Here is a 137,259-nt window from a genome sequence, read left to right on the forward strand (position 1 = left end):
GCTTATGGTAGCCAAAAGCAACACTGCATTTGACTGCAGTCAAACTGGGTGGTGACCGGTCAACCGACTGGTGATGTGCCTGCCCTTAATGTTTCCAGGGTCCTGCTCTGCTCACACTGAGACGTGGGTAAAAGCAGAGTGGCCGTAACACACTCTGCGGTGGGTTCCTTGGGAAGTCTAGTGCCTGCACAGCACAGTTCCCAGAGGTTTCTTAAAAACAAAATAAAAGCCTACCAGCTACCTAAAATAAATTCTTTGTTCTATGGTGCATATGGTGGAGGCTTTTCTCCAGGCAAGAAGTAAGTCGGTGTATAGAGGGCTGGAGCATTGGGAGGAAGACCATAGCTGGAGCTGGACTGAGATGGAGGCTGAGTTTCTTCTGATAAAGAAATGTCAGTAGATGATGTTCCTGGAAAATTGCTGGCAGGCTGTATACAGACAAAGAAAAATATCTTCTTCAGTAAAGGCTTACAACCCCATTTGCAGCTCTGCGTTGTTTGCCATGTAAGTGTTATATAATAAGCCCCATGATTAAATGTCTCATGCATTGCAGCACAACACTCACTTCGGTTCTAAAGCACCTGCTTAAGTACAGCAATGATGGTGTCTAGTGAAACACAACAGATTCCATCTGTAACTCAAGTCATTTTTAATAGACATTGCACATACAGCTAGGCAACAGAGCAGAACAGGAATTTCTGGAGGAAAAGATGCTCTGGCTTCCTGGGAGAGGCACTGCACCTGCCTGCCTGATTAGGTTACGTGTAGCTGCTGTCTCCAGGCATCACTGTGAAATTTAAATTATCTCAGATGTAATTAATCTCAGTTATAATACTTGCATAAATGCAAGGTCTTATTCCTGTGCCAAATGCAGACTGCTCTTAAGAGAAAACTTTACAGGTAGGCATGTGTCTCCCTGTAGGTCTTTCACTTTGGCTGTCTCAGCTATAATGGGGCTTTGGCTGAAAGAGACACAAAAAATAGAGCTTAGGAAGCAGCCCATGTCCAGGAACAAGCAGAGTTTGTTAAAAGAATGCATGTAGGGACTAATGTTCTGGATAAAATCCTACCACTACTTTAAACCAAGTTTTGCCATTGATTTCAAGAGGGTCAGGATTTCATTCCTCCCCTCATATGCCAACACATGCCGGTCCATGGGCTTCATCAGAAGAGCTGTGCTCAGCTCCCCTTAGGCTCAGGCCTGAAGTGCTGGGAATTTAAAAAACAAAACAAAACCACACACCCCAAAAATAGTAATCATGGATCTTTTTCAAGGGAAATGAACAATCTAGGCAATAAACTGCTCCCTGCTGCTAAAAAATACTAATAGTCACCATATAGAAGGCCAGTACCAGGGCTGGCACTTGGACAACAGCATCTCAGAGCTGCCCACAGCTGGCAGACTCTATGTCACAGTGCCTGGCTTCTCCGTGGCGCTCCAGGTCAGCAGGGGCTGCTGCCCTGGGTCAAACTGCCATGGCAAGGAGAATATTGTCCTGCATTTGTACCACAGGGAAACTTAGTGAGTGAGAATGAGGATGCCCTGACAGTAAGGTTGCTTACACCCAGGAGGCAGTGCAGGTACACTGACAGACCTGATAGCTAGATCAGCTCCAAATGTAGTTGTTGGGGTTTTGGGTGGGTTTTTTTTCAGTTTATTTTGGAGTTGTTGCTTTCCTCCCCCCTCAAACTGCAGCAACTGTTTCCATCTCTCTGCCTGGAATTGCTTCTGTAATGAGTTCTCCTCTGGCAGGAATGACTGGCACAACCCTTACTGCTGTCAACACCACCAGCCCCTGCATAGCTAATCACTCACCTGACCAGCTGGCAGCCCTGTTACCAAGACTAGTTGTGACTGAACCGTACCAGTAAGAGATGAATGATTTTGTTAGCACATGCCACAGTAAACAAAAGAAATGCTGGTTACGCTCTTGTCAAAATGCATTCCTGTTATCACCCTTTCTTTTTTGCATTTGGCTGATTTCTGCTTGTGGACAAGGAAGCATGAGGTGAATTGAGGAGCGTTTACCACCAGCTCAGGTTGTGGAGGTTTTTTTAAAGACTTTGTTTGCCCCTCCAGCAAGCAGTTATTCAGTGAGCTACTGGATTCAGCACATGACCAGGAATGAATCTGCTCAATGGTGGGAGCCACAGGGGAACTCAGGTTCATAGCCTTTGAGCTATTGGAGCTTCGGTCCACACAAATGTGGGCAGCGCTCAGGCTCCTAAGTGTGTAGCATGCCAGACTAACTCAAGGTGGGATATGTTCCCAGGAGGAGGAACAATGGCTGTGGATTTCCTCTGGTTGAGGTGAGGGTTCAAACTAGAGGTATCGGTAATTGATTGCTAACTGCTTTACTCATTAACTTGCATCGAGTTACTTTTTTTCCCTAACTCTTAGCTGAAGAAGGTCTTGCTCCTTTTGTTGTTCTGAAGCACCATGTGTGTGGCCTTGCCCCAACTGTGGGCAAGTGCAGGGCAATGTGAAACACAGGGGCTTAGGAAAAGCGTTTAGCCAAAGCTTTGGCGAGTCAAGGGGAATGCTAAGCAGAGAGGTGCATCTCAGGGCCCTCATGTGGATCTTGGTCTACATGGAAGTGAAAACGTTACACCTTTTGAGATGCCCAAGGACACCTGCCAGCAGCTCCAGAAATATGTGCAAGTCCCGTGTAGACCTTGGCCCAAATCAGCCAGCCCTGTATCTACATCTTGTGAACATCAGGCTGTCTCAGATGCCATATGTTTAGGCAACTGCACCCCTAAGATACAGGGTTCAGTCTCAGATTTTGATGCCTCAGTTGAAGGCTCAAGAACATAGATATCTAAGCACAGAGCATAATGACATGTAGTAACTGAATCCCACCCCTAGTCAGTGGCAAGGCCTTTGGGGTGCATTTGTAGCTCTCTCATTGTACATCTTTAGCTTGAGACAATCCACATGTGGCTGTCTGTGGAGTCAGCTCAGGCAGAGCCTCCTACACTGTGGACAGCTAGAACTCAATTCCGCTGCTCGCATGTAAGTGTCCAGCCTTTTTGGGATGCCATGGGATAGCCCAGACAACCACAGAGATGTGACACAGGGACTACAGGACCTAGACCCTCCTGGAGGGGCAGCAAGCGCCAGGAGGCTACCTGATCTCATTATCAGGCAGCACTAGATCCCTACATGCCAACAGCCCCTGCTTCTAGCCAGATGAATCCCAGCCCGAGGGCCTGTAGTTGCCTTGAGGACCACGACCTGAATCCAGCTGCTGTGCACTGTTTGAAGCACTTAGATGGGTCATGAAGACTTACCTACCTCCAGCCCCATAGATTCAGCCCACAGCTCTCAAGAAATGGTAGTGGATGAGGGTTAAGCTTCTGGCTGTTTCTAATCAATCAGGCCTGCTTCTAACATTCACTCTTGTGTAGCTTTGAGTAAGTTTATCATATACCGATGCAGAAATAAATTCTCTCCAAACTACAACATAATGAGCTCATACATGCACGAAAGTGGCTTGCTTTTTTTTTTTTTTCCCACCCCAGGAAAAGGATTGAGCACTTTCCCTTTCAGAGCCTAGTGCTTCTCATTAACCTCTCCTGGCTTGAGGCCGGCTGGTGGTGTCTGCCTCTGAATGCTACGAAGGATAGAGAAGGCAAATGAACACACTCCTTAGAAAAAGTAGAAATCTAGGAAAAGAACTGTGTTTATTTTGGAATGCAGTTAAGAATTCGGGGTGAATATGATGTGTTTCTGTTTCTCAGGTAACACAGGACTGAACAATTAAAATTGATCCTCATGACTACTTACATGCCTCTTTTCAGCTTTCTTTCATCTGTTTTTATCCCCTTCTCTCTCTACTCTTGGCTACGTGCTAACTGAACTCTGCAGAACAGCACAGCTTTTCAGCTAAAAGCAAACAAAAAAAGATCTCCAAATATGCCCTTTTTTTTCCTCTCATCCCGTGGTCTCCAAAAGTGCCTGGCCCCATTTATGTTAATAAATAAGACATGCCAAGGACTGTTCTCTGGCCGTGAAGCCAACTGGCACAGCACACATCGCATGGCTACAGCTGAACTCCTAACCACCAACCAGTATGACTGTATGCACACTACCTACTGGGAATGGTTCATTGCCATTGCCATCTCCTGACCTCTTCCTGGGCGCTATTGGGAGACTGTTAGGTGGTCTGGGCCAAACCCGTACCAGGAGCATGTAACAATTCGCTGGTCTGGATGATGATCATGTCCCATTACTTGTGCCCAGTAGCTTATTGGTCCTGAACAGATGTAGCCCAGGAGGCTGTGGGGAGCTGGGCCGCAGCTAGCTCATGCTAAACATGCAGTGTTTTCAATTAAGTATTGCAAAACTTGTGGTACCCACTGGTCTAGCACTACACAGCTGAAGAATAACAAGCCTGAACAACTGAACAAGACTGAACAAAACAGTCTTGCTAAGGTTTAAAAAAAAAATCTAAAAACTCCTATGATTGCTCCAGGGTCTCATTACATTCGATTATTTACCAGCTCACCCTACGTTCTTCACCTCACTCTGGGGAAAAAAAAAATCCCCAAACACCATCCTCAGCACCACTCCCTGCATTTTCCAGGCTGGCTCTGGGCTGGATGCAGCAAAGGCTTGGAGCATGACTTGCACCTCATCCTTCTGAAGGAGGCGAAGCAGTGTTGGCTCAGCTCTTGTTGTATTCCCTTCCACAAGGGAAGAAAGCTGCACCTCTGGCAGCTTTCCCTCCTGCCTTCAGGACAGCTGCCTCTGGTCCGTGAGGCTCACCAGCCTCCACTAACTGCCACAGCAGCTCTGTACCTGTCTCCCAGTGGTGGGCCATAGCAGATGCTTATTCAAAGACTAAAAGAAAAAGGGCTCCATCTTCTGATGAGCCCTCGTTAGTTCTTGTGGCAGGCAGCCATCTGGGGACTTGCTGGGCTGCGAGTGACACCTGAATCCCTGTGATTAATAGTAGCTGATGGACTAATCCTGTAATCCCTCATTTACACTCTTCCACAACATCCTGTGGTGTTTGAATCTTCACTGGTGTGTAAAAACACTTCCTATTTCTGGCTTATCTTGCCACCTGATAGATTTACTGGGGCGACCAAAACTTTATGTGATGAGAAGCTATCACTAATATCCAGCCACAATGCTTTCTTTATCACTTGATTTCACAGACCTCTCATTTCCTCCCCTTTCTTGTCTCCTTTCCATCTGATGAGTCCTAATCTACTTATCTCCATATTAAGAGTATTTGGGCTAAGGTGCGTAAATTCTTCTGCCAAATCCTGTGTGTATCAGATGCTTCCTTTGGCTTCCCCTCATGCCTCTGCTGCTGCTTTATCCTGCCCAACACGGGGGCTGTGTTCACCTTCATGACTACCTTAGGGCAGCTCTAATCCCACATTGGGATTTCTGGTCAACCAACAGAGTCCAAAGGATGACCAGAGAAAGCCTGAGATCTGAGAACAGACCTGAGAACTAGCCCTAGACTAAGTCATCCCAGAGACGAGTCTGAGTTGGTATCCAACTTCCTTGCCACTTTTTGAACCCCCAGGAGCCAAGATCTATCACTGCAGAGCTTGTACTGAGGAGCAGCTTGTGCTTTTCTGATGGAGTAAGAACGGTGCTGTTTTGTACTGTACCTGAAGAGGCAACGGGTAGGATGGATATGTAGAAATAGTTGCTGCAGAAGGACAGAACCCAGCGTACGTCAGGATCTGCTGGGCAGGATTGTACAGGATCTGAGGAGGAGATGCAGCACTGAAAGCAATTTGGGACAGAGGTACCTGTTGAGCACAAAAGACAACAATATGTCAGCACAGCGCAGAAGGGGCTGGAGCAGGAACTGGTCCAAACACATGCAACTAGACAATTTAACAACTTTCAATTTTCCAACACAATACCAGTACTACAGAAACACAAGGAGCAGACAGAATGAGAGGAGGGTGTAACTGGAGTGAATTTTCTGGCCAGAATTACACAGTTATTTTAATCTTCTTTCCTTGGAAGAAGACTGCTGGTGCTTGCCTAGCACCAGTTACAGAAGCACGGGCAGGACTCCAGACCCGAGACACCCTGAAGAGCACAGCACGCAGCTTTGACCACCTCTTCTTATCTGCTCCAGCACCAAACACCCAGTCCTTCACAATTTGCTGCAGCCTCTTTCCAATAGCAACTACCTGATGCCCTCATGTCTTTTCTCTATATTTTCCTACAGAGATCTACAAAGATCTCCTTTTCCAGACCACTTGCTCATCTTTCACAGCTCCCTCTCACTTGTGAAATGGAGTTTGCTGCTGGCTGTCCAATACCACCCGCCATGTGCACATCTCATCCCTACTGCATAAAATCCTTTATCATATCCTGTGGCTTTATTGTTATGTCCCTTAATTGCAACGTGAGATGAAGTTTGCAGGAAGAAGTAATAGCTCATATTAAACTAGCTGATACAACTAAGGGAGAAAAAAAAAGAAAAAAAAAAGCAGTAAAAGCTCAATGTGAAAGGGAGCTTGTGTTAAACTCTAAACCCCTGTGCTATATAACCATTTGTGAAGGACAATAGAGCTCTGTGAAAGATTTTCATGTCCCTCTGCTTGGCAAAGTGACACAAATCTAGTAGTTTCTTTTCTCTCCTTTGTTTTTATTAGCAGATTCCACTACATGAGAGCATGGAATTTTCTTTTTACTGAAATAATAAAATACAGTGGTTGCCAGACAAATGCTGAAAGCAGCAGCCAGGATTTTTTTTTTCTTTTTTTTTTTGGCATTTCCTTTCAGATATATCAGTGAGAGACATAAACCACTGCATCCTCTGGAGATAGTGCAAGATCTCAGTGTGATTGAGAAAGATCTTGGTATATTAATTGTGTTTGTCTATGGAAAACATCGTCTCGGTCACTGATGTACCACATGAGGTTAGATGACAATCTAGGCTGTAGCTCTCTGGAAGAACTCGGCACTTCGGGAGGTGGCGCGGGGAAAGGCTGGGCCCAAAACCAGAGAGCCTGTTTCATGGAAAAAGGCAAGTGTTTCATCTTCAAGGCACTCTCCTCCAAACACCTCCTTTCTCCCCGCCCTGCTGGGTGGATGTGGTGGGAAGAAATGGAGCAATGCTGCCTTTCGGACAGGAGCAGTGAGAAGCAGCTCTGGAGCCTGCCTCAGTCCCGGAGGTCTTGCCCTTCCTCGCAGGAGGGCGGCCCTGGCGCAGTCAGGTCCCTCTGCCTATGGGTGGAAATGTGGCAAGAAACACTGATTTTGCCCAACACGAAACACAGATGCCTGTTTTGCATCAGTCACCAGCTTTCTGGTGTGGGTCCCTTTGGGTGCTGCTGTCCTTCTCCCTGGCACCTCTCTCAGTTCTTTTACGTTCTCTCCACCTGCAGCAGCAACGCTCTCCAATTGCTGAGGATGAACATCACAACAGTCCTAGAAGACAGGTTTGGGGAGTCACCCACCTCAAATCCACTGATCAAAGCACCTTATTATCAGGCTATCTGGTCTCAGCCTGGAGCCATCAACGATTTGCAGGTATTGAAGCTGGTTAGATGCTTTTATCAAACATTCCAGCGATGGCACCATGTTCAATTAGTCACATAAAATACAAGGGCAGGTAGAGACATTTTAAACTGAAACACCACCCAAGGCAAAGAGATAAGGAGCTGTGAACTGGCCAGGGAGCGTTGCCGGGGTCATGCAGGCACCTGGGGTCAGGGAGGGTGAGGAAACCAGGTGGTGGCTGCCGCTCACTGCGCGCGGCTGCACGCTGGGCTGCGCGGCTGCAGAGCGGGGCTGGGCAGCTCACCGATCTGCCGCATACCTGCCAACGCGTTTATTCCTGAGCCACGACTACTTTTAATGTCAGACTGCACCTGTAGTTGCAGGAGTGCTAAGACATGAACACGTGGCAAGTAGCTCAGTAATTAGGGGTTCATTTTTGGTTTCTTTGCGAAGAGGAGGGGGGGATAAGGGAATGATATTTAATCTGTTCAGATTCCCTTGAGGACTCCAAGAAGGAGACTAACTTTTCAGTTAGTAAAGTAAAAAAAGCCAGCAACCTCTCCCCCAGGACCAAGGGTAGTTCTGATTGATGCAACCCTAAACTCAGGGCAGGCAGATTCCTTGGCAAGGTGCGTCAGGAAAACATCTACAAGTCATCAGATGAATACTGGGACAGGGAAGGGAGTTTCTAGATTAACTCCTAGTGCCAGCAAGTAAAGTTTTCCCTGTATTTCTTTACCTCTTGTCTTCTGTAAGAAATAGTACAAGTTTTTTACCATGTTGGACATTCCAAGTAGATACTATTCCAATAGATACTTCTATTTACATTATATCTTAACCTGCTTTTTGCTAAAGGTGACTTGGAGGTAACTGCCTAGCCGGTGTCCTATATCCAAGCACATGGTAGATCTGAAAAGGGGGATATCATCGTAACCACTGCAGCTCCTCCAGCAGCTCCCAGAGGACAGCCCCACGGGTGACACAGGGGCCACTGAGAGCTGACACCTTGGGGGTCAGGAGAGGATGAAACTTTTCCCACTGAGCCAGCACGGCCTTCTCGAAGGCAGCAAAAACACGGGGAGCGTGCCAGGGTCTGCAGAGAATTTGTCACAAGAAAGAAAACCCGCAACAACCAAAACACCACTTCTTTTTTTTTTTTTTTTCTGTCCAGGAAACGTGATGGGTTTAGAGGCAACAGCACTGTTTTGCAAACTCTCCCCTTTGTAACATGTTTTGGCTGCCAGAGTTCCCCAGAGACAAACATGCTGGTTTTTGTTTGACTAGTCAGCCTGGCCCTGTGTTTTCTGGAAGTCAACCTCGGAGCAATGCCTTGAGGCGTTTCAGTGGGCTTTGCAGCTCTCCCTGCAAAATGCCAGTGAGCATTTCTGTGGGAAAGTGACATCCTGAAAGAAAGTTGTTCTCCCACACATTTTGGTGGTTCCTTCTTATTTCAGTCCCGTTCCCCTTTCTCTCTCTTTTCTGCTTGAGGTTTTCTTGGCCCCCATCTTTCCCCAAGAGCTACTCCTTTCGTAAGGAAAGCAAGCAGCAGATGAGCACACCAGCTCTGGTGCGTCACTCCGAAGGCCCCTGACAAAGCACAGGCAGAAGCAAGGAGCGGCCATTGCATTTTGGAGCACTGCTTTAGCAACGCTTCCACGAGCATCGCATGGCTCCTGTGCTGAGGTAACTGACACAACTCATCCTTCCCTTAAGCTAGCGAGTTGTTGTTTTTTTTTTTCCATTCTCACTGCAGAGGAGGCATTAAACAGCATATTCTGATCAGGATTTCAGCTGGAGCCCTGACAGACTCGCTCCAGCTGAGCCCAGGGGGAAGCTGCACGTTCACTGCTGCTGCCATTTCCTTGCACGGCGTTATGCTGCTCAGTCAGAGGACCCAGACCTTGACCCAGGCTCTGCCTCCCAGCAAGAGAACGTGCCAGGTCATGGAGACTCCAGTTCTCTCAAGAATGTCTCCTCGGCTTGGTGTTCCCTGTGAGCAGTGCAGCGATGGCCTGGGTCGACCCAGCACAGAGATGTGCCTGGGTCGGAGCTTGCCTTACTACAAAGCATCACCCCAAATCCCAGTTTGGGGGAGACAGATTAGGTGGAATCAAGCTGGCTCTCTCCACCCTTCCCCATCGTAGGGGAGCACTAGCAACTCCCACAGCTGCCCTTGGTGGAGGCACTCACACCCGTCTACCACGCAGGGGAAAATACTTAGCCGCGCTGGAAAGCTGCAGTGCTCTACCAAGGACTTACTGTAGATGATGCCCACCTTTCTCTCCTCATTTAGCTGCTCCCCTCATTTCCCACTGCAGTTGTTTCTGCTCCCCTCTTCCATTGCTCCTCTCACAGGGAGAGATGAATTAAGCTGGGAAAGGTGCTTCCACTCCCTTCCGTCAGGCAGCCACAACTCTTTACTGTCTGGCTGCAATTTGTTATCAACTCCTTGCAAGTGTCCCCTCACACAAAGGACAGCTCAGCTGCACATTTCTTACATGAGAAGGCTCAGTATGCTTGTTTGCCTTAAGCTAGAGAGAGGAATATTTCCAGCAAACATTTTACAACTCTTAACAAAGGTGAGTTTCAAATAATTCACATGGCACTGCTCTGGCACATGGTTTTAAGCACCCAACACATGTCGCACCTGGACATGCTTGCTAAGGGACGCTGGGTGGCCAGAGCAGGTCCTGGATGGCCTCCAGTCTGACTGGGTCCTTAGCTCACCACTCTGAGGAGCCCCTTTCCTCTAGTCTGCACCACTGCTATACATCTCACTCTTCACTCTTGCTTTCTCTTCCCTGCTCCATCTCACTCTTCTTTCCTTTCACCTGTCTTTCTATTTAGTTTTCTCCTCCATCCCCATGCTACTGCCTGTTTAGTTTGGAAGTAATTTGGGCAGGGGCCACCTACTCTTCTGAGTGCCTAGTAAAGTGGGAGCCACTTGGTTGGTCTTTAGGCACTGCTGTAGCAAACATGACCACTGACAGTGATAATCTCAGGTACAAGGATTAACCCTTTTAACGTGTCAGAAAACCTAGGCAGATGAGGTGCTGTATTACAGAATCCCTCCTACCACACAGCCTGTTCTGAATGCAATGGAGCACGTCAGTACAACGTGGTTGTGTGGCACAGGGAGCACTTAGAAGAGGTTAATGTGACCTGAATACAACTGGTTAAATAAAAACTTGACTGGTATTCAGAGTTAATCCCCATTCTTGGGAAAAGAACTACTTAGGGTTAAATAGTCACACCTAGGACTCGAGTTTTACACATTAGCTACAAACTAGCATCCTTGAACTCTATGCTGGCCCACATGATCAGTGCTGAATTAGAAGAAAAAAAAGATGCCGCCAAGTGAATCACCAGCATCTGTTCACACAGACGCCTAATTTTCCCTCCCATTCATGTATTGACCAGGCTTGACCTACTTAGCTGTGAGCAGCTGGTAGTAGCTTAGCCTAAAGTTGTGACTCCAGACTCCCAGATCACACAGGAAACATATTCGAAGTGCCTCCTTCGTACACTTATGCTTCCTTGGTTTTAACTCACTTGATAATGTCAACAAGCACAGAAGTCCTCACAGAAGGCAAAAGACTGTGAGCCTTACCATGTCTTTAAATGCCCCAAGAATGGCTGCCGTAATAATTCCCAGAAACAACCCGATGATGTTGAGGACCGTGGAGGACCACAGCAGCCTATACAGGTGAACCACGTCCTGACAGCTGCTCACACCAAGAAATTCATAGTAGCTGGCGGACTGCTCTGCACTGAAAGGGAATGCAGACAATGTCACTGCTGTAGGAATGGTTTTGAACATAATACACCAGAGGATCTGAATCCCTCCTGCTTACTTTCCTCTTTGGCAAAATATTTCATCCATGCTCCCACCAAACACTGCTCAGATGAATGGGGAAAAGCTCTACTGCAGACAAAAATTGGCCCTGCTCATGCCAGCATTAAACACGTAGTCCAACTAATACCAACCCAAGTTTGGCTGATTGGTGGCGTGCACCAGCAGGGACTTTTTTTTTGCTGAGGGTCTCTGAACACGGGCATAGTCCTGACATACGGATGGTGCCCTTGCCATTTAGCTACCAGTTAAAGCATGCTTAGCACTGCTTTTTTTCCCAGCTCACCTAGAAATCTGCTGGCATCTCTGACACTGGGGAAGGCGAGTTGCTTAGGCATTAATTCAACCACAGGAAGGGAGATTTTGCCAGCTGGCTACATTGGTTTATGGTGTCTGCGGTTCCAAATTAATAGATGCAACACAGTACAGTATACAGTACATACTGCCTTTACACTATGGATTGTACTATCCAGAAATGTTTGTTTATACTTCTACACTGCACTGGTTATTGTATATCAGGTACGCTGTGAAGACAATCCTCATCGTCTTGCTGAAAGTCAGAAATATCCTACTGCATAATTTGAAACCACAGTTTCCTGCAGTTCTTTCCAGTACCTGCCTTAAGGCTAGCCCAATAACGAGGTCCTAGAGCAGCTATTCGAGTTGGAAGGATTTTATAAATGCCAAGTCTGGTTTTGCACTGTTAGGAAGTTGCCATCAGCTTATGGTGGAAACCAGAAGTGAGCACTTTGTGCTCATTCTCCTGTTCCTTCATCCCCAGCGCATGGGGCAGCAGTGGAGATGGTTGTTAGGGAAAGCTCTGCAGAGGAAGGTAACAGCATGGAGAAATTCACATTTCTGGGAAAAACCAAGCCAAGCACAGTAATTTCTGGAAATGTCTGATCATTTGTTGTGGGGCACGGTTCTGGCACTGCAGATCTGCTACTGTTGAGTTCGCTCAGGCCCTAGTATATGAGCCCAGACATTGCTTAACTAAATAAACTTATAGCTTCAGCTGCCGTGAGGCTGAGGAAATTCAACTTGCGATCCTGTCCGTGTACCAGTCTGTTGCATAGCTGACACCAAGTCACTTCATGTCACTGTGTCTCCTCCTACTTCTCTCTAGCCATCCTTTGAACTGGAATTGCCAAGTCTGTAGAGCAGCAAGACTGCTTCTTTACTCTGGATTTGTCCATGCCAGTGCCATAAGATCTTGCTGTCCTCTGGATTGCTAACAATGGCAGAATACACGTTTAATTATATCATTGAATACTGTCATAGCAGTGATCAGTCCCAGATGTTTCAGACAAACCCAATGTCTTAGAAAAATGACGCTGAGGATCTCCATCTGGAAGGGGGAGTATTCCGGATCTCTCCTTGTTGTTACTTTATGCTTTAAGCAGCAGAGTTTCAGTCACTTTACTTGATAACTCTGAATGCTTTCACGCCTTTAAGAACCTTGCTCTTTTCTGTATTGGATTGAGCTGTTTGACTCAGTCTTAACGCGCAGCAGTTAGTTGTGTACCATGGAAGAAAGCATTCTTCTTGTAAACAGACTGCATGGCAACTATGATGTCCCCTCATTTGTCTATCATACAGAGGAACGAAAGTTGTGCTTGCTCTACTTTTCCCATGTCACTTGTCCTATATACCGCCATTGTGTCCAGATTTAACACTTCTTACACAAGCAGAAGACTCTTAACATTTACAGGGGATTTTAATCCATTCCACAGACCTGCACTCTCTTTGTGTCTCTTGTGTGCATAAGAAATATGTATGCATAGATGACTTCCCTCTAGTCACAAATTTCATTTTGTTTCTCTAGTTGAGTTAGGATCTGAGCAAGAGCTACTTTTTTATGCAGAAGCCTCATGCATTTGCCTCATTTTGCCAGCCTTGTTCCGCTACACCTAAAATGTTCATGTCTGGCAGCACGCTAGCCAAGGCTTATGGAGAATTGGGGTTATTCAGGGCTGCTGGCATGTGAAAAGGAGGGACAACCAAAACAAAACAGAAGACATAGGAAGGAGGAAATATGGAGGGAAAAAAAAGAAGAGTGACTGTGGGTGAACTGTAGAGGGTCGCAGAGGTTGCATGAAAGTGGATGGTAAGATGATCATGAGGTGTACAGAGCATAAGTCAGACAGAGGCTCCGCTCTGGGAAATTCTCCAGAGTTTCTTGGATGTGGCAAGACATGATGCTGCTTGCAGTTGAAATCTCTATGTGCCAGGTGGCTGGTCAGTTGTGCGAGTTTATTTCATCTGTCTTCCACATTATGAACCCTTGGACTTGGCTGTGATGCAGTTTTCCTAACCACCTCTTTTACTCCTGTTAAATCACTGCATGGCAACCCAATGCTAAACTTCAGTTGATCTCCGTAAGCATACCCAAACATTTCTTCTCTTATCTGCTGACATCTCATGTTTTGGTGATGATGAAGTCAAATGGACAGCTTCAAAAAATACTCTCAAGACCCTCTGTATCTATCCTATGGCAATTTCGCAAAATCCCATGCCTACAGAGGCTATTGCTAACAAAAGAGCTCTGCATATGCCTACAATGTGATCTCTGCACATGGACACCTATGTTCTTATTAATTTTGTTTCCCTCAGTTTAGTAGAAAAAAAAAAAGGATTAATTAAATGCAATGGGAAAATTGTGTTGCAAGATCAACAGTAAATCTTGACAGAGTTATGACTGACTGGCCGATTTTGATCACACAGCAAAGCACTTATGGACATATTTAAAGAAAAAGAAGCTGAAATAATGCCAACACTAATACGCAAGCTCTGACCTCTTGTCTGCTGGCATCAGGACTTCAGTTGCAGAGGAACTGGATTGCTGGGCATACAAACCCCTTGTGTTGCTTCTCCAGGCCTAAGGGCATTTAAGAGGAGGGACAAACAACCAAGGCTTTCTCAGAGGCCATTGACTGCACACAGGTACTTACTTCTCACAGTTGTACAGGTCACAGCAATAGCACGTGTTACTCTTTACTTTCAGCTGGCACTTGCTGTTTAAGGTATAACATGTCACCTGCCAGAAAAGAAGAGATTGACGTTTATTCTCAGTGTTTCAGTGCAATGCGTGAATCATCCTATGGACTCCAAAGCAGTAGCTACTGCAGTGTCAGGTTTTATTTGCTGTTGTGAGGAACGATTCTGAGATTCCAAAGTCCACAACAGGGCAGAAAGACACCCCTGAGCTCCCAGGAGTTTCATCAGCCCCTGAGTCTTAGGGCATTTGCACTACGGAGCCCAGAGCCCCCAGCACCAGCTTGCAGCCAGGGCTGCCAGAGTTTTCAAGCACTTTGCTGCACTGGCTCGTGCTATTTTGCTGAGACCCAGGGTCTGCAGCTGCAAGATGTGGATCCCTACAACTAAAATGCAGGGACAATGGGTCCTGAGAGATACACCACAGCAAGCCACTGAAGTGAGTAAGAATATCACTCCATTATGGTGGGGAAATAGGCAAGGAAGCCAATTTAGCTGAACAGCTTCAAATAAATGGGAGCTCTCTCTTTTCAGTAACACTCTCCTGAAGAAGGAAATAATTGGCAACAATAACAAGAAGAACAATCTCCAAACCAACAAACAAAACTGCTCAGAAAAGATCCGAGCGCTTCAGCAAATAAGCCTTACTACAGGCTCTTGAATAGAAATCTGAAAAGGTTTATTTGGGTGAGTAGGGATTGCACGAATGGACAGATGTTAGAACAATAAAGGCAGGCACATGTAAGCCACTCTCCATCCAGACAAGAAGGCATTTTAATGACTCCTTAAGTGTGGTAAGCATTAATCACTTCTATTTGGCACTACAGACCAACTGAAATATTTTATACATAAGGCTTTTCTTTAATCAGATTTTTAGCTTATTAAATTTGAAATCCTGGAGAATTGTCAGGTTTTAAAAGCTAGCAGGTCAGAAAATACATTCCTTCTATAGTTTTTACTTTGATAGAAAAAATATACTGTAACCACTGAGAAGTATTTTGTTTGCAAAATGCTAAGAAAATGTATTATTGAATGGAAAATTCCTCATAATGAGAAAGTAAAAAGACCATACTTAGGAATACATGCCTGCTTTTGGAAAGCTTCTGTCAGACAGTTCTGCTTAGCCATGAATGTGTTATCTGTGGGATAGTCTCCACAGGAGATGTTAAACCATGTTTCTCAGCTCCTGAGTTCTGGAGCTGTGCATTCTTTTTAGTGTGAAAATGGCCACTGTTGATGGGTCTGTACTCGTCACGTGTGTGTTTCCAGTGAAAAGGAAAGCCTTACACATACATACTCAGCACCAGAGAAAGTTCATCTTGCAGCTGGTCTCAGACTTGCCACACTTGTCCTAAGCAGGATTTGTCTGAGCAGTGGAAGTTGCAAGGGTGATAAAGCTAAAAGTTAAAAGGAAGTTTAAATAATGCCTTGGGATTGCTTTGCTGCCAAGGACAAGGCTGTACCTGTACTTAGTGTCTCATACAAATCAGCTCTTCCAACCCACAACAGAAGTTAGGTTATAAAAGGACGTAACCTCAGTCTAGGTTGCAATCCGGAAATGGAGCTCACATATCGATACAGACACATCCCACTTGTCACAAGAACCTCTCAACCTGAGACAAGACATTGTCCCAGCAACCTCGTGTCTGAACTTGCTGGAACTTCACATAAGGGCTTTGTTGGCCTGAAGTCACATCAGCTGCAGCTGTCCTCAGCCTAAACTGAAATTTACTGCAGAAGAGGAGCATGATACCATCAATGACTGTGTCAGCTTAATCAAGATGCAGCTCAGAAGTGACTGAAACATCACGCCTGGCTACTTCTCAAAGCAGTTTGAAAACCAATCCTGGAGCAGAGCGTGCCAATGGGTCTGTCACCACAGCCATTTTGTTGGGACACCCTAGTGCTTTTGCACTGAGTAGAACTTGAGACTTTGGTTTTGACCCCCTGTATGTGGTCAAAACGGCCTAGGACCTGCTTTGTTAAAACACCCTTTTCCATTACACATGCATGATTGGGATCAGGGGGCTTCGTAAGATGGAGTGGGGCAGCTAAAAAGGTGGTTCATTCTAATGCACAGCTTTGGGGATGCTTCTGATAGGAAATAAAAGTAGTTTTCCTCTCTCCCAGCATCAATAAGGCCAATTTGCTCCTTTTTACTGTAGAAGGCTAGAAGTACAAAAGAGGCAGATCGGCAAGATCTTAAACATGTTTTTAGTTGCTTCTAGCCTACAAAACATATTAAATCATTGGCCAAGGGAGTTGCTGTATTTGTCTGTTTTTATCACTGCATTTTTAAAAGATGCAAAGAGCAAGACACTCCTTTTTAGGAGAACAGTGAATAAACCAAAATAAACAAATTACTGTGTGGTGTGAGCAAGGGTGGTGGAAACAGGCCATCTGTAGGTACTCTGCATGTCAAGACCTATTATTTCATTTCAGTCACCAGATATTTAGCTTTTTCATGTTCTGGCTGTTGGTCCCTGTCTACCCCCTCAGCACCAATTGAAGAGATGTTCTTACCTCAAGGTAATTGCAAGAAAATCAAATTCTTTCTGCTTTGAGCAAAGAGAAGAACTGCAACAGGCAAACTACATGAGCTGGAGACCACTCACAGACTAGAGAGAGCAATCAAAAGGAAACTTGCACCAGGTAGACAACCTGCCTTCCTAGTTAGGTGTTCACCTGGCATGCAGAGCATGTCCCCTGCTCACCAGCTGGCTAACTTTGGAAAAGCAAAAGTCAAGCTCAAATGCCACGGATCATTAACTCTGAATTAGCACATGCTGACTCTAGATGAGTGGACAGCCAGACAAGAATGTTATTACAAACTAACTATGCTTTTAAAAGATATGGGAGTTTTGCCAGAATAGAGCAAGGAACTCTGGGTGGCCCAACTTTAGACATTCCCAGAATCTGCAGAGCTGAGGAAACCTTTCTGGCCGGAAGCCCCAGACTGGAGTCACCTGCAGGGAGTTGTGGTAAGCGTGACACCAGCTACACGCTTATTACCTGCAATAATCAAAAGCATTTCTTGGGCCAAGTCTGTGTCTGAGTGTGCACACACACTTTAGAAGAGGATGGAGTAAAACTTACAGGAAATCGGGTATTGTCACAAATCATAAGTTTGTCTGGGTAAGTCTTTAGGCAAGGAGGTAAATTAAATATTTTTGTCATATATTTTCTGGAAACGACGACAGGGTGCCCTAGCAGCAAGATTTAAGGAATATTAGCTGCTTAACCTGGTAATATACTTTGCTAAGTTGTCTGGAATTATTAGTAGTAACATTCCCCATACACTTTTTCTTAGCCATGGGAGGAATGGTGATGAAGGACATCTGGTTTCTTGTAAGTTATACCACTGTTTAGCTGTTCTTAATCCCGCTCTGCTTGATTTTCTTTTCACTTCCACCAATTTACCACAATAATAAAATGAAAAATAGGAAGGAAAAAACCTAAATTTGGACTTCTAAGGAGGCTAGCCATTTGTGTATAGGCACTTTTCCGACCATGTTAATGTTATTGAGATAATAAAAAAGCTGCATTCAAACCACTGACATTCTTGGCCTGTGCTGGAAAAACACAGAGAAGATTTGAACTCTTCTGGACAATGCAAATGGATTCATTTAGATATTTCCTATTCTACTTGAAGCCTACAAAAACCTCCTTAGAGATAGATGCCAGTGTGACAAATACATCCCAGACAGCTATTATACAGTATAGATGGACTAGGAATCATTCCAGTCCCAGAGTAATGTACTGGATAGAAGCACTGGTGATGACTCAAAACCTCACTGGTTGTAATGATTTGCAATCATCAGGGGCTTGGACAGGCAGGGAGTCACTTGTGTGAGAAAAAACAGTAGGGTTTCTATCAACTCATGACCTACATGCACAGACATACTCTCAAACACCTGCCTCCCTCCTCCCCAGCCCCTCAAAGCACAGCAGAAACGAACATATGATGAGGTGAGTTTGTTTACCTCTGTTTGGTAGGCATCATATAGGAATCCTATTCCACTCGAATAAAACTGGCACCTTTTGTTATACAAAGGTCTGGGTTCCTGTAAAGAGAAAAACAACCAAAAAAGTACTCAGTCTGGAGGAAGTGTGAAGGCACCATGTCCCATGTCCCCATGGCAGATGCTTACAGCTCTATGGAGCTGAAGCCAATGCAGACGCGTGGGTAAGCGGCTCACACACCCCCATGTTGGCTTTCTTTCCAGAATGGCTCTCCTCAGGGTTACATTTTCCTTCCTCACTCTGCCACTAAGATGTGTGAATATCATTTGTTTTTCTCTGTACCAGTCAATTCTTTCTTCTTTTAAGAAGACATCACCTCTGGCATTTAACCATTTCCTTCCCTGATGTCAAATAGTACTGCCCTATGAGAACGGTCCAGTCACTCTTTCTCCTGGTACAGTTTCCTACCTAGCACAAAGAATTACTTTGCTATTTGTCTTCAAGATACGGAACTATCTTTTTATAGGATTTCAACAATGTCCACAGTGAAAATAATTTAAAATAGATGATACTTTAAGCATTCCACTTACTACACACACTTCAAACCCCAAAAGCAAAACAAAGAATAATGAAGAAATGAAGGCATAAAGGGGAAGTAATTTGAACCAAGTTTGTTTTCATCTTAATTTGCTATGCTTATTGCAAAAGATGCATTCACTGCTCATATTTCATATTTTGCTTGTAACAGTTCCAACAAGTCGATATAAAGGAAAAACACAATGAAATATCCTTGGCCAGATGGAAGATGTGTTTCTGAACTTGGCAAATGGCCACTTGAAGGCTAGAGGGTGCACACCTCAGCCACTTTCAGGACTAGACCATATTTGCCTAGGGAGGATTTGACAACTGAAGAGTTCTCTGTGATCAGATGTCTATCCCAAATCAAAGTGTGGAAATTACTTATGTCGGCAAAAAAAATCTTTGTCAACTTTCTGTCACTGATCTAGTCCTAGGTCATGATCTGTGCCCTAAAAAGCACTCAGGTGTGTCAGTCAGACCACTTCCAAGAGAAAAGATGGAAAACTATTATGTGCCATCCCCTCTTTCCATGCCAACTTACAAGCAAAAGACTACTTAAGTTGTTAGTAGAAATTTGTGCTGATTAACTTTCGCTGCATTTTAAAGCTTTATGACCCATCCAGGAATAATCCAGACATTGCAGAAAGAACTGTACTACTTAAAATCACTTCTGAGTATTTTATGCTTGTTGGATAATGAAGTGTGAACTGTGTGAATCTGCTGATCCAAAATACATACTCAGTAAAAACGCAGAGCTAGGCAGGAATGCAGACAGGTCAATGAATAAAGCTCATCCATCAGCTTATTTGCCTTTCTGATTACTCTGGCAAACCCAAGAAAGTCTGGACACCAACTCCTAAGGGTTAGGGAAAGGTTAGCCTCCTGCATCCAAAAATATTTATTTATATCACACAAGTGTAAGAAAAAATGCTTCAGTAACTCTTTTTGTCTAGAGGAAAAGGAAATACCACACAAACAGCATGCTGTGTCTTGAACTAGGACAACATTCTTCCACAGGCCTGGGAAAGCATTAGCCTTTAGCCATGACTTCCAGGGACAGATGCGGTTGGGAGAACTAACAGGATTGTAGTTTCTCTGCTAGCACAGCAAGCATAGGATCAGCCAAAGACTGTGCTGCCCTTCTTTCACAGAGTTATCACACGCCAACCCTGATTTCATCTATTGCATGAGAATGAAATGAGAGAGAAGGGGAACGAGCAGTAGAAATGGCTTTTCTACCATGAGGAGCAAATCCATGAAAACTGCTGTCCGTCATATACACAACGATAAAAAGTTTCAGTTTGATCCTGGAAGAGCCCCGAAGGGGGAGATAGTCAAAGACATGGAGCCAAAGTGGTGTTCTCAATCCTGCTGGTGAGGAGAAATGGCTTGAGGAGGGCTGGATGGATCCCCCAGGTCAACAACTGGCTGTACCTCTGGTGTCAGCAACAGGAATTTGGCTTTTATGACCATGACAGCATCTTTCACAATCAAAGACTTCTTGGAAGAGATGGGATCCATCTGACTAATCAAGTATTTTTGTCTACAGTGTAGTCAACTGGTGACAAGAGCTTTAAATTAGGAGCAATAGAGAAGGGAGATGAGGACCAACAGTCAACTGACGAAGTAGTGGACTGATGAGACAAGCGAAGTGAACAGGGTGATGTGGACAAGAGAAATCTCATAATCAACATAACAAGGCTAAATGAGACCCACTTCAAGCGTATGTGCATGAATAAGGAACCACCCATAGGACAGCACAAGGAAAGCTCTCATCCTGTTTCCAGGATGCTTAGCACTCTTTGAATTGTCTGTACACTAACACACAGCACGAAGAACAAACAGTTTGAGCTTTGTGTGCAGTCACAGGGAAATGATCTCACTGGGATCACAGAGACATGGTAAGATAGCTCACAGGACTGAAGAGCTGTCATGGATGGATATAGGCTTTTTAGGAAGGACATGTAGGACAGTGGAAAGGAGGAGTTGCTCTTTATGAGAGAAAGCACCCTGCTGAGGGACAGACGAGGAATCACAGAATCAGGAGCCAGCTGAGAGCTTATATGTCAGTATTAGAGGCCAGATCAAGATGGGCAACACTGTGGTAGGTGTCTGCTATAGACTGCCTGATCAAGAAAAAGTAGATAAGGCTTCTTCAGACAACCAGAAGAAGCCTCACACTCATAGGCCCTGGTGCTCCTGGAGTACTTTAAGTACTTTAACACTTCAAAGTAGTATGAGGACTTTACCCTAGTATCTGGGGAAGGCATAAAAGCCAAAGCGTAACTGGCATTCAATCCAGTGAGAGCTGTGAAGGTCAGTAAGAAGGGCTTCTACAGGTCTACTAGCAGCAAAAGAGCGATTAGGAAAAATATGGGCACACTACTGAACAAGGCAGGCGACTCGCTGACAAAAGACATGGTAAAAGCCAAAGTACTCAATGCCTTCTTTGCCTTGGTCTTCAATGGAGACCAGTGGGAAAATCTGGGGCAAGAAAGACTTACCCTTGCTGGAGGAGCATCAGATTAGGGAACATTTAAACAGACTGGAGATACACAAGTCCATAGCATCTGATGGGATGCACCCATGAATACTGAGGAGGCTCAATCATAGAATGGCATAGGCTGGAAGGGACCTCAGAGATCATCTAATCCAACCTTCCTGTCATGGGCAGGGACACCTCTCAACTAGATCAGGCTACTCAAGGCTCCGTCCAACCTCGCCTTGAACACCTCCAGGGAGGGGGCATCCACAACTTCTCTGGGTGATTTATTCCAAAGTCTTACCACCCTAATACTGAAGAATTTCTTCCTAAGATCTAATTTAAATCTGTCACGGACCGCTGGTATCTCATCTTCAGGAATCACAACCCAAAAGGCCATTGTGATTCCCCTCATATATCAGAAGGCTTTATCTCAGCTCTTAAGGGTCTCAATCCCAATGGACCCAATCAAAGGCTATCCAACAGAGAGCCTCAACTCACTGCTCTCTCAATCAGAAGGCTATTCAACCGAGAGCTCCAATACACCACTCTCCAGGAGCTCCTACCACTCCAGTACCCAGGAGGGAAACTACCCCCCTCCCTGAGGGGAGTGCCCCGCCTTTAAGCCTCCCATAGGTCACGTGGTCTCCGGCTGACCAACATGACTCACAGCACCTGTCTCAACAAGGCACAGGTGCTTCCCATGTAGCAGCCAGGAAACTTCCCCAACATAAATCTGTTCTCCTTCAGCTTAAACCCATTTCCCCTTGTCGTATCAGTGGACACTCTTGTAAAAAGTCCCTCCCCAGCCTTCCTGTAAGTTTCCTTCAGGTATTGGAAGGCAGCTATTAGGTCCCCCCGAAGTCTTCTCTTTTCAAGGCTGAACAATCCCAGCTCCCGCAACCTGTCCTCGTAGCAGAGGTGCTCCAGCCCTTGGATCATCTTTGTGGCCCTCCTCTGAACATGCTCCAACAAATCTATGTCTTGCTTATGGTGGAGACACCAGAACTGGACGCAGTATTCGAGGTGGGGTCTCACAAGAGCAGAGTAGAGGGGGAGAATCACCTCTCTTGACCTGCTGACCACACTTCTCTTGATACATCCCAGGATGCGGTTGGCCTTCTGGGCCGCATGAGCGCACTGCCGGCTCATGTTGAGCTTCTCATCTATAAACACCCCCAAATCCTTCTCTTCAGGGCTACTCTCAACCCACTCTGTGCCCAGTTTGTATTTGTGCCTAGGATTGGCCCGACCCAGGTGAAGGACCTTGCATTTTGTCTTGTTGAAGCTCACGCAGTTAGCACTGGCCCATTTCTGAAGCCTATCAAGGTCCCTCTGGATAGCATCTCTTCCCTCAAGTGAATCCATGGCACCACACAACTTGGTGTCATCGGCAAACTTACTGAGGGTGCACTCAATGCCGTCATCCATGTCGCTGAGAAAGATGTTGAACAGCACTGGACCCAGAACAGACCCCTGAGGGACACTGCTTGACACTGGTCTCCATGTAGACATTGCACCATTGACCACAACTCTTAGAGTGCGACCATCCAGCCAGTTCTTTATCCACCGAGTGGTCCATCTGTCAAATCCGTGTCTCTCCATTTTAGAGACAAGGATGTCATGTGGGACAGTGTCAAACGCCTTGCACAAGTCCAGGAAAATGACATCCGTTGCTTTACCCACGTCAACCAGCGCTGTAGCTTTGTCGTAGAAAGCCACTAAATTAGTCAGGCACGACTTGCCCCTAGTGAAGCCATGTTGGCTGTCACCAACCACTTGGTTATTTTTGATGTGCCTTAGTACAGCTACCAGGAGAATCTGTTCCATGATTTTACCTGGCACAGAGGTAAGGCTGACTGGTCTGTAGTTTCCCGGGTTGTCCTTGGTCCCTTTTTTAAAGATGGGAGATATGTTGGCCCTTTTCCAATCTGTAGGATCCTCACCAGACTGCCAGGACCTCTCAAATATGATGGCTAGTGGCCTAGCAACTTCAGCCGCCAGTTCCTTCAGGACCTGTGGATGTATCTCATCAGGTCCCATGGACTTGTGCACCTTCAGGTTCTCTAGGTGTTCCCGGACCTGATCTACTCCTACCCTGGGTGTTTCTTCACTCTCCCAGACCCAGCCAACATCCTCTGTGATTTGGGTGGTGTGGTTCGAGTGGTTGCCAGTGAAGACTGAGGCAAAAAAGTTGTTGAATATTTCAGCCTTCTCCATGTCCTCAGTAACCAGGTCACCCGTATCCTTCCGGAGAGGCCCCACATTCTCTCTCGTTTTCCTTTTTTCTCTCACATACCTATAAAATCCTTTTCTGTTATTTCTAATATCTCTGGCTAGATTTGACTCTGTCAGGGCCTTAGCTTTTCTAATCTGGTCTCTGAGTACACGAGCAACTTCCTTGTAATCATCCCAGGTTACCAGTCCCTGTTTCCATGCTTTGTGTATTCCCCTTTTGTATTTGATTTTAGCCAGGAGTTCTTTGTTTATCCATATAGGTCTCCTGGTGGTTTTGCCTGATTTTTTCCTTTTAGGGATGCAATGCCTTTGAACTTGGAGGATATGATCCTTGAAAGTCAATCAGCAATCTTGGGCTCCCAGTCCCTCCAGGGCTTTATCCCATGGCACACTACCAAGGAGGTTCCTGAAGCGGCAAAAGTCAGCTCTTCTGAAATCGAGGGTTTCAAGCTTGCTGAGCTTCCCCCTCTTAGCTGCCCTCAGGATCTCAAATTCCACAATCTCATGGTCACTGCAGCCAAAGCTACCCACGAGTTCAACATCACCTACCAGCCCTTCCCTATTGACGAGAACGAGGTCTAACATGGCACCTCTCCTTGTTGGTTCCCCTATCACTTGGATAAGGAAGTTATCGTTAATGCATTCCAGGAATCCCCTGGATTGCTTGTTCCCTGACGTGTTGTTTTTCCAACTGATATCAGGGTGGTTAAAATCCTCCATGAGGACCAGGGCTTGTGAACGAGCAGCAACTCCTATCTGTCTATGTAGGGCCTCATCCACTTGGTCCTCCTGATTGGGTGGTCTGTAGCACACTCCCACTGACATGAGTATAGCACACTCCCAATGACATCAATGCAAAGCTGCTCTCTGTTATCTTTGAAAAGTCATGGTGTTCAGGGAAGATTTCTGAAGACTTGAAGAAAGCCAATGTCACTCTTATCTTCAAGAATGGCAAGAAAAAGAATCCAGAGAACTACACACTAGTGGGAAGGTGATAGAGCAAATAATCTTGGAAACCATTTCCAAACATCTCAAGGACAGGAAGGTGATTTGGAGCAGTCAACATGGATTTACAAAGGGGGAATCATGTCTGACCAACTTGTTAGCCTTCTACAAGGATGTGACTGGCTTGGTGGATGAGTGGAGCTTCTCACTCATCTGCTTCTGGATGTTATCTTCACTTCAGTAAGGCCTTTGGCAGCCTCTCATAACATTCTCACAGACAAGCTGATGAAGTACAGGCTGAATAAATGGACGGTGAGGTGGACTGAAAGCTGGCAGAACTGTTGGGGTCATGGTGTTGTGATCAGTGAAAAGAAGTCCAGCTGGAGACCACTCAATAGTGGTCTACCCCAGGAGTCAATACTGGGGACAATATTGTGTAACATCCTAATTACTGAACAGGATGATGGGGCAGAGCGCACCTTCTGCAAGCTTGTAGACGATACAAAACTGGGAAGAGTGGCTGAAACACCAGAGGACTGTACTATTGTTCAAAGGGACCTGGGCTGGAGAAATGGCCCGCAGGAACATCAAGAAGTTCAGCACACAGAAATGCCAAATCCTGCATCTGGACAGGAATAATCCCATGCACCAGAAAAGGCTAGGGGCTGACTAGCTGGAAAGAAGACTTACGGAGATGGGCTTGGGGGTGCTAGTGGGCAGCAGGATAAACATAAGCCAGCAATGCACCCTTGTGACAAAAAAGGCCAGCATTTGAGACATATCTGGAGTGCCTGGGTCCAGTGCTGGGCTCCCTATTATGAGAGAGACATGGACATAATGGAGTAAGTGCAGAAGGACCACAAAGATTATTAATAGACTGGAGCATCTGTCATAAGAGAAGAAGCTGAGAAAGCTGGAACTGTTCGGCCTAGAGAAGAGAAGGCTCAGGTGCACCTTATCAATGTGTATCAATACCTGATGGAGGAAGTAAAGAAGATGGAGTCGGACTCTTCTCAGCGGTGCCCAGGAAAAGGACAAGAGGCAATAGCCACAAACTGAAATGCAGGAAATTCTGTTCAGACATAAGAAGGATCATTTTTACTCTGTGGGTGATTAAACACTGGAACAGTTTCTCAGGGTGGTTGTGGAGTTTCTGTTCTTGGAGACAGACAAAGCCCAACTGGACACAGTTCTGAGCAACCTGTTCTAGTTGACACTGCTCTGAGCCGGGGGAATTGGATTAGGCAGTTTCCAGGTGTGCTGTCCAGCCTCAGCAACTCCGTGATTTTGTGAAGAGGGTCAGAGCCTACCTCAGGATATGAGCACACTGACAAGTTCTCTCAAAGTACCCTAGGTTGTGAATTGAGCAAATATACCTTAACACCCAGAGTGAGATGTTCCCTGACCTTACCTTCTGGGCATGCATGCCTTTACTACAGGTTGTTGATGAGTGATGCCACCTGTATCTTGCTAAAGGCAGTGAGAGCACTGTCTGATCTGCCTCCATCGAGTAAAGGAAGACCCTCACCTTGGCCCTGATCTCCTGGCTCACACAGCTTTCCTACCTTTTACATCTCCTTCCTCTTAAAATAGAAATTGGTCCTTTTATTGGTTTGGTCTTTTAGCACAAGTGTGCTTGTGACTGGAAGCAGCACTGTTCCCTGTGGAGAGAGGTGATTGATTAATCCATACCCGCTATTATCGCTTCATAGTGCTGTGCAGCAATGAGCTGTGACATGGAAGTGACCACCGCGAATACAGTTAATACAATGTTAATACATGGCAAATGAGTACTTTCCTTCATGCACCTAATTTTGAAAAACAAGCCTGCCGCACTAGGAAAGCCACCTTTCGGCATGCAGCCTGTTCTTCCAAACACATCTGTATGTAAAATCAATCTGGCGACCCCGAATCCAAATAAATGAGTGATGACCGAGTATATAAAAATAAAGATTAGATAACATTGACTTTATCCAGTCACCCACAGAACTCAACAACTACAGCATGCAGCTTTTACGCAGAGGTACACTGAGGATGCCGAAAGGTTGCATGGGTCAAAGCTTCTATTTGAATTAGATTTTTATGCCATAGAGGTGGTGTGTTCTGTCTGTCTACTAAGGCATTTATACGAACAAGGCACCACACAGACATTAAAAAGTGTTTAAAAATTATCCAACAGTATGTCACACTGCATTAACACCCACTGGATTTTACTGGCCTCTCTAATAACAAAGGCAAATGAGACATACTTCAAAGCTATAAAAGTATTCCTGACAGACTGTTCATAAAATACTTTATATTTTCTTATTGCTCACTGCAGACTGTATGAATACAGGATACCTACCAGTCCTTGATTCTGCTTGATTCTACTGCTTATACCAATACTGGTAAAGACTAAGCTACTTTTACATATTATATATGTAAGTATATATCTTTTTTCATCTATTAACAGTGGCTTTAAAGTATATAGAAACCATATTCTGTTACATCTCCACTTATCACTGTACAGAAATAAGTAAGATCATATTAAAAAACCATTTTCTAAACTTAGACTGATGGCAATCTGACTGTATCTGCCCATTATAGACAAACACACTCATACATAAAGTAAAAATGCCATCAGCGTACAATAAAAAAAACCTGAATATGCAGACACAGATGACTACCACTCTTAGGCTCTGTGGTAACACAGACAACAAATAGCCACAACAAAACCAAGCACAATTAGCTAAGAAATCATCTTTTCCAGTGCTCAGAAGGATTGAATGAAACCCAGCCATTTTTCCTTTACATCAGTAAATAAACCCAGGCATGCAACTACATTTTTATACAGAATTCTTCCTCTTTTTGCCAGTCTGCTGGTGTTTGTCCTCTGTATGTATGAGCAGAGCTTCAACCAAAAGATCCTTCCCATCTGTCCACTTCCAGTTAAAACGAGTTACTCCAAGAAGCAGACAAGGGGAATGCATTATTTATTATATATCAATGTATTAATATTACACTAACAGTTTATTTATTATATTATATATATCAATATATTAATATTACACTAACAATGGTTGAGGAAGTTCCCGGTAAAATCTGGTTGTGTTAATATGCTGTGCTGGGAAATACTTTTGAACTTGTGGTACTCAGTACGAAAACCTGATGTGCTGAAGTCAAAAGAAGGCTTGCTGCTGAATTCAGCAGAAACAGATGAAGATCAGGCTACTGAAGGCCATCCATGAGCCTCTCAAATTTGACTCTCATGGCTCCTACAAGGCCTAATACTAGTCATACTAGAATTTGGGTTACAATTTTCAGAGGTGTCAGAAAAAATCTGGACACCCAGGAATTCTCTTTCATTTCAGGCAAATCAGAATTGCTCAGCCTACAGAGCAAACTGTAACTCTCTCTGTTCTTGCACAGTTTTTATTTTAATATTTTGCTTGCATATGTATTAGGACCTGGGAGTGATGAACAAATGGCTGAGGGAAGGCTTTATGCCAAGAAAGAGAATATTCAGTTCAAATATAGAGCGGTTTGGTTGGTTGCTTTCTTTTAAGAGCACACAACAAAAAATCTACAGTCTCTTTGATGGGGGGAGCACTGCAATACGTTATTTGTGTAAGGAAAGTATTATTTGAACAGTATCTTTGGTGGCTTTGCTACAACGTCTGTGGGGAGGAGGTTGTATGGTTCTTAACTGAAGTATGGAAAGATTTTTCTATTCCAGTTTTTGTGTCATTGGAGAATACATGTATTTTGGACAATATAGGGAAAATTCAATCTCCCTTACGTGTAACTTTCTGAAAACTGAGATACAGCATTAACCATATTGACTGAAATTTATGCCATACTTTACAGAGACAAAACATGGCTAATAATTTATTGAAATAATTATATAGTGAGGGCTATTTTTTTCCAATTACAGTATTTATTTAGTCTTAGCTTCCATGGCTGCCTCAATAAAGTGTAGATTAATCAGTGCCAGGAAATGTTCCCAGGCCTGAAACTCAATCACCTAGGCCATTAAATTGTTAGAACTGTGCCTGTGATGGCTTTGGCCTGGGCAAACAATCACTCTTCCAAAACCATTTCTGGGCATGGTTGGAAATTAGTATGGGCCAAGAACCATTCCCAGTAAGTAACTTGGACATTGCCATGATGTCTGAGACTCTAAGAGACTTCAAGAGTAAGGATGTGGGCTTTACCATGCCAGTTAGCCTGGGGACCACAGGATGGTCCTGGGCACGTGTAAAAGACTAATATAGATAAAATTGAGGAGTCTAAAACCAGACTAAAGTTTTCAGTGGCTCATTAACTTGAAGTTTCTCATTCTCTGTTTTCTTCCTACAACGTTTTTGTAGGTTCTTTTCATCTACACCATAACTAGCAATGAATAGGAGAGGGAGCTGCCAAGATTTTCCAAGTTTAATCCTAAAAGTAAACCAAAACATAACCCGTCAGTGCCAGCTCAGCCTTGTGCCAACAGCTGGGTGTTCTGGAGATTATCACTCCCTTCAAGATGAGGCTCTCTGCTAACCTTCTGAAAGCAGGCATGCAAATAAGAATGAATAGATGTTATTAGCAACTAGCTTTTATGCTGTTCTGGAGGGCTACATGGAGCATAGGTATCTGCAGACGGAGCATAGGTATCTGTGTCTGCCTCACACTGGCTATCTGAGAGCACACAGTACATGGGAACATACAGATCCAAGAGCTTTCAGACCAAAGACAGAATAATGTAATGAAAGAAGGTGCCAACATATTAGGAGTCTGGAAAAGCTGGCGGACTGGATATTGTCTAGGGACCTGAGCTAAAGTTGACTGGATCCCACCCTGTACAAATAATGAGAGGAAATGCTACAGATCTTCTGTCACTCCTGTCTCTCTCTGACGAAGAGCTGTTTCTCGGACTTTTTCAACAACATTCTCAATGAGACAGCTGCCTCCTGAGGACAATCACTGCTAGGAGATCCTAGGGGTTCAAAGGAGTGATCAAGGTCAGATTGGATGAGGCTTTTAGCAACCTAATCTAGGGGAAGGTGTACCTGCCCATGTTAGGGAGGCTGGAACTAGATGATCTTTAAGGTCCCTTCCAACCCAAACCATTCATGATTCTATGATCAATACACTCATGAACAAAAAAATTTTGTGCATTTTCAAAATATTAAGAACAGCTTCCATATCATCTGTGACAAGATGGGTATTAATGAACATCTGAGTCTAAGGTACAGCTCGCTATCCTCAATACTGCAGTGAGGGGGTATCAGCTTTAAGAAACAAAACATATTTCTGTTTGCTCCTAAGCCTTGCAACTCCCACATAAAGCACATGATTGCACCTTCTGGAATTGGAAGCAAGGGTAGGGTTTTTTTGACAATTGTTTCAGGCTTTTATTCATTGGCAGCTAAACATGCAATTCGGTTTTCTGTTTGGAATTTCTGAAGCAGAAGAGGTTTTCAGAAAACAATTTATCTTGCATAATTTCACTATTTTAAGAAAAGAGCAGAAATAATACCCTTCTCTGAAATCTCCAGTTTCCAAATATTGAACCCATATCAACTAATGGAAAAGAAAATAAACTAATTACAATAACCATTTTAAACCGGCTACTTTCTTACAGACCTGTATCTTCTCTTGTGCTTGATAAAGGATCTTTAACCTCCTCATTGACCAACAGAATGCCCCACCCATAATTCATGAGACATTAAATTTTGGTACACATAGTTTACAGATAGTTATTAAAATACTACTCCTCACATGCCTCATTGAAATTTATTTCTGTAAGTAATGGCATTATTTTCATAACCTTTGCATTTCAGAAAGCAGCTGGGAACAGAGAGGTCACTGCCCAAGTGCAAGAGCCTCTGGGTAGGACGGAGTGTGTGCTCCCACAGGAAAAGGTGCCTCCTTGGACAGGCCAGTGCCCTGGGGCTGCCCACCACCACCACGGGGCTCAGTGGGCTTCTCTTCTCTCCCTTGAATGTCGCGGACTACTCTTATGGGAATGCCAGGCATCAGCTCCTGGCCTTTGCTGAACTGGGTTGAGCAGATGTGCTCTTTCAGCCAGTGCCAGGGATACTAAAGGGGCTGGTACTTGAACCAGCCGCTGCATTTCTCTCTCATTCACTAAAAAACTCAAAACACACAATAAATTGGCTGTAAGTGTTTGGCTGACAGCAATCTGGAATGTTGCGGTTGCTACAAAACCTCAGGTTTCAAAAAACTATGATCCTGAAAGGAAGTCCAGATGCCAGAAAATAAAGCTCTGAACACTATGGAGAGATGCCTGAAAGACAGGAATTATAAAAAAAAAAAAAAAGGAATTTTATTCAAAATTAAGGAAGTTGGGAAAGTACAGTTATGGGAAGAAAATGAACTGTACTGGTGGACTTGGCAGTGTTAAGTTTATGGTTGGACTCAATCATCTTAAAGGTCTTTTCCAACCTAAATGATTCTATGATTCTATCATAATTCCCACGTGCTTCATATTTTGGCCATGCACCAAAAGAATCTTTTCTAGAGTTATTAACAGCTTTTATCTTATTGCCACCAAGCTCATCATCAGCTTTTGAATCCAAGTATCAGCTTACTTCATCAAGTGTGCAGTCTTTACATTTCAGCATTCTTCCTCCCCTGTGACAATAGTGTTTGTTTCTTACTTTTTCTTCTGTGTTTTGTCCTCTTGAGAGCATCATCTTGACTAACAAGATAGAAAGTCCCCTGCTGCCAGGGAGTGCACGGTGCATGCTGACTGCGATTTGGAAGGGTGAGTGATAAAAAAAAAAAAAAAAGCAAGCCACTTCTGAATTCCCACAGTCCTATGTCTGTGCAGCAGTCTAGCCCTGAGGTTATGCTGCTGCCAAGGGCTGTAATGGACCAGACCATCAGGAACAGAATGTTTTCAAATTTTTTGCCATTTTTTTCCAAATTCAGTCAATAATTAGCAAACCATATTATGGATCTATAAGCCCTAGAATTAGATTTTCACATGTTATTTGACCTAAGCTGCAGACTTGAGTAGTGTGTGTTGATTCAGTTTCTACATGTATCGCCCCTGCCTTAAAAGTCAAGGCTTCCCAAATGTCCAGTTGACCAAACCCCCTCAAAGTGATGTAGAGTGAGACAGAGAGACGGGATGCTTCTGTCCATGCCACACTCCTACTGTAACTACAAGACATTAGCGATCCCCTAGTGCAAATAACACATTCCCTCTTTGTTTAAATACTCAGGAGGCAGTCGAGACAGTATTTGTTCATGTGCTTTGGGTGAGGTCATGCCATGAGAGCACTGCTGCGAGTTTCACTCTAAACTGCAGTCACCACTTACCCTTTCTCGTGCTTCTCTGTCTGCCCTGCATGAACTTAACTTAGCAGTTAATATTCTTCCAGAAATACTGGGCTCCAGCCTAGAGACCCTGCCTGTCTCGTCTGCTCTGCTGAAATAACCCAACTCCAGTGCTGAAAATAGGAAAAGCAGCTGGTGTGGCTTAAACACTTCTTTACTCTCACAAACCAGATTTAGTTCACACTATGCTTTCCAGGGGCTCTTTTTAGGATTTCTATTTAATTTCAAAGGCTAGATCCTACAGAATCCTCTTCTCTTAATGCTTGGGAGCAGTAGATATTAATTTCAGATCTTTCAAACTAGCAAGTACTCTTATACCTGTATACTGTCATGGCTGAAAAAATGGATCTGTCTCACTTTGTATTTCTTCATTGATTTTTCTTCTATTTAAAATACTTTGTAGAGGTAGCCTCATTTTCACTCTCCTTTATCTGGGGGAGTTTTCTGGGCTGGTAGTACTGCTACAGTCAAATGAAAAGCCTCCAGATGCTGGAGCTATCTTAGTGCTAGATGTTGTGCACAGACAGGTCTATTCTTGATGTGCACAGACATGTCTGTTCTCAAATGGATATAGTTCTATTAGGAGACGCTAAATCCTCTTCAAATAGTTTTTTTTTTCTTGCAATGACTTTTGGCCATGCTTTCCCTGGCATGAAGGTGGGAGGAGAGGCCCATCAGCCTTCACCAGCATATGCAGTGCAATGGGACAAGTAGAAGAAATGGGAGCTGACTTCCCTGCACGTCCCCATGGAGGTTCAGCAGCCCTGATGCCTTTAGCTGATGCAGGCATAGGTGGTGGCAGGAAGAAAAGTGTGTGCAGAGTTGCTGAGTGACACTGTGCCCATCTGCTCGTGGGCTGCTGTGCTGTAAACCAACGTGTCATCAGAGGCAGTTGCTGTGGCTGTACTGGGGAGCTGGGGCTACACAAGGCTCCAGTGAGGAAGCCTACTCCTGCCTTAACACCCCGCACCTCTGGTAAATCCAAGCTTGGCACTAAAATATGACTACTTTAGTCAAGTTTTGCTAGCTAATGTCTCTTAGGATGAGGCTGTAGACCTTTCAATGATATCTGCAACAGCTATTTGTGTAGTTGAAAACTTAGATTTACCACTGACTTTCACACAAGTTTCTAATGATGTAATTATCTGATGTTATTCAAGGCTGTAATTTTAATTATTGCTTGATGCAGTTAGGTATTTAATTGCTTATTATAGTTGATTACTTACATTGATTACATTACTTTGATTATAAGGATTGTTATATGAACTGATTGCTCTGTCTTGATTGTAATGATGTTGTGCCATGTGAGCAATTAACTTTTCCACAAGAATGCAAGAACAGTTTAATCTGTTTCTGGTAACGTAACCCAAACACATGACATACAACTCATCTCCTCCCTTTTGCCTTAATGCTATCAGAATAAATAGGAAATATGTAAGTCTCTAAGTATACTACTGCAGGAAGTGTCATTTTGCAACACACTAACCTTTACACATCTGAAATACTGAATATCCTGCTGACTGAAATGTAGGGGATTTACGTTTATAATGCTCTTGTGGATTTATTTTAAATAAAAGAGAAGGAAAAGAGGCTGCATTAAATGCATCTAGTTGAGCAATATGTATACCGAGTATCTATAAATACAAATAAAATGCTGGAGGCTTTATTAATGTTGAAGTGTTGATCTTAATTTTCAGGGCATGGCACACCCATGACAGGGACCTTTAAATATCCCCATTATAATCCAAGTAATATAATAACATTATGTATGAAATGTTAATGTTAGGTATTAAGCAGAAACCACACAGCGAGAAGGTGTTTAAGCCCAGCAGTTTGCCATCAAAGCTCCCTATCATCCCCGTAAAGGGAAGACCCCCACCAACACACATCACAGCACACTAGAGGCCAGGCTGACTGGGCTCATCCAAATGGAAGGAACTGTAGGACTGAGGCCCCAAAATATAAGAGAGTAAAAAGCTCCTGAGGAAAGCCCCAGGAGGAATGGAAAGGCATGAGTTATAAAATTAAGATGGTCTAAACAATTAGTGAAATTATTCATGCGTACCTTGATTGCTTAGGTACAATAAGCTTTTCCTCATCTCCACTGGCTTCCCGTTTGGAAGCTCACATGCATTTCAGAAGATCAGAGATGTTCAAATACATGGTGTTCAGTGCTCCAGAGGCAAAAAAGCCTCTGGATATACTGCTGGCTAGGAGCATGGAGAGAACTGCACTGAGACACACACACAAGGAATTCTAGCCAGGTCTGGTAAAAAATTTTTTTGCCTATGTTATCTTAAAAACATACTTTTTCAAACTGGGAATTTCTTCATCAAAGACTAAATAAACGTATTTCGAGTGTGAACTTCCATAATCTGTCAATGCTGGTGCAACAATATTTTAATAAGTTCTTAATAGAGCCATAAATAATAACCAATCAAAACTTTATTAAATATCTGGGAACAGACTTTCCGTGGACACTAATTGCAACTGAATAAGCATCCACCCACAGGGAGAGAAATTCCTGCTACATGATATTATTATGCATACTAATAATGGTTTCTTCTTAAAGACAAAAAAAATAAAACCTCTGGCTTTTTGAAACCTTTTGCTAGGGCAAAATGCAGCATACTGAAATATCTTACATTTTCACTCTAGTAGAATTTAAGGACTTTTACATGCTTTGCTGTTTAGATCCATGTGAACAAACAGCACCTTTTCCTTTTTTTAACTCTGCTAGTTTCTGCACAGTTTCAAAGCTTTGTTTTACCTTTGACAAATAATGGAAAAAATGCCAAGTATTTTTTCTGTAGTCTGAAGCCTGCAGGTGGTTACTCCCTCTCCCCTCTATGTATCTGTGGAGCAGCTTCAAATTTTTTTCATAGAACAGAAACATCTGTTGATAGTCTAGAAACATTTCTGAGAATAGGAAACAATGAAGGAAATTATCTTCTCCTGGCAGCACATCAGAGGGAAGCAGATTGCGCTTCTCAGAGCAGACTGCAAACCCTTTGCCCCTGTCACCCACCTTTCTTAGGGTTAAACTGTAATTAAATTGCTTGTATGCTTTGCATAAATTCCATCCTGGCTAGTGCTTTCAAAAGTAAGGTTGAAGATGGAAGTAGACAGTAAATCTCCCTGTTTCCAAGCTGCTTTTCTACATTGCTAAATAAATTCCCCCTCAGAATTGATTTTTGGATGTACAGGAGCCACACAGATGCAGAAGACTATAATCTGTGGAAACAGATGCAGATTATAGAAGACTATAATCTATGTACAAATGCAGCCAACTATAATCTATGGAAACTAGAATACTAGTATCATTTTAAACATGGATCAAATCTTGCTCACTCTCTCACTTCTCATATTATTTCTCACACTACTAATATGATCATTAATGTGAGTAAAATGTGTAGAAATTCCTTCCGTATCTCTGGAGCTGATTGACGATATACACAGTGGAGTTTGCACCTATCTAATTACACTGAAAGCAAAGCTAAAAGAAAATTATTTAATCTTCAGAGCCAAAGAAATTAGAAGTGCCAGATTTGCTGTTACCCCAATGCATTACAAATTCTTCCCTGTTATGCATTGACATTTTGCTCCCTGTGAGACAGGATTCTGTAATTAAATGGCAGCGGCATTTAACCATTAGCTTTCATATACTCACATGTGTGGATTTGTGTGGGTCATCTCCTTAATGTTTTCTCAGAGTGCAAACTCCTAATTTAAAATAAAAGAGTAGTCTTCCTCCCTCCCTATAGCACAGACTTGTAGTAAGATGTCCCTTATGGCATCTTCAAGGAATTTTTACCTCAAAGCTGTGTTACTGAAGCTTGAGTGACCAAACTAATGACATTCATGAGGGATCTCAATGTGGGCTGTTACATCTCAACGAGGGAAGCCAATGGACCAACGTTGATGTCACAGGGCTAGGGGAAGCTGGACCAATCCTTGGTTTTGCCAGCAGTGGAGGCTTTTGTCCTAGCGACAGTGGTGCAGATGAAGAGCCAGGAGGGCCTAAGACAGCCTCGTCTCTGCCCCTGTCCTGGGGCTGCAGAACAGCACTAGGAGAACAAGTGGTAGATGTAGAGAGAAGCTGCTGAGAAAGGAACAGGGAATCTCTCTTTTTCCTTCCCATCGAGCAAATTGCTTTTTGGCATCCAAACATGACGTGTGTGCTGCCCAACGGTTTAGATGATCCTGTTCGGCTGGCACACCAACAGCCCTTTTCCCTCAGGAAAACAAGTCACAGCAAGGAAGAAAAAAGGGTTTTAAAGAATTTGCAATTCACCTAGACCTGAAAGGAATTTCAGTGAAAAAAAAAAAAGAAAGAGGAGCTGTATAACCAAGAGGTGTTGTCCCTGCCAGTGTGAGAGGCTTTGCAAACTGAAGGGCTGATCTTAAGAGGTTCTCCAAAAAAAAAAGGGTTGCCATTATTTTTCTTACTGGAAAACATCTGGCAACCAAACTAAAGCATCTTACCAGCTCTTCTGTCAATATATTCAGGCTGTATGCATAATACTTACCTGTCTGGCCACAGGGGAATATCAGACTGCAGATTCGTGGGGACAAATACCCTGAAGCCCTCCCCTGTCTCTGTGTTCTCGCCTAGAGAACATTAGTGAGATGACAGTTTTGCTGACAAGCCCTTGGATGCATCCAACATATTTGTCATTGGGTTGTCCTGTGTGTTATCCAATATCTGAGGAATAGCATTTTTAGTAGAGACAATATTTCAGTTATGTTCACGTTAAAGATTATACTTCCTTTGCAGATCTGAAGACCAGCAAACCTGGATCAGAAATCTTGATAAATGGTTTTCAACTGGTTTTAATCTGTGAAATCCTAAACATTTTCTAGCAGGAAACAGGTCCTGGCACTACACAGAGAGACCTGCTGATGAGAGGCAACAGAGTTTCCATCTGACCATAAAAATAGTTCACAGGACCCTCCTTCGAAGATCTTGTTCTAGAATGACCTTCTGAATAACACAGGCTAAATAATTTCACCCCAAGACATCTGTGTCAAGGTCATAACTTCTGGATAAGCTTCATAAAATCATGTGAAAAGAAGATTGGGATTTAAATATTTCAGTGATGGAGAACCATTCATATCCTTGACAAAGCTGTTCCCATAATTCAATATTGTCAAAACTGTCTGCTTCATGGTTTCAATCTGTTTAGCATTGACTTCAACTCACTGCACTTACTTGTGCTTTTGTGTGGGAGACTAAAAGCCCTCTGTTATCAGATAACCTTTGATTATGTAGATACCTTAGAGAGGCCAAGATCAATTCACGTCTCAACCTTTTCTTTGATAAGCAAAACAAATCAAACTTCTGAGTACTGTTGCTAAAAGGTGCAACTCCAAATCTCAGATTTTTCTTCTCCGAACTCCTTCCAAGTTGATAATGACCTTTGCAAAGCACAAAGAAACACCAGAGCTGGAGTCAATAATCTAGCAATGGTATCACAGGCCATACCTTTATTGCCAAATAAAAGCCAGAGACCAGTCTCCAGTCCTGAGGCCACATGGTTGCATCCACACTGCTCACACCCACACAGTTTAGCAGATTAGCATTATCCCTCTAGTTCAGATGTGTTTCCAAGACAGCTTGTGGGAGTGGTCTGAAACTGAGCTGAAGTGGGAGCTAATCATTAGCCTGATGCTTGAGTTTATTCCATAGCAGCAGAGTAGACATGGCCACTAATACCTTAGAAAATACCTGTCATTACAGATGACTCAGCTTCATCTTATTAGTAGACTATACTGTCCACTAATTCATGGGTTATGTTAGCTCGATTAGCTAGAGTATCTCCCTGGAAGATTACTTTATATTCAGATTCTTTACCACATTGATGTTTCATCACTCCTTAGACTTGCTGTCTTCCAAAACACAGTGGCTCCATCCTAGAGCTAGGATGTCCTTTTTTCTCTACTCTGCTCATTACACATCAGCTGAAAATACTAGCATGGCAAAAAGGCATCCAAAAAGCGCTCCTCTTGCCCAGGAAGGTTCTTCTGGCAAAAACACAATAACTTACAACAGCACCAATATAACTGCAGTTACTGCAGGGGAGATCTTCACCTGAAAGGAGGTGATTTTGATTGAGTATGTGCCAGAGTAGACAGCAACACAGAGCTTCCAGGCTCTGACGTGGCTGGAAGCACCAGACATCTGTAGATATCTGTAATTCATTCCAGGGCTCTGAATTAGGCGGGAGACCTGTCCAGCATGAGGAGCTCTTCTACCATCTAGATTGTGATGTTCAAAGAAGAGTATTCATCCTTTGATTTAAAGTATACTCAACTGCATTTGGATGCATGAACATAACTGTTAAGCGAATATGGCCATCTTGCAGTACAAAAGAGAAATCTTGGCAGATTGGCTTAAGCTGGTTGTAAAAGTCTTCCTTTGCTCCAACCCTTAAATTAAGTTCATAAAAGAGAAGTAATTCCCCCTTGTAATTAATTGGACTGTAGGAATGCAGTCTATGCTTCCCATCTCAGTGTCAGATGCAAGGTCTAATACGAGTATTAATACTGTGGGATAGTTGACCATTGGCTTCAAAATACACTGCTTGCAAACTTAAATAATTTGTATTTAAGAAGTTCATCAATAAAACATTTTTCACCTTGGTGGACCATCAACACAAAAATCATTACTGAACTAGTGCTAGTTTCCAGTTATAAATGTTTAGTGCTCAATCTGCTAAAAAAAGACACAACAAAACCCTTCATGGTATACGCTATGCCATGCTATTATATTAATGAGTCATACAGGATGGAAATGCAATTAAAAGTAATTAGCTGTAATTTTGTCTCATGTAGCAGCATGGAGAAAGTAAAATGCATTTAGTGTTCTTCTCCAGAGAAGCTAGCTAACTTAATTGCAATGAGAAATCATTTATTCTTTGAGTTGTGTTTTCTACCACCGGTCGTCAAGGTAACAACTTTGTTAGACATGGAATACAACTACTTGTGGGTTTTTTTTCAAAGAAAAGGTCAACAGGCTTGCTCAGAACATTTTCAAATGGCTTTTTAGGAGATTTGACTTGAAGAGTGCAAGGCGTTGGGGCGTGATGGTAAGCCTTGTTACATGGGCTTATGAAGTCACGCTGTAGTAAAATGCAGTGGTCATTAGTGAAACTGCTGGGCACCCCTGTTGCAACTGACAGAGTCACAGAATGGTTTGGTTTGGAAGGGACCTTAAAGATCATCTAGTTCCAACTCTCCTGCCATGGGCAGGGACACCTTTCACTAGATCAGGTTGCTCAAAACCCCATCCAACCTGGCCTTGAACACCTCCAGGGATGGAGCATCCACAACTTCTCTGGGCAACCTGTTCCAGTGCCTCGCCACCCTCGGAAGGAAGAATTTCTTCCTTATCTCTAATCGAAATCTACCCTCTTTCAGTTTAAAGTCATTGCCCCTTGTCCTATCACTATACGCCCTTGTAAAAGGTCCTGCAGCTTTCTTGTAGGTCCCCTTTAAGTACTGGAAGGCTGTAATCTGCACAAGAAGCTTCAAAGATGGGATTGACGCTCTCGGCCATTGCATGTGCAACCACCAGATGGTGCCATAAATTCTTGATGGCACACAGGCAGCACCTGCCTCTTCTGCCCAAGGCCTGGGGAAGCAGGAGAGAACCTGCAGCTCGCTGCTGGGTGCGTATCCCTGCCTGGAGTCCTGTGCCTACAACAGAAATCATCAGATCTTCATGGCATTTCAGACTGTACTTCTCTGACTAACTAACGCCCCGAGCAGAGGCCTCATAACGTTTGATTGTTTCAGTCATAATTAATTATTCAGTCATTATTCACTCACCACTTCTAACTCAGCTCAACGCTGGCTTTAAGCTGAACCAAGCGAACACTGCGGCCCCAAGACCTGGTCCTGCCTTTCCTCCAGCTCCCAGGTACACCTCCCCACCGCTTGCCTTGGGCTGGCACTGACAGTTGTCTGTCTGTCTGCCTGAGACAAACTGGATGGGACATATCCCGCTGCCAGCCAGCCTAGCAGGGGGAAAGCACATGGGTGGGTTTTCCCTTTCAGTCTGCCCTAGGCAGGCTCCTGCGCCTCAGTACAAGAGGTCAGGCAGAAACATGAAACCAGGGGAAGGACGATGCCACTTTTTGACATCCCCCTTATTTAAAATCCCACAAATATTTTACCACAGACAGCCGACCTGCACTCTGTAACCCATAAAACACTGGAAGCACTGATAAAGAGGTTTACCAGTTTAAAGGTTTACCAGTTCGCTGAAGCTGGTAAACCTTCGAGTGCCAGTGCTGCTTCCCTGTTCTCCTCAGGAGCTTCTCTCCCAAGGAGAGAAGAGCACCAAGTGGCCATGGTGATTTTGCAGCTTCTCTGTCTAAAGGCATAAAATAGTACATAACTTAAGAGTATTTTACACATGCTTTCTGTGAGAAAAATGCAGCACTCAACTCCCCAGTCTGGTTTCTATAGCACAGAAAGGTACAACGCGAAACAACCCCATCTAAATCCTTTGGACAAGCTGAAGAAACCAAAACCCACATCGACTCACGTTATTTTTCACCATTCTGGCTGGGACTGCAGTTTTATAATGTAGTTATTTGTTTGCTGGATGGGGTCTGCTATATTGATATTATTTAGTATAGTAGCTTTTGAGCTCTACCAACCAGAGCTCAATTTCCATCAACATCTCACAGATGAAAGCCACCCAACGCCACATCTCTATGCTTTCCATAAAGTGAGTTTACACAATGCCACTCTTACTAAACAATATTTTGAGTTAACATACAGAGAAGACAAATATCTCAAGTTTAGTTTCTGAAGTCCCAAATGTACATGTAATTACCTAGCTGATAAGCTTCAGCAGTCCACATGTTGCACTTAAACCTTTTGGGTGAAGATCCATGCTAGGGATAAGTGTTTTAGTGTCCTCCACTTCAGCTATGGGTTCATTTCAGGGCCTAGTGCCTGATGATATGTTCTGTTTTAATTAATTCCTTAAGCCACCTCTATCAAGAGGAAGAAACTAGACTAGCTGAAAATGAAATTAAATCAATGTGACACAGAGGTGGTTTTGCAGAAGAGAGCAATCGGAGGACAACTTAACACTGCCTGGTTTGATGTGCATCTTAGATCTTATGACAGACGAGCAACTCTGCTTTTCCACAGCATCCTCCTTTTCCTTATACACATATCCCTCTAACATCTACATGAGTTTTGATAACTTCAGTCATCAATGTAAAGCTAGTACATAGGCATAAAGTCAGAAAGACTGCAAAGTGGGAGCCCAGGATTGGAGCCTGATTCTCTTTCTGTAGCAATTCTTGCACATCTGAAGTGTCAGGAACAGCTTGTGAAAATCTGCTATTGTAAACCAGAATCTAACATGTTGTCTCTGCTTTTAGGCAGGATGGGATTTGAACCTCTGCTTGAAGTGAACGCTGTCATGCCTAGGGCAAGAAGAAACCTCTCCTCTACATATATGCAGTCACATATACATATATCATATACAATATATGATTTCAAAGCCACTGCAACACATTTCTATCCCAGAGGCACTACAGCTGGGATCTAGTCTCCTTCAGAACAACTACTGTTTACAGAATTTTCCTAAAAAAAACTACAGATGGTCTCTTATTCCTCTACCATTTCACTACTATGATCCAAGGCAGCCTGTAATAAGAATAAAAAAGTCCCCAGATTTCCATAAATAAACCAACAATTTGGCTTGTGCTTTCTAGTGAAGATGAGCAAATCCCCACTGAACTTGGGCAGGAAAATCTTACAGATTAATGGATTTTATCCTTTCCCTGGACCAACTTTCCCAACACTTTCACATTCCACCACTTTCTCAGTTTCTTATTTGTAGAGACTTCAGAAAATTCTTGAATGGATTAGGGTCTATTTGTGTAAAAATAGAGGTCTGAAATCACAAAACAACAGAGCAAGACGCTGTTCTTCTCAGGCTCATGTAACATGATTTCCCTTAGCATAGTCCTTTTCAGGTTTCAGTTCCTAATATAGAACCTAATCATAGTGTTTTCTCAAATTGCCAGTAAAAAAGTAATTAAGTAAGCCATGTTGTTGGCTACCTGTAAAGGTTAATCTGAAGCGTATCTGATTGTTCTGCCAATTTGTCACATCACCATTCACAATCAGAAGCTGCAAGCAGCTTATAATCTTTCAAAAAGTCACCATCCATGACACTATCCAAGCATTCATTGAAAGAGATGTCCATTCAACTCACCTAGATAAACAACATGAAGGCTGCTTTTAGGACACTTCTGACAACTATTTAAGAGGAATATCTTGGAAGGACCGCTAAGACATTTTAGCTCCACAGCCCTTGGCTGAGCTTTTCACTGGACCTAAGAACTCACCTCCGCGCACAAGGGAACAGAACAGTGTGTATGTGCAGCAGTTCTGATCCGTAGATTTATGCTGTCCCTTCATTGCACCCTATAAAATGAGACTCTCTTAAAAATTACTTCCTTTTAAAGCAAGTTCATGCATGACCATAAACTGCATTAAAATAGAACTTCGACTAAGAGGATGTGGCAGTAAGTAATGGTAAGGTATGTAAGGGTCATTATCAAAGCCTTAGGCTTTTAAATACAGAAAATTCATCCCATTTCATGCTTAAAAGAAAGCCAAAATTGGCAATGAAATGGCAATCAATAGAGCATCCAAGCCTTTTTATTTTTTCTGTTGGTGATAGAAATTTAGGAGAGAAATCGAGTGCATCTTTAAAAATAGTTGAACCTGAATCTAAATTTTTAGACTGTATTCTGTTTGGTTTTGTACAGCTTTAACGTAAAATCCTGCACCTGAGCTGGAATAACCCCAGGTAACAGTTCAAGCTGCCTAGGCAGCAGCTTGGCAAAGAAAAAAAATGGATATGTTTGTGGACAAGTTGAACCTATGTTAGCAGAGCGCTTTTGCAAAAATGATGGCCAACTGCATACTGGGCTGCATTTTTGCAAACCATCACCAGTAGGCTGGAGAAAGTGCTTATTCCTTTTTGATGAACACTTATGAGGCCACATTTCAGCATGGTGTCCAATTTTAATCCCTCTCCAATATATGAAAGACCTCGACAGTAAGACCAGTGGAGGGCCACTAAATGATCAGAAGACTGAACGACAGGATGTACCGGGATGGGCTGAAGGAACTGGGCTTGCTTCATGAGAAGAAAGTAAGGCTTAGGGGTATATTTAATGCTGCGTTGAACTACTCGTAGAATTGTTATAGAGAAGACAAAGCCAACAAGTGCATAGAGAAAGGATAATGGCAACAATCCCAAGTTGCGATTTCACTGCTGTATGTTCTGGTGTTTTCATTGATATTATCCCAAGCTCTTCAGCTCTGCTCTTTCTTTTTAGTGGATCTCCTCTGATAGATCTATCTGGATGTGATCTGCAAATTCCACTCAAGACCAAAAATCAGTCCTTATAGCTAAGCAGAGAAGACTTCCCTTGCCCGAGCCCTTGGTTTCTCCGAGCACTTTCAGGCATGTCTGAGTTTCTTTTTTATCTCATACTTCAAGAAAACACAACTGGTCATGTGTCAGTACCGATGTTCTGTGATTCCTAGCCGAGCATGTAAAAAGATGATATAAAGCATTTGACTCCACAGCTTAAAATACCTGACCATGCTTTTGCTACTTGTTATCTTCCTGACCTCCTCAGGAAGATCTTGCAGGCAACTTCCTCACCTCACAAGAGGATTTCTAACAAGAAACTGATTGATAACAGCTGGCTATTTCAGGTTCTGCCTGGGGGATAACTGCAAAGCTAAGGATCATGGGGCCATGGCCCTGGCTTGCAGTCATGGACAGGAGAGTAGTAGGTACTGCAGAGAATGTGTATGAGAGGTGGGACAGGGGGTCTCCCTGTGTGGTGAGAGGAGGCTGTTGAGTGAGCTCCATTAGCTGTTGCACAACGAAGCTATTCTAATATGCTAAACAATAAAATATTCTGGCTGCCTTTTTTTTTTTTTTTATTTGAAGGTGAAAAGTGCAGCTGAAGAGACCAATGGTGAAATTAACTTTACACAGTAAATTAGATCTGCATTATTTTTTAAATAAGTTACTGCCATTTTAAATCAAGATACTTCTCCTTCGGTGTTCTTGATTTTAGAAGTGCTGTGTTCCAGAGCTTTCTATTAAGCAAAGTGCTTTAAAATGAGTCTTAAATAATTTAAATATCTCTTTGCTGAAATACATCCCTTTCCTGAAAGAATTTTTGTCAATTTTATGCCTTCTTGGGAAGAAAATAAAACAAGGGAAGTATTTTATTATTCTAGCCACAGTTTTACAAGAGCAGGAGAAAATGCGCAACAGTAATAGCCTCCATTTGACAGCAGGCACACACTAAGAAAAAGCTATAATAACGTGATTTGTCTTCTTCCCATCCCTACCATCTCAAAAGAAGTTAAAATAAAATGAAAACTAGGAGACATTTCTTATTCCAAATTGATGTGAAGGAGGATGTTGTATTTGTTGTCGGTCTGAAGCCCGCCTGGCTTTAGATAGTTCTTCTCCCTTCCGGAGAAAAGGGACCTGCAGCCTTGGTACCAGCACCCTGATACTGGAGACAGAAAAGTGAACGCTGCCCAACTCCTCCTCACAAAAACTTTATGGATTTAGTGTACACCTGGACACCTGCTCTGATATGCCAGAAGTTTGTCCTGTCCCTGAACAGAGGACAGTTTAATCTGATTCTCCAGCAGCTATCTCCCAGAGGCAGCGGCCAAAGTAGCAACAGCACACCACCAGTCTGAAAACAGCTGGTAGTGGCCTGCGGGGAAAGGACCAAACATGGTGTTACTGCTCTCCCTGAAGGAAATTAGTGGTGATGCAAAAGGGATGTAAGGCAGTGGCAACGACACCGTAGCCTACATGACACACCTTCTTTTGATAAGGCCTCACAGTTCCTGTAAATCAAATTGGGAGTGTACTAACACTACCACCCCTACAGATTTCCCCAGGTGTGCCAGAGAAATCAGGTGATGTAAACCTTTATTTCATCTGATCCTATTATGCTCCTTAGTAGCCAGAGGAGGAGAATGAGATGAAGTGAGTGTGACGATGTTGGCACACAAATTAGTTTTCCAACAAATGGTACTACTGTTTCTTTGTTCTGTAATACATGAAGGAGACCAGAAGAGACAGATGTAATAAACAAAACTTGGCCCAAATGTGAACAACTGGAAATGGATTTCCATGAAGCAGGTCATGCCCTGACTGAAGCAGGTTCATGTCATTGGGTTGAACATCTCCAGCACTCTGAGGGATGGCTGGATGGTAACCAGCCCCTTACAATCTCCAGCCCTGCACAAATGATGCTGTCATATCCAGTCACTGACTTAACCAGAGAAAGAACTGCACCCAAGATTGTAAGATGCTTTCTTCTTGGGGGAGTACAATGACTTTGTGCCTTGGTGCTCCCGTATGACAACTCGCTGGTCCACTTTCTCCCCAGAAAGCACTGCCATGGACTGAACCACTTTTAGTCCATAACGACACATCAAGGGCATGCCATGACAGCAAGCAATGCCACGCAGCTATTTATGCTACAATAAAGAGGAGGTGAATATAAACTCTAGGTACTACAAATAAGATGCTGTTTCTTCAGATATAAGGGTATAATAATATCCTAATATGAGATTGTTGTTTGAATTAGGTAGGAAGCAGTGTCATTTCTAGAATAGCTAAGTAACGTATGTGAAAGGAATTTAAAGCCAAAAGGGTGCAAACTGACAAAGGAAACACCTAGGAAGATGATGGGGCGATGCCCGTCTCTGTGTTTGAGACTGAGCACACACGCTGTCCTCTGACGCAGTAACTCCCCTCCGAGAAGGCGACACCGTGTCTAACCTCAGCAGTGGGGGCTGTAACTGCATGGTTGCATTGCAGTTATAAGGTGTAAGACTCTACAAGTGTCATCTGAACACGTCCTCATGATCACGTCAAAGCAGGACAAAAATATGCCTAACGCTTGGGAAATCGGGAGACAGGTCCAACATTTGAATAAGTGGCAATGGTTTTCAGAGGCACAACCACCAAATTTTCAAGAGCAGGAAACCTAAACAAGAACCTGCTCTCCTCTGCTTTGAAGCAGCTCCCACGGAAAGGCTCTCTGGGCTAATGCTAATCAGAGACAAAGCTATACCAGGTGTCATCCAGAGCAACAACAGAATCCAAGTAAAAGTAGGCCACTTCAGCATCATGTAGGGTCTGCATAGCACAAAACGTGGTTATGATCCAGAGCATTTATTCACGCTCACGTTGCACAAATCAGTTGTTTATACCAATAGACATCTCCTTCCTTGTGCAATGCACAAGAGGTTCTGAAGCCCACATTTGGTTTAAAGTCCTCTTCAATAACAGCAAAAAAGAATTCAGTTTACAGCTTTATGCTCTAAGTGATACAAAGTCGAATTATTCTGATGCATTGGCTAACAGAAAATTAATTAGAGTTCTGCTGATGCCAGTGGTGTTATGCTGCTTCTCAATGAGCATAAGCAGAAAGATGAACAGGCCCACGATATTTCATAGCAGTGAGGGGGTCATGTGCCATCATACTTGCAGTATTAGGTAGCACACTGCATCTGAGTTCTAGCATCTATTATATAACTAATTATTTCCTGATGCTTTGGAAATCAAAGCTCAATTAAAAGGCTGGGTTTAGATTGATTTTTAGGTATTCTATCACAAAAGATAGAAGAGCAAACAGCACATATCTAACATGTAAACTGGCATATTCAAATGACCCCACAACCTAGTCTGTCTTGTTCTTCTATCGATCCTTTCTGTCTATTTTAATTTGAACTCTGTGAGCCAAAATAAAAAAAAAACTTTGTTCTAAGTTTGTCTAGTGCTTACACAAGAAGATCATGAGAAAGACTCCTAGGCACTCACAGACACTAATGAACTACTAGTAACACTCTGCAACTGTGCTACTGTGAATGCCTATAAACGTCCTTTTGAAGCAGAGATGGCAATAGGTTTGGGGGAAGGAGGAGACCTGGGTTTTGAAGACACACTGAGAATACTAGTTGCAGTGGTTAAATGACCCACTCACCCTTTGATGGCAGGCAGATGGTGAATTTTGGGTTGTTTGTCACCCACTAGGTTCCCCCTTCACACTACCTCTAACCAAAGCCTGCCACTCCCTCTGCTATCTTTACTCCAACAAAATGTTCCCTTCGTGCTGTTGCAATCCACTTCCCTTTAATCCATTCCCATCTAAAGATCCCATGCGGACTTCTGGGGCTCATCACTGTCTGGTGCATTCCAAATCCTTACTGTGCCCACAAAGCCTTTGTGCAAAAGGAAACAAATGTTGCTGGTGGCTGAAGTGTCTTCCATTTCCTAAGCAGGTATGCATTTTAGCATGCCTGTCATTACTTCATTTTACATCACATCTGTATTTGGAACTCTCTGAGAGACCAATAAGAAGTTGGCACCATCTCTGGGTATTGGCATGATGGGCTTGCCGTCGATTTTTTGCCAAAAGACATTTCTCCAACGAGAAGTATCAAAAAAACTAACATACTGCTAGACATAAACCAAAGAAAATACATTTCTGCTAGAAATGACATAAGTAACCAAAAATGAAAGCCGACAGAAAATCACTGTACTTACTATGTGTCGTGCTGCAAACACTCCATCAACTATTGCACAACAGAACGCTGCTACCACGCCAAAGCTGATAAACACGATGGAGGCTACTAACTGAGAAGAGAAAAACAGATGGAGAATTGTTTTCAATATAATTCTTTAAGTAAAACAATTACACTAATTTTTCTAGTATTCTAAAATGATGGTTTCCTCTGCTGTAATTCACTCTAGATCACTGTGGCAGGATGCCAGTCACGCACTAGAAAAAAAGGCAGAAATTCTTGACGCTGAGTTGACATACCATTCAGTCTACTAGAAAAGCTTAAATCTTTCTAGAGAAAATTAGGTCAGCTGCAAGAGTTATTGAATTCAATAGTGATTTCTTCTAAATCAACTTATTTAATAAAACAGCAGTGGTGTCCATAGGGAGCATGGCAAAAAGCCATGTTCCTCTTGGCTCACATCAATCTCTAGAGCTTTACTACAGTGGTAGTAGTGCACACATACAAATAAAGACACTGTAGTCAGTTAATACTTACTCCCCGTGAACTCTCAGAAAGCTTTTATCATCCCAAATAGCTTATAACAACTTATGCCACAACAAAATCAGAGACTCACAGGACTGGTACTCGAGAAGCTGTGGATGCTCCATCCCTGGAAGTGTTCAAGGCCAGGTTGGATAAGGCTTTGAGCAACCTGATTTAGTGGAACGTGTCCCTGCACATGGCAGGGGGGTTGGAACTAAATGATCTTTAAAGTCCCTTCTCACCCAAACCATTCTATGATTCTATAGAACCTCTGGAAGGGCTGGGGTGTGCTGCCTTGGCCCCTGCCCCTCTCAGGGCCCCCAGCCTGCCCTTAAGCCTCAGAGTGTGCACAGCAGAGCACAGCAGAGCTCATGACATGTCCCAGCTGCAGCACAGACAGCACACTGTCTTTGTTAACCTACCTGCCATAGCTTCAGACCTCATTCTACCTCTCGAGCTGCTTTGTTCATGAAGCATTATTAATTCTTAATCAAGAGGACTGCGGATGGTGCAACGCTAGAGCACTGCTCCAGCATAAGTGGTGGTGTCACGGAGGGCTCCGGGGAAAAGGCTGTGCAGGTTGGGCATGCTGAACCCCCTGCTAGCTGTGTTCACTTTATCTCTGAGGATGACTACAGCTGCAGCTCTAGCAGCAACTGCAGGGCTAGCACAACTCCAGATATGGCAAGCTTACCATCCAATTCACTCTGAAGATAGCAACAGGACTCGGAAAGGCCGAGCACTGATACGCGTCTCCATCAGAGACCAGTCACCGTGCTGTTAGCACACGCTCTTGAGGTGGCACTGGCTTATTTTGAGGGCATGGCTGAAGGATGCAGTGCTGTGAGCAAGGTGAGCTGAAGTGAGTCCTGAAAGAGAAAACCTGTGTACCCCTGGCAAGGTGCTCCTCTTGGGCTCATTAGCCCCAACGTCATCAGATGAGGGAGAGATGCTGTCACTCCTTCTTCTCTCAGATTAGAGGGTTTTGTGACTTTGAGTACTCTGCACCTTGAGTTTGGATGAGTGGGTACCCACAGGATATAAAGTGAACTTAACGTGCTCTCTCTGGCTACATTTTTAATATAATTTAATGTACATCTCTCACGTCTCTGGCATTTCTCAAGCAAAGTCACAAGAGGAACCCTTTGAAACATCCTACATGATAGGTTAATTCTAATTTACAACAGTATTAAGTTATAGTTAATAACTGCAACAGACTAAAAAATTCCCTTGAAAACTGACAGAACAGTGTCCTTGACCGATACAACACATGGACCAGGGTTTCAGTTAAGAATTTGGAACCTCTTTGTTATTTACTAGTCATTAATTGCTCCTTCACAACATGTATTTCAGAAATGCCCAGGTAGAGATTACCAAAATTGCATCCATGCAGTTCATATATCCCTTTTGTCTATACAAAATCCATATCTGCATTACCTAAATACTCTTTTCACATGTGTAAAATTTGCAAGGCAGCATAAATCCCCTTGAAAAACAGACTCCTTCGCTTACATTAGGTTGCTAAGAGTACAATGTCATTCGTGTCAACAGAGGACACAGCATTGGTGACTTCCTCAAAAAAAATATATATTGGGCAAGTAAGAAATTACAGCCATATAAGCCTACAGCACTGGACACACAGGTCAAAGCAATATCTAACAGTTGGAAGTAAGAGCTCTCAGTGAATCTGCTAAAAGTACAACTTAAAAGTAGCAGAATCACAGCTTTCAAATGCTTTCTGATACACTCTTTTAATCTCTCATTAGCTCATGGCTCTTGGATCATGTAACCAGAGGTGAGCCAGCACTGCCACAGGGATTGGTGTGTAATCAGAATCCTCAGCGTGGGGAGGAAAGGGGCACACAGAAGCGACTGAAGATGATGGTACTGCTGATCTTGGGACTGCTGCGTTCCCCTGCAGCCAGCTCCATCCTGCCGTAAGGAAGCAGAAACCCTAAGAAAGCACTGTTGGCTGCATCACCCTTCAACCTCTGCTATGCTTTGGCTCTCCAGGATGACAGGTCATGCCTCGTGAACCTGGTTGTCCAAAGATCTTCGCATGCAACTCATCAGATCGAGGAGGCTGCGGGCTCCTCGTAGAGACCTATTATCACTTGAGACCAGAGGGCTGAGCTGCCCCGTGGCAGCTGCATTTGCTACAGACCATGATCTCTTCATTTGAAAAAGCAGCAGCATTTAGAAGTTCAGATTAAGTCATTCTTGTCTGATACCTCTATCCTGTTTTTCAAGTCATAGCAGTCAATCAAATAATTAGTGGGTTTAGCCAGGTGTTTCCAAATTGCCTGAGCTCAGGACGAATTTACTGGAAGCTGACCTCAAGGTAGCTTCTCATTTCACACATGAGCAACTTATCAATGATCTACTATCCTCAAACCAACGTTTTCCACTCGTGGAGATAGCTTAAATCACCTCATGGGTATGCTGGCCTTTCAGTTTCACCATATAGCTATAACAGACTGCATATAAAGGTGCACAGTAAATTGTAGTATAGACAGAAGCAATGGAGCTGTCAATTCAGTCATGTTGGTGATCATCTACCCATTGAAGGAGTTGCGTGCAAGTCTAAGGTTGACAGCCAGAGTCCGTTGTTCCTACCCATGCCTACTAGCAACTACTTCAGTGAGAAGTCCCTTTGAAATTAAGAGGACCATTTCTTCACTGAAGTAATACTTATTACAGTGCCGAAGTGGCAGAACATGACACTCAGGTTCTTATGACTTAAATTGCCTTATCTATGTATTCAAATGATAAAAGAAATAATAATAGAAGAACAACACAAAAAACCCTTAAAATAAAAATACAGATTCATATTCTCTCTCAAACCTCCCATTGCTTATTGAGAGTGTGAGAAACACATGAACAAAGTACAAAATTAATTACTTCTAAAAGTTGCAGCCAAGACAGCCAAGTTAAGAGTTGTTGTAAATTCAAAAGTTAATTTTCCTAAGTGGTAGGTGATTGCTGGAGTTGTGAGTTCACAAACCTAGCACTGTCAAGAAAGAAAAGCAGTGCAGTTCATTTAAACATAGAGAATTCTTGCTGACAGGTAAAAGAAATAGCACTTTAAAAAAATAAATACTGATCCATCACATCATCTCATCTCTATTTTTAATAGCAGTATATTTTGTCAGGAAAACTATTCATTATTTATAACTATATATTTTAACAGTTATTCAAGAAACAGATTTCCTCTTGCTGTTCCACTGCTGTACAGCCAGGCTTCCCTACAGCTGTTATTATCAGAACATGTTTACTCCTCGTTCTGGTACAGAATACAATAATTTGGTGATTTACAAGGGAACCATGAAGCCAGTTATTAAACACTGGAAACTGTACTGTGTGGGCCTAACAATCAAACCCAAAAGCCAGTTGTTTAACAGAGGTGTTTTAGCAAAAGGGAGAGCAAAATAGCACTTGAAACACAGGACTTTCATGCACAATAATAACTGAAGAGCTGCTGTATATCTTCAGTCATGCCACACAAATATGAAAACACCAAAAAATGCAAAACTAGTGAAAGGCTGGACTGCTGAATTCTTGCATGCTCCCTTCTTTCAGAAAAGGCCTGCGTTTTATTGCAAAATTTCCCTGCCTTAGACAACCTCTTGTCCTTCAGCAGGCACAAAGCACCACTGGCTGCACGATGTCACCCCTCAGTGAGAGCGAGCCTACCAAAGGCAACAGAGCCAGGGGACAGCCCGTGGCCACAGAAGCTGGTCACGGATCCTGTTCAGCTGTCAGGAACACACCTGCACCAGTACCCGGCAACCAACAGCCTCCTCCAACGATTCCCAGGCATGGTTTTGGAGATAGCTGGCCACGGACCAGACTGAACGGGGAGTGTGAAGTGGCCACCCTGGCTGCGGCCATGCTCTCCATAACCACCGCACCCCCGGTCATTGGGCACTTTGTGTGCCAGATCACACGCTGCTGGCTCCACGTCCCCGCTGTGTGACACACGGAGATGTGCGGCCAGCACTTGCCAGCAGACACACAGAAAATCACATCACTCCTCAGCGTAAGCACCCACTTTGTACAGGCGGGTACCACGCTGGCTGCTTCCAGTACCCCTGTGAAACACCTCTGCAAGGCTCGCAAGGCTCCAGGTCTCCATTCTCACACATACCTGCCTTCCTCATGGCTCTAATTTAGTCCTTACCTGTTCTCTGTCAAAAGACACAACTGCTCAGACAATGACAGTCATTTCTAGCACCAGATGCTGTGTGAGATGTCTCGTTCTCCGAATTTAAACTAAGCAGTTCTGAGACTTCGGAAAATGCATGGATTTTTGTTTTTGAAATCACCTCAGTGTTAGATGTAAGTTACATTATCTTTAACAGACTCATTTTGCTCATGCTAAATGGCTACTTTTGCATAGCACAGCCTCCAATGTCTCCAACCATCATGCTGTTCATCAAGTCTCTCTGGGATTTTTTTCCAAGCAGAGGAAGAATCACAATTACTCTCATCAATGTAAATTGAGAAACACTGTCATCCAATACCTTTTGCTCTGGAAAGCGATGGCTTTGCATAAGGCTGTGTAAATGTTATGCCATAGATTTGTAAAGCCCTTTTTATCCCTGCACAGACTCAAGTAAACATATTTGGAAAAGATATGCACCAGGCAGTTTGTTGTAGGCTACCCCTAATTTTACATTCTCCAAAATACAGTTTAATTCTGTGGGCCTTTTTATTGGTTTGATTTCCCTGTGTCTCCAAGCTCAGAACTTATTATAGGCTTAAATAAATCTGCTGCACTTTTTCAGCATGCAGAGGATGAAGATGTAAGAGCAGAAGTTTACAAAAACTGTATCACAAATTCACAACAGAGAACGACTTTCCACCTCTGGCACAATCTCAACCAGGAGCTGCACGTGTTACCACGGCACTTCAGCAGGGCTGTAGATTAACAGCCCACAAAACTAAGACAGTAAAACTCATGGCATTGCATTTCAGATGTTGCTATCAACTAAACGCTGCCTGTCTTGGGAGGTGGGACAGTATAAAAGTACTTTTAACTGTGAGCTAATTTTCTCTAATTTGGAAAGTCCTCTCCTGTGTGGCTCCTTCCCCTCCCACAATGGGCATTTTTTTCCCCTGCCCTTGGGACAGAAGTTTTGCTGCTGTGATGAAAATTAAGCTCAGGAAAGGCTCCTACTATGCTGGTTTCCATAACTGGACTAATTAGGAGGTTTCTCACTACACCAGGTAATGTGCTTCACAATTTAGGGCCTGCCAACTTACTCTTCCCAAAAGTTGGTTCTTCAGTAACAGCCCTGCTGTAACTGATGCTCTGCTGGAGGGTTGTCACACTGCGGGAGATAGGATTGCGTCATGTTTCTTATTCATTAATGGGAATTCCAGTCACGGCATGAGTCAAAATGGCATGAATTCATAATTATGAAAGACTTTTATGACCGCCCAACCTATGCCTGAAGAACTATTTGATAGACTGGTTTCCAGGTGAAGGAGGGAAGAAAAAAAATAAACACAAAATGTCTCTTGGCTTTAAGAGTACCAGTTTTGCTACAGCTTAGGAAGACAAGCACTGGGATCCCATGCATAAACACTTAACTTGCTTCTGACTGTCATACACCTAATAAGGTAGCCAATGCCCACAGCAGATACCTGTGTTACCAGGAAAGGCTTCAGACAGAGATGCTGCACACATGATGTCATGTGTTCAGATCAAGTCTTGTGTTTAGATCAAGTGACCAAATTAGAAACCTACAGCCTTTCCACAGTATCATCGCTGCTGAATTCAGAAAGTCCAGTCACACCTTGTTGAATATTATCAGATCTTTGATTCAGATTTTCCTGCCTCTCGCTGTCGTTAATAGCACCTCAAGGCACAGAGCTGAGCCCATCTGACTGCTCACTGCCATCTGAAAGGACATCTTGCTCTCCTGCCCTTAGTGTGGTTCCCTGCTGTCCAGCTCCTTCTCCTGCTCTCTCTCCTAAAGGGGTGCATCCCTGTATACCAGCTCCCTTGCTTGCCCAAATGCACAGTAATCCAGGGCAATTCACTCACTAGGCAGAAAACTATTTGTTCCCCTAAATGAGTTAAATCAGATAACTGTAAGGAGAGACCAGCACTAGACCCAGCGCAAATGAGGCGGTGAGACCATGTGGCCAAGACAGAAGGGAAGGAGGTAGAAGCACTGGCAGAAACTATTCAGTTGTCTCACCTGTTTCATGTAATTTGCACTCCTAGGGATTATCAAAGTCAAAGCTAGGTTTTAGCCGTAATGAATAAACTATAAGGTCTGGGGTTGTTTTGCTGTTTGTGGTCAAGGAGACGTTTGTTTTACTGCCTACGAAGTCTGCTGTTTTCCAGTATCATGTCAGGGATAATTAAGAAAAATAGCAACATGAAAAGGCCAGTTGATGTGAAACAGGCAGGGGAGAGGTCCCATGAGAAATTTAAGCAACTCACATGCATAAAAAGGCAGAATTAATTAGATAAACAAATGTTGGGAAAGAATACAGAAACTACGAGAGGTATCAATTATTATGCCAAGGAGAAAAAACAAGACCAAAATCCACTTTCAAAATAAAGATGGTATTTTCATTCAGAAAATTTCTTTTTTTCCTTGCCCTACATCTCGAAGGGCAGAATGGTGAAAGGCAGAATTTGCTATATCTTTTGTTACACCTTAGATACTCACAAATTAGTTAATTTCTATCACATGTAGGCATAATTATCACATATTGCTTTCTCTTTTTCTCTTCCAGTGGCATTGATGCTCAACTTTTGCAGATAATTCATCAATTAGGCTACATACAAGGGCAAGGGACCACCGCAGAAGTGCCCATGAACGGGTGCAACAAGGTGACTTAATGGTCCCAGCTCTACTCCAGCCCAAGAGGGCTTATGCAGCACAGTAAGACAAGAAAGGGAGCACAGGTCCTGAGCCTGCTTACTCCAGCTCTTCCAGGCATACACGGAGATCTTTAAGGACAGGGTCTGTTTCTTTACTGGTCAGATAAACACACTTCTTGAGTTATCGGGAACTTTACTTGCGCCATTTGGTGCAACAGTTAGTTATGGAGATGGGGGAAATTAGCACCTGATCACATTGACACATGCCCAGCATTATGCGATAGGTGTGCTGGGTCCCACGACACGAGGTGGCTCCCACAGCCATCTTTGCTTGCCATTTCTCTTTAGGGCATGAAAGCCCATGTTTCACAACTGCCCTTTGCTAAGCTTCTCACAAGGCTTCCCCAGCCACCCACGCACAGAGCATCTCTGCTGCCTTCCTGCCCCTCTCCCTGCCAGCTAGCAGCAGCTGTGCCCTTCTCACAGGGGTTGAGTACCGCAGCTTCGCTCCTTTGCAACTCCACTTATCTAGAGAAGTGGCATGGAAAGATTTTGCCTTAGCATTGTACTGCCCACATAAAAACCTTGGATGTTAACTCTGATAGTTCCCTATTCTAGGTCTCTCTGTTCATTTCACCCTCTAGAAAGACTCTCGAGCATTAATCCTTAATTTATACCAATCTGCTCTGCACTGCTTTTTCTGTAATTCACCTTGTCTTTTCTTCTAACCTGCTAAAGCATTTGAAGGTACAGTTTCTGTGAAAGATACTGTATGAAATAAAGATGGATTTTCCTGTATTTTTATCTTCAAGCAATAAAAGAATGGCAAGAATTAAATCAATAGTCATTACGAAACATGAAACAAAAGTTATTGAGGAGGGTTAGCAGATTAATATATTCTTTCTTCTCTCATAATCTAATATCAGCTACAAAACCAGACCTGAAACAGCCAGGAAATTATTTCAAATTGTTTTACAAGCAAATCTTTACTAGAATGACCGGTCTACTGAAGGAAATAACCTATATCAAGCAGTTTCTGTGCACTTAGACTTCAAAACTGGAGTCACTGTTACACTGCAATCAGAGAATGAATTTGATATATGTGGAAATGAATACATACTAAATTCAAGATAATTCATTCACTGATGAGTAAATGCCTGTCATGACTCAGTTAAAATGTCACCACTGATCATGCACTATTAGGTCTCACGAGAGTTTGGGAGAGTCTTAGAGTTCCAGCCACTGGAGTCCAGCACAGGTTACTAAAACAATGTTGGAAGAAAGAGTGAACTGTACTTGGTTCACGCTTTCCAAGACGAGAAACAGAAGGCAACCTAAAAAAGTCATCTTTTTCACTTTCTTAGAGGAGGGTTAGTTTTGTTATCGGTGCTTTTTTAAGCCTCCTCAGCATCTGCAGACCCCTGGTCATATCCCAGTAACCATTACCGCAGTTACCAATTTCCTTCTAGCAGCAGCACATCTCAGCTTCACTCAGTTCGTTCAAACAGCACTGCTGAATTTTCTCCCTGGTCTGAGCTGATACAACCACCTTAATGATTGACCCTCTCCAGTCTGAGCAAGTGCAATACATATACTCTGCTCCACTCATGTTTTGGCTGCTTTTAAAGAGATTTGTTTAAATAGCTGCTCTACTCTTCTTTCAGCCCATTAAATAGGGTGCTGACTGTATGATCAAACCCCTTCCCCCTGTTTCAGCTTCTCACTGGAAGGTAGAGAGGCACTGAGGCTTCCCAGGGCAGTTCAGACACTGTGTGCTTTTACAGGCAACACTGCTCTCCGGCCATCTTCTCCTGTTTTCGCAAGTCCTTTGTCTCCCTATTCCAAAATCACTTTCAGAATCAGAGTTGGCACCCCAAAATTATTGCTTTGTTTCAAAAGCTGTATTTTGGCAATGTACTTTTTCATTTATTCTCATCTTTTTACATCTGTACGGATTTTAGCTTTTTATTTCATAGGGGTGCTTTGCCGTATTCTGTGGCAAATGACATGAACTGATTCCACATGACTTTTGAGACCAAAATTATTGAAACATTTGGTATTACATCCTCATGACATCCTCATTTGTGCGGATGCAAGTATAGACTGGGGGATACCAAAAGCAGGAACAGCTCGCCTTCACAAAGCAGATGGGCCGGTATTCGGGAATCAGTCAGGCTCTGCTCAGTAGCAGCACAGGGTGTGAAGTCTCAGTATGTATTTCTGAAACGGGAATGTTGCGGTGCTCCAAAGTGAAGCAGCAGGTCCTATCCAGGCTGCTGGGTGGTACCAATTGTGGTGTTTTGTATGTGGCGAAGCTGCTAAGAAAATTCTCCTAAGGGGTAGATTTCATCAGATAGAGATTTCATCATAACTCCAGCTACTTAAAATATAAGTATTTGTCTCAGGTAGCTATCTGTGCTCCTCTGTAATCAATGAAGAGCCAGGCACTTCCAGATACCTTCGACACCTACTATAGAATGGGATGAATCAATTCCTGATTGTATCTGTCTTTTTTTCCACTGGCTACAGAGGGAGCCCAGATGAGGAAGTGTCTGTGCTGCCAAAACCAACATCTCATCAATACCTCTTTAATTCCCTTGATGTTGGCTGCTCTGATTTGTGCATTCTCTTCAGTACTTTCCTTCAGTTACCTGCCTGGGACTTGCAAGGGAGGGAGAGGAGTGATGTGGAAGGACAGAAGGATGCCAGGGATTTGATGAAGATGGAGTGATGTCATACAGAAAAGAAAAAACAAATCAGCTGGATTTCACAGCTGGAGAAATGCTAATAGTTTTGGAACCAGCCTAAGCAAACCTTAGTCCAGTAGGCACTTCAAACTGGTAAGAATTTCCCCTTGCAAACATCAGCAAAAGCACATATCTAAGAATGGTTAAAAATGCTTACAGATTTAAGGATATCAAATACAGTCAAGAAGTAAAAACTAAACACAGCATTAAAAGGAAAGGGGACAAAAGTGAAACATAAATTTAGATTCACTGATCAGCAGTGCTGATGTTATAGGAATCCATCGCATACTTCTTTTTGTGGATGCTCTTTTATTGATTAAGATGGATCAAGCTCCTTCCATCACTTAAACAGAAGTAGCTGTTCAGAGCAGTCTGAGAACAATAAACCAGAAATAAACAGCATATCATGTGATATAAAAGTTTATGCTTCCTGATAAAAAATAGTGAAATTGACACAGATCAAGACTACTACAGCTGACACTGTTTTAGCAGCAGGAACTTTTCTTTACACCAAAATCTACTGTGTCTTTACAAATCCTCTTTCATGTTACAGTGACTGCATTGGCTTCTCAAGGCACACACTCTCTACAATTAAATTACGAGCTTTCATGTAGTGAAGTTCTACCTGCAGAGTCTGGAAGATTTTATCTGGCCCACAGGGATACTCATCTCTTTAATTTGATCTCATTATTCAACAAGAGGATCAGAAACTGCCTGTCCTTCTCACAGCGCACACCCCACCTCATCTTCTCCACCATGCACACATGAGCACTTCTCCCAAATTCCTTACCGAGACTTTTCATCCTCTGCTCCTGCTTGCTAGGGAGAGTAATCGGCTTCTTTACTGTTCCCCAAATACATTTCATGGGTCATAAAGTTTACCTTTGTTTTCAGCTGTGTGACAGTAATGCTTTCATTACATAAACAGCACAAGAAAACAAACTGATAGTTAAAAAGTGTCCTATTATGCACTTACTTCTGTGTGCCGTTTCCCAGCATAGATCTTAAAGGAACCATATCCCAAAAGACTTCCACGTAATACGATGGAAGACTTAAATTGAATTGGTGGCTTGAGTCTCTGACTCAAAGGAACAGTGCAAGCCTTTAGAGTGTCGAAAACAAGCTGTGCTAGTGCATGTGCATTTTCACACGTACATATATGCATACATGTATGTATCTCCCTTCTGTTTCTATAGAATTTAAGTTTCCAGAAGCAAACTGAAGCCATTCTGGTTGCCAAGAAAGCTCTCTAAATAGAAGCCAAAGTCTCTCTTTCCTAATTTTTTCCTTTTGCAATAAATTTTCCATTTATTTCTACCAATGATATCAGTGAAAACATGGTAGTTTCTTATCTGAGACGGAGCTAATGCTGTATTGGGTCACAAGCTGGAGAACCTGAGGTGGGTAAGACCTGGGACTGGTATAAACAACTGACCAGCAGAGGGTTGTATGAGATAGAAAGAATTACTCTGCTAGGCTGCAGCTGGACATACTTGGTGGCATCTCTCTAGGCATGTCAGACAGACACAGCTCTGATGCTAGAACAGAAAGTTTACTGCAGACCTGACTGTACTTCCCATTACAGCTTTACTAGCTAAACTATCCTGGCAGACACATCTATAAAGAGTGCAAAAAGCACTTTGCACAATAAAGACATATTGTCAGTGACATAGTGGCATAGACTGTTTTTGTCATTATGTCAGGTATTTGCCAGCACATCAGCTGTAAATACATATATATATATGTGTGTAAACGTATATTATATGTTATACAGTTATAATATCATAGTACATTTATGTATTATAATATTTACATGTAAATAATATTTGCATGACTAGCTGATGAATCTGCACTGGTAAAATCTGAAAGCATTGACCCGTAGATACATGACATGAAATGCTGATCCATACAGAATCAGGCAGAGACAAGCTGAAATATCCTCACACTTCCTTTGGTAATTCACACAGTGAGAGTGCCTATTTTTGTCTTTGAGTCCCTGCACTTGAAAGTTCTCAAGACGCTATGGGGAAATTTATACTACCTAACTTCAGACATTTAACTCGCTGACAGCACTTAGACGATGGTTTAATGGCATAGTGAGTTGATATAACACTTTATTTCTAGAAGAGGGACAAGTCTTGTTCCCTCCTGTGATGATTTGATGTGGGTGGGGGGTTTCTGGTGGCAGGGGCTGGCCACCAGATTGGACTCCCATCCCCCTCGGGGTTTGAGCCATTCGGTGCCTCTGCGAATTGCCCTATTTATGTCAGGACAAAGGAGCTGGAAGGGTGTGCCTTTGCCCAGAAGCAAGAGAGGGGAGGGGGGCGCCGCCCCCTCTCCCCAGCCCCTGGTCAGGTGGCTGCCTGTGCCGGGCCAGCGCCACCCGCTGAGGATGGCGGCGGCAGAGCCGCATGGGGAACTCGGGGAGCGCCCCGCTCCCAGGGTGTCCACTGGGCCGAGTTCACCCAGAGAGGACTGAGATCTGAGAGAAACGGCCACACCGACACCAGGTCAGTGAGGATGGAGTGGGAGGAGATGTGCCGAAGCTGAGCTCCCCTGCAACCGGTGGTGAGACGGCAGGCGGCCCCCCTGCAGCCAGAATGGACTCGGTGGAGCAGAGACCCACTCACGGCCTGTGGAGAAGCCCACATTGGGGAAGAGATGCCTGAGCCTGAGAGAGGTCGTGGAGCATGGGATGCACGACGAGTAACTGTTAATAATGGAGCATGGGATGCACGACGAGGTCATGAGGCATCTGGAGTCCGTGGGACGACCCACGCCGAAGTGAGTGGCCACAACTCCCTAAGAATCCGAGACTGTGGTAAAGCCCGCACTGGAGCGATCCAATGGGGAAGGATTGCGTCCTGCGGGTAGGACACACGCTGGAGAGGTTTGTGGATTTTCCTCGTGAGTAGGGGATCCACTGGAGCAAGGGAAAAGGGTGTAAAGACTCCTCCTCCTTTAAGAAAGAAGCAGCAGTAACAACATGGATGAACTGACCTGCACTCCCCCACTCCCTGTCCCCCTGCGCCACTGCGGGGGAGGTAGAGCCGGGAACAAAAGGAAAGGGGGGTGGGGAGGTGTTGTTTTTAAGATCTGGCCTTGTTTTCTCTTTATCCTCTCAAGTAACCAGTTTTGTTTTCCCTTGTCCTTTTTAAGCAACGGTTAATAAAATGTTTTAAGAAAGCCAAGTCTGTTTTGCCCGGGACCATGGTTGGTGGGTGCTCCCTCTCTGTTCTTGTCTCGACCCTCAGTCCTTTTATTATATATTTCTCCTCTCCATTTCACTGGAGGAGTGAGAGAGCGATCGTGTGGAGTTTAGTTGCCGGATCGGCCAAAACCATGACACCTCCTCCCACCAATTCCTTTCTACTCTCAGCCATGCAGCCCCACCAGCTACTTTTGCTATGTCTGACGCTCACTTGTCTATGAACAAGAAGGAGTTGACAAGATAGAGGAAGGAGGAAATGAAGGAAGAGGAGAAAAGAAGACTTCTCTGCATCAGTGGATATTTGTATGAATTATAAATTGGAAATCCTCACTTTAAATGCACAAGGTCCAAGAACTGCATCAAAAAAATTCCAAAATATTTTACTCAGTCCTTCATTCGTGGAATATATAATACTAACTACAGCAAAATATCTCTCATAATACTCTACTAACTAAAATAAATTATAAACAACTTTTCATCTAGTTACATTTTTATTGCCCATAAAACTTTCTTCTTTTAATTTCACTTGCCTTCACTTTGGATGGTGCTTTCATACTCACAGGTATCCACCTGTCCTCCTCCTCTTCAGCTGAAATAACCAAGGCTTCAAAACATCTCCAGTTATTCGTCTCACTTCTACCCATGTCTTTGCCGAATATTCTCCTGCATTACAAGGAATAACACAGATTTCCTAGACCTACCATGGATAGACCACATTTAAAATCCTTCACAAAAAGGACTGAAAGGGATCACAACTCTCACCAAATAACTCTTGCGAGACTGCACCATGTTTATAGCACAAGAGGAGACTGGACAGTCTATACATAGGCTGCTCTGCTCTAAACTCAAAACTGGGCAGAGTTATAGTATATCTTTTGTAATCTCCTCAATATTACAGAAGAGAAATACAATTGTCACTTAACATGGGATTCTTCTTACCACACTTCAGCTATCTGAAACTCCAGAATCTAGTCTAAATCACCCTTCAAGGCTCCATCCAGAACCTGAGGAGAGAATGAGATGCCTCCAAAGGGCACCTCAGTACAGAGGTCTAAAAGCTAGGCACATGAGAGCGGGACGATACTCTCAAAGAATACACTGCTTGATCTTATCAGCTAATAAGATGCTGTTATATTTTGAAAGGAATGCAGATACCTAAAAGAGGAGCCATGCTCGAGCTCATGCAAGCGTCAGTGTCAACCTACACTGATTATCTTTATATAAATCTCCTTGTCTGTTTCTGAAATGTGCAGTTAGATCACATCGCAAAACCTAGCACACATTTATGACTGAAAAGATAGTAGGAGGTCTTTTCAGTTTTAACCATTTTAAAGGTGCTAAACAAGACATGGATGACTGCTGATTTGTTCCATTATTATAATTTTTACCAGCAATTTTTATCAGCATTAATTGTTTTTCCCTGAACTATGTGAAATATGAGTACACAAAAAACAATCACTGAAAAAAAGAAGTGCTGTTGACTTTCTCAGAAAGGGAGAAATAATACCTTGCCAATGACAAAGATTGCCTTTACATTATCTGCATTTCCCCTGCGCTACAGTAAAGACTTCTTCCATTTATTTGTGCAGGAACATCAAAGATAGTCTCAGGAGATCTACAGAATTTCAATGGTTTTTCTCTTTATGTAAACAAGCTGTTTTAATTAGTTTAATATGTGATATGGAATCCATCAGCAATTAGCATCTTTGATCAAAATCTGCACCAAAGCCAGTTTCTTCCAGGATGTTCGATTTGCATGAAAAAGTAGATGAAGCACAATATATTTGAGTAGAGTAGGTATACATATCAGTATCTTTTTTTGGTGTACATATTAATAACGACCACCTTTGCACAAAATGTCCAGTCAGCACTTTCTGATGGACATTATCTAGTTACAAGATATATTGGGTATGAAAAGCGAAAAAGGTTTGGCTCTTCTGAAAACTGGCTCACATATGTAACTCCTTTAAAAAAGCTTTTCTTCTGAAACAGATGCAAAGTCTAGTAGAAAGAAAATAATCAGAGGTAACATTGAAATACTACATCACATACATCTCAACGCAGGGTAGGAACGCATGCATTGTCAGGGAAGGTTATCAACTAAAAACAGAAGAGAAAATTATTGCTTTGTTTCTCCAACTTCTGCTACAGTTTCTTTTCAGCACTTAATTTGAAATATTGCTGATGGAGATTGGGAAGCAAGCATATTAAAGCACCTAAACTTAGCATTCCTTGAGAAGTCTGAAGAAATGGCTTTGCCTCTTCTGTTTGTGTACAGAGCTCCATGTTTTAATCCTCCTAACATTTTGAAATTCCACTTTTGTCAGAAGCAATGTCTCCACAGCTAAAATCACTACAACCATCGCTCTGAACAAGTCAAGGACCAGAATGAGTCAGCTGAGCATTAGATTTATATCCGAGTATGTCCTCGATGTATCAGCAAGAAAATTAACTGTGTCTTAGCATGAAGAAAAAACAAGCAAGACTCAGCAATGGATGAATTTAGGTCTCAGACCTGCAGCAGACAACTCTCTTCATCTTTAGTACCGAGGTTTGTGACAAGTCACCCCTCCTGAGGGGTCACTCCTGCCTCCCTAACCCCTCCTCATCCTCTCCATGTCCTTTACACCAGTGTACCTCCTCCCACTCCACTCCTGCCTTTGCTGCTTTCTGTCTTAACTGCGCCGCTGTCGGGGTGACTCCCACGACCCTACCGAGAGCTCTTGCAGGCAGCTTTGTGATATTGCAAATGTTCAAAGCCCTGACAGTTATCATGGTGTCCTTGCATCTCCCAGTTGCATCTCCCAGTTGCATCTCCCAACCACTCTTGTAGGCACTGTGGTTTGATGTTTTGTATTCAAATAAAACTAGTGGTTGCTCATTTTCAGCCTGGTGAACAGCACAGCTCGACGAGATCGGCACTGGAAAGACGTGTGAGTGGAAACCGTGAGCCAGTGCTGGGTTTATCCGTCGGGTTAGCTAAAACTACACGTGTGGTGTCTTATCGACATTGCACATTCAGAGTGCTTCGTTTCTGTGTGCTAGCTCACACCACCTCCACCTTTATCTGAAAAGACACCTTTTGCAGCACTCCCTCAGCACTACTCACCACTCTCAGCTCAGCTGCCATGAACCCCCCGCCGGTCTTCCCCACCTCCGCATGCAGTTTCAGCATCTCATTTTCTAATTGGAAGTACTTTGTACTGTAATGCGAGGAGATGGCAAGCAAGCAACAAGCGAAGACACTTGATGTCTTACAATCAAATCCATTTGATTTGAGCAGTATCATATTTTCCATCCATCCGTCTGGACTATGTGTGCCTTTGGAACGAGACAACATAAAGCTATACTCTGTTCTTTGATCTGTGACCTGCTTTGCAGGGGGCAAAAGAGGCAAAAAGGGACAGCAACACTTTATTCTTCAATTTCTGCTGTTTGCCAGTTAGAAACATCCCAAATCAGTGCAAATCTTTAGTCAAAGGGAAATTTTGTTCTGCTGGTGCCAAGTTTTGCATAGCAGAGCCAAGCACGAAGGCCAAGAGTGAAGCGAAAGCATGCTACTCAATGAGGCAGAGCCTGCTTCTGCAAGCAGCAGTTTCTTTGAATTAAGGGTTATACCTTGGTCAGCACATTGAACTCCCACTGCGGGCCCTGAGATGCCAAGAACAAGGTCAAAGAGGTGCAACATTATTAATGTTGTGTTTTAAGAACAAACCATTGTCCGTTCTGCCTAACTGTGCTTTCATTCCTTCTCAAACCCCGTGCTCGCATTTATTGAGTGCGGGATATTTGCTGGACTAGTTCTGTTAACCATTCCACATTTCATACTGCACTTAGCATTTCATCAACCATGAATAAATCTGGACTTACAGAGGATAGGACACAAGGAAATAGAACTTCAAGACAAAAAGAGAAACAGATTTATGGAGAAAAGGTCAATTTAAAGTAGATTTTTTTTCACTAATGTAATTGAATCTACATTAATTTTCAATTAAAAAAAAAAAGTATTGAGTCACTACAAGGGCCAGACAACTGTCAGAGTTACACTGGGCTGAACTCAAATTATACTGCAGTAACTGCTCATGGGAAGTCCAGTTAAAACTGAGTAAACAACTTCTATCCCTTCCCATGCCTTTTGTCCTGCTGCAATGCATAGACTTTTTAGTTACAGGAATACAACATTTCTGTTACATTTCTGTGCTTATATAAGTCTTTACAATCTTACTGATGGCTGCAAATTTGTTAAAGCTGCCCTAAACTCTTTCAACTGAACATACTCAAGTTACACCCCAGGGAATAACTACTGCCCTTAGTTGTAGTACAACATAAACCCTTTAATTCTCATTTCTGTAACATTTGAAAAGAAGTAACTCAGTCTCAGCAAAGACAGTGTTAAAAGGCTTAGCCCAATGTGGATGGTACACAAAGCAAGAAGCATAATTAAACGTTCTAGTTCTTTTCTTGGTCTGTCCCCAGAAGCCCAATCTTTCAACAGCCAGACCATCACTAAGTGTTATTAGCAGAAAGTTGTTTTCCTTGTTTCCACGCTGGGAAAAGCAAAAAGGTACTGATATCAAACATACTGGGTGCTTATTTCTCCACAGTCCTTCTGTAAATGACACGACACATGGTTTAAAACACTGCTTACTCACCTTATGGCCTTTTCAGCCATTTTACTTTTTGCTAAGGACAGAAGTGATAGAAAACTAAGAGGCAGATTAGAGGAAAACTGAAAGATAAAACAACCCTACAATGTTAAGCCTGTTAGTAAAGTAGTGTGAACACTGTGGAAGACAAAGCTATCAGCCCACCACTAAGTCTGCAACTTGGAACCTGCTGTTCATCCTGGTCTCTGATGTAGAAATCGGGGGCAATAGTTCTTAAAAACAAGTAAGCTGTTTTGTTAGCAGCAAAATTAGCAAGGTGTGGCCTGCTGCAGATTTGTGTCTCACAGGTCATGTCCCATTTTGATTCTCTAGTGTTTAATAAGAGGCAAGCTGGCATTGCAGCCTTTACCACCATGGGGGAATGAATTTATAAATCTCTCCTCTACCCACCTGAGAACTCTCATGAAACTTCAAGGAACTGCACATCTTTGAAGTCTCTATCTCCCTGCTGAATTTGCCTGAAATTGGGCAATACATTCAAAAAATGGAATGGGGAACAGAGAAAGACAGACAAACATCATGCCTTTATAAAGCTCATTTATTTGGGAAACCCAGCTAGAGACAAAAGTTAAAAGCAGAATACTTGCAAATACATCACTGAAACTTAAAGGCAATGCAAAAAAGAAATTATATTATGAAAGAAGTTTGCCTACAAATAGTGAGAATAAGACTGCATTTACGAAGAAGAAAACGAGGAATCACAACAGAACACTTGTAAGTAAAGTAGCTACTTGTAAGTAAAAAGTAAGTTAAATCCATCGTTTCCTCCTCTGAGCTTAACACCACTCTTGATTTACACCAATGAAGGCTCTGCATTATGAAATTAATCATATTTCATGATGCCTGGCTATAATCAGTCTACTGTAAAGTGCACATTGGACATGCTGCTATTCAATCAAGACACTGCTATTTTTTGTCAAGAGCAAGGAAAGTGTACGACTTTCCATGAACCCAGTCCCATACACCTTTCTTTACCCAGATGGCCCCAAGGACTTTGTATGACTTCCTCACAGAAGTAAAAGTAAGGGGTTTGGAAAGCCAAGCTAAAAACAAACGACACAATGTCATCAGATCCTGTCTGACCTAGCCAGGGAATCTTGATAGCAAGAGCTTTGGGGTTTTTTTTCTTCTTTTTAAATACAGTTTCAGGAAAGTGTTCCTGGCTTAAACTTCTTGCACAGGATGAGATCACCTCTTACGGTTGAGCTGATAGCGTGGCTCGTTGCTGCCCAAACTGGTGCAATCCATGTATTTTGTCTCCCTCCTCATCCTTTTCCCAGCTACATGGTCTTGGCCATGCTCTGACACTCGTCTGACCCTGTCCTGGCTCAATTCAACTCACTAAACCAGCAAGAAAGTAAATCAGTAAAAAAAAAGCAGGCTGCTTCTGTCAGAAGAAAAACCATCCCTCGGCCTGTACAGATGGGCTCACTGGCCAGTTTGTGCTTCTCTGAAACTTTTCAGAAACGGTGAAACAAATGACTAACATTTTGAGACAGATGCAGCAGTTTTAAGACAACTAGAAACCCCTGCTTTTTGTGTTTTTTTAAGACATTCTGATATGGAAAAAATGAAACAAAAAGGGCTGCTGCTTACCATTTGTCTTCTGTTCTCTACCAGGTGGATGCCAACAATCCCTAGGAAAGATCCAAAGCCAAGCTAAGGCAAAGAACAAAACCAACAGAAACACATGAGAGGTCAGCTTGTTTGGTTAACATATCAAAGCATTACAGAAAGATCTGAAATGATGTATCATACAGATGGGATAATCGGGGTGGGTCAGAGGAAAAGGTGGAAGCTATTGCTGAACATAAATCTTATAATGCAATAGGGAATGACCAGAACTGCAGCTCTTTGATATTTCTGAGCAAAAGTTGTCATGTAGTAAAATGGAAGCCTGTATAGACATATGCTTCCATATCCTGGCTATTGTTACCATAGACATGTAGTTTTACGCACTGTAAAGCAAAAATTAAGTGAAGCAGGAGAAAAGAACACTTACATTTAGCCTATACATCATTATTGTGGAAAATTGCAAAGCTTTAGGCAACTGCAGTCAAACAATTTTCCTCAAAAAATGGATCTGTTGCTGCCATGCAAGTGACCCAAGTTCAAATCCTTTGGGTTGGGTTTGTTTGATTTTAATGACTAAACACGATCACACGTCAGAAAAACTCCTTGCTAAGATGCCACATGAACCAGTATAGTTAGTTTCAACATGAGACAGCAGCAGCACCGACAACTACAGAGGAGAGATGAGGAAGGGACGCCGGTGTAAGCTGGTCTCCCTGCTCCTGCAACTCCAGGATGGCAGGAAAAGCCCCCTCCATGAAGGTTTGGAGAGGTAGAAACTCCTTGGACTTGTGGTTAACACGAGGTAAAGTGGCAACAGGTGAGATGGGCCTTTTATGAGACCCTCCTGGAGTCAGGGCTCCCACTGGGCTCACATGGGCTTGCAGAAAAGAGGTCTCCTTGGTGCCACACAACCGAGATGTAGCTGGCCACAGACTCGGAAGCAGCCCCAGCAGGATGCTGGTGTCAACAGGCTCTTTCCATAGAGCTCCCTCCTTGCCTTGCCTGGCCACACTTTGCGCTGCGGTCGCCTTGGTCTCAATCCTCCGTCACTTCCATGCTCCTTGCTTCTCTCTTCACAAGGGCTGACACTCCACCCTGCCCAGACACATCCCCAGTCACCCCTTAGCTCTCACCCAACCCATCCCATGCACAGGGCATGACACTTCGCTGAGGAATCTGAGCCCCTTCCTGGAACAAGGTCTCTGGATCTGGTTCAGAGCCTCTCCTCCAAGCAGAAGTTAAGTTTTTAAGGACTACGCGTCCCAGCCAAGGGCTTGAGCAATGCCCATGAACTCCTTGCTGTTACGCACAACTGCTCACAGCAGAAAGCAAATCTCCTGCAGGCACTTTATTCGCTCTTTATCACAACAGGGATCCATCACCCCCTCTCAAGAAAGCAAATGTAGGGAAAGGAGATTTGCTCTTGAGTGCTCTGGGAAGACTTATGTGAAAGGGAGGCACAAGGACTAAAAGCAGAGACTTTGAAAATGAAAGAGTGGGCATCCGTGCTGACAGCTGAATAGGAAAGAGACTTGGAACCGTCAGCAACGACAGTTCAGGGGACAGCAACTTTGTAAATTAAGGTAAGTACACCAAAACGACACCTGATGTCCAGCCCCATTTTTCATCCCAACAGGAACAATCCATAAAGCCCCATTTATAGCTGATGCAGGGGGCACAGGGCTGAGTAACATTACCCATGCGAAGAAAAAATGGGCAAATACAGAACAGCAGCAATTAAATCAGAAGGAGCAGAACCATAGACTGAGATCACGGTGTAAGCCATGGCATTGTTGAGATTGGTTTAGGGTTATATAAGCTACTTTTTTGCCTGTTTAGACAATAGGCTATTTGGGTTGGGGACTCTGGGAGTCCAGGTCAGTACAGTGACTGGGACAACTGGACCCTGTAGACTCCGGGTTAAAAGATAATAAAAGCAGCAAATGCAAATAATACAAGCAGTAGTTATAGAAAAGTGACATTAAATATTTAGGTATAAACAATATTAATAAGGAAGTGAGGCTGAAGAAGCTCCAACTCTGGCTTTGCAGCCCATTCCACAAAGACAGCCCTAAACCCAAACTGATGATGAAGCAGTAAACTACTAAATGCAGACATCTTCCAAAGTGCAACATTATACTAACTCTTCTACACAGAGAAATATTTTATGTTAAAGTACTTTGGATGCATAAATGCAGATAATACCTACCCCTATAAAGATGTCTTTAGAAAAAGGCTTTTTTCCAAAATAAATGGAAAGTGATCACATACGCAGAGAAATTAAGGCACTTCACTCTTCTTGAAGACAGTGGCAACTAAGCAGAAGCCCAAATTATATCTTAGATCTAGCTCTAAAGCCCTGCTCTGCAAAGCTTCTAGATGCACGTAAATCTATCACATCTGTAGGTGTTTGCAAGGTAGGGCCTACTTCTGCATCGTTTTTAAGACCAAAATCCCTCACCTAAGGTCCATGGAGATTGAGATCTTACCTACCAGCTCTGAAGTTAATATTTTACTACTTAATTCTATGAGAACTAGACCTTATTTTAAATTGTAATTAACACCATCTGTCTTCATAATCTTTCTTTTCTTTGAGCCCAACAGCTAAACACGTAGTGTGAAATTCACTCCCCTAGCTCTAGGTATCTAGAAGTTTGGGACCAGCGCTATGGTGGTTTTCTAAGCTCCCTCTACCGGCAGCGGAGAAGAGAAGCATCTTTTGAGGGTTATTCAGCCTATTCAGAAGTGGCCAAGTTTGAGCAGAGGCAGAGGACAGGCCATCCTACAGCCCATCTCCCAGTGCTGCACTGGAGTCAATAACCTCTGGCAATGAGGCAGGACCACAGCAGTGCTGTCATACACCTCTGACCTTTTGGCAAGATACTGTGCAAGGTTTGCGTAGCACCTTTAACTCTTGCTAAATGATTGATATTTAGTGCATCAATGAAGTTTACACTGACAGTTACCCATCACTCCTTCTCAGTTACTCCAATAACCCATCCCACATGCACAAAAAGAATTCTGAATTTTATGAAAATTATTTAGCTCCAACAAGCTTTTGAAGGGGAAAATTATGACTAAAAGGTTTTGTTTTCAAAGTGCTCTGATAAATTCTAGCTATTCTATCTGGTTATTAATGACTCCAAGATTTAAAAAAATATTTTAGTAGATTATATTTTTCAGCTGAGTGAACACACATTGTGTTATTCCTAAAATAAACTAAATGTTGAAAAAATCTGTTTTGTGCACATGGGTTTATCACTTATTACAGACAACAGTTTAAAAATGAAACTTCTTTCTAGGGAATGAATGCAGATAATATGGTCTTCTAAAAGATTTTAATTACAGAAAAGAAGGAGACCTTTATCAGTATTAATCTATCTATTTTAGCTTAATGAAAGGACAATCCATTCTTTTAAGGTTTTATTCTTGGAAGTACTTTTTGTTCTATTTTTAAAACACCACTCCTTATAGATCATTATCCCAAAACTATCTTTCTGAAAGACCTGTCCTCAGCATGACACTAAGATGTAAGAGGACTTGCTTAGGAGGAACAGTTCTAACTCACAAACTACTAATGGCAATGCAAAATGTATGCAAAATTTTAAAAGATACATATCCCTCTTCTCTGGGCATTTCATCCCATAGAGAACAAGAAATAACGGTACTTTACAATACATTTTGGTAGTGGTGGAGCTACATACCTAAGCAGTTGCCTAACTCTATGCATATGAGTCTGTTTCTTCACCTTGCACCCTCTGCCTCCTCTTGGCTGCCTTGGGGAGACCAAAAGAAGCAGCTGGGCCTTTCCCTGTTTGCTGCCTGTACTCCTCTTTTTTAAAACCCAGGCAAGGTATTTCAAAATTTTTTTTTTTACTCCAGAGGTTTTCACACTTTTGGATATGACTGATATCTTCTTCTGGCAGGGCTGCCCCTCCCCAAAAGTCACAGAGGCATCACAGGGCTATGCAGACACAACTCGAACCTTGTGCCCAGTGCAGTAATGTGTTCAAGTGGTCTGCTGCCAAGGCCAAAACAAGACTAAGGATTTCAGAAGGGGATCTCGTACAAGAGGACTGGCAGCAAGACTGCACAAGAGGACATTACGCAGGCTGCAGGGAGAAGCTTCCACATGTCCATCTGCAGGGCTTTCCCTGCAATAGACCCAGCGGAATTCTCAGCACACGGACAAGAGAGTGGAGCGGCTCTTTCCACCATTAAAATAGAAACCTCTAAAAGGTCATTTAAATCTATCCCATGCCTACTGTCTAGTCACTTTTACACCCACATTTAACAGAGATCAGTGGGAAGTCAAGCACAGGTCCTCACGTAGTCCCCCAAGCCCAGCATACTGCTGTGCGGCACAACATTGACCCCCCTCTGCCCCCTAACAGCCTCCCCTTTGGGGCACTTCAAGAAAAGAGAGTGTACCCCGCTATCTTATCACACACTAGAAGTAGATCAAAACAAAGGAGCATCTCACTCCTATGAAATGCAATGGGACTAATTTTGCTTTTTTTTAATCAATCAGTGCTTCCCAGATCCAGCTGATAATAATTTATTTGGATACACCCAATAATCTCAAATAGGTTTCTTTACTCACAACAATGCCTGGGTAGTAGCCTCCCACGGTAACGTTCTCCGTTCTTGTGGTAGCTGCCAGCCCTATGGTCAGGATGAAAACAGACACTACCAGCAGAGAGACTGTGAACCAAAGCGAGGTCTTCTTCCTTTTTGCAAATTGTCCTACAGAGAGTGGGGAGGAAAAAAAAAAAACAAACAGATCCTTTCATTGCGATCACAGCAGAACAACTACAAAATAACAAAAGAATTCCTTTAGCTAATCTTTTCTGTTGTTAACCCGCTGTTGTTCTCCCACTAAGGAAAACTGCCGGCAGACAACAGAAGGAACTGAAAAACACAGAATTAGCTAGAGCTCAGCATAGCTTAATGCACATGCATTGGGTACACGATGAGATGAGTTTTTATTAAGCCAAACTGAAAGTCAGTGACAATGATAATTATGCCTTGTCTTCAGTAACGTTTATAATTAAGTGTTGCTCACATCCGTAAGTCAGATCCTGCAGGCCTTAAACGCTTACCCACATGAAGTGCCAATTTGACTCGACCTGGAGAGAACATAAAAATTTCTATTTTAAACAAGATTAGCAGAAGCTCTGCATGCCATGATGAAACTGAATGTGCTCTTCATATTTACTAGGCTAAACAAACCAATCTGCATCTCTGAAGTGAAGCTGTAATATGGTTGACCAGGTAATGATATATATGGCACTACCTCTTTAAACAGTAGCTGCTCAGTGAAATACATTCAGTCTGACCAGGATTTGCATTCGGATATGGCAAAAGTGAAAAATGGCCGGCTCATCTACTGCTTTCAGGCTGCCTCAAGCCACTTGCCCTTGTTTTGGTGGGGGCATATTTGAGCTGCAACCACAGGTTACTGACATCAGAGCCCCGGCTCATCACATAGACTTTTGCGAGACTTACTTAAAACCAGCGATCGAGTCGTGACCCGAACTAACAAAAGGCGCCCAAACGAATCAAACCGCGGTCCTCCTTCCTGGTATTTCCACTTTGAAAGGCAAGAGCACGCAGGATCACCCGGAGGCCCGGGCAGGGTGGACGCCTCTCCCCTCCGCAGCCTCACGGAGCTGCTGGCGCACCCCGTGCCGGGAGTGGGCAGAGGCTGCGGCAGGCTGAATCCTGGAGGGAAGGAATGTCCCTCGCCAGGGAGGGATGGGCGAGAGGAGAAGGCATCCTTGCGTGGGTCAGGCTCTGAGGGTGCTGCTGGAAGCAGAGGCAGGGGAAACGCGGGAAGGCGGAAAAGCAAGCAGAAGCCATTTGCCATGAGTCACTTGAGTTACGCGGCCAATTTAAAGTCAGGTAACTGGGTTGAATGTTCACAGTTAAGAGCCAGGCTAGATTAGCGACGTTTGCAAACCATGTCAAATAATTTCAATGAATAAATGAATGCATTTATAATAAAAATCTGTAGGTTTGCTGACATTTCTCCAGTAGAACAACCAGCCAAAATGAGTTCCATCTTTCAGTATGAAATGTAAGCAACTTTACTGAAGACAAGTACCATCTATTCAGCTTACGCGAGTCTCTTTCACCTGCATGTACAAAGTCTTCCTGCTAAAGATCAAGAAACAATTCATAAGACACTCCAGATACCTCCCCTGCAGCCTGTGCCCCAGTTGGCTCCCTCTGGCAATTCCCAGTTAATCCATGGAGGGTCACGGGGGACATGGAAATGGAGAGGTTCTTCATTATCTAGCAAGTTCTTCACCAAGTGTATGCGGTTAAAGGCAGTTCTTTCAATGAAGCTAGTTCACATAGCCAAGAGGGGAAAGCAGACTTCAGACTTGTAACTCCACAAATCAGTTGCCTTTCCCATAAACTAAAATGATTAATTGCACATATCTACCAGATCTTAAATAATATCTGATATCCTTGCCACACTCTATCATCTTTGAAAAGTCATAAAGATTGGAGAATCCCCAATAACTGAAGAAAGGCAAATACTCCACCTATCTTTAAAAAAGGCCAAAATGATGATTCAGGGAATTATAAGCCTATCAACCTCACTTTGGTTCCTGGGAGGCTGGAACCAAAAACATGCAGCAAATCCTCTCGTAAGACATTTTTGGGCACATAAGGAAAAGGTGATTGGCAACAATCAGCATGGATTTACCAGAGCCAAATCATGTCTGACCAAACCAGCTGCCTGCTATGACAAAATTACTGGACTTGTGGAGCAATGGATGTTTTTTTACCTTAAATCTAGCAAGGTTTTTAACATGGTATCCCACAACATTAGAATCATAGAATGGTTAGGGTTGGAAGGGACCTCAAAGATCATCTAGTTCCAAACAGCCTGCCATGGGCAGGGAAACCCTCCACTACACCAGGTTGCCCAAAGCCTCATCCAACCTGGCCTTGAACACTTCCAGGGATGGGGCATCTACAACTTCTCTGGGCAACCTGTTCCACTGCCTCACCACCCTCTGAGTGAAAAATTTCTTCCTTATATCCAATCTAAATCTGCCCTCTTTCAGTTTAAATCCATTGCTCCTTGTCCTATCACTACATGCCCTTGTAAAAAGTCCCTCTCCAGCTTTCCTGTAGGTCCCCTTTAAGTACTGGAAGGCTGCTATGAGATCACCCCAGAGCCTCCTCTTCTCCAGGCTGAACAGCCCCAACTCTCTCAGCCTGTCTTCATAGCAGAGGTACTCCAGCCCTCACATCATCTTCGTGACCCTCCTCTGGACCCACTCCAGTAGCTCCATGTCCTTCTTGTGTTGGGGACTCCAAAGCTGAAAGCTGTATTCGAGGTGGGGTCTCACGAGAGCTGAGTAGAGGAGCAGAATCACCTCCCTCGACCTGCTGGCCATGCTCCTTTTGATGCAGCCCAGGATACAGTTGGCTTTCTGGGCTGCCAGTGCACATTGCCAGCTCATGTTGAGCTTCTCATCCACCAGCACTCCCAAGTCCTTTTCCTCTGGGCTGCCCTCAATCCATTCTTCGCCCAGCCTGTACTTGTGCTTGGGATTGCCCCAACTCATGTGGCAATCCATTCTCATAACTCAGTTGGGATGGCATGGCATGAATGGGTAGACAAGCAGATGGTTAAAAAATTAGCTGGATTGTTGCGCTCAGAGGGAGTGCTCAATGCATTGTACTCTCCAGTAACAAGAGAAGTACCATGGGAGCCTATCTTGGGACCTGTCCCATTTAATGTATTCATCAATGATCTGGAGAAAGTGGTAGTGTGCCTGCTTATCAAGCTGGCAGATGACACAAAACTGGCGGAGCCAGTCAATACCCTGGAGGGCAGAGTTGCCATTCAACGGGATCTAGGCAGGCTGGAAAAATGGGCCAGCAGAAACCTTACAGAATCCAACAGACAGACTCAAAGTCCTGAGCAAAGGAAGGAACAACACCTTGCAATAATATAGGTAAGGGAATGCCAGGCTGGGGAGCAGCGCTGCTGAAAAGGACCTGGGCGTGCTGGTAGACAGTGAGCTGAACATAAACCACCAGTGCACCCTGGCAACAGCATCCTGGGGCTGTATTAACAGGAACATCATTAGTAGGCCACAGGAGTAACTATGACCCTCCATTCAGCATTTTTTAAACCACATATAACATTACTTCCAGTTTTGGGCCCCTAGTACAGGAAATACGTCAATTAACTGCTATGAATTCAACAGAGGACCCCAAAGAAGGTCAGACAGCTGGCACGGTCTATGAAAAGAGGCTGAGGGAACAGGGCTTGCTCAGCTTAGAGATGAGATGTCTTTTGGCAGGGCTAGTAGCAGTCTTCCAGTGCCTATTGCCTGGCAGCAACCTGAAAAACATCAAAAGGGACTTCAGGGCCCTGGGTGCAACAGTCAAGGACTCTGGGGCACAGATAGTGTTCTCATCAGTGCTCCCAGTTGAGGGGCAGGGACCTGCAAGGGCCAAACGTATCTGGCAGGTTAACTCATGGCTCAGGGACTGGTGCTACAGCCAGGGCTTTGGGTATTTTGACCATGGGGTAATTTTTGAGAAGCCTGGGTTGCTAGGGGCAGATGGCGTGCACCTAACCGAGAAAGGGAAGAAGGTGCTTGGACAAAGGCTTGCCAGACTTGTGCAAAGAGCTTTAAACTAGTATTGCTGGGGTAGGGGGAGCACAGTTCAGCCCACCGCCGTCAGCATGGCGCCAGTGCCAGCACCGAGGGTCCAGAGGCTGAGGAAGGATCGCAGGTATGTTCAAATGAACTTATGCTGCCACCCAAGAGAACCCCTGTCGCTCCAGCCAGCGAGTCAGCTTTGTCGGGAGCCCAGCTAAAGTGTATGTACACCAACGCATGCAGCATGGGAAATAAACAGGATGAGCTGGAGATGCGTGCACATGAGCAGGGCTACGACCTTATTGGCATCACGGAGACGTAGTGGGACGACTCCTATGACTGGAGTGTCAACATGGAGAGGTATAAGCTTTTTAGAAAGGACAGGAAGGGGAGACGAGGAGGGGGTGTCGCTCTCTACGTCAGCAACCGGCTGGAGTGCGTGGAGCTTCGCCTGGGGTCAGAGGACGAGCTGACAGAGAGCTTATGGGTCAAGATTAGAGGACGGGGACGGATAGGGGATGTTACGGTAGGTGTCTGTTACAGGCCACCTGGCCAGGAGGACAGAGCAGATGAGGCACTTTATAGCCAGATAGGAGCAGCCTCGCGGTCACAAGCCCTGGTCCTCATGGGGGACTTCAACCACCCTGACATCTGTTGGAGAGACAATACAGCAGGGCACAGGCAGTCCAGGAGGTTCCTGGAATGAGTGGACGACAACTTCCTCCTGCAGGTGATAGAGGAGCCAACAAGGAGGGGTGCCATGCTTGACCTTGTGCTCACCAACAGGGAGGGACTGGTGGGCGATGTGAAACTTAAGGACAGCCTTGGCTGCAGTGACCACAACACGGTGGAGTTCAAGATCCATGGGGCAGCAAGGAAACTATTCAGCAAGCTCTGTGCCCTAGACTTCAAGAAGGCGGACTTCGGCCTCTTCAAGGACCTGATGGGCAAAGTGCCATGGGAGGCGGCCCTGGAGGGACGAGGGGCCCAGGAAAGTTGGTCCACATTCAAGGAGCACCTCCTCCAAGCTCAGCAGAGGTGCATCCCGATGAAGAACAAGTCGGGCAAAAAGACCAGGAAGCCCGCGTGGATGAGCAAGGAGCTCCTGGACCAACTGAAAATGAAGAGGATAGCCTATAGAGGGTGGAAGCGGAGACAGACAGCCTGGGAGGAATACAGAGAAGCTGTACGAGTGACCAGGGATCAAGTGAGGAAGGCTAAAGCCCTGAAGGAATTGAATTTGGCAAGGGATATAAAAAGCAATAAGAAATGCTTCTATAGGTATGTAGGGGACAAAAGGAAGTCCAAAGAGAACGTAGGCCCCCTCCGGAAGGATACTGGTGCTCTGGTTACCCGGGACATAGAGAAGGCTGAGGTACTCAATGAATTTTTTGCCTCAGTTTTCACTGATAAAGCCTCTTGTCTTACTGCCCAAGCTGTGGAAAGAACTAGCAGGGACTGTGAGGATGAACCACCGCCCACTGTACTTGAAGAGCAGGTTCGGGAACATCTGAGGATCTTGAAGGTGCACAAGTCCATGGGACCTGATGAGATTCATCTGCGGGTCCTGAAGGAACTGGCGGATGAAGTTGCCAAGCCACTGGCCATTGTATTTGAGAAGTCGTGGCGGTCTGGCGAGGTCCCCGATGACTGGAAGAGAGGGAACATAACCCCCATCTTTAAAAAGGGGAACAAGGAGGACCCGGGCAACTACAGGCCGGTCAGCCTCACCTCTGTGCCTGGCAAGGTCATGGAGCAGATTCTCCTGGGAACCATGCTAAGGCACATGGAGAGCAAGGAGGTGGTGGGTGACAGCCAACATGGCTTCACCAAAGGCAGATCGTGCCTGACCAACTTGGTGGCCTTTTATGATGGGGTGACAGCATTGGTGGACAAGGGTCGACCAACGGATATCATCTACCTGGACTTGTGCAAAGCTTTTGACACTGTCCCGCACGACATTCTTCTCTCTAAACTAGAGAGGCATGGGTTTGATGGATGGACCACTCGGTGGATAAGGAATTGGCTCAATGGCCGCACTCAGAGAGTAGTGGTCAACGGCTCGATGTCCAAGTGGAGACCGGTCACGAGTGGTGTCCCTCAGGGGTCCGTGTTGGGCCCGGCCCTCTTCAACATCTTTGTCGGTGACGTGGACAGTGGCATGGAGTGCACCCTCAGCATGTTCGCCGATGACACCAAGCTGTGTGGTGCCGTCGACACGCTGGAAGGGAGGGATGCCATCCAGAGGGACCTCGACAGGCTGGAGAGGTGGGCCCGTGTCAACCTCATGAAGTTTAACCAGGCCAAATGCAAGGTCCTACATCTGGGTCGTGGCAATCCCAGGCACAAATACAGACTGGGCGGAGAATGGATCGAGAGCAGCCCTGAGGAGAAGGACTTGGGAGTACTGGTGGACGAGAAGCTCAATATGAGCCGGCAATGTGCTCTTGCGGCCCAGAAGGCCAACCGCGTCCTGGGCTGCATCAAGAGGAGCGTGGCCAGCAGGTCGAGGGAGGTGATTCTCCCCCTCTACTCTGCCCTCGTGAGACCTCACTTGGAGTATTGCATCCAGTTCTGGAGTCCCCAACATAAGAAGGACATGGACCAGTTGGAGAGGGTCCAGAGGAGGGCCACGAAGATAAGAGGGCTGGAGCACCTTTCCTATGAGGACAGGCTGAAAGAGTTGGGGCTGTTCAGCCTGGAGGAGGCTCCGGGGTGACCTTATAGCGGTCTTCCAGTACCTCAAGGGTGCCTACAAGAAAGATGGGGAGAGGCTGTTCAGGAGGACCAGTTGTGATAGGACAAGGGGTAATGGTTTTAAAATAGAGGGAGGTAGATTCAGGTTGGATATTAGGAAAAAATTTTTACCATGAGAGTTGTAGAACACTGGAACATGTTGCCCAGAGAGGTGGTGGATGCTCCATCCCTGGAGACGTTCAAGGCCAGGTTGGACGAGGCCCTGAGCAACCTGATCTAGTTGTAGATATCCCTGTTCCTTGCAGGGGGGTTGGACTAGATGACCTTTGAAGGTCCCTTCCAGCCCTAACCATTCTATGATTCTATGATTCCAGTGCCTATGGGGTAGCTGTCGAGGGGACAGACTCAAGCTTTTCATAGTGGTGCACAGCAGGAGGACAAAAGACAGTGGTCATAAACTGAAACACAGGAAGCGTTTCAGACTGGATATAAGGAGAAAAAAAGTTCAACATTAGGATAGTCAAGCATCAGGATGGGTTGCCTAAAGAGGTTGTGCTGACTCCATCCTTGGAGGTTTTCAAGATCCAACCAGCAAAAGCACTGAGCAACTTGGTCTGACCTCATAGTTGACCCTGTTTTGAGCAGGAGATTGGGCTAGCAACTTCCTGAAGTACCTTCCCGCTTGAATTATTCTATAGTTTTATGACAGTCAAGACAGCTAGACTAAAGGTGGCCTGCGTATGTGTGCTCATATCCACTATTATGAAACAGCAGCTGCAATGTAGACATGCTCTAAAGAGACGAAGGAACACAAACCTTCTGAAAGTCTATGGGACAGACCCTCCTCAGTAAAGTGTTTCTGAAACGACTCAAAGTCTGCTTTTATGAAAAGTGCCTGAGAAGCCAAGCCATCACATTTTTCTCAAAGTAACACCTGTACTGGCAAAGGTTAATCAGATTCCATGGAGATAAACTAAGGGTCCAACCTGCCCTTCAGAGTTTTGGTTATCAATAACGATGTGCAAAAAAGATAGACATGAGTTTAATTGCCCAGAATGAGTTTGCAGGAAAATGTCTTAGGAAAAGCATGCTCTTATTTGTAATTGGAGTAAATCGGATGTAGATGTAGTGAAATAAAACAGAAAAGGACGCCATTATTTGTAGGGTCATTTTTTGGACTGAACTACATTTTAAGTTCAAAATGTGTGTGTGCCAGAAAGCATAATCAATTTATGTATGCGATACACTTCAAACCTCACATTTGTTGATCTATTACCAGCTGCACCTCAAATCAGATACAAATATACCTCTTTTTTCATACTCCGGTTTGGAAACTCTCATAACTACATGTAGTCAGCTAAGAACTCCACCCCCAGGAGAGACAACTTACAGGCAGGAGCACAGAAAAGACCCTTCTGGAGCAGAGACTGATGCAAGCCCTTGTTATCAAAGACTGCCACACACTCAGAGAAGATGAGTAGAAACAAGGTGTATAGATGAGAAACTCAACATGAGCCAGCAGTGCGCTCATGCGGCCCAGAAGGCCAACTGCATCCTGGGATGTATCAAGAGAAGCATGGTCAGCAGGTCAAGAGAGGTGATTCTCCCCCACCTCTTGTGAGGCCCCACCTCGAATACTGTGTCCAGTTCTGGTGTCCCCACCATAAGAGAGACATAGATTTGTTGGAGCATGTTCAGAGGAGGACCACAAAGATGATCCAGGGGCTGGAGCACCTCTGCTACGAGGACAGGTTGCGAGAGCTGGGATTGTTCAGCCTTGAAAAGAGAAGACTTCGGGGGGACCTAATAGCTGCCTTCCAATACCTGAAGGGAACCTACAGGAAGGCTGGGGAGGGACTTTTTACAAGAGTGTCCACTGATACGACAAGGGGAAATGGGTTTAAGCTGAAGGAGAACAGATTTAGATTAGATCTTAGGAAGAAATTCTTCAGTACGAGGGTGGTAAGACTTTGGAATAAATTGCCCAGAGAAGCTGTGGATGCCCCTTCCCTGGAGGTGTTCAAGGCCAGGTTGGACAGAGCCTTGAGTAGCCTGATCTAGTTGAGAGGCGTCCCTGCCCATGACAGGGAGGTTGGATTAGATGATCTCTAAGGTCCCTTCCAGCCTATGCCATTCTATGATTCTATTAAATTGGTTTCTGCTCTGGCTGTCTGGTTTCCTTTGTCACATCAATAAAAATCTTTGCTGTATCTATCAAAATGTGTACAATTATATGTATATAAGTCAGGAGCATATTGTAAGGCCCAAGTAATATTTGTACAGCAGCATAATATCTGCAGACGAAAAAGGCTACAGCTGCAAAGGACTACTACTATTAGCTCCCTTCTGCTATTTCAATCATGTTGGCTCCCATGACATTTCAAGTCTTTGTTTACCAGTGTTTGCATCAGTTGCCATGCAGTTTTTGGATCTGCGTTTACTGCATCTACCAGCCAAAACCCCACGCCAGGCTGTTCCCTCAGGAGCCCTGTCCACAGCACAGGCAGAGGGGATGATCCAGCCTCCTTCCCTCACGCTCTCCATGGCAGGGCGTGGACCGAAGGCTGACCATATACAAGAAGAGCAGTTAAATTAAGGGCAGAGGAAATGTTGCTGTTGGTATTCCTAAGCTGAATTTTCTTCCAACACCAATGTTCGGGTAGCACAGGAAACAGTTAATGTAGGCTATTGACTTCCCGATTTTTTAATACTGAAGTGACTCAGAATAATTTTGACATTTATCCCCTTTCTTAAGTCTGGACCTTACTCCAATTCAGTTATAGCTTCAAATTTACGTATCCCAGCATATCAAAAATCAAGTATGTAGAAAGAAATCTTCCTGTCATATCCTTATTAGTGTTAGCTTGAGACCAGGGTCAACAGAGGATGTTAACGTGTTATTACCTTCTGTTGGTAATATCCTTCAGCAGTTTTGGCCAGCGAAGTATCGAGTGAGTTTTGATACCACAGCAATGGGCACTACAGCAAAAGATGGGAGATAAATGAGAGAGGTAATGCTGCTTCCACATCACTGGCTTGTGCTCTCCCTGGCACAGACTTAAATTGTGCACCAAAAGGAACAGTCCCAGAAAAAACTCTCTGCTTTGCTTGCTAACAGTCCGTCAGGCAGAGTACCTGCTTGAGCCACTCAGCCCTGCTACCCCAACTGAAGGAAAGAGAATGCCATCAGGACACGGAGGAGAGATACCAGACTGCTGTCTCCTTGGGACAGAGAAAGGCCTGTGAGGAGAGAGATTGAGATCATCCTCCAGAAAGTAAAAAGAAAAAGTGCCTCCTGAAGACCAAGCTCTGCTGGACTCAGCAAAACCTTTTGCCCGTTCATCAGTTCCAGAAAACAAAATGTTATTTAAAATGTTCTGTTCATGATGGCTGGAGGATAAACTCAATTTGTAGGAAGGCTACAGAAAATTAATGGTTTTGTGGGGAGAGTATAGACCAGATTGCTGGTAGAATGTAAAGTGGTGTACCTAATGATGAATGGTAGATTCCGGATTTGAATGAAGCGAAGAGTGAGGTTAAAAGGAGAACGAACAAATTTATGATGAAACATTTCCATGGTACAGAATGTGTCCAATGGTCAAGGGAAAGAAAGAGTGAAACAGCATCTCTCAACTCTGGAAAACTTGCATACAATCTGCAATTCAACTCAAAAAAAGTCTACATTTAGACCAAGGCAACTATACTTTGCTAACTTCATCGCTCCTTTTAAAATCCAGCTCCAGATGTCAAAGTCTACTAAAAAGTGTGGAATGATTTTTGGCAAGGAAAGAATCTCTGCAGGATGTAGCAATTTGCTGGGATCAAAACCACATTTCCTGAATATTAGCACCACACAATTTCATACCTGCCTCTTTGATCTAGTTAAGGTGATCTAAATGGAAACACTCATTTCAAATATTGCCCCAACCCAATGTACAGTACCATCCTAATATGAGTACAGGGAGGAAAGTTCTGTAGCAGAAAAAAGGGTATATTTTTATCACCTAATGATACCCCGTGACATGTATCAGAGAGTGGTAATAACCATATATAACAAGACAATTTAAGCAGAAATTCACCATAGACAGAGGAGCCTAGTATCAAAGCAGTAAGGCTTTGCCCTAGTACTCTCCGCTGCTTTGCTGGTATTGAGAAAACATTTAAGGGAAGACCTTTGGAGCTAAATGAATAATTTTTAATTACTGCAGTGCTCACTTCAGTGCCATCTCTCTCTTGGCTATGGTTTTCATTGTGTATTTTCAAAAACGGTTTATGCCAGTGAAATTGAATCAATCCTACATTGCCTCCCAAAATTAAATGTGATGGACTGAGATGTTTAAAAGAGATATTCACACCTGCTATTGGTTATTACTTTCCCTTTTCTGATTAAATGCTTGACTTGTCCAGAGTGCTGAACTAATTAAACCAGAAGCAGCAGCATTCGTTCCAAGGCACAAGATAGCAGCTTTTATCAGGCCTATCTCTTATCTTTATTATGAATTTGTTGAGGAAGAATCCATGAGTGTGTTATATATTCAAACCAAAGGAAACATTACTGTGCTCTTTTACAATTCTATTAGAAAATAAAAGCCCCAAACAAAACAAAAAATCCAACCCACAAACCCTGCTATACTATGTAGTGTAGCTAGAGTAAGTGATATCATGCAGTATCACCATGACTTCACTGCTTTGGCAGCAATTGTTTCACTAATAAATAATTTAATGAGGAGCTAACCGCTAGTTTAAAGCTAGCATACAGAATCTTCCTTTTCTGTTGTTTACCTGAAAACACTCTTAAGTTACAGCACATCTTCCACTGTTACCTTTTCAACACCAACCCCATTCTTCCTCCAAATGTAAGACAAAAATTAAGATCTAAAACATTTTTTTCACTGGCTGTTACAATCCTTGGGTACACAGCAAAGTTTCCGTTTATCCTTTCAAATGCTACACAGAGTAATTCTAAGCAATAACTTCTGTAATTTCTCGACTTCAATGAATTTCACTGCAATAATGAAATATTTGTCCTTTCTTCTGCATATGTCTTTATTTTTCAAGACTTACGCTGTAAGCACAAGCAGCACACCACTTCAGCAACCAACCCCTAAATCAGTAGAAACAGGAGGGGAAAAAAAAAAAGCCCGTCACCGCCAGCCGCTGCGCACCCACCCCGTCACGGCCACCGACCCGCTCCACGCCAGCTCCGCGCCCCACGGACACTTCCACCTGCCCCAGCATCGCCGCCGGACGTTTTCATCAAGCAGATAAGGATTCCTCTTACACTAATTTTTCTATTAACGTCCCGTATAAAGCTGTTCGTTCCAATGTTAAACCATCAGCACAGCGATTCGTTAAGCGTGGCGGAAAGCTCGAAAGAAAAATGGGCATTTTTAAACATTTCCGCGAGCGAGAGTAAGACGGACAGCATGACCCACACCGGCAATCTCCGGCTGAAATCCCCCGGCGTCCAGCCCCCGCTTGTGCCTTTCCAGCCCGCTAACTAAAGCGCTGAGGGGGAGGCAGCGGCAGCTGCACCTCCCCGGAGGAAGCCCCCAGCTCCCCTCCAGCGTCGCCCGGCCGTACAGCCCCCGCCGCCAGCTGCCGCTCTCCCGCTCAGCCACCGGGGTGGGCGCCGCTCCGCGCCCCCGCCGCCGTGTCCCCGGGGCTCACGCACTCGGCGGGGCAGGAAAGTTGCGGCGGGGCAGGTGCGGAGGCTCACCTGTGGGGTCCAGCACGGCCAGCGGACCCGACGCCGCGGCGGCGGGCGGCGGCGCCATCATCTTCCGTGGGCGCCTCCGCTCCGCGCCTCGCCGCGCTGCGGCCGGTGCTGGCCGCGGGGTGCGGGCGGCCCGGCGGGCCCGCCCCAAGGGGGAGCGCGGCGGGGGGCGGGGGCGGGGCGAGCGGCGCTGCCGGGGCGGCGGTCGGTTCGTAACGCCGAGGCGGCCGTTCACACACAGCTCCCCCCGCCCCGCCCTGCCCTGCCCTGCGGTTAACGGTGGCTGGAGCCGCAGCCCTGCGAGGGGAACGGGGCGAACGGAGCGGCCCCGCCTGCCGCCCCGCGCCCCCGGGCACAGCCAGGGCTCGGCGGGCTCCGCGCCCCCGCCCGCCGCCCCTCGGGGGCGGTCCCGCAGGTCGGCTCCGGGTGCAGGTCCCTTTCCTCACTGCCTTCTGGTTTCCCCTTTACGAAGCGTGGCTGCTCTCGTATTGCGGTTCAGCACCCTTCTGCTCCCAACCACATGCACACGCCACAAGCAGCTCACTTCCAGGCTGACCTTTGAGCGTGAGTGAGGAAGGAGAGGGATGTACTAGGTCTTTCATAAGTTAATTCGTTATATCTTCCACCTGTCTCCCAGTTTCGGCTTCGCTTCTTGATTTGTTCTTGGCCTGTGGCAAGGGACCAAAATGTCAGCTGGTGGAGATCAGAACTATCAAGCTTTCCTTTCAGCTTTTCTCTTCCATTTTTTCCTAAAAAACCCCCAAACAATATCAATCAGAAAAAAAAAAAAACCACCACAGCAACCAGAAATATTAATAAAATTAATAACAAAACCAGGCGTCTCAGAGGCATAATTTAAGGTGGCATAGGCTAAGATAGGCAACATCAATAGTCAAGAGATACTGTAGGTCTGTTCTTTTTCTTACATGGTATCTATCAGTTCCTCAGCCTCACTTGTTCTCTCCTGTCTCAGTTTTCATTCCCACAGCAGATCCTGTTGCTTGTCTTGCTGCTACCCAGGAACTGCTGGCTGCTGCTCCTAGTGCCATGGACTGCCGGGCTGTGTGACTTCTGCTCAAGGAGTCTGGGAACAACTGAGGAGAAACATCCCCAGCTGCTGTGCTGGTTTGGTGCCTGCTGTTCCCTTTGCAGGACTTCCCCATAACAGAGGACATAAGAAGATTTTTCATGGACAATGTTTTCGATAGGCTGCCGAGTGCTTTGCTTGCACTAAGGTGTGTACTTCCACTTGCAACAGATGCAACTCTACTTAACATTCTTGTTTTTCTTTTGCTCAAATCTCTAAATGTATACGTGTATATGTATTTAATTTCTTCAGTCTTTGGCTGATTTCCCCAGAAAATGGTTAGATGGAAAGAGACAACTTTCTCAGGTACCCCCCCTAGTCTATGAAGCTGAGTAAGCCAGGAGCTAAGGCCAACAACAAAGCCACTTTTTTCTCTTTATGTCCTCTGACCTGGAGGGCTTGAGGAAAAGAGAAAAATGAAGATAGAGATAGTATTTGTACTAACTATTAATTACTAATTATGAATAGAAATTAATGAAGTCATCTAACCATAGAATCATAGTATGGATTGGGTTGGTCGGGACCTCAAACATCATCTAGTTCCAACCCCCCTGCCGTGGGCAGGGACACCTTCCACTACATCAGGTTGCTCAAAGCCTCATCCAACCTGGCCTTGAGCACCTCCAGGGATGGGGCATCCACAGCTTCTCTGGGCAACCTGTTCCAGTGGCTCACCACCCTCAGAGGGAAAAATTGAATCTTCCTTATCTCTAATTGAAATCTCCCTTCTTTCAGTTTAAAGCCATTACCCCTTGTCCTATCACTACATGCCCTTGTAAAAAGTCCCTCTCCAAGTCATAGATTGAGAAGACAGAAAAGGTGATGGTACAAATAAAACATTTCTTTCAAAGTGACCATGGATAAGAGTGATAAAAAAAACCCAAAATCTGATATGGACCCTTAGGTTCAGGGATGGCTATGGATAGAGATTTCCATCAACATTTAATAACAGGGAGAGTTGAGGAAGACTTTGGACAAGACAGTTTGGAAAACAAATGCTATATGCAGCATGTATTCTTAGATGTGATGGGCAATAAACTTTTTCTACCAGGAGCCACCAAACAGACACAACAGCCCAAAGGGAAGTTGCTCTAGAATTCCCTTTAGTAAACAAAAAGTGTATTATAAATCCTTTTTAAAATACTTTGATTAGCGAAAATAACCTTTGATGAATGACTCATGTTTTTCACTGCAAATTTCAGGAAAGTCAAAAGTAGATCTGATCCTACAGTCCTGGATATCAGAGGGCAAACATGAAGAAACTACAGAAAAATGATTGGTGAGGCTACCTGGACCTAAAACCTCACATTTATCACATTTGAATGTGATAAAATCATGGACTTATATTAAATTCAAAATGAAAAATCCTGTATAGCACTTTCATCTCCTAAAAGAGGTTGGAATAGGACGAGAACAACTGTCGACCTAGTGAATAAGTAACTGACTGAAAGAGGGTAATAAAGTAGTGAGTGAACCTACAGAAGAGGAAATAGGAGCTACAATTTGCAGGGTTAGAAACCGTGGAGCCAGAGAGAAAGAATGGATAAAATCTATCTGAGCCAGATGTTGCAAAGAAAAGGATAACGGATAACAAAGAATGCTTCAACTATATAAATAAAGACATCTTGAAGAAGGAAGATGTATGGTCACTAAATGCCAGCGAAGGGATGAAGATTGAGCCTGCTCCAAATTTTGAATGAATACATTGCCTCAGTTTTCAGTAAAAAAAATATTGATGTGAGGATATTGGCAGAGAACCTAAAGCAAGTGAGGATAATGTAAATTATGATATTAGCAGATGTGAAGTAGAAGCATAAGGCTTAGGCTGTTTCTTGTGAAAGGCCCAGGAAAATTTCACCCCAAATATTGAAAGAATTGGTAGCTATCTTTTCAAGTCCTGAGCAACATTCTCAATAAATCAGCCAAGTTGGAAGTGAAGCACTGTTACTGGAGAGTAGGAAACCTCTCTTATAAAAAGAAAGGTAGGGGGAGTGAGGGGAACAGCAACTCCATGCCGCATTAATTTGACTGGGGGAAGTCTTACAAGTAAGTGAAAATGGGTTCAACTACAGTATGGTTCATCAAAGCTAGATTGTGTCAGACTAACAAGATCTTTGATAAGGTAAGTGATTCCTGAGGCAAAAGCAATGCAGTGAAGCAAATCTATCTATATTGTGCTACTCATTTAGTAGAGTCCTTCAGAAAAAATGACTTAACATCCAGCAGATAGGTCCAAGTGCAGGTCACCAACAGGTATGGAGATTGCTAAAGGGAAGCCAAGACATTGAAAGAGGCAGGCTGTCTGAGGTGCTTCTCATGGAGCAGTCTGGAGGCAAGATCACTGATGATGTTGGATTTAAGAAGTGTGTATGTGGATATGAAATGTGTGACCATCACGAAGCTGGTAGACATCGCTATATTGAGGACTATGGGAGCGGAAGCAACCTAGCATATTAGAGGCAGGTTGAGGTGGAGCTTGCACACTCGAAAGCTGACAATAAGAGCTTTTGTTGCAACTTTGAAGTCTCCTCAGTTCAGTGAAACTGTGGAGGGATCTGTGTATCACCAGCAGCGCTTGCAAGATGCAATGAGAAGACTGCTAAACAGATGTGTTCTAGGATGCGTTATTTAATACTTGTTAATTAGTTCAATGCATTGTAAGCGTGGTAGAACTTCATTTTATATTTATGTTGCTGGTTGTCTCTAAAGCCAAAAGGATTTTTTTTTTCACCATTTTGATGTGTAACTTGGAAGTGAATTTTCTTAATTAATATTTTTAAGGTCTTTGTTTCTCTGATGCCTGGCTCGTGTACCTTGCTCACATGTCAAAATGAAATTATTTGCTAGATTTGTGCCCAGAAGTCTCCGCATTCCACGGGTAGGCTGGCAAGGCTGTTAAGAGTTTTTCTTAATGTGTATGTTGCATGGAATGTGGCCTATCTGTCAGGATAATCTTTGCATTCTCACCTAAAAAGTACCCTGTTGGCATAGGGCCTGAAGGCTTCCGTGATGCCATTGATCACTCCTATTCCCTTCCCGTGGCACACTGCAGCTTTGAAGCTTTTTGTCTTTTGTCGTACAGATAGTCATTATGCTGGTGAATGTGTTGGAGCTGAGGTTGGTCACACGTGAAACTGTATCTTGTGTGTCCCTGAAGTCTTCTCTTGTTTGTTTTAAACAAACCCAGTCTGTTTGGTCATTCCTCACAGGTCATGTTTTCTGGGCTAGTGGGCATTCCCATTGCTTTCTTCTAGTCTCTGTGTCATCACAGTCTGTATGGGCCACATCTTTCTTAAAGGATGATGCGCAACAGCTGGGCAATATCCAAAATCATTTTGAATTCTGTCTACTGGCACAGTTCCTCCAACATACTCAACAGTTTCTCCCAACTTTATGTCCTCTGCAAATTTAATATACCTTGTATCCCAAGACCACCAGTGACAATACTGAATAGAGTGGAAGCACCTCAGCACTTCCCATCTTTCCATTGACAGGAATGACTCTCTAGTTACTTTTTTAATCTCTTCTGTAATACTGTCATTTACGCTGTATGTCTTCAGGAGGATCTGGTCTGGTGTTAAGTCCTGTTATGTCAGCTTCATTTTCTTGTGAGGGTTATTTTCTCAGTAACCCCTTTTGAAAATCCATTGCAGGCTTTTGTTATTGGTGGTGTTGTCTTTGGGGCATGGTCATTTATTTGTTTTTAGTAAAATTCAAAGCAAAAAACCGTTCCTTCCAGCCCTCCTCCATGACTCCTGCTCTCAGCAGGGGTTTGTTTTCCAGGCCCAGGTTCAGAGATGCAGTCACAGAGACTGCCAATGTGAAGAAGCTTAAAAGACCCCAATGTTCTTAACTCTTCACCATAGTACTCAGGGTGCTTTTATAGTCCTCAAAAAGTTTGGGGCCTGTCTCCTCCTCCTATTATGTGAACTTCCCACTGAAAGGTAACCCATCACTGAGGTTAAACTCAGGATTTTTAATAGGCCAGCTTGCCCAGTCACGCAAGGTCATGACAATGAGGTAAGTAGATTTTCTTTGTTCATAATTTATAAATAGTATTTATTGGCATGGTTACTGGTACAATCCCCCTAGCAATACATTGCCTTGGTTCAGCTGGGCAGTATAGGAAACCATGCAGGAAGTGAAAGGTACAAGAGAAGTAGCCATGAGGTCGAGGTTGATGGCCACCGACTACTTGACTAAAATAGTCGATGGTTATTAAAAGACAATTGCTGGACAATTAACTTCAAAAATTCTACTTCCTGGAGCCAGCCAGTTTCCAATGTGTGGTGTGGTTTAGTTTTATTAGCAGAAGATTTAAAAGACTCTGCCTGACAGCTTAAAAGGGACTTGAGAAGGTGTAGCTATTCAAAACATTGTTCAGAGGCATCTGAGATAAATGAATGACACACAGGTACATGTTTGTCAAACGCAGATTTAAAGTTCTTAATTGCCTCCAGTAGACTTTTCACCCATTAATTTGTGCAGTCAGTTTTTGAGCTTATGAACTTTTAGCATTCACAATGTGTTGTGACAAGCAGCTCCGTGGATATCTGTGTGCTGTGTGAAGAAGTAGGGTATCCCAGTGGGAACAAGAAGCAAACTGAAAAGAGCAAGATAAAAGTCAAGTTAAATGTCAGATATATTTAGAGTCATAAGAGAATGTACCTGAGGAAAGGTACATTGCCCTTACAGAAGAACAATTGCTACATGGTACCGACAGTCATTATGTTACCTGTCTCTTAATAAAGCTAGATAATGAGAAGTCATATGGATGATGCACATAACCATATCAAAGCAACAGTATTATGAGAAATGGGCTTGATTTTGCTGAAGACTGAGAACTGTCGTTTAGCTGGGCTGATGAAAACACTGTTTCCTTCAGGAAAATCTTATCAAAAGATAAGGGAATTCATCTCATTCAAAACATTTAAGAAAGGACGACAAACCAAAATGCAAAAGGTAACCAAAAGGCAGATATGAAGGTCTTTTGCATTAGTTTGGAGACAGGCATAACAAAATGCAAAGATGTCAGATGTAATATATACAGAGTTCTAATAATTACATATCCCCGTAATACAGACTATGAAGACATGCAATATCAGAAGACATACAACCCATAATATGTATGTGCTACTATGCAAATGAAACATGCTAAGGATTTGCGTAAATCTGTAACAACTAAATGAAGTCACTGTACCCTAATCTTACTTCATGGAACAGTCAACATGGTTTTAGTAAAACATGAGGATATCTTATCTTTCAGGTGCCTTCCAAAGGATTGGCTCAATACGGAAATAAAAACTCTGAAAATTGAACTCTTCCTTTGCTAGATTAAAGTGACTCTCTTTGGGTAGTTGTAGGTCAGTGACTGAGAGGTATAGAAATAACATACCAGACATATGTCAGGAAATTCCTGTTGGTTAGGAATGATCCAGTGTCACAGTGAGGACTGCACAACAGAAAGCGTTTCATTGAAAAAAAATCCCTGAAAACATAAGTAAAAAAATGTTTTTCAGAGAAGTACTTGGTTTTGAAATATTTTTATATTGATAAAGACTAAGTTTATTAGAGCTGGATGTGTTCCTCTGCAAAGATGATTAATAAAAGTATGTTTGAAATGCACCAACAATAACACATCAGACATGTGACCAAACAAAAAAACCCCAACAAAATAATTTGTGTTGTGAACAGTTACATTAATTTGTTCATAGGTAAAACGTATATACAGAGGCATTTATACCAGTCCAAACAGGAACAGAGCATCAATTTTTGGAATGCATGTTACAGAAACTCCTCTGGAAAAGGCAGCTTAAATTTCAAAAATATGCCATCACCACAAGAATAAATCAATCTGAAATACAGATGTGGTAATGATATTTTTATAACAGGCATAATTTCAATTACACTTCTAAGTAGTAAGCGTAAAGTTTGATTAATTATTTTGCCCGTCTCAAGGCATCTTCAAAAATTCCTTTAATAGCACAGTGAATTATACTATCCATTCAAATTATAATTTTTTAAAGGCCAGAAGTAAGTGAGACATCCTGTACCTTTCCTCATATCAGTTGGTGCTTAATTTAGTCCGGCACACTTCACGTCTGCTGGACAAGGACAATGTATAATACAACCTCAGTGTGGGAAAAGAGCTCTTTGCACCACTTTCTTCCCATGCAAGGTTATTTCCTCAGTATATTCTCAACAGCTTTGCTCAGTTCAGTTTTAAAGTCTTGGTGATAAGGTTCTCCTCCTTTCCCTTGACAGGCTGTTTTACGGTTTAATGGAAACTGAGGAGAGTCAAGAGCCAAGTTCCAAGCTGGGAACCCCCTCAAGATTTGTAACCTACTGCACCATTTGTCAAACTGATGTCCTAATGTTTTACCGATGTACTCCTTAAGCTTAAATTACTCACAGTACTCTTCAGAAACTCTGGACAATGAAATATGATATTAGAGTAATATTCTGACATGCACTGCTGTTTCCACCATATCAAAAATGTCTTGGTAAAGAGAACAATGAAATTTGGAGAAGGTGATAGTGTGGCTCGATTGGGAAGAAGAGAGCAGAGCGGAGAGGGTGAGCAGAGATGAGGGGGTCAGCCTTTGATGCTCACTCTAGAAGGAGAGGCACCAGCCTTGGAGATGTAGTCCAATAATGTAGGGTGGGTCTCTTTCTCCCTCCCAAAGAGTCCTTTGGAACCACCTGGGTAATTATTCAGAGGAGGATAAGACGATGGGCACTTATAGTAGTCCAGTGTCTCTGTATTTTTACAGTGCACACATCCATTGAAAAGATCACAACTGCAGCACTTATTTCACACAGGAGAGAAGCAGCTTGCCAATTCTTAAAAGACTGCATTTAGGATTAAAGAAAGATGTGAAGGTGTCACAGAAAGAAGACAGAAAACCTGACTTAGAGGCTGGGTCCTCTCGCAGGACGTTGCATGATGTAACTGGAGACATGAGAGTTCCTGGCTACTTGGCAGCGTAAGGCAGTGAACGAATGGGGTGAACAACATTTAGCCGGTGACAGTGCAGGATATGCAAACAGCAAGCGAGTTCTGCGTGTCGGAGTCGAGGTGGCCCTCCACTGGTCTCACTAGCCAGCAGCACAGTGACTTACAGCAGCCACTGCTTTAGCTCAGCTGCACCTTTCAGCCCTGGAAGGGGCTGCCTTTACTCCATCCCACTTGTGGCTGTACTCATGCTGGCTCAGAAACAGCTGAGGAACTTGGCCTTTAATTTTGAAAGGGAGGATGATGCTTCATTCCCTGTTGATACCTCAGTGAGGAAGAAACTCTTCAATTAAAAGTTAAAATGTCAGCACTTTGTCTTCCAAATTCCTAGCTTGGTTCATTATGGCAGCACAAAGGAAGGGCTACAGCCTGGTTTATTTCTTCTGCTTGATTTGAAAGTACCAGAATTAATGGTGCATGTGGTGACATGGGCTGCTTGTGGAGATAAAGAGGAGATGTAGGGTTGAAATAAAAAATGGTGACAGGTTTTAAAATGCATTCTCTACCTTCAGGGCCAAGACACTTTCAGCAGCAGTTTAGAGTCCTCCAGTCACTTTGTTTTGTAAAATACTAAATTGTCAATAAGGGAAAGAGAGTTAAAAGTAGCTGATGGACCATGACTTGCTGCTGGGGAGTTTTAACCACCCAGGAGATGGACTATGGCTTGCTGCCATGGAGGTTTAGACATCCAAGTAGAGGACAAAAGACATGGAGCCACTGCAGCCCAAAGCATTTCACAAAGGAAGAAAAGTATAGAAGTAAACTGTATTTGGAGATTTTTTTAAATGTTTCCCTTTCGCCTCGTCTTTTTTCAGCTTTGAGGCCTCATATTCAGAGTGGTTATGGGGAACACGTTACATGTCTTCCCATTTTTCTGTCTGACCTCATTGTCCAAAGTGTTTTGTGAAGCCATTATATTCTGATGCTAATGATAGCAATAAATTTGATCTAGGAAGCACACATCACTTCTAGGTTCCTTCTGTCCCTAATTTTTGTTTCCTTCAGTTGTCAGTCATAGATGTTTCTCCTGACCTCAAAGCTGTCACTTAAGCAGGAGAGTCCCTGTGCCTTATGTGGTTAGACCATGAAGACATGTTCCACAGTGCAGAACAGCACCCAGAAGAGCCCAAGAGAAACCTCTCTAGGCTGAAAAGCTTGAAGTCATGAATGAATGTTGAGACTGGATTAGAAGGCCAGTGAGTCAGGCTGGTATTAGGCGTGCGCACGACTCCAAGGGGCTGTGCAGAAGAGGGTGCTTCTGAAGCAGTAGGACAAAACCAAAGGCCTTCTGTCTTGCTTGCTCTCCTTCATGCAGAACTTCCTGCTGCCCTGGAAGAAAGCCCTGCCGCTGTTGGCAGTGGCACAGGGTAGCTGAAGGGTGACAGCCCAGGGAAGCAGTTCGAAAGGTGACGTAACGCAGTTGCCCAGGAGGAGTTTTCAAATTCTCTGAGTGCAGTCTCTGAAGACAACCACCTCTTAATAAGCTACTTTATTCCTCCTCAGCAAACAAGCTGCAGCACTGGGTAGCGAAACAAGAGACACGTTTTTTATCTATGCACAGATGAACACGGATAGATAAGAGAACCAGAATGAGCGCAGGAAACCAGTCTCTCTATCACACACTTTTTCAGTGCCAGTAACAAAAACCATCACTGAAACAGGAGTGGGGGAAAAATGGAGTGAGAAGTGAAATCAATCAACTTGTATAGGCTGGATGCACTCAAACACCTGCGGAGCTAAATGTGCAAATGGTGCTCAGCATCGTTCTTGATTTCATAGACTTTTAAAGGTAAAAATAGGTTGTATTTGGAGATGAGCTGACTGTTCATAGGAAACAGATATCTTGATAAATGAAGCCATCTTTTTGCCTCACAGACAGAGAATGATGGTTTACATCTGATATTCCATCAACTTTATCCACTGACATGACTGTTCATTTGAACAAACGTAAACGTAAGGTGCTAAGTAGCCATTATGGGTTTGCCTCCAAGGTCCCTTATAGTTCCTTCCCAGATTTTGATCAAGACATCATTTCTCAGGTTTCTCCCCTTAGCCACAGCATCTGCTTGGTTCCTGCATAAATGCAACAGCAACGGATGATTCACAGATTTCTGGCCCTTTTTCTTGAGGATCTACAAGGGTGTGGACAGTTATTTGCGAATCAAGCTTTTGTTTATGTTGGTAAGTGAAGCTGTAAGAAATTTAATTTTTTCATAAATCATCTTCAAATGTTTACCTTTTTTTTCAGAGTGTCTGTTGTGCAAATAATGTAAGGAACTTTTAGAAAAAGATGCTGGTCACTCCCAACAAGAATACACTACTGAATGTTTATTTATGCTAATATTAGCAGATCTTTCCCTTTTGGCTCTCCCAGTCTTGAGATTATTCAGTTATTGTAAATAAGTCACAAATGCCATGAAAGAGCTTCTCAACACTATGTCTTTATTATTATATTCTGTTTTATCAACTCAAAGTTTCACAGAAGATAGAAAAAATATCTCTTAGCACAGTTCTGCAACATGTTGATTTCCTATACATTTTTTCATATCATGCCTGAAAGTGTTGTTTTTAAACTGATTGTTGTTACCAATGAAGCCATTGAAATAGATATTGAAAGCCTTGATCTAGCAACCTGGTAGACATATGCTTAACATCCCACCCTACAATTCATCCCTTTGGCTTCCATGAACACTCCCCAGCACCCCTGCTGTGGTCCTACTGTGAAGAAGGCGGATCCTGTAAACCCACAGGCAAATTCTTCTGACTTCAGCCTGGCCCATGGGCTTCAGAGGGTCTCTAAAACATAAAAATGCCCTTTGCAGGCAAGTCAGTGCACGATTGGGTCCTCTAAGCTTAGAAGCTTGTATTTCCCCAAAATATGGAGAAAGAACTGATAGAAATGCAGTAGTAAAGATTTATTAGCATGACTGGGCAAATGCCTGAGCAACTGGTGTAAGGTAAAGGCCTGAAGGATGTAGAAAGGCCATCCCTAACACGTACCACCTCCAAGAAGTACCAAAAGGGCACAGTATATATAACAGACAGTGGTAGAAAAATTGTTGTAGGTACTTCTTTGCAAAGATACTTAAGAAAGTATGCAGTGGACAATTTTCTCGTGACTCTGTAGCCATCTGCCTTAGTGCAGAGGCACCGGGCTCAAAAGAGAGTGAGGAACTAACTAGCAATTTTCTGAATCCTCTGACAGCCATTTAAAACTGCTTTTCCATGTGCAATAATACCTCAGTTTTAGGGGATGGTATCTTAGTACCATCTGTCAGGAGATGAACTGTAAAGGTGGGAATCTTCGTTTCCATTTGCACCAAGCCTCAATCCCAGCCTTGTTGTGTGATTTCAAGTCTTAAGACTGACTGTTTCAGGAAAGGATGCTGCATTGCCTCGCTGCCTGGGTCACTGGGAGGAATGGGAAGGGCATGAGGACAGGCAGAAAATCACTGTGGAGATGGAGTCAGTGAAAGATCCATCTTCAGAAAAGAAACGTTTGCTGAGAGCTCGTGCTAGTGGGTGAGCATCACTTGTTCATCTTTGTGGCAGCACCGGTTTCAAAGTATCAGGGATTTACAGTGTGCAAACTGGGCCCGAAGGATACAGATTTGTGGGACAGGGTGCAGGTGAGGCTTTAAAAAATGCCTGGTGAATGAAATGTAATTGCACATAGCCAAAGCTGTCACACTGCCATAACTCCTTTATATAGGCACATCTATTTCTGTTTAAATATGTATACAGATATGCTCATATGTTCCTTTAAAACATGTTGTTGCATTCACAAAAACATGAGCCATACCAGAAGTCCTTAGCGGGACTTAGAGCCAGTAGGATTCTTTTTTCACACCTAATTGTAAATCTTTGAATTTACTTTGACTCTTTTTCATTAATTGACCCTAAGCTATCTACATGTATTTGTGACCATAATTAATCCTAAGAACACAATTTAATATGAGAAATAAGCCATTCTCTTATCTATTTGTTGTTTCTCTCTTTTTATTGTGTATGATCTGTCATCTGTCTACAAGACTTTCCTATGTTTGCAGCATGGGTTTGCTCCAGAAGGAAGGAATGAATGATTTCCCCTCAGAATACTTCCTCAGTGTTGTTGTACACCCTCAGCCTTGTGTTATGCCCACTGAGGTGCAAGGAGACATGAGACTTCCTCCCGGTGCTGGAGGGAGACTTTGTGGCTCCCAAACCCATGGTTGCAGCCCTCATTGCGCAAACATACCTGGTCCTGTCCCAGTGCCTCTACACCTTGCCGGGGGAAATAAACCTGCTAGGATGGATAACAATTTGATGTACCTCCTATACTATTGTTTCCTCATCAGTATCTGTGTTTATATAGAGAATAGCCTTATCTCAGGCATCTATGTATACAAAAAATCTCACTCCCACAAAGGTTATGAACAACATCTAACAAAAGTTACATGTTTAGTAGTTACAAAGAAGACATGTTTGTGAATCTAGTTTAGGACTAGGCTCATTCTAGTAAAAATCCAACAGACTTTGAAACCGGGACTTTGCAGTAAACTTGAATTGCATCAAAATTCACAAAAGTGAGCTCTAGATTTGGAAAGGGTACAGTTTTGTGGTTCTCTTTATCTGTTGGGCTGCACAAGACAGAAAGGAGGACCTAGTTAAAAACAGCTGCTTTCTGCATTTGAATAACCAGCTCTCCACACGCTCTGTATGTCTTTCATTTTAAATAATAATTACCTCAAGGTCTAAATGAGCCAGTAGATGTGATCACAGCTACTAGTATATAACAGTTTGTTTCAAGTGCTGCAGGTGCTTACAGCTTTCTCCTTTAATAAGACTTTCAAAAGGGCCTTCATTTGGCTGTTGAATTTTGATTTAGGTTCTTTCAAGTAAAGGCATTCTTCTTTCACTGTAAGTCCTTTAGTAATAAATAAGTTTACTGATCCACTTGGCTATTGTCCCTGGAGGGCTTTCTGAGCAGAGATTACAAATGTCAATTTCCAATGTCACTTTTCAGTCACTCGGGAGTCCTAAACTATGTCTGCTTTTATGGGCCTTGATTTTGCATATCCTTTGCATCCAAATTCCTGCTAAGCATGATGCCAACCTGGCGTGTATGAGCAAAGTGGTATCAGACCCAAGGGCTCTCTATCCTGACAGTACACTTACTTAAGATAATTTAAGATTTTGAGCCTGGCCACTCCTACATCTTCACTGAAGCTTTTATATATGATGTCAGAATTTGGCACAGTTCAAGTTAGCAAGTCAAATGAGCTAAGCCTGAAGTCACAATCTTTGGAAACCAGAATTTGTTAACGGCTGATATCTGAGTGTCATAGGGCTACAGTTTGTACTCGCTATTAATGGTGGACACACCGTTAATCCAAGTCCTCAGTAGCCCTTGGCTACCATGGGATACAGAAATACAAGAGCTTCTCTCTCCTGGATGCATTTGGAACGTGCCACCTGCATAAACATCCCTGGGCAGAAACAGCCACATTTTGATTGATTTGTAGTATGAGAAAGGAGAAATACTTAAAACACTCAAAACACTGTTGTTTTGATTTCCTCTTCTGGAAATGTGGCTGAAGTAGTCAGGCTGCCTGCAAGTATTTTTGGAGGGTGTCTCACGAACAATTTTTGAACCCCGGCCAAAGGGACACTCCTGGACTTTAGCTCAATGCACATGACACAAGTGGCTGAACAACCTCTGAGATGTTTAGGGTGCATAAGCATGGGTGCAGGTGCAGAGGGACACATTGTGAGGGACAGAGGGTCATACAGGATCAAAAGAGGCCAATGCAAGACCTTGGCAGAGGAAGGAAAATGCCAGAGGAAGGATTTAGGAATAGCCGGGAAGGAGATAGGTAATAAATGCTGCAGCATTTTAACTCCTCAAATAGTGACTCTGCTTTCAGCAAGACATAAATTGATGTCTTACTTATGGTTACTTTACAAATAAAAGATAACTTTTTAATTAATTGCACAGTGAACACGAGACAAATGACTGCTTCGTTTCTATAATGATGGTGTGCATTTGGTAGTGTTCTCCTGCTGCCTAAATAAATAGCAGGCAAAGTGTTGTGGTGCTCTGGCAGCGCTTCTGGAATTGGATTATGTCTCCTCCTCCACTTGGCATTGCAGAACAGTTGCTATTAATTGTGCCTTCTATCTGATTATTAACCACTGCTTCTGATCATGCTCCATCTCTTCCCTCGTCTGCTTTTCATCTTTTGCATTGCCTCTCTATAATTGCATCAGACCTACCTCAAGGCCCCAAATTATTTCCTATCATCTTCGAGTGCAACAGATTGTTTTGAAGATTTTGACAGCTTCACTAGTCTTAGTGCTGTTCATTTCTTTCCTGAAGCTCTGGCTTGTTGGGTTCTGACATTGGCCAAGAACAGAGGCAGTTCATGCAGGTGCTCGTGATCCGAAGTCTACCTCAGCGGATAAAGACCCTGAACCAGCACAACCTGCATGTGGTAGCAGTCTTCAAGTAACTCAGGAGGCACAACAGTGAAGGTACTGTGGGCTACAAAATGGGAATCAGTTTTAGTATCACACTGCCCTGCCTGTCTTCAACAGGGCAAATATAAAATGTAGTGGTGTTTGTCAGCCTGCAGATGTTAGGTGAAGTGATGATTTTGCATCATGGTCCAGAAGCACTGGCGTAGTGTAAGCAGTGCATGGCACAGGTTGTAAAATGCATTCATAAGAAATGTTTCATATATGCAGTTATCATCTAAAAATCCTCATGCCAGCTCTCCACTCTGCCAGAGAGAAATTGCCTCAAAGTCATTGAAGTAAATACATTTCTTTTTTCAATCCTAGGAGACAGCCAGCCCTCTTTGCCAGGAAGATGATTAGGCAGTCACTTGGAGGCTGGAGCAGAAGAAAGGAATAAATGAAAGAGATAATAAATCCATCTATTCATATTACAGATCATGAAAGGGAAAAAACTGGCAAGCACCTGGCATGCAAGAAGCTGGTCTGGAAATTGAGAAACAAACAAGAAAGAGCTTGTCTGGAGCCAGACTTCTCTGGAGGAGCAAAAAGACCCCAAATCTCTAAGTACCACAAGTATAATAGAATCATAGAATCATAGAATGGTTCGGGTTGGAAGGGACCTTAAAGATCATCTAGTTCCAACCCCCCTGCCATGGGCAGGGACACCTGCCACTGGATCAGGTTTCTCAAAGCCTCATCCAACCTGGCCTTGAACACTACCAGGGATGGGGCATCCACAGCTTCTCTGGGCAACCTGTTCCAGTGCCTCACCACCCTCAGAGTATCTCACCGAGTTAGATAGCAAACATGGAACGAAAATTAAATTCATATTGGCTGAGTTATTAGTTCGCTAAATACACAGCAGCAGCCAGCTCTGAGCTGCGGTGCCGAGTACGGCAATGCCAGAAATTTCAGACAGGGAAACTGAATACTGAGTCTGTATTGCTGCTATTGATTACTTTGCTTTCATTTATAAATAATGCTGGGCTGCTTAGGTTGCCAGTTAGGAGCTCTAAGACAATCCGGGGTGACTATCTCATTCCCTTAGAAAGACTTGGTTTAATACATTATACGCGCTAAAGGGCATCAGTGCAGAAAGAGGCGATAAAGCCACAAAGCAAGAATAAGTTGCATGGAAAAAATGAGTTTTCATCCCATATCAGGAGGAGACTGAGATCTTCTGTCCTTCCCGGGTTGAAACAGAAGTATTTACCTCCCACATAGTCAGTCACTGAGAAGTTGAGCTCACCTGTGGAAATGCTCCGGTGTTTTGGACCCTGATTCCAGAGTCACATTCACGGAACTGAGAAAGCAAATCTGCGCATCCTGACGAGGCCTGTGATACAAGATCTAGCACCCGTCAGAATTACATCTCTGATTTAGGCATGTACAGTACATCTACACATGCACACCCACGCATATGCACAGTGTTCAAGAACCAGGGAGCTTGGGTTAGAGGAGGTAAGTAAAGTACAGGGGTTGACATGTGCAGCTGCAAATGAAAATCCTCCAGGCAGCTGATTTGCCTGTTGAAACCTGGGAGAGGTTCGGCCCTTCGGAAATTGAGGCCTCTCTAAGTGAGATGCCTACCCTTATTTCGCTCTCCAAAATGAACATCAGAGCCACCAAACAGATGGGTTTTACAGATTCTATGTCATGAATAATTCTAAGGCCTTTTTCTTCTGCAGTTTATTGTTAAGTGACATGCAGATAACATATCTGTCCACACAACATCAGTAGGTCGAGCCTTGTGCGGTAACTGTGTCTGAAATGCAGGGATGTTCTTCCACTCATTTATGAGGAAGAGTGTTGCCTGGAAAATCCCTGTTCAGCTCACGTTTTAGCTAATGAATGTTTAGAGGTTTCTTAAATCAGGTTATTTCTCTCCTTTTTAGATCTCTTGGGGGGGATTTTTATCCTTGTTTCCCCTGGAGCTGAGATTTGCGCAATTGTGCTGCCTGTCAATCCCCTGTGATAACATTTGAACCCACCAGCCAAATGTAACCACACTTGACAGAGGGCTGGACCTCTCAAGGATAACACAGCTGGGCAAAGAGAGAAAAAGAAAGCTGGAGAGGAACATTTTACAAGGGTGTGTAGTGATAGGACAAGGGGCAATGACTTTAAACTGAAAGAGGGGAGATTTTGATTACACCTAAGGAAGAAATTTTTTACAATGAGGGTGGTGAGGCACTGGAACAGGTTGCCCAGAGAGCTTGTGGATGCCCCATCCCTGGAGGAGTTCAAGGCCAGGTTGGATGAGGCTTTGAGCAACCTGGTCCAGTGGCAGGTGTCCCTGTCCATGACAGGCTGGTTGGAACTAGATGATCTTTAAGGCCCCTTCCAACTCAAACCATTCTATGATTCTATGAAAGAGGCAACTGAATAACGAAGGGAGAGGAAGTTAGTGCATTCACCGCAGAAGTGTTTCAAGTAGAGATCAACCACATGTGAGACACCAGAGAAGTTACACAGGGGAGAGAAACACAGGAAACAGCCTCTGCTGACTCTGTTCATCACGGAACAGCTTGCCTGAGGAGCATTAGTTTCAAAAACCCGAATGGACTCTTTGTACTGACAACGTCAAGTACATGTCTGCACATAGACGAATTGCCTTTCTGTCTTTCAGCATCCCAATAAATTCACAAACAGATGAGGAGTGCTGGACTAGTTCAATCCAGCTCAGTTTTATTTTATCTACAAAATCAGATTTGTTCTTCTGCAAACGATTTTAATAGACAGTGTCCAGGAGGCACCCCTGGCACTGTGCCCTTCAAGAATCAATTACTGAGTGCTTATAGCCAAACACTTATAGAAAAGGGATATCTAGTAAAAAGTAAGCTGACTGTCTTCCTCTCTTGTCATGGATTGTGGTTCTCAAATGGTCTAAGTCGTTATACAGAAGAGGACAGTGTTTCTTCTCCACCCAGTCCATACAGCATAGTCATGTTGAACACAAGTGGTGGAGTACCAGGTGGTCTCCTGAATACAGAGAAAATACACTGATTTGTGTCTCAATATCTCATGAATGTCCTGGAAAAATTGTGAAGCCCTCTGAATAAAATTATGGTGGACCACAGGTATAGGAAAGGAAAAGCAAAGAACCCAGCAAAGTGACACGCAGCAGCTGGTAATACCTCCCCAGGCAGGTTAGTGCTGCTTGCAGGGGACCTTCTCCCTGCAGGAAACAAGGCTTTACACTTCCTTGGTATGAAAGGACATCTGATAGCCCAGATTGCTCAACGAGGCAATCTATCATTTATTTATTGGGATTTAATGGGATTGAATAGCTGTCTGCCCCTCCTGGATGCATCCTGCTTTCTGCTCTGTAAGTGACTGATAGGCACTGTTAATATCGCGGTAGACAGACATATTGATTTTAGAGGGGGGAGATGTTTCTTAACTTGAATACTGTGTGCTTCTCCCCACATCCAGAAAGCTACGGCAGAACTGGAGAAGATGCGGAGATGCATCAGGATACAGCTGTGCTTCTGCTGTGAGGATGATCAAAGGTACCAAGCAGCCTCTGCACCAGAAACCACTAAATCGAGGAGGGCTCTTCTGTTTGAAGAGGAGATGGGCAGGAATGTCATGATGGAGATCAGTAAGACCACTAATGGCAGGAGGAAAGCCATCGGGGGACAGTTGCTGGCTGCCTTTTCTGATCCAAGAATCACAGGGCAGCAAACAAACCTGTCAGGAAGCAGTTTTTAAGGACGGAAAAATACCTGTATATATAATATGCAGCTAAACTGTAGGCTGCCTCATCAGAGGCCTTTTGTATGTTAAAAAGTCACCTGGGCTCAGAAAGCGCCTAGACCTGTTGAAAAGAAAATCATCACCGCTGGTTCAGATGGTAGAAGTGTCCGACTGACCCCTTATCCCTCAGGAGTATTTGGGTCTGCGTCTTACAACCAGACATGATGACAGGCAGCTGGACGAGGGATGCCAGGAACTTCATAGCTGCCTCCCACTCCCAGCTCATGGTGGCCACTTGAGCGTGGGGATGATCCAAGGCTTCCTGCCCCATGGCATGTGGTGGGGCTGGATGATGCCAGAGGGAACCTCTCTTGTATCTCGCTGAGAGAATGGTCTCAGAATGTGGAGTAGTTCTCCGTCTGGTGGGTGCCCTGGACTAAGGGCCTCCACAGGGTTCAGCCACTTGAGCTGGGGAAAACCCCACATCATTCTGTGATGTCCTGCAAACCATCAGTAGAAAAAAAAAAAAAAAAGTTATTTGAAGGCAAAGCATGTATGCTGGTGTGACCTTCCCCTCATCCCAGCCTCTGAGCCCCCTCCTGGGGCCTTGAGCACACGTGATCATGTTCATCTTTTTTGGCACCCCACAATGTGCACTGGTGACACCTTATATGCCCTCCTCAGGTTGCTCCTCAAATAGTCAGACTTGCATTATTTAATGATTCCATCAGTTCGGTGGCAACCGGAAAGCCTGTACGAGACCAACTCTGAGAGTCGAAAGAGAGGGACACTACAAAAGCAGTGCTGAAAGGCATCCTGCTGGAGACAACAACATCCATGACCCGGTGTTTCTGGATGTCTGTTGTAAGAGCCAACAGTTGTTACTGTTACTGGAGGAAAATAAGAATAACGTATTGTAGAAAAACAAATCATAATTTCCTGAAGGTAATATATTAGCTAAGGTCACTTTTCTTCCTTGTGTAAAACTCTTCTCAAAGTTAACAGAAGTGCTGCATATAGGGAAGTCCCGATGGAGTTAATGAAACTGGGTTGTCTTTAGGCATCTGAAATTAACAAATCCATTAAACCAATGAGAGAAGAATACAACAAGGAAAATTTATTACTTTCTACTATTTAAACATGCATTTAAGATAACTAAAATGTAAAAACATTTTACTTTTCATATTCACTGCATGACTTGCACTTCTTGGAACCTAAGACATGACAGGCAATAGAGACCTAAGAACATGTCCAGTCCATACGCTTGCTGGTGAAAATGTTTGGCAGCGCTTGCCCTGTTGGCTGAGAGGCTGTGCTTGCAGTAACTGTCCCCAAAAGACTCTTCCTTACTCTCTCCACACTGCTTCAGACTGCTGCTGGAGGCCAGAGAAAGCCCTTGTGGTTGCTCCTGCTCCTCACTATACAACACATGCTATGAAATTTTACCCAGTCTTTGCTATGTTGATCTCCTAGCTGACAGTTTCAGAAGCTATTTACAATTTAGCTGAAAACCTGTGGATGAAGTTCACAAGGAAGACATAAGCACGTAAAATGTTGATACTTGGTACTTCACACCTAGCTCTGGAGAAATGTAATTTCCCTACCTTTCAGCCAGTAGAGTCCCCTAAGTAGCAGTAAAAGCAGCTTCAATGGAAAAAGAACTTTACATTCAGAATGTAGAAGTTTTTTCTATTAATCATGCCCTTTCTGCAAGGTGACCAATAATGAACAGTCAAACACACCAGTACCAAAAAGCTCTACCTTTCTGCCTCCTGCTCTGTGCTGAGGATGTACAGGTGGGTCCTCACTCTCAGCAGCAGGTCTGATTTTGCTGAACAGCCCTCCCACAGCAGCCATCACTCCCATGTTCAGATAATGATCTGACAGGTTTCTCCAGCTGCTGCTCTTCACACCGAACCTTTGCACCCGTGATGCTGTTCTGGAAATACAGTGCCAGATAATGTGTGTGGTCAGTAGATTATAACCTGCCATTTCATCCGTTCTCACTGTCTAGAAGGAAGGAATATATTCACCAAATTAGCCCTTAACCCTTCAGATCAGTGCAACTAGACATGTGCATCCTTAAAACGTGTAACTTGAAAAGCAACTTCTAACAGCTACCACACACACTGAGCTTTTATTCTGTATTACGCAGGTAAGAGAGGGGAATCAATGCTGTACAGTGTACTGAGTGCTAGTGATTATTGATCTTCTTGACTGTCTGGCTGAAATGACATCGATGTATAAATATATTTGCAGAAATGCTTAGGAAGGAGCAGACACATGGGCATGCGTTCCTCATGGCTGTAAATACAGAGAAGAGTAGCGCTCTCAGCCTACATCCACGCTCCCCTTCGCTCACCCCCAGCAACATAGGATTCAAACAGCTAGACCTTACGTTTTTCGACGAAATGGCACCACATATAAGTCAGCAATGGGGGTATGTTTCTGTACATAGCTACTCTGTTTCTGTCCAGTATGTCTTTGGGGAGTGGAAGCTCAGGGTGAGTGTTGTTATCTACTGAATGAACTGTCCTGCAATGAACTGGTGGAGATGTAAACAGGAATTCAACTAGGAACACTCTGGACATGTACAAAAATTATTTTAGATTGCTTCCTAAATAAGATAGAGTTTTAGCAAGGCCACACTTTTCAGACCCTTAGTAGACAGCACTTTTAAACATATGCTTTGCCCGTGAGCATGTGCTCGCTTGCTGAGCACAAGCACATCCTCTTTGCAGGGTTTTTGGATGGCAGCTTATGGGGAATCTGCCTACTGAGCACAGGTGATGCACTTTGCCGTGTGGTCTGCGCCATGGCAGCCCCTCAAGCAGTTAACATGAGATGGAAATCCCTCAAACCAGCAACTTCAGTACAACTCATGAGGTGAAGACAGTTGCTATGTCCAGGAATAAGGCTAGATGCCATCCCCCCCGCCCTGAAGCATTTCATAGGCAGCAGCACAAGACAGACGAAGCTGAAGAGAGGCAAACAGCAGCGGGATATGTGGTGGGAGAGGAAACTGGGTGAGCAGCAGGACCCCAAAGCAAATGGAAAAGCAGAAGGGAGAGGCAAGGAAGTAGAAGTTGAAATGCAGGAGAGAAACAGAGCAGCAGAGGAGGGAGAAAGTGTGATCAACCTCAAGAGGGAGCAAAACTATGTCCTTTGCTGTCCTTGAGGTACATCAAAAGCTTTCTTTTCTCTCCTGAAGTTCACCAGCTTCATCCAAGTCTCAGTGGGCTCTGGGTCCCTGAGGATGTGTGTGTTCTGGTGATGGGACGTGGTGGAATTGGAAATTACGTATATTTCCTCAGTTCTTTGGCCATGTGGGTGTAGGTGCTCATTGCAACTGGGGTGGCTCCTGCTGCGAGAGGCACTGGGGAAGTGCCCCTGTGGCCCTGCAGCACCTGAAGGACGAGGTGGAAGAGATGACAGGATGTGAGGAAATGCTGGCAAAGCCACAGCACAGGCCGACGGGGCAGTTGCAGCCCCCACCACTGCCCCCAAAGCTGCGGCCAGGGCTGTAGGCAAGGTTGTTGCCCCAAAGATTGGGAAAGCACTATCTCCACCTACTCAGCAATGGCCAGATACTGCGTTCCCACCCCAATCCGCCAGCAGAAACTCATCTGTGGAAATGATCCAAGGTTAGAAAAACCTGGTAATTAAGGGCATTGAGGTAAACTGGGCCAGTGGGACATCAGAAGGCTTGGAAACCGTCTCACATGCTGTTGTGCTGGCTCACTGGAGAGGGGCAGCAAAACATTGGCGAACTTCAGACCCCAGCTCAGCACAGCCTGTGTTTGGCCCCAGCTGTCCTTCCCAGTGGCAGCCGGCAGCCTTCGTACCCACCCAGCTGCACCCACTCCCAGCTTCAGAGCCCAGCATGCCTCCACACGGGCCACAAAGTGTTAAGTGTCCCTGAGAGCACCTTGGCCTCTGTTCAGGTCTTGGGACCTCTCACTGAAAGTCTCCGTATCCTGTTCCCTGTCCTCAGAGCTGCCCACTAATAATTCGTTTATCAATAACTGCACTTTGCAATATTGGCATTTAAAGTGACTTTACTGAGTCAAGAAAAAGAAGCTGCTTACAGTGGCACAGCCACAAAGCAGGCAGAAAGCAAAGATCATCAGCGAGCCCTTCTGCCCTGTACATCCTCACCTAAGAGGGTGCTGCTGTCCTGGGGCCACAGGAAGGAGAAGCGCACTCAGCTCTGTTGCCCTCGTGCACTCAATGATGCAGTTGCTGTCGCAGCTGAATAAGGGAGACTGGGCTTGGATTTTAGGACATTTTAGTGCTTCACATATAACTGAGGTCATGACTGTCCATATGATCAACTGGAGCAGTCATTAATGCGGGAGTTATTCAGGGACTTGTCAGTTCCTCCTCTGCCACTGATTACCTGTGTGACCTTGGGGACATCACTAAGCCTGTCTTTGCCTCCATTCCCAACCTGAAAACAGTGATGACAACCCTCTCCCAGATCCTTACGAGGTGGTAAGATGCCACAGTGGTGGGACCCATGTATGTAGCTGCAGTACAGAGTCCTGGCAATGGGAAATGGCATTTCTTGTGGATCTACACATCTCAGGAGTTCAGCAGTAGGGCAGCAGTTCCGACCAAAGTCATAACGGAGCTTCACTAAGCCTGGGCATGAGCTTTAAGAGATTTCTGTTTAAGTCTAAATTTAGCTTGACGGGATATGTCAGCATCCCAGACCTCAATTTTGCAAATCGCTTTCACTTAGTTAAAAGCACACACTGCTGCGTGCCCAGGGATCTGGCCTCTCCAGGGTCCAGCTGCAGCCTACTGCTTCCCTCCTTTCCCTCCTCTAGTATCTGCACTGCTCTTTTCAGGCTCTGTCAAACAGGGATACAAAAGGAAGGTGTTCCTGGATCCTGCCTTGATCCGAGTTGGGCTGAGACTGGGCTTGTGTCAGATCCGACTAAGAAAACCTATGAATAAAGCTACTGGTCTCCCTTCGTGCCACAGTAATGTCAGTACTCATTGTGGGGCCGGTCTGTGTGCATCCACACAGCTCCCCTCCTGCCCCAGCAAACCCTGCGCGCACAGCAGAGTGGCAGGGCCAGTATTCACCCAAGGTGGCCTCCATCCAGCCTCAGGAATTCAGAAATGATCCCAAATAAGTAATTCATATTCAGCTTCAGAGAAGCTAAATTGGGTGTTGTTCCTCCGCTGACTCTGCAGGAAGCCCTGACTGGTTGTGTAGGCGCCCCGTCCCCGTGCCAGCAGGCTGGGAGCGTGAACGCCTCCCCAAGCCATCCACATCTCATCTGCTTCCAGCAAGGCGTGGGCATCTACATGCCCAAGGTCTGGATCCCTGGAGATATCTAAGCACATAAGTTTCACAGGAGCACTGCAGAGTGTATTCACAGCTGAGAGCAAGAGCAGAGTACAAAAAAAGGTGGGACAAAGAAACCAGCAGAGTCAGTACTAGGCCCTTTGGAGGCCTGTTTAGCCACTGCAGGAGCAAGAAGAGCCAAGGATACGACACAGGTAACTGAGAAGAGAAAGAACTACTAACTACTGCTCAGCAGCCTGACTTTCCTGTGAGCCATCCCTGAGATGTCTCTTCACCATTCTTCATGGAGCACTTGCAGAATTTTTGTAATCTTCTCTGCTGTCCTACAGTAGGTTTATAAAAGCATCCGCCCATGTCCTTATTAGGATGTTTCTGCACTTTAACGATTGAAGTAAAGTCAAGTTTTATTGGCTTTCTGTGTATATATGGTTACCCTTAGGACAAGCCTACGTCTTTCTAAATTGAAGGAAACTCTTTAGCTAATTCCCTGGCTTTCTGATCAAAAAGTATTTTGTTTCCTGTCGTAGATTTTAGTCATTACGTCCTCTCTTGTGTCTCTTTCCCCCTGGGTCTGCTGTGCGTCATTCCACTCCTGGTTTTAGCTGAGCACTATTACATGAGAGGCTTTCCAAATGATCCATTGTTACTGAGCTGCATTTCAAGTGAGAAGTCAGACTTCACTTGTAACAATTTCGTGGCGTGGATTACAAACCGGAGTTTGAAGGGCAGGAGGGAAAACATGAACTGTTAAACACAACTGGAAAAAACAACTGTAGTATCTGTAGATATGCCAGTGATCTGGGGCAATCAGACCGAAGACCCTGTGCCATTAAGCCTCTGGACAACAACCTACAGCACTGCTGAAATCAGGTTTTTAGAAGACATTTCCTGCTCATTTTTCTTCATACGGAAATAGTATTCAGTATGGACTTTGAGAGGTTATCACCCCATCTTTAACATCTGATTCACTGTCACACTGCAGCCTGAGGTCTTCATCACAGTTTTGTATCTGCGACAGATTTCTTTCATTCTAGGTGTGTCCTGGAATACAAAGTACAAATATCTATGTAAACACAATAACCTGAAATAATGTTATGACTACCTGCTTAGACTCACTTACTGACCAAATAAATAAGCTCTTGCAATTTCATCAAAAGCGCTGAAATTGTAATTCTAAGCTTGGAAGATATATTTTTGATTCATTTTCATGTCCAGCTGAAAATCTGGCCAGAGAGGAGAATAAGAATACTAGATAAAAACTATTTCTGGACATGTGTGTTTCAAGGCTGGAAAAAGCCTGTCTAGAATTATCAAACACAGTCTTTTCCAAAATATGGTTTTGGCAAGTCTTATGAATGCCCCTCGCCTCTGTGTCCCCCTCTATAAGCACACCATAGGGGTGCTGGCCCTCCTTTTGAGAATGCTTTAGGGTCCTGGGTAAGTAGGTCCCTGTTGCTGCATATGAAGCAGTGCTGTTACTTGTTAAGAGTACCCTCCTCAGGCCACCAAAATGCTGGATTTGCAGGGGGCGCCGGTGCAGGCTTCTCACCGTCAGATGCTGCCGTGCCACCAGTGCCTGCTGGGCACCACCACGGGTGGGAGGGCAGCCCACAGCACCCATGTGGAGACACCCCGACAGCAGAGGGGCAGCGAACAGCACAGAGCACATCAGGCTTGCAGAGAGATGCTATATGACTCTGGTATGGACCACGTCATCGTGTGCCTCTGGTTGATCTGCAATTTGTATAAACCACTTAAAAATACAAATTTATCTCCTTTATTTAAAAGATGCCAATGAACAATTCTGTGATCTCTTACTTTCCCTCCTGTATCTCTCCATTATCCTTTTTTCCCTGATAGCAGCAGTTTTCTGAGGACTATTGTTATTCAGGCATCTCTCACCAGTTCATGCAGAGGTAAGAATTCTTTTCAAATACTGCCCCAATGATCTGGCAGTAGATACATAGATACTCCTACATATTGAACCGCTCAGCACTGGTCTCTGAAGGGGCTTACTGAATCTATTGCATATTTCCTTATAAATGGCATTAAAAATGGCATCAAAAGCTCTTTATTTATTCAAACAGTGGTTTGATTTGTTGTTCCTTCAGCAAAAGAAACTCACTGCAACGTGACTGCAGCAGCTGAGAAGCTGGACTTGCCACAGGCTCGCCGTGGCTCACTTCCCCGAAGACCCTCTGCAAGAAGTGCTCTACTCAGGGCAGGCGGATTTTTTATTTACGTTTGTATCACAAATCTCAAACAAGGTCTTTCAAGTCATTGGGGTAAATGGGAGGCTAAATCAGATCTGTTGTTTTCTCTCTCTTCAGTTGACAGTTCAGGTTTACAAGTTTGGCTTTCTGGCGATGCTGTAAAAGTCAGATGTGAACCAGACTCACTGTCGTATGGGGAGGTCAGGGATCTTTGCCATGGATCCTGCCAAGTCTGCCAATCTTAATACTTATTTCTAAGGAATAAATCTAGCTACAGGTATGAGGCAACTGATAAATGCAACAAATACATCTTATGTCTTGCACTTTCAGAACAGAACAAGTTCTTTATAGCAACTGGGATATATTTCAAGAGCCAGACCTGGTATTCACAAGTATCTACACAACTCCTGCTTATAGCAGTAGTTAATTCCAAATACTGGGACTTCATAACAGTGCCTTGGGTTCACAAACTTCATTACCTATTATGGATGCTGATCCCAGGCACTCAGATCAATATAAAGACTCACTGATACTTAAATTCCGATGCCTCGCCATATTCTGAAATGTTCCCATCTCAGCAGGATAACAACTGAATGTAAAAGTGCCATAAATGCTCCTAACCCATTTTAGCAAAACACTCAGTTTTAAAATAATATTTCTCAGTCTGGCCTTCCCTTGAAATGTTGATTCAGCCAGCATTTGTATTAATGGTATCTCCATTAAAATTGTTCACTTTATCTCTCTGAAGACACAATTTTCTAAGTCTTGCAGCCAAATAGCCAAAAGTGAAACTGTTTCATCTGTAGCCATGTACCTTTTTAATGCCAGGTTGCTATATATAAGATTGCATCAGAAGGCAGTGTAGCTTAAACCAGTGGTTTAACAGCTCCACAAGAAGCACATGGAGATCATTCGATACTAAAATCTGCCTTTGCTCAACCGTTGTCCTCAGATTTCTCTCACCTCCTCTTTTCTTGAGGATTTCTCCTTAGCACTTACAGTCACACTATCAGAAAGTCTCATCATCTTTTCCAGTAACCAACGCTTACTGGAACAACAGAAATATTTCTGCCTTGAGATAAAGACTGAACGCATCATTTTTGCCATTTCTTTAATCTTTTAGGCACCGTTTAAAAACGCCTCTCAGTGTGCACTTTTCAGGAGATGTGCAAAGGGAGATTTGTAGTTGTTTCCAGAACCGGGCAATCATGCGTAGCTCACCACTGAGGGCTCTGGGGGCGGTTCCCCCCGCACTGAATCCTCTTGGGCAGACCGGGAAGGATGCTGTGGTGGGTGCCTGTGCCAGCACCCTGCTGCTGCAGCGTGTACGGGTGCAGGACAGCACCAACACAGCCCCACCATCACCTCTACTGCCACACGAGAAGGTGAGAGGTGACTCTCCGAGAAACAACCTGGCCTGAGTTTGGTGTTCCTTATAGCATAGCACCATTACCTCATGCTTTTTAATAACTCAGAATACTTTATTCGACACAAAGAAGCACTTCTTTATGCAGTAACAAGAGCCACGTCAATTAGAAGAGCATCGGTCTGTTGTTATAACAAGGCCAGGAGGATGGCTGAGCAGCTCCAGAGGGACAGAGAGTGTAAAAGGACATCTGCATGCTAAAGTGAGCTCATTAACTGCAACTGCTCAGCAGCCACTGTGGTTATACTGGAAGGTAATTCTACACTTTCTAGCTGGCCTCATTTCCTTGTATCATCCTGGAAAAAAATGCCTTTTTATATATGTGTGTGTATATCTATATATATATATATAGATATATATATATAGATATATATATCTATACACACACACGCACATATATATATGTATTTATATTCTTTTTTCATATATATATCATTGGCACCAGCAGGGGAAATAAGGCTTATGGGAATTTAGCTCTTAACAAATACAGTATTACTCAGCCTGGCGACAAAGGAGGAATCAGCCATGCATACTTGAGGGAAATTTTCAACGAGTATGAGGGGCATCTGTAAAAGCAGATTTTCCCAATGGTATTTTAACACCCTCAGCTTGAGGTGCTACTTTCCACACAGAGTTGATTTCTCGCCCGGTTGAAGCTGGCCTTTCCCTGCCCAGTGTGATGCAGAGTTAACATCCAAAACAGCACATCCAAAGTCTGTGTAAACCCACTGTGGGCAGGCAAACCCTGACGTCTCCAGGCAATTGCAGCTGGCTGATCCTTACCTCGGTTGGGCTCTCTCTGTGGTGTTGGGCAGGGCAGGAGTTTTCAGTGCCTGCGGAGGACCAGGCTCTGAAGATGTGATAGTCATCTTGTCACCTGGGTCTGGCGGGGACGCGCTATGATCAGGGGGTGTCTGGCTTTGGCTGACACCAGGGTACATCCTTCATCTGTTTTGGCTGGGAGTGAAGGGAAGATCGCACCTTGATTCACTAATTATCCAGGGGGAAATTCATGTTGTAAACAGCAGAGAGCAGTAGCCCAGTATCGGAGAAAGCCAAGACTGGGTGCAGGCCAGAAAAAAGGGAGATCGGATGAAAGGACATGTAGATAAATGAGTGTTTTCCAGCTGGCCAACAGCAGAGGAATTCAGCAATGAGCCAAAGAAATCTCTGAAAATCTTGCTGAGGACGGGCCTCCTTCCCAGGGGCCCAAAGATAGGTAAATGCACCACCTTTGTTTGAAAACAGAGAGAAAAGAAGGGCCTGTGGAAATAAGTCAGTCCCACTTCAATGCAGATGAAGAGGCTAGAAAAGGATTAACACAATCGGTTTATAAATACCTACAAGTTCACAGGGTGATTTAAGTCATGCTGAAAATAATGGACCAGTCTCATTTCTTGCTTTGCTTAGGACAGCAGCTGGTAAACTTGGCATATCTTGGTTTAGGTAAGGTTTTAAATTGTTTTACACAGCATTTTTCCAAGCAAACTTTCATAATAGGATCTAAGTGAAATAACCATTAGGTGAGTTCACAAGCATTTGTAAACTTTTTCCCAAAGAGGAGTTTCAACCATTATCTGTACTTATGCATGCTTTCCTGTAAACTGGGAGGGTATTCTTGAATAAAGGATTCTTTCTCCCTAAAAATACACTAATAGGTTTAGTGAGGAATTGGTACTTCATCACCTCCTTACCATTGCATCACTGTTAATGTGCTACCTGAGTTAGTGCTGGATTTATCAGATAGTTACATTAATGACCTAGCAGAGGCTGGATAAAGAGCACAGTCACGAATTCGATATCATTTGCAACACAGAGACCTGCTGCACCAGAATAAGGGAATGATGCAGTAATGTGATGGCAGGTGTCGTCTGAGTGCTGTTACATACAGTTTTCCCAATATCTTGTCCTTAGCATGTAGGCAAACGTTGAGTCTTGGGAAGAAATGCTTTGAAGCTGCTTGCCTTTGCTCTGCTGGGAAAACCAGGCAGAGGAAACGAGCTGGGTGTCCTTTAAAAATGAGGTCCGTTGAAAGACGGACCAGGATCACTCTAAACATTTCAATTAAGCGAGGTACATTAAAATTAAGACCCAGACTCTGTGTTGTTGCTTCTTCATCTTGGTTAAAAACTAAGCTGAGAATTAGCACTTATCTGCTACCGATGCAAGACAGAGAGTCAGCCTGTCCACAGTGGACTTCTACAATAGAAATGAAAAAAGAGCACGGGGGGGGTCAGGCAGGATTAGAAACTTGGGCAGAAAATAACATGTTTTTCAGTGTGGCGAAGTACAAGATACAAAGCCAGAGGGCAAATACATGAATGGTTAAAATTCGATGGGAGAAAAGACTGTGAGAAGAAGCGACACTCAGAGCAGTTTGGAGAATTTGCTGACTAGTAAGTACAGGTGAATTTGCAATTTGATAGGGCTGTGAAAAAAAAAAAAAAAGAAAGCCCTAAGTCGTTTTGAGTGGCTCACACTGAGACACCATGTTACCAAGCTGAAAAGCAGTATTATTCTCTTTGGGCCAGATCCCAAAGTCAATGTAAGCCAACGGGCACATTGTCATTGATTTTAGTGGGTTTGTGGTTGGTGAGGCCACATCTTGAACAGCATTCAATATCGGGCACCTTATTACCCCAAGACACAGGCAGGCTGGGAGAAGTTCAAAGGAAAACGGCAGCAACAGACTGTAGGAGAACTGGCTTAGGAAATAAGATTGAAGAGTTATTAAATTATTAATAGCATGGCTAAGCAATATCTCAACAGTCTTTGAAGCAAGGAGGCATAAAGGAAGGAGAGAAAGGTGAGGGGAGGCAACACCTCACAAGGTGATGATGCCACTACAGCCATGGTGAGGCCAGAGCTGGGGAGAAGCCCAGCCCAGCGCGCCTGGACAGATTCAAAGGCTTAGTCCACCACAACTTAAATGCGATGGGATTTCCCTCCAGCTAAGGGCTGCCTCTGGCTGTCCCTACTGCCCACAACACCCCCCAGCCACGTGCCATGGTCCCTAAGGGGTGCCTGTCCTGCCCAGGGGTGACAGGGTGCCCCCGGTACAGTGCTGCTGTCACCATCAGCCAGCCACAGGCTTGCCAATGAGTCTCAGGAGCGAGGTCCATTGGTCATGCTGAGTCTGGGCTTCTCTCGACCTGCTGACAGCTCTGGTTTACTCGGTTTAGTTGTGGCAGCAGCCTTTCTAGTGGATCAGGTGTCCTTGGCACATTTGCTTTACTTGTTTTTTATCTTCGTATGATATAGCCATAGTTTCATATATAGAGACCCCCTGGCTGTCAGCAGCTCACAGAGGGGCAGGTGAGAACATGTGACCTGGAGCTGGGTGGAAGGGGCTTCAGGGCTCGGGACGAGACAAGAGAAATCACGCCTAACAGATGTAATAACTGGTCACAAGACAGCACACACCATGCATAGCAAATTCAGATGCAACATGAAGCTGCAGACCAGTAAAGAAAGAATAAGGTGCAAAAGCGTGTTTGCAAACATAAAAATGACCCCTCGTAGTTCCTTGAGTGAGGCCAAAGAAGCCATCAAGACAGATATCACTTTGCTCCTGGCACAGGACTCCAGATGCTGATGACTCACCATAGCTCCCACCAGCCCCACCAGCAGGACATCACTGACATCAGGACCTCAAGGAGCAGGGGAAGGGGGAACGCAACATCAGGAAAAGGGGTAGAGGCAAAAAAGTATGTGTACAGTTTTAACTGCATCATTATTCTTTCCTCTAACAGCTAGATTTGGAGAAATAATTATTAGACTCTGTGCAGATGAAGAACTCCCTTCAGTGAAAGTTGATGAAGCCAGAACTGCTGGAGATATTCCATGGGATGCTTAATGTTCCCAAGGACCGCGTTACTCACCATCAGCAGAAAAAGACCACGAGCAGGAGTAGGTTGCCCCCACAACAGCAGGCTTTGGCATTCGACCATTTCTGAAAGGAATACTGCTGGGTTTATTTTTGCATTCAGTTTAGCAGGTTTTCGTTGCAATAATTTCCTTTTGTTTCTCAGGAGGCAGAGGGGGTATGAAGGGAGCTGGCTGGGCTCATGGTGGGGTCAGCAGCTCTTGGGTAAACAGCAGCAGGACAGAAAAGCAGAGACCAGCCGAGCTCCTTCTGGAAAACCAGGGTGAGTGGTAGGTCAGGCCTGAGAAGAGGCTGCTTTGCCTTTTCCACAGCCCTGATCATGCTGTGCTATCACTAAGTGTAGCACCGCGCTTTTGCCACCCCACATCCCTGCCTTGCTCTTATCACTTGCCTCGAGGCTGGAAACAGTGGGAACATCAGTAAGGTTCAACTCCAAGATGTTTTCATTGTTTTCTTCCCCTGAATTGCTCAGGCAATCTGATGTCTTTGTTCTCAAACGCAGAATAACTGTGCTCTCCAAGTCTGAAAAATGCCAACACGTTTTCTCTTGTCAACCTGTGAAACACAGGAGAGAAGCAAATGAGAGAGATGGCCAGTGAAATACGCAATACAGCTAAAAACTCAAAAAAAAACCCCAAAACCTCAAATTCCTAAACAAAATACAACCCTGGCCATGAAAAGCAGCCGTTCACCATACTGCACCACCTGAAGCGCTGGCAATGATTTCTGCTGTGTTCTCTTACATTCTAAATTTCAGATTTTAGAAATTTTCAGAAAATTTTCTTTACCGTCCCCATGAGAAAGGCAGAGCGAGCCTGGCATGTCTGATCAGTGCTGACCTTTTAACACGGAAAACAGTTGTGGGCCAAAGAGAAAGACCTAAAACCTCATTTCTCCTAAAGAAGATGCCCTTCAAACGTCAGCCTGAATGTACGACCCAAACACTGACCCCAGGTGCAGTGGGGAGGGAGCTCGTGGGAGTCTTTCCCTCCGCGTCCCACTACACCAGGGTGGGATTTCCTCTTTGCCAGCAAGGTCTGTGCCATGCAGCAGAGAGGCACCAAGGTGGCACGCCATGCTGCAGGGGCCGACAGGGAGTTTGTGTGGGGTAGCGCCTCACCAGGGACAGCGCTTGGAGAGGCCACATCGTGGAGCCTCTGGAATCCTCCAGGCTGGCCCCCGGCATGGCGCTGGTGGTGCTCCAGTGAGGCAGCAGACCATGACCTGTTCCTCCCGGTGTTTACCTCACCACCACCTCCCACATGGCCACCGCAAGAGGGAGGAATCGGTGCTGTTATCACGAGTGAATGAAGTTAATGTTTCATTGACATTGACACCGAGCTCCCGTTCAGTGCTGGGCAAACCTAAAGCAGCTCAAGCAGGTACGGCTTGTTGGGAGCTCTGCCTAAGGCAGGCTCAGCCGCCGCTGGCGTCCCAGGGAGAACATCTCCGAGGGATGACATGTCAGGCTGGATCTAACCTTCAAGGCATGGAGCTCCAGAAGAGGCAGTCAAGGTTGCTAGTTGTGCAACGTGACAGGAGAGGGAAGGGCTTCACCTCCCTCTTTGTAGGTACAAATTCAGCTGCCTCCGACCACCATGGCGTGGCTCTCCCAGATACGTTTTCCATTACTTCTTTGGAGAACCCAAGCCTCCCCGAGGCCAGGCTTTTGCTCACACCTAGGTTGGCAAGAGAGGGAAAATGTGATGGAGCCTGCCCAGCTGCCATGCCTGGGCTGGGTGGGAGAGCGTACCCTGGGCTCCCATAAAAACTGGCACTTCCAGAGGGGAAGCCGGGCCACGGGCTCACCCCCAGCCTCGTGCCACCCCCATGCTCCCGCGCAACCTTCCCCCTCGACCGTCCTTGCCTCCCGTGGCCAGCCCAAGGTCAGCAATGCAGGCGTGAAATGTCAGCTGGGGAAAGCAAACAGCAGCCCTCGTTCGAGAAGCTCTGGGTACATTAAACACGACAAAAGGCTCCAGGGTCGAGGGGTTGGCACAGCAAATGGAGCAGGGCTGGCTGCAGGGGCTGCACGGCCAGGGCATCGGGGCAGCACTGGGCACTGGTGGGCAGCCTGTGCAGAGGAAAACGGGCTCCAATTGAATCCTGATGGACTATAGCAAGAGGGTGCTTGGACCAGTAACCCTCCTGTGGGGACATGAGAAGTCCAATAGTCAGTAACGAGTGTCCTGGCAAATTACTGCAGTGCCCAGCAGCCCTTCAGCAGAGCCTATAGAGTAGCCGTCATTCTACCCTACCTTGATAAACCTCTTCAGACAGGCAATGCTCCTTTTCACTCACCCACACAAACTTTCCACGAGAATTCTGTATTTGTCACAGCTGCACATACATCACGCTCATGGCTCAGCTATCCCAGGCAGCTGCTGTGTCACGGGAGCTTTGATTTCAGCTCAGTGCACCAATGCTTCCCTCTCTTGTTCTTCCAGCAGGTTTCTCACTTGACCCCCACATTTGCTGCACCCTCACACACAGGCAGTGCCCTCTGCTCACTGATTATTGCTTTCCATCTCCAGTATTTCATCCACCTGAAGTGGCAGGAGACAAGAAGAGGGACTGGACTCCTGTGCAAGTCAGCGAGTAAATAGAGGTATGAAGGCCTTTCATCAGCTCTGCGCAGTCAGATTTCAGCCATTCTTCAGAAAAGTTCCCAAAGGAAAAATCTGTCATTCCAAATATTTCCTCCTTTCTTTCCAAACTTTTCCTACAGCCTTTTAGGGGAAACACCAAGTTCTGAGTCAGTTTGTTTGCAGGGAGGTGGAAAATCCCCAGGTTCCTGATGGGAAATTTCTACACTTGATACTCAAGCACATACAAAGGTGCAGCTCTTGGTGGCCCTTCTCAGGGTGTCTGCTGCTGTTCAGCAGAAGAGGGACAGGGCACAAGCCTATGAAGGCGATGTGGCTGTGCCTGGCTGGGGAGCAGGCTGCTCGCGTCCATGACATGCAGCACACAGCCCTGGCTCCCCTCCAGGTCCCTTATGGTGCCTCCTTGGCCCCACCAAAGACATAATCAATATTTTTGCATGCTTTCCAGGTCTAGGCCTTGGAAGAGGGGAGGGCTGTGCAGCAGGCAGCCCATCAGGGGCCTTTTTGTGACATGAAACAGAGGGTCCACTACCAACTTATGTTCAACTTGTTGCCCAGCGGGGCATGTGTAAGCCCTCTCCTGCAGCACTGTCTTGCAGCCAGTCGGTCCCTGCCTGTCCCATGCCGTGGGGCTGTCCTGTCCCAGGTGCAGGACTCTGCCTTTTCCCTTGCCGAGCTCAGGAGGGTCTGGAGGGCCTCTCTGTAGCTGGCTGATGTCTCTCTGAATGGCAGCCCTGCCCTCTCCAGCATGGTGACCATTAAATGGTCATTAGTTCATGAGGCCATTAAACAGTCCCAGCACCAGTGCTGTCCTCTGAGGGATGCCGCTCTGTAATGATTGAAGCTGAATGTCCATCCACTGACCACTGTGCTGTAGTCCCAGCTGCCATCCATTGCCCTGGTCCTCGCCAAGCCGATGCGCAGCTCCCTGTCTGGCTGCTGTGTGGCAAGCTCTGCTGACATCAGATTGGATGAAGTCAAACTGGAAAGCTTCTGCCTTTGCCCACCGGCCCGCTTGTCTCACAAGAGGAAACAACCAGGCTGGTGGGCACAGCACATTCTTGGTAAATCCAAACCACATTCTTGCCTTTCATGTGCGTGCAAATCGCTTCCAAGAGGACTTGCACACTTAAGGAGTAGTTACTTATTTTCCAATCAATCCCATTTCTTTAATTCTATTTAGAAATCATGCAAGTGAAATGTAGTTTTTGATGAAAATTGTTTCTGCAGTTACCCATCTCCTGTTAAATAGGAAACGCCTGTTCACAAGCACCAGGTGACTGCCACAAGCAGTTGGCTGGTGGCACATGCAGCACCACTTCCACAAGCAAGTCTTGTCTTTAAGTTCGATGCTGGCTCAAAACTCCTGGTGATTTCTTCAACAAAATGCAAGTTTTTTAGCTCATATCTACTGAGGTATCGTTCTCCAAATATTGACATCTTTCATTTTCACTGAGAAATATCTGACATTTTCGTTAAGTTTCCAATACTGGAGGAGAAATCTAAGAGAGAAATCATCTTAATATAACTGCCCACTGTTATGTGATTTTGTTTTTCTTACTTCTCTTATTTACACAAATGCATTTCTGTAATTTATTGGTTCTAATATTTTTATGTATTTAATTTCCACATCAGTTAAAATTAGGTACATAGCTTATTATACAATAAGGATACAATAAAATTGCACTAATTCTATTTACACTTTTATATTAATGTGGTTAATGCATTTATCTAATTTGTGGGTTTGGAGCTTCTAGTCAGAGTAGCTTTCCATTCGTAATACTGCTCTGCTTTACTCTTACCTTTTACTGTAGATACTGCTGTTAACTTGGTACCTTTTCATTTTCAGTTTTCACTGAACTTTACTAACTCCAGTTTAGAAATAAGGAAATTTTATTTAAATCATCCACTTAAACCATTTAGCTTCCTTACTCTTGCCTAACACAGCTGGCACTGTTGAATCCAGGTTAGCAGATTACGTACAGGCTACAGCCAGCGTTAAAAGCAGCCAGGCCCTTCCCCTCCATCCGAAATCTGGCTTTCCTTTCCTTCAACCATCTGCCTCTTCAACCATCCCTGCCTCTTCTGTAATATGCAAATCCAGATAAATTTCTTTGACCTCGTTGGGATGAAAGCAGCCGACGGTGACGCTCTCCCACTGCCCGCATGGTCCCGTTGAACTCGCCCTCCCGCACCCGGCTCTGCCCTCCGGGTGTTACAGCCTCCTTCATGCTACGCAGCCACGCCTGGGCGAGAGGTGCTGGCCTCAGCCCAGTTTCAGGTTCCCCAGCCAGTGACAGAGAGGAACAGACGGGATGTAACGTAAGAGAGAAGAGCACATGAAATCCTTGGCCTTGGTTTCGTTAGAGTACAAACTCCTAAGTTTGGAGAGGCTCCACTTCGCCTCCTGCACAGGCACTGGCACCCTGCTGATTTCTACGTCAGCTTCGCACTGTGAAAACAGAAGTAACGACGTTTTCCTTTTGAATGTAATTTGGGATTTAATTTCGTTACTAATAATTGATTTGTTGTTTAGATTTGGTTGCCTACTGAAGTCTGGGTACCGTTAAATTATCACCTTTCTGCAAAGTGCAGAAAGTGCTTTTCCTTCTTAAAGCTTCTAACTTCACATCTCACCTAGTCCAGTTGCTCCCCTCCATCAGATTCACCTCAAAGGCTCTTGCTTAATACAGAAAAGGTTAAACCCTGTTGAAGACCTTCTCCTTCCCTCCCTGCTTTCCCTCTAACCTCTTCACACCTCTGCTCTTATTTCCGAAACTGCTACGTGGGAACCTCCACAAGCCTTTTAACCTCTGGACAGCTGTTTCATTTTCATCATTTTCAGGAACTGCCAAATCCCCTTGTCTTATTTTAACCTTACAAAACCCCCACATTTGTCCTGAATATTGGTCAGCTTATGGTGTAATGACTGAAAGTACCTTTTTGTTCACCTTACTCTCCTTTCTATGGGAAATACAAATTGGCCAAATATCTGTAAATCTTATTTTTGTTTTACTTGGCCTGACTCCTATTTCATCACGTGAAAACAAGTTAAATCACCTCAAGTCAGTGGGTGTTACACTAAACTATCATGCTGCTTGATATGAGGCAGAAAAGCACAATAAATCTCTCTGTATGTTCAGAAACAGCATTATTCAGCTGACAGAATAACCCTGCCATACACTTCAGCTGACAGGCTCAGTTACAGCTGTCTCAATGTTCAAAAAATCTGAAGTCTCTCAGCTAATCTTATATATCTGCCCATTTTAAAGACTTCTCCCCCCTCAACGTGTCCTATGAAGTGAATGAAAGGTGTGACAAGCCAAGCCAATATACCTAGTTAAAAGAGATGAAACCTTGTCCCTGCTGAATTCACCAGGCAATTTTGGGGTTTGACATTACTGAAGTCCAACAAGAGAGCAGGAGCATTAGCGAACAACTTTGACAAGCACCAAGGACATCAGTGAGCCTGTAAGAGCTTTCTAAAACCCAAGCACCCTTTGCAGTGGGGACGTTTAGAGAGCCTGTCAGCTCTGCCATTTGCAATGTGCCCTTTGCTTTTCTGTCCACAAGGAGCTTCTTGGGACACTTTTCAGTCCCTCTCCTTTGTGCACAGAGTGAGCTCAGCGTTGGGTGTCTGCCTCTGAACATACCAGAGCCTTTGGCTGTAAAGCAGATAGAAAAGGTAGCTAAATGATAGCAGTAGGTTCTCAGCTCTGCCTCATCATATACCTGTATGGCAGAACTTATATTATGTTCTTACATTATAATATCATTATATTATTAGCTATTATTATTCTATTATTAATTTTATTATATTATTTACTTTATCATTATATTATTTTTTCTTTTTCTCTCCTCCATCTTTCTTCTGGCTTTTCTGGTGGCGTGCCGAGAGAGAGGCAGGGATAGTCAGCAAGCAAAGTGGGGATACCCTCTGAGCTGAGTTAGCATCGTCACAAATGACCTGAAAACATTCCCTACAGAAAGCAGGAAAACATCGATCTGAATTTCCTCAGCTGCGCATCATGGCAAACACTCTGGGAAATGGTGTTTTTCCCCCACTGACTCGTGCTGCGATCCCCCATATCCCAACAGATGGCTACGAGTTGTAGCGGGAGAGTTACATCCACTGTTTGCAGGTTAACTGGAAAAAAAAAAAAAAAGATAAAAAGAAAACCCAGAAAGAAACAAGTTCTCCTTTGTTTTATCTGCCCTGATAACAGCTATCACACTGTGTCTATCAAAAGCCCCACGGGCACTCGGCAAAATGCGTAACTCTGCCGATCTGCTAAGCTGGTCAAGAGGAAGGAGAAGGGCATTTGATAGGAACTAACTTTTCTTTGCCAGCCTCAACCTGGAGCATTATCAACATCCTTTATAAAGAACTGTATCTGCTGCGGGTTGATAATGGTGAGCAGGGGCTTTCATTGGTATAGGGAGTAATCTCGGTGACCTTCAGCGGAGAAGGAGGTATAAAAACCAAAGTGTTTTTCGTGAGCGACTGTTTGGGCACCAGCTGAATTTCCTAGCTTCCAAGGAGGACGTGTTTTGGGGAAACTTTGTGAGAAAATGGCAACTTTAAATGAAAAAAAGACTTGCAGCGAACGGATGGAAAACTTCCGTCGTTTTGTCTGGAATCCAGAAACAAAACTTTTTATGGGAAGGACCGTAATTAACTGGGGTAGGTTTTCACAAGCAAGAGTCTTCTCTTCCTTCTGGTATGCTTTAAAATCTTGGGGGGGGGGGTGTCATCCTAATGAATGGGACACGAGGTGGTGGTGGATGTGTTGTAATTGTTGAAAACATCGATTCCTGTATGTGCTTCAGAGCTGCTTTTAAGTTGGCCCTGTAAGCAGAGTCAATTAGATCAAAACACTGATCCACATAGTTCCTGCAAATATAAGATGATTTTAAACTGATTTTAAACTGATTTTGGACCCAGTATTCCAAAAAGACAAAAGTTAACACATTAATTATTAATTTATTAGTAGCTAAGGGGGTGATTACAGTATGATTCTGACATTGCTGGCTATAGGGGGCTCTGGTACCCAGAGGATTTTCCTTCATTGGTGGGTTTTGTTCAATTCTCTGGAAACACGTTTTGCTTTTCCAAAATTCCTTTCTAAGTCATTGTCTGCTTAGTAGATCTTCTTGCTTTTCATCACATACTCGTGCAAACTTGTGTCTATGACAACCATGCGTCTTCTGATCTATAGTCTGGGAAGGGCAGCCCTGACCATTGTAAGGAAGGTCCCTGCTGTTCCCACAGACCGTAAGAGCAGCCACAAGTTTCCAGGTGATTTTTTTCTGCCATGAAGCCTGTGAGCTTAGCTCACTGGCCACTCTTAAAACCAGAGTTTTTCACAGAAAATTAAATCTAACTGTAAGCCTTTCCAGTTTGGAAAGAAGGTGCTACGAGGTGCTGATGATTACAGGGAGTGGTTTCTGACAGCCCCCCCAAAATACTCACTGGCTGCTTGTAGGGCACCAGCCGCCTGTGAGACGTTATGCACACACAGAGAGAAACACAGTGTCATTCTATATCTCATACCAGAATAAAATAGCGAGATGACACATTTTTCTGAAGGTGATTTCAGATATAAAGGGCAGTGAGGTGATACAGGTCTAATATCGACACACCTGAAATGCTGCCATCCATCATCCAAATAATGCAAGGAGCAACTAGGTTTTGTCACAGAACTATCTTGACTGTGTCGCTTAGTCCATATGTAATGAGCAGATAAACGGTCTTAAGAAGTCAAGAAGTCTTGACGATCTTATAACTGCACCGCCCTGCTCTAAAACTGGGAATTTACCCTCATTTTTTTCCACAGTGTGGATTAGCCTGTACTACCTGGCTTTCTACGTGGTGATGTCGGGGCTGTTTGCACTCTGCATTTATTCTTTAATGAGGACGGTGAATCCTTACGAGCCGGATTACCAAGACCAGCTGAAATCCCCAGGTATTGCCACAGTCTGGCCAGCTGCTGCCTGTGGGGGGAAACTAAACCCCCTCGGGCTCCCACGGCAGCTGCCGGGGGCTGGACTGGCCTGAGAGGCATCGACGGAGCCCAGCTGTGACGGGAGACAAATATGGAATAAGTCAGGTCGATTCTCCCTAAATGATCCTTGCAAAGTTCAACCTCTGTCTAAAACCACTTTTAGGCTTTAAAACAAAATTTGGCACATTTATTTCATTTATTATGAAATAATATATGCATATATATTACTAATATATATGAAGTATATATATATATAAATATATACCTCCTCTCCACACGGGCACGGGTCAGCCCCTGGGGAAACCCTGGTTTCTCCTCCAGCCCCCCAAGCACACTGAAGGGTTTTGAGGTGTCCTGCAAGACAGAAGGGTGCTGGGGCGAGCAGCCTGGGGTGGGTATTTCCACGCTTGCCAGCAGCATGGAAAGTCCCTAGGAGACTAGGAATCCCTCGCCTCTGGGATGTGCTGTGCCAGTGGCCAAGCAAGTAAAAATAAGACAGGCAAAGACACATGGGATTAGAAATAAAGATTTGTGGGACACGAAGTAAGACTGGGGAGGGACAAGACAGTATTAGCGAGAGATCATCAGTGCTTACTGCTAAAACTTCACCGTTCTAATGACTTGCTTTTAGAATGGGAAGGGAAAAATGACTTTTTCAAAGCTGTAGCCCTAAAAATTATTCTGTCTGCCTGTTGCTGAAATTTGAACTTTGCCAATATTCAGTAAGCTTGGTGTTTGGTGGCAAAATAATTCCTGTAAAATATTAAGCGCGGCTCTTCCAAAAGCTTTTTCTCCCAATGCAGTACAATGTTTCTTTAACTTGATGTGACTATTATAACTGTTATTTTTAACAAGTCCTGGGGAAATCCAGTGCAACTGCTGGAATGATTTGGCAAGCTGTTCTGATAACAGCATGGATATACATGAAAAGAAAAGTGTTTAGCAGCAGCAGAGGCTTTGGGTTTCAGTTGAACAACTCAGAGCTGAGATGGTTTCTGAACGTGGTTAAATCTTCCCCTGCAAAGCCTGAGGATCTCCCACACTTAAAATAACGAGTCTTGATGCAGTGTAATCACTATTGTCAATTTAAATAAACAAATCTATGCCTGGCAGCTCTCCTGTTTTTCTTTCCCTTTTCTTCCCCCGCGAAGGTGTAACGTTACGACCGGACGTTTATGGGGATAGAGGACTACAAATTTATTACAACGTATCCGACAACAAAACCTGGGAAGGTTTAGTGACAACTCTTCAGACTTTTCTGACAGGTAAAAATGAGGTTTCCTGCATAATATTGAAGGAGCATGCTGTCATATCTCCCTTATTTGGTCTGAGCACCTTAAGTCAGCGTTTCCACTTTCCATTTGTCCTTAAAATTGAGATTTTGAGTGGAAAAGGCATCTTTTGAAAGGACAAACAAATCACCTCATGAATCTATAAATCAAACATATGTAAATGTATCTATTAAAGCAGGGTCCTGCTTCAGAGCTTTTAGGGATTTTTTAATCCTGCACCGCCTTAATAAAATAGGCTAATAGAAAGTTTGAAGGAAGAGGGTAAAAAAGGTCTTCAAAACCAGTCTCATCTAAATTATTCTAATACTGTCCATTACTACAGATATCAAAGGGCTTTAATGAGCGAAGCTGTTCCACAGTGTCATCAGAGAGTATAGTCAAAGCAGGTTAGGTGCTCCATGTGCCTGTTCGCATCTGAATACATTTATGTTCCTTGCAAGCCTTAATATCATATTTCTGTTTCTCATACACATATTGACAAAAATTGTATTTGAATGGACTTTCTGTGGAGTATCAACGCAAATCGCCAGCCTTAACTCAATTTGATCTCTTTGTTTGCTTTGTCTGGGTATTCTGAAAAAACACCAAAACCAAACAATTCAAACTTTCCTCCTTCCATCTAATCCCAGCTGTACTTCAAGTACAGTTTCCTGTGATATAATCTCCAGCCTGATATTGGGATATATAATTTACATATGAAAAATTTCAGCAGGGAATTTTTTTTCTTCTTTCACGTATCTAGCCTATACTCCAGCCGCTCAGCATCTGAACATCAACTGCACCAGTGACACGTATTTCATTCAGGACACCTTTGATGGCCCAAATAAAACAAAACTATCCTGCAAATTTACCTCAGATATGCTTCAAAACTGCTCCGGCATCACAGATCCTACTTTTGGATTTCCAGAAGGAAAACCCTGTTTTATTATAAAAATGAACAGGGTAAGTACAAGCTCAAGGTGCTGAACAGAAAGGAATTCACCAAAAAAAACCAACCCCTGTAAGCACAAGTCTCTGCTGGGGAGCTGCTACACTGCTGCCACGGGCTCTACTGTACCAGGAAGACAAATTCATCTGCTTTTCCCAAGAGATCTCCGGAGTTACCAGAGAAATACTGAGACTTGGTCACCACCCCCAGGAAAATAACGTAGGGAAAAGCGATCTACTAACCAACTCTCTAAAGCTTTGAGTTTTGTTTAGTTTTGTTAGCACCTCTGTAGCGCTTTTGTCTGATGAACTAGTATGTAGACCAGTTTCCTTTCTGCAACGCTGCGATCCTGTGCCTTCAGCTAAGGCGTTGAGATGTGACAGTAACAGAAGTGATTTCAGAGAGGTGGGACTCACACACCTCAATTCTCCAGGCTGCAAAGAAAAGCTTTAGCAGAACCTGTAAAAACAAAATTCAAATCTGGTGGATGTTTCTTCAGTAAAAACCATCAACATATATTTTTTTTTAGAGGAAAAAGAGAAATCTTCCATGCTTCCTTTAATTTTGTCAGGACATAGACAAAGGCATAACCATTTTAACTTTGTTTTCGGATGAGATTCTGAGCCTTCTATAGTTTAATTTCAGTACAGAGTGAAGAGTCCATATCCTCCACCAGATCCTGATAGACAAAATCACTACATTTGCACTTGGGCTTGCACCCTAGACTCAGGCAATGAATATTTTCAAGAATTTGTGCAAGGTCCAGCTGTGAGAGGAGAGCCATGCCCCTGATTTTGGCAGGTGAAACACAGGCTTTTCCCCCAAAAGCCTTTGCCTCCTTCAGCAAGGCTGCACACCTGCCCTGGCAGGGGAAAGGAGCATGGATAGTGCCCGGGGGGGCCTTACCTCCTTTTGCCTTTGCTGTTACAGGGCATGACCCCCCTATTTCTGTAGGATCAAATGGGACCAAGAGTTTCTGCCAAAGCCAAGGTTCTAACAAGGCATATGATGAAAAGCACAGAGATTCAGCTTTTCCTTTATTTTTACACAACTGGCTGCTTTAAGAGATCCTGCAGCTGAGAGCAAACAGTACCAGGCAGGCAAACGAGCTGGACTTGCCAGGAGATGCAGTCAGGAAAGAGCCCGCCTGCAGTACCCATCCCAGGTGGCACAGAGTCCTGCTTTTTAAATATCCAGCCACAATGCGTATTTTTCACCCAGCTACACAAGATGAGGTCATCCATTTGCAGAAATGCAGAAACGCATTAAGCAGCATCTGAAGCTCAGTTGTTTGGTTGGTTTTATCTCAAAACAATTTCCCAGATGACCAAATATGGATTTTCTATTTCAGATTATCAAGTTTCTCCCTGGCAATGGCACTGCACCAAGAGTGAACTGCACATACGTGGTAAGTGCACAAGGTCTGAGTCTCAAAAATTTCAAGCGCTGCAGCTCTGATAGCAAGCGAAGTGCAGCTACGACTAGAAAAGATTGCAGCTCTGGAAATCAGATCATTCCGGCCAAATACTGGGAATATTCTCAGTTCTGTGCAATTTCGTGCACCAGCAGATATCATAAGAACAATGAAAAAAACGTTTGCTTTATTTTAAATCACCTGAAAAACTGTTTTTCCGTGCTGCAAAGAACATTTGCTGTTTGCTTTCAGCTCCCACTAGTGAAGTTCACGCCTCAGAGCAGCTCCTTTGGGCTTTCTGCACATTTCAGCAGGTCCCCGTTCACTGAATTCACTGCTGCTATAAAAGAACACTTGCCTGGTTTTCTTGACAATGGTAACAGTGGGATATTTCCACTTTTATTTGAAAAATAAAAATAAGACCAGGGCTGAACAGACTGCCGAACTTGAGTTTTTTAATACACGCTGCGCAGGTTCTAGCAGCAGTAAAACACGTTGCCCAGGGCTGGCTTATGATTGCCCAGCCAACAGAGCCGCTTTCTTGCTTTACACACAGGGTGACGAGTCTCGCCCGCTGGAGGTGGACTACTACCCCATGAATGGTACCTTCAACCTGCACTACTTCCCCTACTACGGAAAAAAGGCACAGGTGGGTGCTCCTCTATTTCAATATCACTTTTCTTCTTTGTGTAAGATGAAACATATGGAGCATCCATGCAATCTTAGCAGATCTGGAGAGAAGGGTAATTTTAAAACTTTATGTTGGTAGAGTAAAATTACTTTTTTTCTTTCCTCCTAGCCCAGCTACAGCAATCCTTTGGTAGCTGTGAAATTCCTCAACATTACAAGGAACGTAGAACTTAGAATAGTGTGCAAAATCATTGGAGCTGGAATTACCTTTGATAACGTTCATGATCCATATGAAGGAAAAGTGGAATTTAAACTGAAAATAGAAGACTGAGCAGCAAGAGAGACACTTCTGAAACACACGTGTGAAGAGTGACTTAACCTATTGTCGCATTCATCCCTATTTATTTCTCACAATGATTTCCGTATAAATTTATGCAAATTACAGTGCAAAGAGACATTTTCTACTGAAAGATGACCCATATAGCCAAAATCAAGATACCACTCTCGGTGTGAAGGAGACAGGGATTATCTCAATGTACATAGCTTACGATGCCAGGGCTACGTCGCGCTGCTGCCTTTGTGCAAGCATTTGTACAAAACAAATTTCCTCTAAACTGCGGAGCTGTGTCTTCAAAGAAAATATGTACAGGATCAAACCATCATTTTCGGTCACTTCTCAAACCATAGTAAGTAACTGATGTATGATACTAATCTTGGATATTGAGAAATAACTAGACAGCTAGAAAAAGAAACCAATACTTCGAAATACTCTCAAGTAATGTAATTCTCAATCTTTCTTGTATAGGATGTATAAATTATAAAAGTATATAAAAATTATCTGTATCCTACTGTGGGTTTTTTGTACTAGTCAGCCAAGTTGGATTTTTTCAGTTGACAGATCCATGACTGCAAAAGAAGTGAACTTGAAATCTGTCCTCTAGCTTACAGATATTATTGTACCACTTAGAACTTCTGTATAACTCAATAAAAATGACCTGTAGGACTGTAACATCCAGTTACATCCAGGAGAACTGTGTTCACTTAACTATTAGAGGTTTTCAGTTTGTTTTTTTGTTTTTTTTTTTTTTTTTTTCCAGTAGAATAGCCCTGTATTGCAATGATGAGTTTTGGGTTACTTGGAATAATGTGGAAGATGCTGAAGTAACACTAAATCGTTAAAGTGAATCTGAAATTTGAGAAGGTCAACTCTACCATACACGATACAAACACACAGGATTGCTCTGTCTGTATAGTATGTTTATGTTAGATGAAGTCATGAAGTCAAGGATGCTTCAGCCAGAGAATAAACATTGCACAGAAAAAAGACATTCAAGAGAAGAAATCATTTTACACCTTCACTGCCTGGATGTTTTAGGAAGTGGGAAGATGTAATAGGTCAACCTCCTTTCTACAGTGACACTTGAGTATCTGGATAGCCAGCTTGCAGAAAGAACACAGTTGGAGGGGAATATTTCCCCTTCAAAACTACAAATGGTATTCGAGCCTCGAGCCTTTCGTAGAAAAATTAGGCATTCTGCATTTCAGAAACAGTAAGAAAACGCATCCTCATATAAGAATTTCTTTCTTCCCCTGGCCTTTCCAGTTTCAATTTTTACAGTGGGATTTTGCCTCTCTTCTAAGAGACTGAATGAAAATCAGTTTTATATCCTTGTTGGAGCACAGGTCTCCCCCTGGGCACCTTTCCAAAATAATATGGAAAATAATGAAATAATAAAATATTTTTTGATAACAAGATAGCAATTCATGCTCAAAAGTAATTCAAGGTTGTCTATAAACAGAAAATTTAAATACTGCCATGAAAACAGAGCATTCTTCCCTTGGTGTCTGTAACGTAGGCAGATTCTCTGCTTGACTGTAGTTGATCTAGCATCAACAGTTTGCATGTTTGAATCAGGCAAAGTTCACAGCTGCTGTACTTCAGCACAACACAGGAAGATGCTGAAATTTCCCACAGAATGAGTATCTGCATAGACACAGCTTCAAAATGACAGCCCAGACTGTCTGTACAGAAAGACCTTTGGTAAGATAAATACACTGAAAGAAGTGTCACCATGTTGACCAAAGGGTGATGCATCCTGAGGTCAAAAAAAGGCTGTGTAGGTCCACTGGATCTGGTTCTTTAAGTACAAAGACTGTCACCTTGAACTCAGATTTTTCTTTAACTTTTATCCATTTGAGACGATTTTCTTTCTTTACTGCAATTACAAATAGCAATAATACAGAGCAAGGTCTGTGGCTAGCATAGCCGAAGTAGAAAAGCCCTGTGCAAGCTCTAAGTGTATTAATCTGGGTATCATTAATATTAGCTTGCCTGGAACGCAAATATAAGCACACTTCAATAGCAGAACGACCAGCACGTGAGTATTTCGTAACACTGCAATGGCCCATCCCAACACTACGTGCAAGCATTTCATGTAGTCAGCAACGTAACCATCAAAACAGCAAAGCCAGGCTTGCACAGCTGCGCTTTGGAGACACCCAAGCAACAGAATTTACGAGATAAAGACCAAAATAAGCACAGGGGAAGGGAAACGGGGAGGGCATCCTGCCCAAGGCACATGAGGGGTGACTGGCAAAAGCAAAACCAAGTTAAGAAGCAGCTGAACTCCTCCTTTAGGCAGAGGTGGGCAAGACGCATAAAACAACAATGACGGGAGAAATGAAGACAGATACTTCTTCTGCTGAAAGAGCTCTTCAGCTCTCCAGTCTCATCACCTTCACCTTGGAGGCTAACAAGGACCTCAGCCATCAGTGCCAGCAGCTCCACGCTACTGTGTAGTCACAACTGATTTAGCATACAAGTGTTACAGACAATAGCTTTATATACAAAGCGATAATGATTAATAACTTCTAAGAACTAACCATTACCACAAAGTGTGTTCTTAATGAATTCAGTAGTTTTGTTTCCAAGGTTAAAACTGGCCTCATTCATCAGTCTTTTAAACACCTGCATTGCAAGCGAAATATATATACACACGCGCGCGCGCAAGAACATATATATAATATCCATAAATTCAGTTGCAACAGTTGAAATATTTGAGTAGACCAAACAATATAAATGGGAAAAATCTGTCAGACTACGTGGGGTTTCGGTTAGGAAACTGAAGCAGCATATTTAAGAACTAAATAAAAGTAAAAACATGAGATATGGACCAGCTAGGACACCTGACAGAAGAGGCAGTTAGCCCCTGCGCCTGGAGCGGCGGAAGGGGCAGGCAGCCCTTACCAGAGGAGATGCTTGGGTCGTTGTCAGTGCCAGGCTGTCTGCCCTTTTTCCTATCAGCTCTGCAACAGAGAAGTTAGTTGGGAGAAGAGGCAAAGGGAAGATAACAACATGCCATGAAAACAGTATCATTGACTTCAAGATTTTTTTTTAATATCCAATAAATTTCAGTTTCCAGAATTATCCCTTAAAAGTGTTAACTAAAACTCTTGAAGATCAGTGCAGAGGACAGAAACAGCAACTGCTTTGAGCTGTATCTTCCTCTCAACACCTCCATCTAGTCTTACGAATATCCGTATGACTGGTGAAGTCAATAATTGAAGTGTAAAGTCCTAATGTCTCTTAATAAAAATGATGAAGAAAGATTAAGAGTGCAGAAAAATCCTGAATACAAGCCCCATAAGGCTTAGAGGATTTTTTTGTGCTACGAAACTACAGCCAGTTCAAAATGTTTGCCCTCTAACTTTCAAAATTGCTAAGTACTACACATCAATAATTAAGTCTTTGCTTAGTGGTCTCACATGATGTCATTGCTATTGCACTTGGGAATTCCTCTCATAATTTCATATAACTGGATTTAATCTCTTACCTGTAATAAAGCTCAGGCAGCAATTGATTCTGCAGCAAATAAAGCTGTCTACCCATGTACTACTTTCCGTAATTGGATGGAGAATAACAGCTGCATCAGTAATGCTTGCAAAAAATATTTTATGCTTTGCACACGTACTCCCTTCACAAGCTTAATTTCTTTCAGATACAAAAGTTCAAGCTCAAATCAGATTATCTGTTTAACATAAAATAAAAACGTGCATGAAAGAGCAGGTGTTCTTCTCTTTTCCTCAATTTTATTTGAAAATCTCTCACTGGGGACAAAGACAGTTCATTTTTCTTCTCTTTCAATTTCTTTTTCTTGATACCAGAGTGATAACAACAGATGCACAGCACTTCTCATTAAGTTAAAAGTAGAAATCGGGCTGAGAATTCTCTTTTTAGGCTCCCACTCCTCCTCTCTCACTTGCTCTAAAATGAGAAAAACTGAATTTTGGAGAGACACTTGGAATAACGCACTTCATCATTAATGTGGGTATTCATGTCTGGTCCTACTGTCACCAATGTGGGAATTCTATCATTTCCACCAATATATGTTTCAAGGGTTTATCACCATCTTTATCAACTCCATAACTAATTTTAATGATTCTGATTTCAAGTTCCAGTCCTTACATCTCATGTCATTTTATGTCAATAAGCCTTTTAAAATATTATCTTTTTGTCTGACCTAACAAAATCCAGTACTTCCTCATATTTCCAAACCAAAATAGAGCTTCATTTTCCAAACCATTTTCTAAACCAAAACAGTTTCTTAAATCTCTTACTAAAAGATTAGGTATCAAATAACTAGGGGAAAGGCTTTTTTCTAATCTTTCTTGATTTTTCCAATACGCTTTTTAAATGACAGTGCTAACAAATATGTAGCTGCAAACTACTGATCTCTCTGTATGTATTCAGACATAAAATCACTTTCCAATCCATCATTAGTTTTACCTATACATCCAAAATCAGATTAGCTAGTTCCCTAAAACACTGTGTAGGAGACTTACACGCAATTCTTGTCCACCTCAACACCCAAATCATTTTTAGCAGCCCACATTTTCAGCACATAGTCTTACCTCCTGTAAGCATAGCTTGAATTCTTTGTTCAAAATGTGTAGTTTAACCACAACATTTTCTGGACATGCTCTGCTTGCCAAGCAATCCACATTAATTTGTCCTTTTCATTGTTTACTTTTATTCTAACCAGTATCACTTCCATATTTTAAAAATTTTATTTTCTTCTAGGTTATGAAGAAAACATTACACAGAAGTACAATCTTACTTGATGCAGCTGTTCAGCCAGTGATAATGCCACAAAAACTATTTTTGATTCGGCAGTAAACAGTTCATAACCCTTTACCAGACAATCTGTTGATATTGTAAAATACTTATTAAAAATGAGAAAGCAATGAAACAGAAAAGGCTTAAAGATGCTGAAATATATCGTTTCCTTAATGAGCTAAAAAGTTGCAATCTTTTCCTGTATGCATTTGATAGGACCTATTCTGTACTTCGCCATTAATAATTAACCTCTCAGGCTTTTAATCTTTTTTTTTTTTCTAATACAAGGTTCAGGGCTGATCTCAGGCTCTCTTAGCCACACTTGGACAAGACTTCCTCACATCACTTTGAAAACTGACATTCTAGCATTATTTTAGCCTGTAAGAATTTACTCACTATTTCAAGGTTCATTAAAAATCAGCATCAGAAATGTAGAGACAGCATGAAGTACCTGGCTTGCTTGTTTTTAAGAGTTAAGCTTCAAGTATGTGCTAAATGTTTTGCTTTAACTAATTCTCTCAGGTTTATGTAATAAAAGCACACCACCCTTGCCCAAAGCCTGCAACTTTGCTGTCTTTTAAGGTGCTACAACGTAGACACTTTCCATTCTGCTCTGACCAGCACTCCCCATAGGTTAGGGCTGGTACCACTGCAGTATTTACAGCCATGTTCCATGATGTGTAACACAGTGACGTGTTAAAAGAAGATCAAATCTCTGAGTGCAAGTTTGGGTTTCAACCTGTTCAAAACATCCAAAAAATTAAAACAAAAGAGGTGTTAGCAGAACAAAGAAAAGTGCTCGTAAAGATACTACACTGGGGATTTTCGATTAACACCCGTCTCTTTCTCTGCCACACCAGGACATTTTGCCTTTATCACAGCAAAGCTGTGAATCAATAATCATGATTTTCTCTGGTTGATGTTTCACTTGTTAGCGCTGACGTACTCTGAATGTCTCTCTGGGGACAGCAGCTCTCCAACTGTGACCGCAGCTAGGTGGCAACCATCATGACGCCACATGAAAACGACCCCAGTGTAACCAAACGCTGGAAACAGGAAATGCCTGGGCACGTCGGTTGTTGCCCTGCTTCCCTCCACTCTCAGCATCACCTGTATTTCTGCTTCTTAGAAACCTCATCCTAAAGGAAGACAGTCTTCACTTTTACCCGCTCAGCTAACTACCTTTTCCATGACAGGAGTCTGGTAATTCTTGACGGCTTCTGAAGACAAGGTGAGCTTCCATTCTTTTTCTGCTGTGTCTTTGGTACGCAGGCAGGCCAGATGACCCGGTTGTCAGTCTGTTCATGATACTCATATATGGTAATTGCTAACGTGTTTTTTGTTTTCTTTTCCTCTCTCTTATGGGATCCATATGGTAATTCAGGCTGGAAGGCACCTCAGGTCGTCCCTAGTACAATTCTGCTCAAAGTATGGTCAGTTGTGAGGTCAGGCTACATTGCTCAGGGCTTTTATCCTGTCTGGTCTTGGAAACCCTAAGGATGGAGTCAGCACAAGCTGTTCCACAGCTTGACCATCCTCGGTTCTTCCTTACACCCAGTGAGAAATGCACTTGTTTCAGCTTGTGTGTGTTGCCTCTCATCCTCCAACCGTGCACCACTGTGGATTGACCCCATCTTTGCAACAACCTCCTCGCAGAACTAGAAGGCTGCCATTAGGTCTCTTGAGGTCACCTCTTCTTCAGGTTGAACGTGTCCCTCTTTCCCAGCCTCTCCTCATATAGCAACTCTTCCAGCCCCCTGAGCATCTTGGTAACCCATCAAAACCCATAGAAGCTCAAGGAGGAATCAGAGACCAAGAAAAACCTTGGAAAAATCTTAAATCCCAAATCTAGAAAATAATGACATTAAACGTTGCTGCTCTCATTGTGCTGGCTTGTCTTTGCTTTTCCCAATAAATGAATGACAATTAAGGTAAAGCACAGCTTTAATAATAAAGTGTGCATGATAATATTCCTTCTGGAAGCAGAGAGATCTGAGAAGGGCTGAAAGTTGTTAACTCAGCACAGTAGTCAAGACAAACAGTCTACCACTCTTTGCACAAGCAGACAAGAGATGAAACCCCTCCAGGAAACAACAGACTATAGGAATAACAGTCTATATACTCTCCTCTCTAATGATCATTCCAGTAGTATGACATCAATGCTTTTTTTCCTTTCACTCTTTTTATATTAAAGCAGCATCCAATTTTCAGATTTCCCATTAATGTGAAGATTTCACAACCTGTGTATTCACTAATAAAGAAATGAAGATATTTATCTTGTGAGTTACCTCCTTCCATAAACAATTTACTAAATGGTCATCTTCAAGAGCTGGTACTCTGTCAGCCTCATTTATTTTTTCTTCTCTGCAATGGTTGCCTTTCATTGAAGGGAGTTTAAAAAACGTTTCAGAAGTCATAATTGCTTTTCTTTAAGTGAAGCAAATTCCTACAGGACAAGCAAAACAGTTTACGTTTGAAACAAACAACTAAAGCAATCCTTCTTAACTTGTTATAGACGTCAAAACAGAGAGACAGTCTTTCAAAGCTCAGTATCACTTAAGAAAAATACTAAGAGATACACACTGTTCCCAGGATTTATCTGTGGGATCATTTTGGAGGTACATACATACACACTTTGCAACTTCTCCTCTTCTTAGATCACAAAAAAGTGCTGACAAATGAAATGAGTAACAGTACATCCCTTTCTGTCATGTTTTTACCCAAACTGAGCCATTACTACCATTTCTTAAAACTGAACTCTAGTTTCTATCTCCTTAGTGTTTTCTACTTCCACAGATTTCCTCAACAGTTTCCTGCCTCATGACTTCATTTTACGTTCTGTTCCTGCTTTTGATTTTCCTTTGCCATCTGTACATGCGGTACCACCCTTTTCAGATATCAGAACCATATAGTTTAGTTATCTCCCACTAACCAGGTCCTTTCATGCCAGGTCTGAAATTATTGCATCTGTTCTATGGATTTCTCTTTTTTTTTTTTTAATTTAAATTAAGTTTCTACTGCTAGTCTTTTTTGTAGTGTGACTAGGCTTCTCCCCTTTTCTCATTGCTTCTTCCCAAGTTACACCTCCTCCTCTTTTTATGTCCCTCTGTAAAGACCCCAAGTTTCAATCTGTTCTTTCTTTTCTGGTTCCCTCCTCCTTCTTCAAGTCTCCTTTCTTCATTTCCACCTCTTCCATCACTGTTGGTCTCTTTTCTTTTTTCTCCTCCTCCTTCACCAAAACACTATGACTAGTTAACTGCCTGAAATCTGGCAAGTAATTAAAAAGTCAATAGACTTACTCTTGTTATTCAATGTTGCCTTTACTAGAAAACTCTCCTGAAACAAAAGTAATAACAGATTCGTTCCCCTAAACCACTCCAATGCTGCTTGTTTAAGCTCTCAAATTCCATTTCAGAGATTCATCAGCAACCAAAAGCAAGCAAAGTAACGTCTTTTGAAACGTATGTTTTGCCACGCTTGCACACACATCTTGACATTGTCTCATCTGAGGTCTATTCCACTGATAAGAATCAAAAGGAAACTGTCACATGCTTTCAGTCCTCCTTACCTAACATCTCTGTACTCACTCTTTGCAGGTAAATCTTGGATCTTACACTGGAGATTTAGAACATCAGGAAAAACTGGAATAACTCCCTTGGACTGTCAAGTTCCCTGATAATTATTGTTAGGTGTTCAATTAGCACACACACCGCCCCAAATGGTTTTCCCAAGCCCATAAAATTAAGTAATTTGCTTGGTTCACTCATATTACAACAAGGTTTGATACAATTACAAAACTTTCACGGCATATGAGCTGCTCTGTAGTAAGCATCCACATTCCTTTATCACAGAAGATTTGTCAAGGCATCATCCTTCAGAGAAAACACAAGTAACACACTTGATATTTACCACAGGATTTACATGCATCTAGGAGTCCTTACCACAGACAGAGCAGTTATTAGACTTTAAGTTGGCTTTGCAGTGACTCCCTGGAGTTTGTGGAA

At 43.7% G+C, this 137,259-nt stretch overlaps 2 protein-coding genes across 3 annotated transcripts; one reads left to right on the forward strand and one right to left on the reverse strand.

The window, feature by feature from the left end:
- Window positions 1-260: 260 nt before the first annotated feature.
- On the reverse strand, window positions 261-84,317 carry TMEM255B (transmembrane protein 255B). Of its 2 annotated transcripts, XM_086610741.1 has the most exons (10): window positions 84,263-84,317; window positions 84,124-84,231; window positions 71,672-71,814; window positions 67,090-67,152; window positions 47,522-47,611; window positions 18,320-18,400; window positions 14,294-14,379; window positions 11,100-11,259; window positions 5,635-5,778; window positions 261-428 (listed from the first exon to the last, which is right to left on the reverse strand). In XM_086610741.1, the coding sequence occupies exons 2-10, from the start codon at window positions 84,182-84,184 to the stop codon at window positions 261-263; spliced, it is 996 nt and encodes a 331-aa protein (XP_086466867.1). In that variant the 5' UTR covers window positions 84,185-84,231; window positions 84,263-84,317. The 2 variants fall into 2 exon arrangements, with proteins under 2 accessions (XP_086466867.1, XP_086466861.1); XM_086610735.1 differs by lacking the exon at window positions 84,263-84,317 and having other exon boundaries at window positions 84,124-84,184.
- A 38,125-nt stretch (window positions 84,318-122,442) lies between these two features.
- Window positions 122,443-128,470, forward strand: ATP4B (ATPase H+/K+ transporting subunit beta). The gene is made up of 7 exons (XM_086610748.1): window positions 122,443-122,554; window positions 123,708-123,836; window positions 125,027-125,140; window positions 125,910-126,109; window positions 127,447-127,503; window positions 128,066-128,158; window positions 128,309-128,470. Exons 1-7 carry the CDS (start codon window positions 122,443-122,445, stop codon window positions 128,468-128,470), a joined length of 867 nt encoding a protein of 288 aa, XP_086466874.1.
- The last annotated feature ends 8,789 nt before the right edge of the window (window positions 128,471-137,259 follow it).

This window comes from Tauraco erythrolophus, chromosome 1 (genome assembly GCF_009769465.1).
Source record: "Tauraco erythrolophus isolate bTauEry1 chromosome 1, bTauEry1.pri, whole genome shotgun sequence".
Taxonomy (NCBI): Eukaryota; Metazoa; Chordata; class Aves; order Musophagiformes; family Musophagidae; genus Tauraco; species Tauraco erythrolophus.

Excerpts from the sequence above, each read along its gene's own strand:
- ATP4B (XM_086610748.1), top strand. The coding sequence starts at position 122,443 with ATGGCAACTTTAAATGAAAAAAAGACTTGCAGCGAACGGATGGAAAAC. Across the intron at positions 123,837-125,026 it reads AGACCAGCTGAAATCCCCAG|GTGTAACGTTACGACCGGAC; the intron begins GTATTGCCACAG and ends TCCCCCGCGAAG. Across the intron at positions 127,504-128,065 it reads GAGTGAACTGCACATACGTG|GGTGACGAGTCTCGCCCGCT; the intron begins GTAAGTGCACAA and ends CTTTACACACAG.
- TMEM255B (XM_086610741.1), bottom strand. The coding sequence starts at position 84,184 with ATGATGGCGCCGCCGCCCGCCGCCGCGGCGTCGGGTCCGCTGGCCGTG. Across the intron at positions 18,401-47,521 it reads TGTTTGCAGCACGACACATA|GAACCCAGACCTTTGTATAA; the intron begins GTAAGTACAGTG and ends TTCTCTTTACAG. Across the intron at positions 14,380-18,319 it reads ATGATGCCTACCAAACAGAG|GTGACATGTTATACCTTAAA; the intron begins GTAAACAAACTC and ends CTTTTCTGGCAG.